The 144,179-nt window shown below is 37.2% G+C and overlaps 1 protein-coding gene across 3 annotated transcripts; it reads left to right on the forward strand.

Annotated features, from left to right (window-relative positions):
* On the forward strand, window positions 208-97,630 carry ETV1 (ETS variant 1). 3 transcript variants are annotated; one of them, XM_013963162.2, is made up of 14 exons: window positions 208-618; window positions 717-913; window positions 1,047-1,178; window positions 2,017-2,104; window positions 3,460-3,507; window positions 12,729-12,782; window positions 52,065-52,194; window positions 55,289-55,477; window positions 59,831-60,078; window positions 77,931-77,999; window positions 79,547-79,615; window positions 83,805-83,974; window positions 89,892-89,993; window positions 94,891-97,630. In XM_013963162.2, exons 3-14 carry the CDS (start codon window positions 1,134-1,136, stop codon window positions 95,110-95,112), a joined length of 1,434 nt encoding a protein of 477 aa, XP_013818616.1. In that variant the 5' UTR covers window positions 208-618; window positions 717-913; window positions 1,047-1,133; the 3' UTR covers window positions 95,113-97,630. The 3 variants fall into 3 exon arrangements, with proteins under 3 accessions (XP_013818616.1, XP_013818617.1, XP_013818618.1); XM_013963163.2 differs by lacking the exon at window positions 717-913; XM_013963164.2 differs by lacking the exons at window positions 208-618; window positions 717-913; window positions 1,047-1,178; window positions 2,017-2,104; window positions 3,460-3,507 and adding an exon at window positions 3,667-4,035.

Here is a 144,179-nt window from a genome sequence, read left to right on the forward strand (position 1 = left end):
AGCTTAATAGGAACGAGGCTGTATTGCCAGGTGGGTTCCTTATCAGGTTCAAAGTGGAGGGACTGGAGATCTCGAGGGAGGTGAGGTAGGAGACTAAGGACGCATGGTCTTGGAAGATCGCGTTTCAGAATATATACCTGGCGCGAACGAAAGTGCTTTAGGAAAGTGCTTCAGCCGGATAGTGGACCAAACACACCAGTTAGGACAACTGGTGACTCGATACACATGGCTTCGGTGTCCCCAGGCGCCTTAACAATAAGCAGCGGGTTAGGACGGCAGCCGATTTGCTCTGTGGAGTTTCCAGGCTGCGGTCACAGCGCCGGCAGGCACAGCACCAGCTTGGGCAGAGGGGCGCGGGAGATTCACGAGAAGGGGCAGCGAGCCTCCTGATTGACAGCCCGAAATCTGATCTTGTGAAAGAGACGTGGAGCCAATGGGAGGCAGCGATCCATCAGTTTGGATTGGAGGCCCCTGGAGGAGAAGTAGAGGAAAAACCACCGAATTGAGCTCTGTCAGAGGCGCTTTCGGCTTCCAAGGGGGAAGTGCTGGGCAATAATTAATGTTTTTATTAAAATTGGAGGGAATTTTTTGCAGCCGTTCGCCTAGCGTGGCTTTCAGGTGGGTCTTTCCTACAACTTTTTATGTCTCTCCAGATAATTGCATGGTTGTGGGTTGCAAAAACTATCCTTACGAAAGAGGTGTCTCCGTCTCTTTAGTCCCGTTAGGTGCAAAGCAAGTCTCGCTGATCGCCATTGCTAGTTTTGCACACGTTTGCGAATCAGAGCTGCCCGGGGTACACCGACCGCGCAGGGAAACATCGAGAGTGAAAATAAATACATCGACTCTTGTTCGAATTTTTGCTACTAAGGAAAATATGTAAATTGTGAACTCTCTTGGCTCTCTTTGGATCCAGGTGAAGGAGGCTGTGTAGGGAGGGTTATTTTTGTGAATGGGACTGTCGGAGGATAATTAGCTATGCAAATTCAAGAGCTTCATTCATGATTTTTTTTTTTTTTAAGCCTAAAAGCCATCTTGTTCCCCTCTAGGTTGATAGAAGTCCAGATCCCGAGGAAATCTCCAGCTAAATGCTTAAAATATAAAACACTGAGCTGAGATTTGCGAAGAGCAGCAGAATGGATGGATTTTATGACCAGCAAGTGCCTTACATGGTCACCAATGTGAGTGATCAGTTCGAAAGTTGCTGTTTATAAACTTGACTCCGACGGAGGGGGTGGGGGGAGGAGGGCGAGTGAGAAGGAGAGGGGGGAGCAAGGGGGTTGGGACTGCAGATACTTTATCTGCTTTGTTGCCACTGTAGGGCGACTCTGCTTCTAGAAGCCCAGTCTTCAAAATGAGCTTACCTTTCAGTGATTTGGATAAGGCATAGTTTTGTTTTTAAGACCCCCCCCCCCCTTTTTTTTTTTCTGTTTAAAGTGCTCAAGATGAGTGGAAGAGGAGAAGGAGGGCAGCAGCAGCTGCTGCACTCAAAGTTTCTGGCTGGGTTTGTCTGCCACATTGAAAAGAATGAAGTTGAGACAAATGCTGACACTTTTTTGTTTACATGGGTTTTGTTTCCTTTTTTTTTTTCTTTTCTTCTTTCTCATTGTCTCTCTTATATTTTTCATTTCATCACTCTCTTTTTGTTCTTTTTTTAGGGGATTATCTGAGAGAATAAACTTCAACTGTGTTTTAATCTAGCTTCGATCTAGCCTAAAAACGACTTTAAGTGTAATTGCTTAATGTTGTTTTGATACATGAATCTATGACTGATACACAGTGTATTCAGATCGCACAGGGAAGCAACTCTCCCTGGCTGTTGAATTCTCAGCATACGCTTTCACTGTCAAATGAATACAGAAAATGGATATTGGGGTTGATTCCATGGACTTTTATTTTTCTGTTTAAGGAGAGCATCCAGTAGACTTATGTATGCCTGTGTGTGTGTGTGTGTGTGTGTGTGTGTTTGACATCTGAGGTTTACATTCTTTTAAAAGAATTTTATCTTTCCCTTTGTAGAATCAGCGTGGGAGAAATTGTAACGAGAAACCAACAAATGTCAGGAAAAGAAAATTCATTAACAGAGATCTGGCTCATGATTCAGAAGGTGAGGTTTGATTTAGAGCTGAATTCCCCCTCTTTACCTGTACTTCCCACCCTCATAAAGAAGAGAAGCATTCAGTCTTACATTAAGAATAATAAACTTTCAAATGATTGCATTTAAGCAAAACTTGTATTTGGAGCAATTAATGTGATGTGAGAGTTTGCTGTTTTATGGCCCTGTCACAAACTAATGAAAGAAGGAAATAATAACTTAAAAGTGACATCCTTCTTTTAACCATTTTGTGTTTAAATATGTTTGTCCATATGGCGTATAAGTAATCCCATACACTAAGGTAACAATTTGAAAATACCCAACACGGAGGAACAAATTAGACAGCTTAATTACTCTTTTCTCCTGCATTAGAAGTTGAGCAATATAAGTGACTGTTTGGTTTCCCATCTCCTTACACTAAACCATATACTGTTACCAAACTTTTCAGAGATGATTTTGATGACCGTATGGTGTGGTCATAATATCTTGTTTATAGGCCTTTTAAGTGGTCAGCGAATCATAATTAAGGCCTAATTAATAATTGTAATATATATTTAGGAAATTAAGTTGAAGATTCTTTCTATGAACTGTTGATAGGAGGTCAATATGTTATCAATTATTCCAGCCATATGGGGGCATTCATAATAAACTTAGATTTAATTATCAAAGTTCAGTTTGCCATTTAGATTAGGTATATTGAATTCTCGAACTTCTTCAAATCTTCATATAAATAGGAATAAGTTACACATACCTCTCCCTCCCCAGTGACAGAATACACAATTTCGGACTTGATAATAAGCAGGTGCCAGGGAGTTATCTCTTTACTTTTGTAAACCTATTAGTATAGAAATTTTCTTCTAAAATCTTGTATTTAATAGTTGTCCCTTTGAGTTTTGAAGCAATGAACCTCAAAACATATAGTACTTTGAGAATTATACCATGTACTGTTAAATCTTTGATAGAAGATTTGGAAGACAGAAATAAAGTGTTATTTAGTCTTTCTGATTTTTCCCCTACCACTATTTTAGCAAGAATTGAATATGTTTAAAAAAAGTTTCTGAGGATAGGCACACCTTTATCTCAACCTTTTTTGACTTCTACTCTAAGTGTGTTGTTTGAGGTCTCTAGGCTTATTTATTAAGCTGTGTGTTAAAAGGGGGTAAAAAAGATACTGAGAAGCATTGCTTAGTAGGCATCAAAATGGGCAGGATTATTGGTATAATTATGTTATGAACCCTCATTTCTTTATTGATGCCCCTCCCCAAATTAAATTGATCTATAGGACTAATTTCATGACAAACATTTCTATTTAATGTCACCTAAAAGGTTTTCAAATCTTTTGTTTATGTCTTTGACTTGTTTTTTAGAACTCTTTCAAGATCTAAGTCAATTACAGGAAACATGGCTTGCAGAAGGTAAGGCAAAAAATTGCTTTCAAAGGAGGGGAAAAGCAACTCTAGAAGGGAAAGATTAAAAAAAAAAAAATCCTGAACTTGCTGTCTTAATGTTCAGCCCAATTAATTGAGCTCTAAAAGAGCCACCTCATGTGTCATGCATACATTAGAGCCTCTGATGAGTTTGTCTTTGGGGAATCTGGGACTGCACTACCCAGTGTCATCACAAATTACCAGGAGAAATTGCTTCCAGCTCACAATCACATCTGCTTTTGGCAAGAACTAATGCACCAAGACTTCAAGTTCTAAGCCTCTGTTCAGATTTTAATTGCAATTGATCAGGTTTATATTATTGTACCTCGAGAGACCTCCTAGAGCCAGAACCCGGCTTGCTGTTTCCTTTAGAGCAGCGCATATCATTATTTGGTGTTCTGGTGGAGGACTTTTCTGATGGCAGAAATTAGTTTCACTGGGTTCATCGGGACGGGATGCTTCAAGATTTAAGTGCAAGTGTCTTCTTTCCACCTTGCTCGCAACACAGAACGTTAGGTGTGTATCCAATGCTAAGGATATCTATGGCTTTAAAATAAACCTTAGGGGGATTGGAAGATTTTTAAAATGTTTTCTGTGTGTTACTATGATGTGATGTTTGTTGAAATTGACTTTTGCCATTTTATTGCTTATATTAGGATTTATTTAATGTAGTAAGGAGGCATTTAAAGGCATTGCTTTTAATTTTGATTGCTTTTTGATAACATTTTGTGTTGCCATCTATTGTATCTTTTATTGTGTGAAACTTTATTTTATAGGAACAAGGAGATACTGCTTCAGTACAGCTTTGTGAAACTTGAGATATGTCTAATGTTGAGGGACTTTTGTTGGTGTCTATAATTTGAAATTTTTCCTTTGGATTTGTTATGCTAAATGTGAAATAATAGTTTTATTATATTATGTGTCTTGTGGGAAACACGAAGAGAAAATTATAGATATTTAAGCATTGAGTATAGTTGTATTATTTCTATCTTTACATTATATGGGAAACATGCAATTTTTGGAACAGATTTTTTTAAAGATGGTTCAAAGAAGAGAGAGGGTCTTTGAAATGGAATTGAGCATTGCTGTTGCTACTTTGAGGCAGCCTGCTGTGTTTTTTCGGTTGGTCTTGCTTGTAGTTGATCAAATTGCTGTTAGCATGTAAAATAAGTTTCTTTGTGTTGCTGATATCCTAGTTTTTCCAAAGAGCTCCTACAATCTTTATGAAGCTTTTAAGTTAAATAATAGCTTTTCCAGAAGCCCTTTGAAAGAGTGATTGTACTTGTATGTTAATGAAAGTTTTAGTTATATTTAAAGGTCATTTTGCTTGTCTCTGTAAATGAAACTTACTGCAATAGATTACTTATTATTGCAACATAAACCATACATTCAAACATAACTTTCTCAACAAAAATCTGCACAGAGGCTCGTGCATGAACTTTAGTCTGTTAAGTTTTGCAGAGTTGAAGGTTGTAAGAACATTACATTTATGAGGGAATTTATTCGCTTTTCCAAAATACCTTCTAATATCTATTTTAATTGTTCTAAAAGGTTTGTTGGTTCTTAAGATGTTCGAGTCTCACTGATTCCAAATCAGTGCACTTGCTGGCAGATTTTGAATGTGCATAGCAACTCTGTTCCTGGAATTTAAAAATGTGGAACTGTGACAGACTCTTACCATTTTTAATCACTTTCAGTGCAGTGTTTCACTTTTGACTTGTTTTGTTTCTTTGTTACTCAGATAAGTGATTTGGTAATTTATCTGAGTTTATTTTAAAACTCGGCCCTGAATATTCTTACCTGTGATAATTAACCTGACCTATAAATTGGATCTGAAGATTTAGTTTTCTATAAAATAAACCTAGAAAGTGATTGATGTATTTGAAAGAACATGGACTTTTACTTGGAAAAGAATTTATAAGCTTAAATAAGTTCAGGGATTAATCCCTGGAGTGTTTTATTGAATAACCAGCTGGGCTCCTTTTACAAACCATGAATAAGACTGCATTTTAGAATAATTTAATTCTATGATGATATAAGCATTAACAGTAACTTGATTTTTAAAAAATCTAATAGTAAGAAGAAAGGTGAATTTTTCTTTTTATTATTTGTTAATGAGTTGCACATTTATTTTTCCTTTTAGCAATTTTACATAATTATGATATTTGCATTAGCATTTTAACTTATTCTACATCTTGATCAACATTAGCTGAGATCTCAAAGTTACATTAGTTTATTCGTTGCTAGCTAGATCTGTTCATTTATGTCCTTCTGGACATCCAGAAATCAAACATTGCCAAGCTGTCAGACTGTGAACCGTTTACTTATTTCTTTTCATAATGTTTTATCTCTAAGAAGGATACCATAGAATTTAAGGCATCTTGACCCTTTAAAAAAAAGATCATTAGCAATTAACCAAGTTTCTCCCCTGAGTAAGAATCCCATTGGAAAGTTAAACAGGTCTAAAAATTTATTAGACAGGAAAGTCAAGTTAGTTCTGATGTGTCATAGAAATTTTTTAAAAAATAATCAGAGTCCCTGAATACTTGGGAAACAATACATTATCTCAGGTTTAATTTGTTTTTTTCCTATAAGACTTTTTATAAAGTAGACCCAAAGTGCACCATGAATTAGTCATAAGTAAATTATTATACATTATGAAATGTGTTGTATGTCCAAGGAAAAATTTGGGGTAGATAAAGCAAGATTTGTATGAGGGTGAGGTTGGAACCATTCTTTTCGGTTCACTAAAGTGTTCTCCAAAAAATAAACTTCCATTCCCCCCCACCCCCCCACCGCAATTTCTGAACAGGGATCAAAAATATGTTTTTGAAGAATATAACTTTATATTAGTATCACTTTTGAAGTACTAACATTGCAATTTCAAGGTTTGTGTTTTTTTTTTTTAACATATATGTCACACTTTAATCACATCTCATTCTGAAGAAAATTGTAAAGGTAATGTCTTCAGTGGCCACAGTAGCAGTTAAAAAATGGAGAATGTGCTTATTTAAAATTTTGCCAAAGCCACTTTCTTATGTTGTCATTTTCCATGTACAATACTTTATTGATTCTTTGACTTTTGAATTAGATTGCCATTGACAGAAAGGCAATTCCAATTATTTGATCCATGAAATAATGAGTTCAAATGTCCATTCTAATAACATCTTGGTAACATGCTTTTTTAGTGGTGCTTTAAGGAAAGATATCCTAGTAATTCATCATTAAAATGGAACCTTTTGTATGTGGAGGACAGAAATAGAAGGATGTAGAAGTGAGTTAAGAGGCTCACATTTTTAAAAGTTACTCATTAAAGCTTACCTGCTAACACAACTTAGAGCGAAATGATACATTTCATATGTAGCTGATATAAATTTATAGCAACTTCTGAGTGTTATTTTTGATGTTGGTTTAGATGTCCGTGAGGTTTCCTTTCGTCAGTAGTTTTAAGGATAAATGTCAACAGTGATTCGCTCCTATCAGGGCAGATGGTTTTCAGTTGTGATGTAAGTTAAATTTCATGCTGCCATGAGTCAAAGTTGTATCTCTAAAAATAACTTTTCTACACTAAAGGTTATTATTACCTCATGCCCTTGTGCATCTGATCTAAGCTTTTTCCTTTTGTCTTCTGTGACCTTCCATTAATAATCAGGTTTGCTGAAAAGCAGAGATATCATCGTATCTCCTCAACTTTAGTGGTTGATACTAAATTTATATTCAAAATCATTTATCATGAATTTCCTTAAATGATATGTTGTTACTCAGTATGCATAGTGTCACCCACAATACAAAGCTATTACAATGCATTCATTTTTATTTTTCAAAAATTAGACGTTCTTTTTGAAATCGAACATAAATTGCATATGTACTCATAGATTTTTTTTTTCCCTCCATGTGATGCAGTTAGGAGAAAAGGCTTAAAAACTTCATTATTTTGTGTGGTTTAAAAAAAAAGAGGAATTGAGAATTAGACATTAAATTACAGAAGTCCATACTTTTTCTTAGTGTTGAGTAAGAGTCATTGTGAGGGGGCAAGAGGGAGCTACTGCCCATCTTTTTCTCGTACCATGAAATACTCTAAACTATGAAACAAAGACTTCTTGTTTGGACCTGATTAAGGCATAGCAGTTGGAATAAACACATTCTATTTATCAGCATTTATTGATAATATATAAATGCATTTAATCTAGAATCTATTTGCAAAATAGAAATATTGGTTAAAAATAAAATTTGGATTTAGTATAGCCTAGATATAGTTTTTCCAGAAAGTCTTAATATATGCTAATGAAATTACTAAGCTAATTCAGTTACAGAAAATTGTACTTTCTTAAATTTCATAGGAAAACTTTATTCCCTTTGACTGGTGTGCAACATTGTAATTAATAATAATAACAATAATAATAGAAGTCAGCTCTCAGTACCTTACAGAAAATGTTTTGCTAACAGCAACAGCTCTGAGCTACGCTTAAGTTTTCAAACCTCTATATAAGTTAAAGTTAGGAAACTGAAGTTGATTCGAGGCTAAAAACAACTGAAAGTTACTGTTTTCTTTCTCTTTGAGCATACAGAAAGCATGACTTTATCAATATTAAAGATTTTTCTGCCATGGAGGAATAGCCCCTTTTTTGTGCTGTTTAAATATATTTATACTTCTGCATTAATTAATGCTTATACATTGGTACAATCATTTTAATGTTAAAAGCGGATGTGGTGTAAAACCTGGCTTAGAGGTTTCATGATTATTTCGTTCCATGGCCTGAAGCTTCATTGTAGGATTAAGCAAAATACAACCGTGTGCAGGTTGATTTTCTTGTTGTTTTATTTAAAAGAAAATTTAAATTTCTTCAGAGAAACTTGTTTCTTACCCTGTGAGAGGGAAATGCTATGAAGTTAAGCAATAGACTATTATAATCTTAAAATAAAAAGAGCATTTGAAGAATAAGCAAGGAAAAAAAGGCATTTCTTTAATGCTTTGTCATTTTTTCCCCTTTCTCTTTCCTTCCGTTCTTTCATCCATCCATCCATCCATCCATCCATCTGTCTTTCCATCTTCTTAGTTTTATACATTCAAATTTCTGTGACAAGTTACCTTATAAAGCAGGATGGATTGAATATATGTAAATGTATATATGGATTTCATTTTGTCATTTATTTAAACATATACATTAATGGATCTGAACTGTATTTGAGATAGAGCAGTAAAATTGGTGTGTTTATATTGCAAGTTCAAGTTGACTTGCCTTAACTCTCTGGAAGGGTGTGACATGAAAAGATTGCGGTTGAGCCACATGGCTCATGCTGGACTGTGTTTTTGTGAATGGAGGCAGAACTCCAGTTCTGCCTGCTTGTCTGGAGGAATTGCCGAGGAGATCAGCTGTCTCATTCACGGGCAGAAAGAATGACTCATACATCTTCCGCCTTGTTTGGCTCCAGGTCATTGTTACAGTGGATAGAACTGGTTTTAATTAAATATTAACCCCTTTTCAACTTGACATTTGTGTCATTTGTAAGTTTTCCACTTTTCCCCTAGCTTTAAAAGAAAACCCAACAGGCGCCTAGTTTGTAAGAATAAGACGGTTTTTGCTTGTCTGCAGCCAAACTTGGAAAATATTTCAACATTCACCTTTTCTTAAGTAATGATTACTGCTTTAGTTGAACGTTAAAAGCAAGCACAAAAGAGAGACAAACTGTTTAAAAATTGTCTGCTCTCCATCTCACCCCCCTGCCTAGGCAGTGTTAGTTAAGAAAGTATATATTAAAATTCAAAATAAGGATTAATGATTCTGTGACATCAAGACTGTCGTTAATATTTTCATGATTTTCTTTCTCAGAATATATATTGCAATGTAATAAGAAAGACAAGGAGAGCGGGGGGAAGGAAAAAAACAACTTTCGATGATAATCTAGGTAAAGCAAATAGCTGAGAGTGCACATACTACGCTTTTAAAGCCGAAGTCCTGAGACTTGATGGCAGCTTGTCTATTAATGCGCAATGAACTGACAGAAGCGCTCCAGCTATTACCAATAAAATCCACATGCTTCATCTTCTTGAAAGCCTTTTATTGGTCTTTTGGTATATACTTTCTCTTCCCCTTTCTTATTCTTCCCCTTCCTCTTTAATTACAGTGTGGGAAAACATTTTCATTCCCCAAAGGTGATTATTCCAAGCATAGTTTATAATAGATAGTGGTAAAATAACTATATATATATACACACACATATTTGCATATATGTATACATTTAGTTTGGCCTCTATTGTTAATTTTCCTCTTTGGAGTGGGTATGGCTTGCCACAAATTTTCAGGCAGCTGTAGTTTGCTACTTCATAGCATTTTCGTGAATGGAGGCAAAAAAGGAAATGTATAATATGAGTGTGGCAATACTTTGTCATATTTTCCTTGCCCAGATCCAACTTGTGTTTTTCGTTAACTGCTTTCCTTTGACTCTAACTTGAAGTTAGAGATAGACTGAAGCCTTTGTCTATTTAAGTGGCATGCTGCTTCATTTGGTCTATTCGGTTTCTTAAGATTAGCTTCTGTGAAAATGTGAGTCATATGTTTTTTGTTAAAATTCTGTAATATGTTCAGGCACAAGTGTGAAGTATTTATTCAGTATGTTAAGGAGTTAGACTAGAAATAGCAATTCTTATTCTTTTTACAAAATTGTTAGTATGTAGCTATTTTCTGTCTCTGTGAGGTATAACTTCTGATTTCTTCTCTTCCCAAAGTTTTGCCTCTGCCCCCCTCCACTGTCAACAACCTTCCCCTCACCCGCACCCCACACATAGGCCAACATATACTACTTACCCATCAGTTATTTTTATACCTTTCTTGTAGTGATATATATCATGGAGTTGCAAATTTGTCTTATGAAAGTAGAAAAGTCTGGCCTTTAGGACATTCATACCAGCGTATTCTGTTACAAATATATTTGTTACTCACTTGCTATTTTTAACTATTCCTGTAAAGGGGTATTACGTTTTTATTAGATTCTTGTAAATGTTGGCTTTTTAAAAGCATAGTAATCGCTGTGGTTGATAACTTTCCATCTCAATGGTTATCTCTGTTTAGCCATTAATTTAGAGCAAAAACCAAAACGTGTAGATATGATAGAAAAAGTGTATAGGATTTGATTCTGTCTGCCCACTGTCATTTATTAAATAAATATTTCAAACATTTTTGTACTTTTTTTGGTGAAAACACTTTAAAGGACATTTGTCTACATAATTTGTGAGTCTTTGAGAAAAATGAGGCTTACTGCAATGTCAAAAAATGATTATAACTAAGAGAATACTAATGTACAAATTTTAGCTGTGATTTTTTTTCCATCTCCAATCTAATTCATTAGAAGTGAAAATACTAAACTTGCATTGTAGTAATTTTAGTAGTACTTGTGTATGAAAGGAAAAAAATGGTGGGTGGTGGAGTTTAGGAAAGAAGAAAATATGTAACATTTCTTGAGTATCTGGTATTGTGACTGGCATTGTGTTTAGACTATTTCATTCAGTCTTCATGAAAAATACGTATTATCACTGTTAAACTGATGACTAAAATGGAGTTCCAACACTGTTGCACAGTTTACACGGCAGAGCACAGAAAAATGATTTGATAGTTGCTTGATTTGGTTAACCTTGGTATCAGATGTTAGTGGAACCTGAAGCAAGTACACCTTTTCCTCCAGTACTGGCTGGTGAAATAGGCATCAGTTCTAATTTGGAAAAAAAGTTATTAATTTGTCTCATTTCCTTTAGTGGCAAGGAATGTAATTTATCTGTAATAAACTTAAGTATTGGTAAACAGAAGAAAGTTGTTAGAAAATAGCTGAATGTCCTGCTGCATATATTTTGGCAATTTGCAAGATTATCATTTATTCTGCTCTTGATATATAACAAATTTTTTTCAACAAATGTTTTTTTAAATCCTATTAAATAAGCTGACACACCAGACATTTAAATTGTGTGTATGTTGTGTTTCTTTCTTATATAGAACTTTTTAAATATCGAATTTCTCTTTATATGGATTTTTTTTCTTAACTCTATTACCAACCCCAAACTTTTTCAATAAACAAAGACTGATTATTTTCATAAGAATTCCTCATACAGAATAGATACTTAAAAAAAATTACATCTGTTTTAATATGACTTGATTAGATAAGTTTCAGGATTAGGTCATATTAGCAAAATAATACTAGCCAATCAGATTATACCTAAAGTTAATTAGGATGGTAACTCATTATATTTTTGCCAAATTAAAAGTGACCCCACTTTTATGTAGTTTGTATGTGTGTAATTGTGCATAGTTTTGTGTGTATATGGAAACTTGTTTTTGTGATATTATGTCAATTTGGAACAGGTTATTTTGAAGCCTGAATTAACTGTGATAAAAATATTCTAGAAGTAAAAAATATACTTCTGTTTTGATTGCTGAATACATTAAGTTCTTGCTATTCATCGTTTTATTCCTTTACACAGGGAAGTCATGTGACATTATGACTGATGAAATAGTGATATTCTTTTTGTTAGTCTTGAGTGGTCAGCTGGAAAATATTGTGAATGAAAATATGAGGTTTATTTTTATTAATTATTATTTTTATGATTGTGACCATAATCACTGAGGTATAATATTTTATTCCATATGACCAAAATCAATGACTGTCTTTCATGTAAACAACTTCATCACATATTTTGGCCAAATTTCGGGCAAATGTTAATTATGGTAGTCTAGCAGTAGGCCAAACACATCGAAAACAGACATTTCTAAAAGGCAGAGGGGTTTGTGTAATACTACACATCGTTTGAAAGGATTCTGTGATAAATTTAAATGGGCTGCTTAAACATCGGCAGTAGGCGAATTAAAATACTTCTTACTCCATTCTTGCCAAAAACACTGCAGCTAATATAATTCCTATAGCTGCTTTTATTTTCATGTTTCTTTTATTTCCATGTGGCAAGTAAAATGCCGAGGAACTACAGCTGCCACCATTTTCTTTCTGATTTATGTGTTTTCTGGTTGACATTGATGATTGCTTCTATTTCCCTTCTTGACTTTTGCTGTCAATACCATTTGAAATAGGAGCTCACTGGCAAATAATCGTAGGTTTGGTCTCAACCTAAAAAAAAATCTCCCATGAGAGATTTTGCTTGACATTCTTTACACTTTGGCAGTTTCTCTCTTAATTTCTTTTTTCATTTTTTTTTTTTCCCCCTTCAGCTCAGGTACCTGACAATGATGAGCAGTTTGTGCCAGACTACCAGGCTGAAAGTTGTAAGTACCGTGTGACTCATCGCTTGAATTTGTCTTTGTTTCCTCCTCTTATTCTTTCTCTGGGCTTGGTCTCCTCTTCCAGCGTCTGTTCTTGGTTCTGTGTCCGTGCCTTTTCAGCTTACAATCAGGAGGTAACTGTATTTGTCTGGTTGTGACCACAGAATTCCTCTGTGATCTGGACAGTGCTTGGGAAAACTGGCTGGGCTTAAAAGAGGATCCTGTTCCCTATTTGGTTAATATCCTTGGAGGAGAAGCAGGGTGCGAACCATGAATGCTCAGGTGTTTACTTTCAGCTTTCCAGTGGGTCCACCAGGAAAAGTCGGAATACTGGTGGGAGACAGTACAGTAGTTAAAATCCTGACGAGATTTGCTGTATGACGTAAAAATCTTGGAACAAGCATTCTTTGGCTTACTGTATTATTTTACATTGATGAATATTCACTTGCTTGGATTTCATTTTTATCTTCATTATTTGCTTCCTGGACACAGTGACACAAATGAAAGTTGCCATTGGCTTCCCTTAGAATCCCTTCGGTGTTTCTTTCCCTGAGCCTCACTCCAGGGCCTTTCAGAGGATACAAGAGAAGTGATTCAGGGGTTCTACCCCTCTAATAGCCCAATGAGCATTTTGCCTGTATAAACATGGTTGCCTCGGAGTTTACTTCTGATATTTATGGTTTGCCTCTATTAGCAAACTGCAGCTATTGGCCTGAGATATGAATAGTAAAGAAAAGGGTACAAATGCCATTCTGATTTTAAAACTGATCTAATACATTTTGTTCTCTTATTAATTTTTTATTAAAAAATTTTTTTAAATGAACATGGCGTACCCTGCCTTACTTTTATTTATTTTACTTTTTATTTTTTTATCGTTTTTGGCTGTGCTGTGCCTCATGTGGGATTTTAGCTCCCTGACCAGGGATCGAACCCATATCCGTTGCATTGGAAACAGGAAGTCTTAACCGCTCGACTGCCACAAAAGTGTCATTTTTGTTCTTTTAGCACCATTTAAAGCTCTAACTTGTTTCATTTTTCCAGACCATTGACAGTTTCACAGGAGGCAGTAGCAAGAGCAACAACAGATGCTTAATACCTTATAACTTTTCAAACTCGTATTTTCACACCTAATATCATAAATCTAATACAAATACCTGCGTTTCTTTGAGTAACAGATGTTTGTGTGCAGTGTTTTCAACTTTTATGTTTGAAATCTTGTTTCCCAGGTGTCAAGGGTTGTAAGAGGTTTCTTCCAGATTCTCTCCCATTTTACATAGTTTAGTTCAGCATCATTAAAGTTCTTTTTCATTTGTGGTGAAATATATGTATTCCAGAAAATTTTCCTTTTGAACCATTTTTAAGTGTGCAGTGTGGGGCTTCCCTGGTGGCTCAGATGGTAAAGAATCTGCCTGCATTTGTGGGAGATGTGGGTTCAGTCCCTGGGTCAGGAAGATTCCCCTGGAGAAGGGCATGGCAACCCACTCCAGTACTCTTGCCTGGAGAATCCCATGGACAGAGGAGCCTGGTGGGCTGCAGTCAGTCCATGGGGTTGCAAAGAAGTGAACACAACTGAGTGAGTAACACTTGGGGGCAGTCACACTGTTGTGCAAACATGAACACTATTCATCTGAACTTTCTCATGATCTCTACTGAAACTCTCTACTGTACTTACTAAAAATTAACTCCCTACTTACCCTACCCCCAGCCCCTGATACCTGCTATTCTATCAATTTAACTTCTAATCTGAGAAAATAATGTTATGTACTGCTTGGTGTCTGAACATAGTTATTAGACATAGGATTTCCAGAAATCTGTTCAGCTAAGATACAGACTTTTGTTAAAGACTCTCAGAAATTCCCAGAAAGATGATGGCTAAGGATAACAGCCTAGCAAGGCTTCCCCTTCTTTGATAAAGTGTAGGAAGAGAATAGTCACATTTCTGCATGTCCTTTCCTGTTAGGAACCAGAGTTCTTTCTAAATACTCTACCTGTCATCTGAGAGGGAGAGTTAGTCTCATGGAGTCACTTTACATCTGAAAAAATTGGTAATTTTAATACTCTGCTCCCTGGTGGTTCAAACTGTAAAGAATCTGCCTGCAATACAGGAGACCCGGGTTCAATCCCTGGGTCAGGAAGATCCGCTGGAGAAGGGAATGGCAACCCACTCCAGTATTCTTGCCTGGAGAATTCCATGGACAGAGGAGTCTGGTGGGCTACAGTCCATGGGGGTCGCAAAGAGTCAGATAGAACTGAGCGACTAACCTTTCACCTTTCACAAATGCCTAAAGATAACTGTTTACACCTTTTTTGCCCTCTCTAAGTTTTTCATATTCTTGGTTAATTCATCTTCTTGAACTCAGTTCTCTTGGTTCACAGCATATGATTATTTTTCTTTCTCTTTTTACTCCTCTGATTACTCCTCGGAGAAGGCAATGGCACCCCACTCCAGCACTCTTGCCTGGAAAATCCCATGAAAGAAGGAGCCTGGTGGACTGCAATCCATGGGGTCGCTAAAAGTTGGACACTACTGAGCGACTTCACTTTTCACTCCTCACATCACGTATCTACCTTCTCTCTCTTGCCCAGGGTTTTGTCTGCAAGCCTTTCCTCTTCTTTTTCATATGCCGTGCCTGCACAGTTCCATAGACCAAGGGTCTATATCTGTACCATTCAGTATAGTAACCACCCACCAAATTCGTTACTGAGCACTTGAAATGTGGCTAATGAGTCTGAAGAAGTTAATATTTAATTTATTTAATTTCTGTGATTTTAAATTTATGTGAACACGTGGCTATCGGCTACTGTAGTGGTAGCACGGTTCTGTTGAAATAGGTCTCCTACAATGCTTATTGTAGGGTTGGTCTCCAGTCTGCTTCTGTCTATTGAATATCTGCCCCTGATCCCCCACTGGGGTCCTTGTGCAAATTAGAACTACGCAGCACCTCTGGACTCATCCCTTCCACCCTCAGCTGAGCATCAGCATAAAACACTGTTTAAGCAACACCCCCTGTTTTCCACTGTGAGGCTTCACTGCGAATTCACATTCACTAAGGCCAACAGTGAAATCTTTCATTTTTTTCTGCCCAGCATCTCTCTTCAACTTCTGTTGCCTAAGTTGATGACATCACCAATCCAAGCGGAAAACCTTTAATTTATCTTCAGTCCCTCCCAGTTCTTTATCATCACTCCCTTTGGTTACCAAGTTGTTAATTCTACCTCTCCTCTCAGGAGTATCTTAATTTCATGGTCTCATTTCCATTTCTCTTTCGCTACCTTAATTCACACCCATATTCTGCCTCCACTGAACTTGTGAATCAGCCTTTCTATGGGGGTCCTTGCCTTCAGGTTTCCTTCCATTCTGCTCTCTGCAGTGATACTGATGCACAGCCATCTGACTTTGTTAATTTTCTTTGAACTTCTTTCAGCACAAAATTCTAATTTAGCTGTACAGAACATTATTCCATGTCCTGGGCCTTGGCTACCTTTTCGGTTTTAACTGTTGCTTTCCCAGTACCCTGTCCCTCCCCATTCTCTAAACTTGAAGCTTTCTAATTTTTCAGTTCCCTCAAAGAGTGAGCCCTTTTATGCCTCTTTACCTTTGCACATGTTCATTTTGTTTAAAATTTTTAAGATCTTTCTTTGCAGTCTGCGGCATCTCCAGCTTCAGATTCAGTGGAGACTTCATCATACTGAGATCTTTCTTGACGTTTCTTTGCATCCCTAGCCTGCAGAGTTAAGACTCATGACATCTTGAATGTTTCATTTATTATTATATCTTAGATACATGTCAGTAAGACTGTGAACTTCTTGAGGATTAGGAGCATGTCATATTCAGTATGCCTGGCCTGTTTTAGAAGCACAGGAAGTAAAATTGTCATAACCATGATCAGCGTCTTAGTGCTTATTTTCATTCAAGTATTTTCAAAGTCCCAATTTCTTTCTTAAGGTATAAACATATGATCATGCCTTAAAGAATATATATAGCTTTCATCTGGAAAACATGCCGAAACCATGAATGTGTATCCAGGCATTTTCAGAATGCTGAAATTTTCCTTCAATTAGTGAATATTTACAGTTTAACAAATATGGCTCTGGGACTTCTGAATAAAGAACGTCATTATAAAGGGAAACCTATAAACACGAGTAAAAATAAATCTGAAAGAGTCTACTAAAAAAGAAAGTAGAAGTGCAATTTATTCAAGTTTCATTGAAATAAAGGACTATTGTTCTGATGATGGTGACCAGCTAATTTCAGTCTTTGCTGAGGATGGAATAAGAGGGATATCATTTTAAAAGAGGAATAAGGCATATGGATTAGATTCTAAAGAAGACTTCTGGGTGGAGAAGTTTATCAAATATTGGAACTGAAAGGCTATATTGTCTTCTAAATGCCCTTTATAAATGTTTGATACTTGCCTGTCTGGAGAAGATTAGTGGGGCAGAGGGACCCTATCTCTAGGAGCAGAAAGAAGCTACATCCTCTCTGTGTGGCCCATCTATTAATTCTATGGGGCTATTTTTTTCCGTTGTGAATAATCAGATTTCCTTACATACCTCAATCAAATAAAATGCTTCTGTTTTTGCTTTTATTGCTTTAGCTGTTTGGTAAATGTAGGCTAGATGAATGAATGGCAAATTTCTGCCCAACTTTGTATTATAGAACATACGTTTGACTGTAACACATATAAACATATGTAGAAGAGTAGTGACCAGAGCATTCAAAAAATCTGAAAAGTGAAATTAAACTCTAACACTTGGGTATTTTTCTAAAAATTTTCCTGAACGTTCCTTATTTTTGTTTATAAAGCATTTCACTCAGAAACCTGGAATTTTAATGATGTCATGCCATAGTCTGGTAACCTTTCAAGGATGCTGACTTTCGAATCATATATAGACATGAAAACAAGTGAAAACAAACAAAAAACCGCCTACAAGCCCATCCTAGGAAATGAATGGATGCTAAGAAAAACACTTACGTGGCTTGAACAAATTGTTTCTTAGAAATGAGTCCAGAATTCAGACATTGCTGACAAAAACAGAGTAACTATAGGATATACTTTCATCCAGATGAAGTGGAATTATACTCTTTAGAAAAGAGAATTGAAAGGGTATTTAGAATATAGATCAACCTTATGTTTCCAAAGTAGATACAAGTTTGTGTACACCTTGAATTTTTGTAAATCATGTGTTTTAAATACAATACATTGATAACCTTATATTTTAAATAAAATATTTTTATATAGCTAATCCTTTAAAATCTACCACCCCTCATTTTCTTCCTTTACAAAGTTGTGCTATTATTTTTCTAACTAGCTTGTTTCCATTTGATGACATTAGTTCTTTTTGTGCTTCTTCTACAGTGATTCACACAATAGATGATGTTCACATTTACATTTTACGTTCTTCCAGAACATTCCCATGGGTATAGCCAGGATTAGGCACAATTCCCAGTAGCACAATTCCTTGTAACTATACTTCTTTCCTTTATATCCAAGAAAAAACATTGGAATGCAAGTGAATTAGAAGGATGTCATTAAAGGAATAATATTGCCTAGATTCTTCTCTGGTTTATTTATGAAAGTAAATATAAAAAGGTTGCAATTTTCTTTACTTTAACTGAAATTTGTAACACAATAGTACTAGTGACCCATTCAGAAAATTAAGACAAACCAGTGTGTGGGGACTTAACTGTTTAAAGTTATTATTATATGGGTGATACTTTGTGTATGTAAATTAAATTCATAGCTGCACTTCATTTTCTTAGAATTTTTTTTTTTAAGAATAGCACTTTGGATCCCTTTTGCAGTGAAGTAGAGATAAAAATACCTTAACAGATTCTTGTATAAATCTGCTTCTGAAAAAAGCTGAAGTTAGACAGGTCTATGCAGACCCTAACTGAATAATTCCTTTCATATTAACATGTATTTCCTAGATTGGAAAGTTCCATTTATGGTTTGTGTTTCTTAATTTTCTTTTCTACTAAGCTACCTTCCTGCATTCTGTTCTTTTCTACGTAGACAGTGAGTACTTAGTAAAGTTTACTTTTTTGCGACGACTTTTGAAACCTTTCTTACCCAATCATTTTTTGAATGTGACTTGACAGGACGGTTTTGTCTTTCATTTCTCTTTTACCAGAGGTGCGTACACGTTCAGGCTTCCTGGTGGCTCAGTGGTAAGAACCCGCCTGCTGTTGTAGGAGACAAGGGTTTTATACCCTGGGTTGGGAAGATCCCCTGGAGGAGGAAATGGCAGCCCACTCCAGTATTCTTGCCTGGAGAATCCCATGGACAGGAGAGGAGTCTGGCAGGCTACATCCATGGGGTCCCAAAGAGGTGAACAAGCCTGAGCCACTGAACAGCAAGAACACGCACTCCCAGAGGAATCCCATTTCTGGGATTGGAGTGCATGATTTTGCAACTGTGTCTTGTCTTCTTTTTAAACATTTTCTGAGGGAAATTCGAGTATGTTGCTGTCACCAGATTCAAACTATCCATTTGAAGGGTGAAGTGTCTCCTGCTTTTTCATCCAAGATCATCTGTGCGCCTAAGATCTCGGCCGTCTCCAGCCCTTGAAGGCTGTTCTCTTTGTGTGTGCTTTTTGTTGTGGTTTTGGCTGTTCTTGGTCTGTTTGTTCCTTTGTTTTATGTCTTTTGCTTTTTTTATTTTAACAGTTTAAATATTTTATCAAAGCAGTATATTGATAGAGGAGGAGAAAAAGCACAAGTCAGATCATTCCCCGTTTTCGCAGTCCTCTTCTGTAGAGGCAACCATTTTTTTTTCCTTTGTAGTTAGCTCACATACTAAGTGATGTAATTGTACTGCAACTTACTGATTTATCAACTTTATATTTTTTCCTTTCGCCCTGTTCAGATAGATGATTATTTGGGGTAAATTTTAAGTTATTTTCCTGAAAGTCATGTTATATAATTTTATATGAGTACAGTAATCTTATTCTCATTTGAGTATAAACATGAATTACTTGGGAAGCTTGTTCAAATACAGCATCATGGTCCCAGTCCTGTGAGAGTTTGACCTTTTAAGTCTGGAACTGAGCCCTGGAATTTCTAATAAGCTGTTAGGTGATTCTGATACAGGCCTTCTATGGAAATAAGGTTAGACAATTTTTTATTCTGTCATTTACTTATTTGTAAAATAAAGGCAGCAACATCATTTTTTTTTTTGCAATTATATTGTAAGGTGAACACAATTCATTATGTAATAGATATAGTTTCTGAAAATGTTAACAAGTAATATTTTACCATATTATTACTGAAAATACTAGGCAATTAAGTCTATATAACAATGATATTATTGAAGTGGTTTCTTCATTTTTGCTTGAGTTATTTGTGTTTTCTATTTCCAAAGACTATTTTCTACTTATTTTCTCTTACCTTTAGCTGTAAGAGAGTCATTGCTGATTGTTCATCCCTGTCATCCTAGAATCAATTCAATTAGAAGGCTACCTAGTAAACTTGAACTCTTCCCAATCTGGTTAGGAAAAAAACAAACACTGGGGGCCCTGTCCTGTTCCAGGCACCTCCATTAAAGGTTTCTTACCAGAGAGCTCACTCTGACATTCGTAGTGCACATCTACCCTATATATGTCATTTTGGAGTCCAGCAGCCACATTTTCAGCAAAAACAAGTTTTAGTTTGTTGATTGTTTCACGTACTCAGTGTATTTAGTCACTTGGTTGTTTCCAACTCTTTGCAACCCCATGGACTGTAGCCCATCAGACTCTCCTGTCCTTGGAATTGTCCAGGCAAGAATACTGGAGAAGGTTGCCATTTCCTTCTCTATGACTGTTTCATAAGGAACATATTTTTCAAATCAAAAGAGAAACCCAATGGAAAATAGCTGCATCTTGCAATAATTTTCATTTTAGATAACCCACCAGGAATCCACTGAATTCAAGAGACAAGAAATAAAATCTAAATTATATCTAAATTATACACCTTGGCCCTATTTTTTTTTTAAACCTGTATTTACTTAAACATAAAATGACAAAGAAATAATCTCTCAGACTCATGCCACATTATGATTCTGTGACATTTTTTCCTACACTCAAGGGAGAAAAAGGAAAAGTAACATCTAAATATGGTAACTGCTTGCTTGCATTAAAAAATGAACTTTAGAAAAAGCATAATTAATGGGGAAATGTATAAATAGAAATTATAGTAGATGACTATCGACTTACAAGTAAAAAGTTGCATCAGTTTTATTAAAATATACTCTAGTAGATAGATATTTTTAATAGTTTTTGGTTTTACCAGTTTATTCTTCATAAGATAGATAGTTAAGACTCAATGCCAAAATGAAAGCCAAAATGAAAACCGAAATACAAAGCAAAACAACCCCCCTCCAAAAAAAATTGGGGTTTTTATAGCTGACAGCTAAAATTATATATCAGAAGCCAAGATTTTTGCCTTTTGTTTCTGATTTTATTTATTCTTTAATTTGGCCTTCAGCATAACAAGTTATCGTAGAAATTAACTTCAGAAACACGCTCAAAGGGGCTATGTCAACAAATACTTTCCGGTCACCCTGCCTATAATTAGTAAAAAATTATTTTGAGAAAAGTGATCTGTGCCTTCTTTGGTTGAACTTTACTGAATATTAAATAAGTATACTGTTATGCAGTAACTGGACTTATTAATCTAAGAGCCAAACCATATCTATTGGAAAATTTAGGTAAGGGATGAAGGTGGGAAATTATTTGTAGAACTAAGATTATGTTCTTTTTTCTAGTATTTTTAATATATGCAAGACACTTATGTATAGTGATGAATAAAAAAGCAAAAAATACGTTGATTAGTATTTACAAATAAAGCCAAAACGATGATGAAAGTAAGTACATTTTTGAGCCACCAAATTTTGTATGTAAATTTTATGTAATCAGATGTAAAGGAGACACGAAGAGAGAATCTGAGCTAAACTAGTCCATGTGAATCTTTCTGTTATAATTGTATGTTTAGTGTTTTTATGGAGTTTTATTTATATCATTCTTTTTCCATTTTTTCCCTTTTATAATGTTAAATGTCTGCTTAATATGCATAGTGCATATTTGCTTCTGTCTGTTATTGAATTTTCTCCTAATGAGAGTTTGTGCTGTGTTTCACTAAGTAAAAGTGGTTGATTTAATGTAGTTGCTTTTTTAAATCTAATGAATTGTGCCCCAACAAGTATTACTGTGATTTGGTATTAGCTGAGGCTGTTGTTAACTCAAGAATGTATTTATTGAGAATATGTCAGGAATGGCTAAGTTAAAAATCCTACTTATATAATGTCTGATTGAACTTTAAGAAAAACTACTTGTGGAATGGTTTTGTATGCTGTCTTTAGAGCTTATTTAAATCTAAGTTTTAGCCAAACATTCATTTTACTGTAGACGCTACATTGTTAAACCATTTAGGTTTGTTGCTGCTGCTGCTGCTAAGTCGCTTCAGTCGTGTCCGACTCTGTGCGATCTCATAGATGGCAGCCCACCAGGCTCCGCAATCCCTGGGATACTCCAGGCAAGAACACTGGAGTGGGTTGCCATTTCCTTCTCCAATGCATGAAAGGGAAAAGTGAAAGTGAAGTTGCTCAGTCATGTCTGACTCTTAGCGACTCCATGGACTGCAGCCTACCAGGCTCCTCCGTTCATGGGATTTTCCAGGCAAGAGTACTGGAGTGGGTGGCCATTGCCTTCTCTAAGGTTTGTTTCAGTTACTCCTGTTTGTTGGATTTACAGTCATGTTAAGAGCAATTATTAGATCCTGTGGAATAGGTTTTGAACTGTGATTGTTTCCTTGATGTGTATAGGAAAATATTATATTCATATTTCTGTTTGCAAAATTGGAGTGCTTGTATATGCTTACAAATGTGAGCCGTATCCATTATATTCATTTTTATGAATTGAAATATGAATAATAAATCTTAGTGGTAAACATTTAATTTTTCTTATGAGATTTTAACTTAGTTATTGGTACGCATGTCTATATAGTTTTATATTAAAACTAAGCTCAATAGGTTTCGTGCTTGTGCTCAGTTGCGTCCACACTCTTGTATCCCCATGGTCTGTAGCCCACCAGGCTCCTCTGTCCGTGAGATTCTTCAGGCAAGAATACTGGAGTAGGTTGCCATTTCCCTCCCTCTAGGAGATCTTCCCAACCCAGGGATTGAATATGCGTCTCCTGCATTGGCAGGTGGAATCTTTACCGCTGAGCCACCTGGGAAGCCCATTAAGTAAGTTTGTAAGGCACCAAAGATTTATTCATTCAACAAATGTGTTTTAAGCCTATTATATGCCATGCTTTGATCCAGACATTGGTGATAACAGTGGTGGGAAAACCAGAAAAAAATTACCTCTACTCTCATGAAGCTTTTGTTCTTACCAAGTGTAACTAATATAAAGTCTCACTCATCTCATGTGGAGGGATGTGCAGTTGTATCAGGGGTCAGTGTGTATGCACAATCATTGTGTGTGTTCTGAAGAAAATATGCTTGGGTGTTTTTTCAAACTTTATTTCCACAAAAAGCACTCTGCTTAAAGTGGTACCCACTGGATTTCCCAGGGGATGACTCTGTGTTCACACCTCTTTATTCTTAAACCTAAATTCCTGTGATGGTTGACTAAAAGAAGATATTTTTATGACTTTTTTAAAGTTTATGTACTCTCATGTTAATAATATACATTGTGTATTACCGTATACAATGTATTAGCCTTTACTTTTTGAGATCATACTCATTCTCTAAGATTCAGTTCATTTGTCCTTTATTCCTTAATTATCTTAGAATTGATGACTTCTGTGTGCCCTTAGATGCTTTGTATACATCTCAATTTAAACATGATTTCAATTGACTTGTAGAGAATGGATCATGTCCTACTCATCCTTGTATAATTCACATGTTGTGGGTATTCACTGAATATTGAACTGAATGACTAGCTTCTTGGGTGCTTAGACTCTTTTTAAAAACATTCATTCAGAGGTAGCTTGCATTGTTTAAAATCTTGTACAAATATCTGCTTTTATTTTCCTGTGTTTCATTTTTCTTTGAGGGATAATGGAAAGCTGTTTCCACTTAAGTAACATTAGAACTAAGTCTCAGTTATCAGATAAGAGCACTCTGATAAATATTACTTAAGACTCATATCTCACAATACATTTCTCAGTAATCTTTATTTAGCACAAATAATCTTAAGTAACTTGGTATTGTTCCCATTTTATACAGAGAGAAATCTAGGATGTGAAATAATCTGGCAACCAAGGTACATGATTGAGATTCGAGAGGTCAGACACCCTCATTCTGGCCCTCTCTGTGGAGATCTCCCTTCCCCGAGAGCCCAAACTTAGCCCACTGATAAAGATTTCAAAACTGTTGTTAATCTTGGAAAAAACGTACATTGCAAACAATGAATGTTCTTCATAGGGAACATCAATATTGTTTGCAAATTCTCCTTATCAAGGTGTGATAAGCTGAGGGAGACAAAGAGAACCTCTTTTATAGGGATTTGCCCCAAGAAAGATATTCTGTGAGCTGATGTGAGGTAATAGCCGGAAAGCATGGTGGGAGGGCTTGGTATTTGGGAACTATACCAGTTCTTACAAGGTTACAGTGATTTTTTTTTCCTCTTCCTCAAATAGTTTATCTTACTTATCTAGCATTTGAGAGATTTATGACAATATATTTTCATGTTTATGTGCAGGTTTTGACTTCAGAAATGTTTCAGACCTGGCATGTTTTCCTTATTGGGGGAGGGTGGATGGGGAAGAATGGCTTGGGTAATTCAGACAGTAGTTGTAGTTAGCAGCTGCAGAGTTAGAAGAAATAGTACTAGCCATAGTAGTAGTGTTGATGGAATTGCCAAAATAGTAGTAAATGTTCATGAAGATCCCAAAGCTGCAGCTTGTGGGTTAGTGATATTAGCAGTCTTATTTTAAAGATGAAAAACTGAAAAAAAATGTTATTGGGCTGTCTCTGGTTTTAAAAAGAAAGTATATGCTCATACTTGTGCCAAAGTGGGAAGACAGCAAGTAAAAATTATACGAACCCAGGCACTTTCACTTATTGGAGAATTTTTCTTTATCGAATTCTCTGTAACATTGGAGTAGAAAATATTTTTTTCTCAACCGTTTTCTTATTAAAGAAGGTACTTTTAAGTTCTGCAGACTTATTAGCACAAATATTGATTTGTTGGATGGAAGAATGAATTTAATTACAATATCTTTATACCAGTCTTTTGTGTATCTGCACTAATTTTAGTGTGTCTGTGGTGGTGGTGGTTTAGTCGCTTGATCGTGTCTGACTCTTTGCGACCGCATGGACTGCAGCCCACCAGGCTCCTCTGTCTATGGGATTCTCCAGGCAAGTGGTACTGGAGTGGGCTGCCATTTCCTTCTCCTTTTAGTTTACTATTACTTAGGCTTTTCACATTAAATAAGTATAATCAAGAATCTATAAGCCACTATAAAATTCTGGAAATGTTTTGATCAAAAAAAATATAGACCCCCCCCCCTCACCCCGCTTTGTCCACTTTTCCCTCTGAACTTTTTAACACTGACATTTAATCCTAAAGCATGATATACTCTTCTTAGATTGTCTTCCAGCCACAGAGCTGCCAGCAGAAGTTCTGTCGAATCCTCCAAAGGCCACTGGACTTGGTTAAAAGTGGCTCTTTCCTAACAAGATGTATGGATAACATTGAAGTAAACCCTTCAGTAGTGTGAGCTTTTTCCTTTGAAATAGTGGTCATGCAAAGAAGTTTGAGCTTTTTTGAGCTTTTACTGCTGTTTGAGCTTGTTTTTCTCTGAGTTTATGGACACAACAGCCTATTATGTTGATTTCATTTGATTCTTTAGTCCTTGGCACTGGGGCTATAGCATCAGGTGATGACTCAGTTATCTCTGCTCACAGGACTGCAGGGAAAGCCAAGTAACTGGATGTTACTGCTCCATCTTTCAGGGTGTTTTTGCCTTCTTCAGTAGCCCCACATTCTTGTTTCCTTCTTGGGCAACCAAACCTTGTTTTCCTTTCTGAAAGCTCTACTTTCATTCACAGTTTTATGTCAGATTAAAGGCTGGTGCATTAGAAGGTTATCAGCTAATCAATAAACTTCAGTCATCCCATCTAGTGATAAACCTGTTTCATTGATCAAAGTGGAAATTTAGGCCCTTAGCTTTTAAATGGCAATTTCAGAAGGTTTGAAGAATGTGCTTGTGGAAAGTATAGCCCTATCTTCTTACGTGTATTGAGAGGCAGTTATTAGAGTTTATGAAGTGTGTCTGATGTACACATAAGATCCACATATAAAAATGTCTACCTGGATTTTATCTATAATATTTTTCTGATTTTTCTTACTTTTTTTCCAAATTCTAATCAGTAATTCTTTCTCTCTTTCTCTAAATGTATAAAACCTGTATTTGTCAGAACTGGTATTATGATGTCTTCTAAACCTCTAAGGTAAATTTTCAATAAATGCACATGCAGAAATAAAAAAAGGTTCAAATGCTGCAATTGTGATATCAGAAAAAAACCTCTTATTTTCCTATTAATTGTTATTAAATGGATAATAGCTTAAGAATCTTAAGATTTGGCATCTTGAGCGTTTTCTCTTGGTTGAGTTCCTACCATAGCTTTTTTTCTCCATAATGAAAAATAAGTGTAGCCAACAAATATTCATACAGTCAGGCATTATGCTAGATGCTAAAGAATGAAATTTAAAAGCAATATTAGTGATAATACTAATCTCTATTTGTTTAGCAACTTAGAATTCATAGATTATTTTCACACCCACATCTCATTTGTACCTCGCAAAAGCCCTGGGACTTAGGCAGAGCAGACAACTTCATGCAGGTTTAATGAAATTCCCAGTCTCTTAGATCGTGAATGGCAGAGCCAAAATTTATCTTGTAATGTTTTCTCTTATACCCATCAGACAAATTGCAATAACCCATCGTTCATTGAAATGATACCACTGGGCAAGTGAATTAAAAACATATAAGTATTTTGGTAATATGAATATATACATACATAAATTTGTTTATATAATAAGTTAAAGGAAATATGGAAAACATCCAAAAGTTTCTTATTGTGTATGGATGTCTTCTAATTTATAACTTAATATTCAAAATAAATCATATATGGAAAACAAAGGTGGAATAGACAGCCCTTTAAGTTCCTTATTACTCTATGAAAATCACCCTCATACTTTGAATTGTAGAAGTGTGGTTAAGTCCTGTGTCTACATAGGCCTGCAGCTTCCGGAATCCTGGATGTTTGATTAACAAAATAATACAGTGCTCCAAAGAGAATTTTTAAATTTTGATTTGGAACACTATATCTCTTTGGACATTGTATAATTTGGCCAGAAAAATGTTCCAATATTGTCCTGAAATTAATTGAACACTACATTTGGCATTTTGTCTGGTACAACTTTTTTTTAATATTTATTCAGCTCTTTTATAGTATTAATGCTGAAGACACTAAATACATATACATGGTATATGTATTACCCCACGTAATATAAATATAGAATCCTTTCAACGAACCAAGTGCAGTGTACTACATAAGAGCAAGGAATTGGACCTAGGATGCTTGGTTTCAGATCTCTGTTTATTTGGTGTGTGCTTTGTATAAGCAATGCAAAATAAAACATGGATAATAATGTTCTCATCCCCTAGGGTAACTTGAATTTTAGGATAACTTGTGTATTTTTACATAAAATATGTAAGTAATAATCAGTGAGTGATAAACTACTGTGCCCTTTTATATAAGGGACTTGGGTATTAGGATTTTGGTATTCACAAGTGGGAGGAGATCCTAGATCTAATACCCTGAGGATACCTACAGAATGATTATAATATGACTAACACAGAGAAAGCCCTAGGTATGGTTTTATTCTATATACACACAACTATATATGAAATATATGAAACACACAATTCATATTATTGTTCATTTGCTAAGTCGTGTCCGATTCTTTGTGAATCCACAGACTGCGGCACACTGGGCTTCCCTGTCCTTCACTATCTCCCGAAATTTGCTCAAAATCATTGCAATATTTCATGAATGTACTCATTTTGAATAACTTACCTTTATGTATTGTGTGTTTTGTCTTTGCCATATTCAGAAATTATATCTATACCTCCTTACTTAACTGTTTATTGAAACATACTGTAAATTTGTATAAGAGCAGTTTGGTCTTTTAGTATGGGTTACACTAATAGTTCAGTGTATATCCACAGGGATGCTGGCAGGAGACACTTGGAAGTATTTGTACAAACCTATTGTCATTTTGACCATAAGGATTCATAAACAGAAGGTTGAACGGGAAACATTTGCTACTTGAAAAAAAGGCCCAGTTATAGGATCAGTTAACATCTTATGTTTAAGATTATGGGTTATGCACTCTGGTTGATCAAGGACACCCTAATCTGTGGGTCTAGGAAAATTGCCTGCATTTCAATGTTTTTGTTGTTTTTGAAGTTGATGTATTCATTGAAAGGGGAAAAAAGTGTTGATTTTTCAATTAAGATGCAACCTTTACAATGCAAAGCAATAATAATTATAGTGTTCACTCAGCCTGAAGAAAATATTTCACCAGTTAAATAGCAATAATCAAGATGAGAACTATATTAGAAGGGTGCTAATTTTATGATCATCTCTTATTTAAATAATAAAAATTAACCCCCAGGACCTTTGCTGTAACACACTGCTTGCAGTGAAAGCCATATCAGATTTAGATAAGGCCTGGGGAAGCACATTTAAAAGTTAATTGGTTGCTTAAGCTGTGAATAACCTAAGGTCCTCCTTATAAAATAGAATGAATGAATTAGCTAGGGAATGACTGAACTTCTACCAGTCCAGTAGTGTTTGACCCAGCAATCGGGCTCTGCGTGCTAAATTTAAGAAAAGTAGATTCTAGCTGTATTAAAAAAACCCCAAAACCTGAAATTATTAACATAAAATGATTTTCAAGCACTAAGTAAAGTAAACATCTTAAACAGTAGATGTAATTTCACAAGGTGACACAATGACTTTGAAGCCCAAATGTCTAGGTTCAAATCTTCAGTTGCACAGTTCAGTTCAGTCGCTCAGTCATGTCCGACTCCTTGCGACCCCATGAATTGCAGCATGTCAGGCCTCCCTGTCCATCACCAACTCCCAGAATTTACCCAAACTCATTTCCATAGAGTCGATGCTGCCATTCAGCCATCTCATTCTCTGTCGTCCCCTTCTCCTGCCCCCAGTCCCTCCCAGCATCAGGGTTTTTTAATCAATGAGTCAACTCTTTGCATGAGGTGGCCAAAGTATTGGAGTTTCAGCTTCAGCATCAGTCCTTCCAATGAATACCAAGGACTGATCTCCTTTAGGATGGACTGGTTGGACCTCCTTGCTGTCCAAGGGACTCTCAAGAGTCTTCTCCAATACCACAGTTCAAAAGCATCAATTCTTCGTCACCCAGCTTCCTTCACAGTCCAACTCTCACATCCATACATGACTACTGGACAAAACATAGCCTTGACTAGACAGACCTTTGTTGGCAAAGTAATGTCTCTGCTTTTGAATATGCTATCTAGGTTGGTTATGACTTTCCTTCCAAAGAGTAAGCATCTTTTAATTTCATCGCTGCAATCACCATCTGCAGTGATTTTGGAGCCCCCCAAAATAGTCTGCCATTGTTTCCACTGTTTCCCCATCTATTTCCCATGAAGTGATGGGACCAGATGCCATGATCTTCGTTTTCATTTTCTGAATGTTGAGCTTTAAGCCACCTTTTTCACTCTCCACTTTCACTTTAATCAAGAGGCTTTTTAGTTCCTCTTCACTTTCTGCCATAAGGGTGGTGGCATCTGCATATCTGAGGTTATTGATATTTCTCCCGGCAGTCTTGATTCCAGCTTGTGTTTCTTCCAGCCCAGCGTTTCTCATGATGTACTCTGCATAGAAGTTAAATAAGCAGGGTGACAATATACAGCCTTGACGTACACCTTTTCCTATTTGGAACTAGTCTTTTGTTCCATGTCCAGTTCTAACTGTTGCTTCCTGACCTGCATACAGGTTTCTCAAGAGGCAGGTCAGGTGCTCTGGTGTTCCCATCTCAGAATTTTCCACAGTTTCTTGTGATCCACACATTCAAAGGCTTTGGCATAGTCAATAAAGCAGAAATAGATGTTTTTCTGGAACTCTCTTGCTTTTTCCATGATCCAGCAGATGTTGCCAATTTGATCTCTGGTTCCTCTGCCTTTTCTAAAACCAGCTTGAACATCAGGGAGTTCACGGTTCACATATTGCTGAAGCCTGGCTTGGAGAATTTTGAGCATTACTTTACTAGCATGTGAGATGAGTACAATTGTGCGGTAGTCTGAGCATTCTTTGGCATTGCCTGTCTTTGGAATTGGAATGAAAACTGACCTTTTCCAGTCCTGTGGCCACTGCTGAGTTTTTCAAATTTGCTGGCGCATTGAGTGCAGCACTTTCACAGCATCATCTTTCAGGATTTGAAACAACTCAACTGGAATTCCATCACCTCCACTAGCTTTGTTCATAGTGATGCTTTCTAAGGCCCACTTGACTTCACATTCCAGGATGTCTGGCTCTAGGTGAGTGATCACACCATTGTGATTATCTGGGTCATGAAGATCTTTTTTGTACAGTTCTGTGTATTCTTGCCACCTCTTCTTAATATCTTCTGCTTCCGTTAGGTCCAGACCATTTCTGTCCTTTATCGAGCCCATCTTTGCATGAAATGTTCCCTTGGTATCTCTAATTTTCTTGAAGAGATCTCTAGTCTTTCCCATTCTGTTGTTTTCCTCTATTTATTTGCATTGATCACTGAGGAAGTTGCACAGTTTACCACATTTGGGATCTTGGGCCAGTTACCTTTTTTAAGCCTTGTATGTAAAGGGGAAAGTAAATGGATTGATGTAATAATTAAATGAGGTATCTTATATCAAGGTTTTGGTATACGGGTTAGTATTTGATAACTCACTACCTGTGTAGAAGGAAGACATTATCAGTGTCTATATTCTTTTGAGGCCAGAGGATTTCTTAAGCTACAGTTTCAGAATCGTAGGACTAATTATATAGTTAAAAATAATTAAAATGACTGCATTTGGTTGATCTAGTGGTGAAGAAATTTGGTTTGTTTCGTCATTCCTGCTGCCTACCACCTGCTGGTAATATACTTATCCTAGATAGAGACCATGAATAGATTGTTCTTTAAAAAGTAAAGATCTCACCCTTTTTTCCATTACCAACCCAGAAGGAGGGAGCACTACAGATGTAGCATTGTTATCTTACAAAATTGTGAAAGGTCCCGTACTTTCTCTCGTTTGTGTGGTAGGTTGTCTGTGCCCAGTGCTTGAAGTATTTCTTCTAAGAAAGATAAACAGTGTATTTATGACTCATAATTGGAAAAAAAGGTGGTGGGACAGATGAAACCATTTTTTTTCTTAATAGATTATTTTACTAAGGTATAGTTGACTTATAATGTTGTAGGGACACAGCAAGGAGATTCAGTTATACATATACACATACATTATTTTTGGAATTATTTTCCATCATAGGTTATTAAAGATATTGACTATAGTTCCCTGTGTGATACGTAGATGGAACCATTTTTAAGCCGTGGTTAAGAGTCATCCTATTTTAGAAATCGTGTGAATTATTTGCACAGATATGGTGCCAAGATAAAGACAGACAAATATTTAAGTCTTTATTTATGTAGAATACAGTTTTTGTGCATATCAAGGTATGTTAAAAAACAAAACAAAACTGTGATCTTTGAATTCAAAAAAACATACTAGGAAATTTGGAAGAAGAGGGTGAAATATGTCTGGGATGGTTAAGATACAGTACAGTGAGAAGTTAACATAGCAACGAAGAGTGTACTGTAGGTTCTGGGATCCTAACTAGTTAGGCTCAGTACCTCAATCTATTACTTTCAGCTGAGTGACCTGGGCAAGTCACTTAATCTCCCAATACTTCCACTCCAATGCTTCCTGGAGCTTACAAAAAGGCTCTCAGTGGCAAAGATGCTATAGATGTGGAACAAGAATAAAACTAAACAGGGTATTCATAATTAACATCATTATTATTATAAAATTAAGAAAAGTCCTGTATGACTAACAATGAAAAGAATGCTACATAAATTCTATAGCTTTTTTAAAAGTAAGAGATTATTGTAAATTGGAATAGTTAAGAATGCCTGCATGAAGAAAATGAAATGTGACCTGGAACTAGAAATCAGATCCTTAGAATAAAATGACCCATGAAATGCAGTGAACCTGGAGATTATCCACCCTTCACGGGGTGTAGTGAATACTTGCTCGGTGCTCCTTGTGTGCTGGGTACTTTTCTAAGCACTTTATATGTATATTCATGTATTATTCTATGTTTACAACAACCTTGTGTACTGTGAGCTATTATCTCCTTTTATTCAGGTGGGAAAATTGAGGCACAGAGGGGTTAAGTGGCTTGTTTATCATCATAGAGTGACCAGGTTACAGATCTGACTCTCCAGTTTACACCCATAACCACTTTCCTACACTGTTCCAGATAGAGCTTTGTGCCTGGACTAAGGTTACTGGGGCAAGAGAATTTGCCACGGTGACTAGAAGTTGATGCCCAAGTCGTTAGGCACTTAATCCTCCTTAGTGCCTAATTTTCAATATTTCTGTGCATCTAGCACCCCAGTTGGCTCTTCATGATGTGTATGATTTCCCCAGTCATTATGGGAGGACCCATTAGGTTAGATTAAGGCCAGGTGTTAATTTCTCTGCAGGAAATTTGAACATTCTCCGTCCCTTGGGAAGAAAGGCAGTTGTATTTGGAGATTAGGTGTCATTGGATAGCAGGAGAGATGGAGTTTGAAGGTCAAAGTAAGTCAACATTTGTGAGGCAACAAAAATCAATCAGGTATATTTGGGGTTTATTCCTAAGGAAAAACAGGCCAACTTGGAAATTTCTAAGCATGCAATTAGATGTCACATTATTGAGGAAGAGAAAGTAGAAAGAAAAAGGCCAAGGGGCATGCACAATGTATATATTTTGTACATATGTTTCAGCAGATAGGTACACTGTCATTAACCATATTTTAAAAACATACATACTAAGTAATGCACCTCTATCAGAACTGTTTTAATCCTATCAGTGGAATCTGATGTGGTAAATCTAAGAAATGTGCAGTGGCTAAGAATTTAAATGCAAGCATTGTAACAGGAGAGGGGAATCAAGCTTTATCTGACTTAATATTTATCCTCTGCACACCCTCAGTTTACAAGGCTCCTGTTAACTTCAAAGGGGTGAGGTGGAGAATGCAAACCAGGCCTGTTGTGTTTGTGATCATACAGTTGTTTTGCAGGTGGTGTCCATGTGTTTTTCCAAAGCTCATCTCTTCTATTTGCACACATGGAAAGAGTGCTGAGTCCTCTTTGATCTGCATATTTTTGTAGTTTCTTGGAGCTCTCCATTACAAAAAAGGGCTAGATAAATTCTTTGTGTGTTTCGGTGCTAATATAAGCTGCCAAATGTGTTAGCTGGTGACAGTATTTGACACACCTTATCGTCACGTTAGACCTGCAGTTATAACAGATGCATTGACAGAGCTCTGTGTACTAAAGAATGAGTTATATTTCAGAATACAACATAAAATGGAAATCTAAAAAAGAAGTTCATTCTGCTTGTGAGTTTCTTACATTGTATTATGTTGGTAAATAGTTCAGGGGCTTGAAAAAAAATGCTGTTTGTTGTCAATGTTTGTCATCCTCTTTGATCACTAAGTGGTAGAAAAATGATCATTCTTGTATAATTTGTGATCAGCAGCAGACATTATAATATTCATTTATATTCACATGGGCTTGCTGTTAACATCTAAGCATCTCAAAAGGCAAATTTTAAAGAGATGGTTCAGGGTGACATAGCAGCAGACATAGTTTTGACAGTTTTCAAAGAAAGCAGTTAAACATTAGAATATGTTGATTGTTTGGCTATACCACCTCATTTAAGCAAGGAGAGCCATTTATATAGACCTTGCATCTTTAATTGTTAAAATCCACAAGGATTAGTAGATAATATTTAAGTGAAATTTATGGGAAAATTCAATCTAGTGGATAATTTATTAACTGGTTAGTGCATCTATATATTGTAACATAAAGACTTGCATTGTGCAAGGATTAGTATGATTTGATATGTATTTTAATGATGTGCTTCCCTGGTGCCTCTAATGGTAAAGAATCTGCCTGCAGTGCAGAAGACCCAGGTTCAATCCTTGAGTTGGAGAGATCAATCCCTTGGAGAAGGGAATGACTACCCACTCCAGTATTATTGTCTGGAGAATTCCATGGACAAAGGAACCTGGTGGGCTACAGTCCATGGGGTTGCAAAGAGTCGGACATGACTGAGCAACTAACACTTTCATTTTTCTTTGATGTTACCACAGAATGCTTTGCCCAAAATAAATGTAAAAATATTTTTAATATTGAAATATTATTGCTTCCATGCTATGATTTTCTATTTCCAATAATACCTGTATTATACTGCTGTCCAGTTATGCTCAACATGTTATGTTTAAGATGATAATCTAATTTCCCCTTATTTGCAGTTAGCAAGTCAAAGTAAAAAAATATACATTGGAAAGTTGCCATGACATTATTGGCTCTGGAGCCAAATTTAGTAGCTGGTGAGAAATCTTGGTTCTGTCAGATGGGGTGGTTTCCTGAAGGACCAGAACAATCGTATTTCATGGCGTTTTCCCCTGTAATGTGGCCTCCAGGATGCACTTGTGGGGTCCTGCAGTAGAAAGGCTTTAGAGTAGGAAATAAAGGTACAGACATTCTTCGAGCTAGCAGCTGGGAAGTTATAGCAACAACTCTATGAAGTGTAATAAAAATTGGGGGATAATTTTCAACACATTTAAGAAGCTCTTCTGGAATACTGTGAAGAAGATGAAAATTAAGGAAATGTCTTAGGTGTTCAGCGTGTGTAAATAGTTGCACAATACTTGATTTCATAATTTTAGCTATTCTAACAATTATATATTCCTGTATGTGTTAGTTGCTCAGTCGTGTCCAACTCTCTGTGACCCCATGGCCTCTGTCCATGGATTTCTCCAGGCAAGAATACTGGAGTGGGTTGCTATTTCCTTTTCCAGGGTATCTTCCCAACCCAGGGATCAAACCCAAGTCTCCTGCATTGCAAGCAGACTCTTTACTGTCTGAGCCACCAAGGAAGCTTCTTATATATCTCTAGATCATATCAACTAAGTCATATTTAATTGTAAATTTATATAAATATGTCTTAAAATAAATTGGGTTGTGGGGCATAAAAATCAGATTTAAGAAATTGATATCCATGGATAAAGTCATTCTCAGTAACTGTTCATTGTGAAGACTGTGAAAGTGTACAAGAGTAACCTCTTAAACTCCTTATGTAATATTGTGTACTGACTTGGTTCATTTGTGATTCATAACTACCAACTGTTACACTGATTAAAAATTAAAGATGTGTTCCTCTAGAAAAAAAATTATAATCTATCATGTAATACATTTCTGTAAGAAAAACATATTCAAAGGAAGTTATCTATAAAAAATGAGTATGTTAAAAAAATTACCGAAATCACTTATAAAATGCTAATATAATTCTGAAACTCTATTCCAATAACTGTTTTCTTGGGATTATATTCTTTATTTGTGGAAATGAGATATGTGTATATACTGATCCTTTACATTTGCTTCCTGCAACATTTGAAAGTAAAATCAGCTCCTCATATACAGTATTTTATGTGGTATCTCTTGATTATTTATTCCATGACCTAGGGTGAGCCTATCCAAGGCTTTCTTGGTTGGTTTTCTTTACTAGCCTTTGACTGGTTTGTTTATTGTATTGATGAAGGCTGGGCCTGTGTCAGTAGAGACTTTTACAGTTATTGTTTTGATATCACTCTTATGCTACCCACTTTTAAAAATTATTTCGTTTTCATCTCTGCTCTGCCGAGTCTTCGTTGCTGGGTGGGCTTTTCCCTAGTGGTGGCAGGTGGGGCTACTCTTCACTGTGGTGTGCAGGCTTCTCATGGCAGTGGCCTCTCCTGTCATGGAGCACAGGCTCTAGGGCACGTGGGTTCAGTAGATGTGGCCCGTGGGTTTTAGTTGCTCCAAGGCATATGGAATTTTCCCACACCGGGGATCTGACCCATGTCCCCTGCATTGACTGGTGGCTTCTTATCTGCTGCACCCCCAGGAAGTCTCTGTGCTATAGATTATTTTAAGTTGATATTTGTTGTTAAAAAATGGAAAAAAGGGCTCGATTGGCATCTGGAGATGCTGATGATCTTGTCACAGTTTTGAAAACAGACACTGCTACTTAGCTATGCTTCTTATTTTTAAAGGAAAATCTTCATGGATTTACATAAGGAAATTTGATCAACAATATTATCTGCTGTATGAAAAATAATATGTAGTTTTCTAAAGGTGTCTATATAATAATTAAACAGTGTTTTCTTCCTAAAGATTATTTTGAGGTTAAAAAACATGACTCCCAAATCCTGGTATTTACTTTTATCTCTCATGCATCTCCCTTTCTTGGGGAGCATTCGCAATCTGGTGCAGTTACATAAATATTTTTCACGGTAGGCAAGATAGTTTGAGGGCAAGCTTTTCTGTAAAAATGGTCATTTCTTATGGAAAATGCTCTAGAATACATTGAATTAAATATTACAGAGCATGTTTAAAGAAAATCTCCAAATTTATTTTGGGGGAGAAGTTATAAAAATTTTGAGCTACATACTGGTTGGTTTAAGTAAAATGTGTCTGTGGGATTTACCCTCATTAGTATTAACAGCTATAACCATTGAGGCCAACTGACAGATGATTTCTTCTTAAGAAGGTGTTTATTGTCAGGAAAATTGCAAAGTTGCCTTTGTAATTACTCTATCTTTGTTATTTTGGCAGCCTGTAAGTTTTATTGGCATTTACTGAAAGGTAATTTTGTTTTTTTGGCTCTAGCCAGCTGCCTTTCTTTTTTTGGGCAAACTTTCCTAGCTCTGGTATTCAGACCATATTTTCAACTTTTTCTGCCGATGGGGTCGTTTTGAACAAGGAGCCAAATGGCAAATAATGTCTGAATTGTTCTCAATCACGTTTTCAGGAGAGTGACATCAGAATACTGCAGGTGTACTTCAGTCATTTGAGTCTTGCCTCCTGCTTATCTGGTGTATCATTTTGGTACTGAAGTGGTCAATTTAAGACCATGCAAATTACAGACTCTCTGACTGTTTTCACATACAGCCTGGAGGAAAAGTATGTTGAAATTATGAATCAAAAGTGAGGATTCGCTAACTTGAAACAAAATCGAATCTTTCAAGCAATACAGGGTCATCAAATCAAAATGGAAAGATTCTTTTCAGGAGGTTAGTATTAGAAGTAAGGCCCAAACATTTGAAGAAACAGAGCTATGATATAATTTTTTAGACTTGTGGGTGTGAAATATAGGTTTGGAATTTCAGTTGTCTTCTTGGGGATATTCACTTTATAGATTGTGTACCACTTTTCATAACTCTAGGCTTATTTAAAGACTTTTCTAGTTCATACTATTACATGTGAGATGAATTCTAAATTTAGAATTATACTGCCCTAGTTTTGAAGACTATGACAATAAATTCATTTAAGCAAATCTTTGCATCACTTATTATTTATTTCATTGCTTAAAAAAATACTGGAGAAAAGTGGTTATATCAACACTTAATTTCATAAAAGCTTATTTATTTGACTACATGTTCTTAGTGAGTAAAACTTACAAATTATAGAAAACTGCTGGTCTTTTTAGTAATTATTATTCTAAATTGATGACAGGCATATTAGTAATTGGCAGTCTTCTTTGGCAATGAAATACCATCTTACTTTTTTTTAATGTTGCTATGGTCTGTAGAGTAATTAATGTAAGTCGCTCAGTTGTGTCTGACTCTGTGCGACCCCATGGACTGTAGCCCACCAGGCTCCTCCATCCATGGGATTCTCCAGGCAAGAGTGCTGGGGTGGGGTGCCATTGCCTTCATTCTTTTCTATTGTCTATTGTCTGCTTCCTTTGTTTAATCAGTAGATTTCAAAGAATATATTAACCCCATTTTGAACCACTTGTTAGAGATCTAGTCTGCAGGGGTTGGCACTCTGGGGGTTGTTCTGGAGAGATGGAGGAGGCAGCAGTGCAGGATGGAAAGAGCCCACCCTTTTCTGTCCCTTCTATGAGAAGGACCTGTCTTCATGATCGCACCGTAGTGAGGACAGAGCACCCTTGGCGTCTGGATATTCTGGCCATCTGTCATGGCCACCCTCAGGACTTCTTCATGCTAGACTGAGAAACACCAGGTAGTGTGGGCATCTTCCAACTCAGCTAGGAATAATAATAGATCCTGCTCAGTCTTTTCCAAAAAAAGTGTGGTCCATTATTTGAAAGAAATCACAGAATTACAAGGTAAGGAAGTAATATTTATTTTTGTGATTTTATAGGGCTTAATGAGTAACCATATCAAAGCATAGTGGAACAATTTCTGCACAAGAGGTGTCTTCCATATTTATAAAGGTTTTAATTTGGTAATTGATGAAGGAGGGTGGTTTTTGAGGGGTGCAGGTTTGGGTGGCTATCTTGATTCAGAATGCCATTTCAATTTATTAGATCTGTTTCTCAAATAGCTGCAGCTTGTTCAGGTTTGATTCCTGCCAGCTGGATATGAAGTACTCTCTGTTTGGGCTCACTATATGGAATCTGTTTCCAAAAAAATAGTGTCGTGCTGCTTTCCATCTACTGGACCAGTAGGGGTAGGAAGATCTGATTTGAAGCCAGTGCAGAAAGCAAAACTGATTAGATTTGGATTGTTCTAACAGGAGGCCTTCTTTTCCCTGTTCTTACCCTTTTCCAGATGGAAGAACCAGTTTCCTTCCAGGGCACTTTCTCCTGGCAATTAGACTATGAAGATGAGGTTCATTTAGCACTACTACTGCTCAAGTACTATTATCTTAGGATTAGGCTTTAAAATTTAGAGGAATGAATCAACGCTGTTTGTCTAAGCCTTGTTTGTCTTTAATTTTCAATTAATGGTGCTTGTAATGCTTTTAAATTAGGAATATAACTTTTTATCTTTTGATCCTGCTTTTTGTTTTATTAATATATTAATAATAACATTACTTTCCATCATCAGCTGGAAAGTAGGTGGCCCATGAAATGCCTTTTAAAGCATCAGGCTTTTTAAAATGTTAACCATATGTTCACCTTTCTAATGTGCATTATGTACCCTCCCTTGAATATAGTAGATTACACCCAATTTTGCTTTTTCATAGTGATTAAGGCCCATTATGAATTCCAGTGACCACCGTTTGCTAAAATGCAGTAATGCCCTCAGTTATTATTGAGGTACTTAGAGCTGTGTGGCCTCAGAATTTTATGCCCTCTGAATTCTTATATCAAATCTTTAGATTTTTCTTAGATATTAGTGAACAGTTACTTATATCCAGAGTTACATTTTAGAACTACAAGGTTGCTTAGTTTGATACTTTCATTTGGAGATTAGGAACTGAAGCTCAGAGAGGTTGCAAAGTCTGCCTGGAATCACACAGCTAGGTAGCAGTGGGGTGGGAACTAGGTCCAGATTACTTGATTCCTCATCCAGTGCTCATTCTACCAGGCCATGCTGTTTGCTTTTTCCTTCTCTCAAGGTACCTTCCTCACAGATTCTCCTCCATGTACACATTTTTGCACTTAGTGAGTGGTTGACTTAATGTGAAATTGAAAACAAGATGAAATAGAAAAAGTAGTGCAGTAACACTCTGATGGCTGAAGTCCTGCTGCTGTCATCAGTCACTTTACTTCCTTGAGTTTCAGTTTATCCTCTGTGAAAAGAAGTGGTTGGAGTCATAATGGTAATAACTAACATTTCCTGAGTGCCTACCATTGCCAGGTACTTTTCGAAATTCTCCTGTGCATTACCTCATTGAATTCTCACACAAACTCCACGTAGCAGGTCTACGATAAGCCTCATATTACATAGGGAAAAACCAAATCTTGTAGTAGCTCCCTGGTTGACCAGAAGTCCTTCAACTAGTAAGTAGCAAAGCCAAGGTTCCACTCCATGCTCTTAGCCACCGCTGCTATGTTTCTGGATGATCTACATGCTCTCTTAGCTGTCGTGCCTTTGAATAATAACTATACCAATAGCAGATATTACTGAGTACTTAATGGCACCCCACTCCAGTACTCTTGCCTGGAAAATCCCAGGGACGGGGGAGCCTGGTGGGCTGCCGTCTGTGGGGTTGCACAGAGTTGGACACGACTGAAGTGACTTCGCAGCAGCAGCAGTACACACACTGCACATACTGTGTCCTATTTATTTAATCCTATCAGCAACTCCACGAGTCAGTTGCTGTTATCATGCCCATTTTCTATAGGAGAGTAAAGTGAAGCTCAGAGAAGCTTGCTCAGTTTTACTACTGGTAAGTCAAAGTGGTGGCAAACTTTGAAACCTGACAGATTGAAGTACCTGCTACCTTTGCCGCCATGCCTTATTGCCTGAGAAGGGTACTTGAGTACCTAAGCCTGAACGTGGTATGAGTTTTATATTATTTTTGCTGATTAGAGGTAATGTGTACGTGTCTGAGCACGTGCACATCCACATGTAGAAACACACTCACTAATGATTTCTTAGTTATGTGTTTGGTGAGGTGTAGAAAACACTCATGCCCAGTGTAGAAATGAGGGAAGTGAATTTAGTGCAGGAGATAATAGAGTGTGGAGTGGGAGCTATAGTGAGGACTGTGGCAAAGAGGAAAACACAGGTTCTGGCTGAAGAGGAAGCTGATAATGAGCTCAGTCAACTTTTGAGGCTGGAAAGTAGAATCAGTGTTGCTGGATATTGTATATTCTTTTTTTTCTAGAGAAGCCAGAGTTTTGGATTTTTAAACCAGAAAGAGATTTTGAAGCTGATTTTTAAATGATCTCAACTAACTGAAATTATCGGAAGCTCCTATGTGAATCAAATAGAAACCCTCTGGTTTAGACCATTAGTACTGCTAGGTAGATGAGTGATCTTCAGGTGAGAGAGAGTTGACTGCATCACAGTATCACCACTAATTTTAGAAGAGAGGATGGGTCCCATATCCAGAATACTTGTCCATCCTCTTCTGTCTGTTAAAATGGCATGATGGTACACTGTGATGTAGAGAGAGTTGAATTATGAACTGCACTTCTAAGAAATAACTGTCTTGTGAGGCTGTGGAACCTTGTCAGAAGGCTTTGCTCTGCAGACCCCCAGGATTCCTGGCTTCTGATTTTGGCTCTGTCCTCAGCACTGGTTTTCATGTCTGTAAACACCACACCTGATTCTGGATGGGGCCTTGAGGTGTGTGGAATGACTTCAGGGACTTTTATACACTCTGTCCTCTCTTTTGTTCAGATACGTACACCCCCTGGCAGGACCATTTAGGAATCCCTGCAGTGGAGTGTGTAGTCCCTATAACTGCTTGGAGTTTGTATTTAGGAGAAAAAAATAAAATCTGATTATTGTCCCCTTCTAAGAAATGTGTGGCTTCTCTGAGATTCAGTTCTGGTTTCCAAACTGCCCAGGAAGTTCCTTGCAGGTACTGAGTATTTACTTTCGGTAGCAATATAGGGATAGGTTAATGACTGTTTGTTTTCCTCCAGTGTGCTCCTCTTAGCACAGCGAGGCTTCTAGGTGATTTGCTCACTTCTTGTGTCTGTTACATTTTGGTAATTTTCATAATATTTCTAACGGTTTTTTAATTACTATATTTGTTATGGTGATCTGTGATCAGTGATCTTTGATGTTACTGTTGTAATTGCTTTGGCATTCTGTTTTTTAGCAAAAAAAAAAAAGTATTCTGTAATAAAAGAAGTAGGTCCTCTTTTTTATATTTTTACCCATTTCTGTTATTTAGTCACTAAGTTGTGTCCAGCTCTTTGTGACTCCATGGTCTGCAGCAAGCCAGATTTCCCTGTCCTTTACTGGTTCCCAGAGTTTGCTCAGATTCATATCCACTGAGTCGATGATACTGTCTAACCATCTCGTCTTCTGCCACCCTCTTCTCCTTTTGCGTTCAATCTTTCCCAGCATCAGGGTCGTTTCCAGTGAATCAGCTGTTTGGAAAAAAGTCATACCCATTGGGCATTCACTTATGATTCCTTTAGCACAGAGGTTTCTGGTAGAAATATCAGCTCAGTCCCTAAAACTTGATCACATATAATGTTTTCAATTCAATAATTCTGGGATCCATAACAAGGGGTGAAAATCTGCCTTAGTTCACCTTTGTGATTGTTACTGCCCAGAGTTATGTGTGCTGCCAATAACATCAAAGGACCAACTAGATATGGTGTCTAACCCCACTGATAATATTCCTTTATAAAAACAGAAAAAATACCCATCAACTTGCTGTGCTATGGTCTAAATTTTTGTCTCAGAAGTATTATAGGTGAATCTATTTCCAGATGCTGCAAATAACAGAAAATAATGGAAAACGGGAATCAGGGTCTCTGTCCTTAAAATGTGTTTCAGTTTGCATTTTGATAGCGGTTTAGAAATGTTATCGCTTGTTTTGTCACAGACATAATTCACATCTTTCTTCGGGTACTGTAAACAAGAGAAATGGTTTAATGGCCCCATAAAGGCACTCTGCTGATAGCTGAGATTAGGCCCTTTAGTAATGGATGTCAGTGTGTGTATGTGTGAGTGGTATGTGTCCGCAGTGGGGGTAGGGCGAGCTTGAAAGAGGTAAATGTACTGGAAAAGAATCTATGAGAGGCTTAGATGCAGCCGAAGTGCCTGCCGATTTTCTGTAAGTCTTGGAAGATGGATTTATTAAGCATGTAACACTATTGTCTTTATTTGTACACAAACGTTCGCCTTTGCTTCTGGAATTTAACCCTGTACTAATTGAGGTCATTGCCACCCATTTATCACTTGGAATTGGAATGATATTAACTTAAAGTGAATGCTTTTCATCTGGAGAGTGTATTCCCAACTACATATATTTATATAAAAGGCTACATGCATTTTTCATGCCATACTTGTACCTGGCCTTAAATAACCTAATTTATGTATACCATTTACTTTTTCCCCTTTTTACAGAGACTTTTTAAAAATTCACTGCCATAACCAAGTGAAATTTTTTTACAAGTGCTTTAGTGTCCACAGAATGATTTGTTTTGACTTTCTCAGTTATATTTTGTAAACAAGTATAGAAAACTCTCTGCATTATACATAACCATGGTCTAAGTAAATGCTTTGAAATTCCTCAAAGCACATAAATTTCTAGTGTTTTAGAGCCTCAATAATATGTCATTTTTTTCACTGTCATGTTTGTGTATATCCCTGTAAATTGGCCACACAGGGCTGTTTATCTGATTTGGAGAGTCAGAGTAAACACAGGGTTAATAAAGCAAACTCAAATGTCCCTTGTTAACTGACTTAGTGTACCCTAACACTAGGAGGTGTCACTATGCCATCCATCCACTTTTATATTTTCTTTTTTCTTTTTCTTTGCAGACCATAATCTAGAATAGGGATCAGCAACTTTTTTTTTTTTTTCCTGTAAAGGATCAGATGGTAAATGTTTTAGATTTGGTGGGTCAAAGGGTTTCTGTCATATTGTTACTCAATGTAGTCCTAGACTCTACGTAAATGAATGGGTGGAAAAGTGTTCCCATAAAACTTTATATTCCAGAACAGGTGGGAAACTGGATTGACCCATGGGCTGTGTGATTTGCCAACTCCTGTTCTAGAATACTGTTTTTTTCTTTTTGTTCAGTCGCCAAGTTGTATCCAACTCTGCCACTTAAGCACACTGGGCCTCCCTGTCCTTCACTGTCTCCTGGAGTTTGCCCAAGTTCAAGTCCATTGAATTGGTGATGCCATCCAACCATCTCATCCTTTATCACCCTCTTTTCCTTCTGCCTTCACTCTTTCCCAGCATCAGGGTCTTTTCCAATGAGTTGGCTCTTTGCATCAGGTGCCCAAAGTATTGGAGCTTCAGCCTCAGTATCAGTCCTTCCAGTGAATACTCAGGGTTGATTTACTTTAAGATGGATTGGTTTGATCTCCTTGCTGTCTGAGGGACTCTCAAGAAATTTGTTCAGTAGATCATTCTAAAAGAGATTTTTTTGAGCAGACCAGAAATCTCACCATCAAAATCAAGATTCTCATCAAGGCTCTAAACTCCCAGCTAATATTGATTCAAAAACTACAGATGTGATTCAAAGATGTAGTTTTATTTAGATAAGTATTTTAAAATGTGATGTGTTTCTCTTCCCAGGGTAATTGTGTTGTACTCACAGAAATTACTGCTGTATTTCACTTGCATATATGATAAGAGTTGGAAGGAAAGCAAAGTGAAAGGTCCCAGCTGAGACAACTTATCATTGTATTTGTGCTCACTGTCCACATAGAGAAGGGGACCCATCATTTGTGACATTTTGGTTATCAGAGTCACAGAGAAGCTTTAGTTGTTGGATAGCAATATTTTTCCTTCAGTGGAATATGAGTGGTGTGAATTTTTAAATGCCTTTGGTCCCAGCAATAAATTGAAAGAAGGCAGAATGCCTAAAAGCAAGCATGAATGCTCTGAGAATTGTTTTCATTTAGATGCAAGTGCCAAGAATATATTATTAAGGTTATGTATATAGAAATATGCATTGCATACACATGCATTAATCAAACTTGAAGACTGGCTGATATACTTATTAGAACTTTTCTTAAAATAAAAAGCAACGTTGTGAAACTCTAATTGGACTTCTATGAGCTCTTGATGGTAGGACTTACTGTTCAACTTCTTCTGTAACGCCACATGTCCTGTCCCTTAGCAAATGGCATAATGTCTAGGCCAGTAAATGGATGAATTAATGAAGAAATATATGCATAAAGAAACAACTGATATAGTTACAATGGTTCTCATGCATGATGGAAATCTTAAGTGTGCCTACACAAAGTAAATTTGAATTGTATAGTCAAGGGTTCAAGAGTTGCTGCCCAAAGCCCGAGGCTTTAATTCCTACCTGTAATAAATTAGTCCTAGGCTTTTAGTTAGGCATGAAGCATGCCTCTTTAAATTTTTTTTTCAAAATTGGAATGCTAATGTCCTTCTTGTCTTGAATGATGAGAATCCAGAGTTGTTGAAGATTCTTTGAAAACTTTATAATACTGTGTAAATTTGAGTTTTTTTAGGCTTTGTAAGAGTGTTTTCTCAGAGAAGGCAATGGCACCTCACTCCAGTACTCTTGCCTGGAAAATCCCATGGACGGAGGAGCCTGGTAGGCTGCAGTCTATGGGGTTGCTAAGGGTCAGACACGACTGAGCAACTTCACTTTCACTTTTCACTTTCATGCATTGGAGAAGGAAATGGCAACCCACTGCAGTGTTCTTGCCTGGAGAATCCCAGGGAAGGGGGAGCCTGATGGGCTGCCGGCTATGGGGTTGCACAGAGTTGGACACGACTGAAGTGACTTAGCAGCAGCAGCAGCAGCAGCAGCAGCAGCAGCAGCAGCAGCAGGAGTGTTTTCTATCACTGTTCCAAACTCAATGAGAGTTCAATATATTAAGATTAACACCAAAGTTAAGCATATTATCTTTCTTAAATTTACTTCATGTTCACTATAGAAATATAAATAAAAGCTGAAATCATAGATTTCATAGTTTATTGTCTGAACTAACATGAACCAGTCAATCATAATATGGTCTGTTTTCAGTTTAGTAGTACCAAAAAAAAAATACTTCAGGGTTATGATTGTTTAGGAAATTATTCTTCTATGAGCAAATAGTTAAATTCATTTTCTACATCAGTATTATAGATGTTCGCATATGACTTATCATATGTCTACCCTGAACCAAGGGGCTCCATGATGGGTTAGTGGTAAAGAATCCGCCTGCCAATTCAGGAGACTCAGGTTCAGTCCCGGAGTCAGGAAAATCCCCTGGAGAAGGAAATAGCAACCCACTTGAGTATTCTTGTCTGGGAAATCCTATGGACAGAGAAGCCTGGTGAGCTTTACAGTCCATGGGGTCACAAAAGGGTCGGACACAACTTTGTGACTAAACAACACCCTGAACCAAAGACTTGGTTGTATGCCAGCATTGTTGCATTTGGAGAGCCAAGGGCCCCACATTCTGTGCTCCAGGAGAATGATGACAGGAGTGTGCCTCTGGTCTAAAATGTGGGCAGGAAAAAAAATGGAAGCCAAGATGATGCCTCAGAGTACATTGTTCCAAAATGAAAACAATCGCTAATCTAGCAAATACTTTACAATGAATACCATAACCCCAAGTAAACTTTGTGAATTAAGAAGTGGTTAAGTTTATTTTGGAAGTGCATTTTTTAATGTCTTGGTATTTTGGAGCTCTTAAATTTAACCATTAGAGGAACTCAGTCATTGTAAGTCAGCCTTAAGATGTGGTTTTAAAGGTCAAGCCTCCATCAAAGCAAAAATGCAAGATGCATCTCTTGAGAGTTCTCTTGGCTTCTCCTCCTAAAAATCTGATTGTCCGGAGGAGTTGTAGGTCATAAAAGTTTGCATGGAAATGTGGTTGAGGAAGTCGGCAGATGAATGATATGAATTGTCTGAAGTCAGGGATACATTGGGAGCCATCACTGGTTTGTAAATGAAGTGAGGGAGTTAACTCTGTTGATGTGATACACTTGAAGAAGGAAAGATTCACTGTAATTAAAACTACAAACGATGATGGCTGTAGCCCTCTGTTGCCGACACAGGCAGGACAGTACCGTAAGCGAGATGAAATGTACCTAGCAGCCTCGGCAGCAGGCTGGAGCCATGTTCAGCGAAAGTAATTTAATTAGTGTTGATCATGACTGCAGATGATGGTGATTTGATAAGGAATAATTTAGTACTTAACAGCCTTTTACATGCACCAACTCCATGTGGGAAGGTAAAGCAAATTGCACAAAATGAACGTGCTGCTTCCACTTGTGCCCGTGCCAATGAGCTGGAAAACTGCCTGTTCGCAGACTCTCCGACTCTCAGCCTTGCGGTGAAATACCCAAACCCGGTCTCCCCTCTGGAAGGAATCTCTGTACTACCCTTACCGAAGAATAAAGAAGTCATTTTTGAGATCTGAGATCTCCAGGAAGCAGAAGACTGAAAATGAGGAAAATAAAGTTGCTTTGGTTCTTGTGCAAAAGATTGAAGATCTCAGGTTGGCTTTTTTCCTCCTCAATGCAGCAATTAAAAAAAAAAAAGCACCCTAGCATTTGGCTTATGATTAGAATAAAAAGTCATGGTTCCAAGAGCTCACAGCGATTTAAGAGGCCCACACACGGAGAGAGTACAGGAGCCCTAAACCTCTTGGAGAACCTGTGAGAATCCTTGAGTGTTGGCATCTAACAAAAAGGAAGACATTGTTTGACTTCATTTTTTAAAAAATCTTTTCAAGTCTTGAACCTGTTTCAGGGCAGCGTACACTGGATCCAAGTGTTGCCAAGATCATTGTGGATCTGAAATTTGTCTGGTTATGAGAATCACCTAGGAAATTTTCAAAGATAATGCTGATCTGTATACCAGCCGTAGTGAAGCAGAGTTCCTGGGAACGGTGTATGAGTTTGCTAGAGTCACCGTTTTCGTTGTTGTTTAATCACTGAGTCATGTCTGATTCTTTTGTGACCCCATGGACTGTAGCCCACCAGGCTCCTCTGTCCATTGGATTTCCTAGGCAAGAATACTGGAGTGGGTTGCCATTTCCTATTCCTGGGGATCTTCCCCACCCAGGGGTCCAACCCGCATCTCCTGCTGGGCAGGGAGATTCGTTTCCACTGAGCTCCCAGTGAAGCCCAGGGCTGCCATTACAAAGTATCATAAACTAGGTGGCTTAAAAAGTGGAAATTTATTGTCTCACAACTCTGGAAACCAGGAGTCTGAGATGAAAGTGTTTGCAGGGTTCTGATGGCTATGAGAGAGAGAGTGTTCTTTGCCTCTTCCCTAGATTATGGCAGTTTGCAGGCAATTTTGGCAATTCTTGGCTTGAAGAAGCATCAGTCTAAACTCTGCCTTCATTTCGCATGGTATTTTCACTGTGTTTCTCTGTCCTAATGCCCTGTTTGTATGAGGACACCAGTAATGCTAGATTAGATTCCACTCTAAGGACCTATCTTAACTAGTTTTCCAAATAAGGTAATGTCTGAGATAGGACTTCAAGTTAAAATTTGGAGGGGACACAGTTGAACTAATGACATATGGAATATTAGAATCCCTGTTTTTGTTTTGTTTTGTTTCAAAATTTCCCTGAGTACTTTGATGATTGGCCACCTTCGGGGATCCTCTGTTTAGGGATCAGCTTCCCTCTGAGTACACGTTGGGTGTCCTTATGTTCTTTCTTCTATGATCACTCCAAGAAGTTCTTGGGGCCAGCCTGAACGCTCCAGATGGTGTATCTACAAGGAAGAGTTATGCTTTTTTGCTTCTAGGTTGATATTAATGGACATTTTGATAGAAGGCTACTGTCCTGCTAGGAATCTTTCCTGATGGTACCCCAGAGTTGTCATCCCTCTTCTGATTCATCTGGAATTATTTATCCTGTGAAGTTGAAGCACATTATCAGATGTCTCTACTGGAACAGGAGGCCAGGCATTTTCAAACATGTCAATTTGTAGAGCATTGCTTGATGTTTCTCATATTTTTAAACCTTTTTCTGGAGCAAAACATTTATCTCAATGTAAAAATCGTAAGTGTATAACTTGGTGAATTTTACATATGTATATACTCGTAATCACTGCACACAGCAAATATAAAATATTTACAGCTCTGTAGAGAATCCACCTGCTAGTGCAGGAGATGCAGATTTAATTCCCAGGTGGGAGAGAACCCTGGAAAAGGGAATGGCAACCCACTCTAGTATTCTTTCCCGGAAAACTCCACGGACACAGGGGCCAGGCAGGATATATTCCATGGGGTTGAGAAGCAATCGGACATGACTTCGTGACTAAACATCAGCATTAGATTACTAGATCCCTCTCCGTCGTTAATACTCCCATCCACCAGCGGAAGATTCTTTCACTATCAGGGTGGTCTGTTCTTCAAATTCCTTTACTACATACTCTTTTGTGCTTGTCTTCTTTTACTCAGCTTACCATCTGAGAGATGTTCTATGTGTCACCAGTGTGTTCCTTGTTATTCTTGCAGAGTATTTCACTGTATGAATAAGCCACACATTATTTATCCCATTTTTCTGCTAATGAACTTTGGAATTTTTCCAGTTTTGATAGTATGAGTAAAGCTGCTATGAATATGTCCTTTTGGTGAACTTATTCAGTCCTTTCTCTTTGGTATCCACCTAAGAGAGTCATTACTAGATCATAGGGGAGGTTTATATAAAGACTTGGTTGATACTGCCAAAAAGTTTTCCAGAGTGTTTGTATGTGTGTACGTGTGAGTTTATACTCTCAGTAGCATATATTTAGAAGTTATTGCTTTAGGTCTTCTTCATGTCAATGTCAATGCGAATCTTTAGCCATCCTAGTCGGTATGATGTGACTTTATTTGCAATTCCTTGATGAGTAAAGATGAATACCTTTTCATATATGTTCATTTTGTTGCTCATTTATTTTTCTATTTGGATATCTTCTTTTACAAACTGCCTATTTGAATCTTTTGCCCAATTTTAATTGAGTTGTTTCTTTTCTCTCTCTGTAACAATTTTTATTAGGTTGAGTATGATATCTTTGATCTTTCTATAGCAAGTAATTTCTTGGTGTGTATAGCTTAGTGTCTTGAGGAAGAGACGTTCTTAATTTCAATGAAGCCTAACTCATAGATTATTTTCTTTTATGGTTAATGCCTTTGCATCCTGTTCACTAATCCTTTCCTACCTCGTGGTCCCAAAGACTTTAAAACATAGTAATGTTGAATATAGTAGTCTCTGATAATGTCTGATATTTTGATAAATATGATCAACTTTGCATTGTACTGCTAATTTATTAGCTTTTGAGGTCTTATCCATTTTATTCATACAAATTAGTTCTGATCTCTCAGGTATGATTTGAATTCCTTTGTTGGTACTGTTTTTTCTTAGGAAAATATAAAACCCAATACTTAATCTAAAGTGCTGAACTTAAGGTATGCACATTTTGTTGTACATGTTCAAGTAAGTCATAAAGAGTTGAAACCTATTTGTTAAGAAAGAAGCAAATGCGTGATTAATATATTACAAGATTTCATTATGTAGTATGTATCATTCTAAGAAGTAGCATGTACACACACATACACATGCAGAGGGAAAAAAATTTCTTAAAGGATACTACTTTAAATCCTTTGTGTTTTTGTTTCATAATTTAAAAACATTTTATCTTGTAAATTTAGAATTTAGATAAAAGTAAAGAGAATAATGTAATGAACTCCCACTGACCCATCAGTCTGCTTTTAACATTTATCAACATTTTTCTATTTGATTCTTCCCCTACACATCTTTTTCTAGATTATTTTAATGAAATTCCAGGACTTATTTTTTTATCTGTAAATATTTTATGAAGCTTTAGCTTTAAACCTTTTTTTTTTGGAAGAACTGCCATTTCATTATCACAGTCAACAAAATTAACAATAATTTCTTACCTAGTCCACATTAAAATGTCTTACTCATTGGAAAGTTGTCTCTTTTAGTTGTTCAAATCAGAATCCAAGCAAGTCCTCATGTTATGAAGTGATTCCTGAGGTTGTTAAGGCTCTTTCATCCTAGCATTTTATAAATTATAACTTTCTGACTTGGTAAAGTTAATGAACAGATGTACCATTTGCATATGAAAACATACATAATTTTCCCTTTGTTTCTGTTCCTCTGACTCTCTACTCTGAGTAGGTATATTAAACACACATTAAATTAGAAAAAATACTTTGAAATAGATCACTCAGTGAAATAATTGTATTATTATTTATTAAATTTTCCTTAGACAACTAATTTAGGTGACAAATTTGTTTTCCACAGTGCTTCAGATGTTTCTTTAATATCACTGAACATTTCAGTCAAAATTATGTGCTTATATTAACAAATTTATTTTCTTGGAGCTTGATAGTTCTTGATATCAATTTCTTATACTAAAATTATATGACATTCAAGCTAGTACAAGTTTATAATGCTGTGATGTTATGATCAAGATTGAATGGCATCATAAACCACAGTTTCTCTTCTCTTCGTTTATAGTATACGTACTTAATATTTTGTATTTTAATCTTAGGTTTTACAGAGTTGGGATAACTATCCACAGCGCGTCCTTCTTGGGCTTATCCTTGATTATTCATGCCTGTGTATATTGTATGAAACTAAAATTCATTCTCATGTCTGTTTTTCCTCTTATCTTTTAATTTATTTTGCCATTTTTACTAAAACTTCAGTTATTCTGAGGATCTCTAGTATATTTTTTCAGCTTCATTTAAAATAACAAAAATATATATTTTTGTTTTTATTTTTATTTTATTTTTTGGTTTGAGAGATATGATTCAAACCTAAATATACATGTTTCTGGATATTTTATGATATTATCTTTACATTATATTGAACAGTAATGACATGACGATGTCATATGAAAAAGGAAAAGCTATCATTTCATATAGAATAATTGCTTTATGGTCATAATATACAAAAGATAACTTTAATGTATTTCTCACAATGTATCTTCACACTTCTCTTAAGTAGTTAGACAAGTACTTTTATCTGTAGTTTAATATATAAGCACTGGCCACAGAGATGTGGAGTTTTCATCCTTTTGTCCAAAGTATTATCAGTTACCCTAAGAACGGCAGCTGGGGTTTCTTCGTCATAGTTCAGTTTTTATTCCATTAAACCATTACTATTAAAACACTTGAAATATTTTCCTTTCAGTTAATTCTTAAAATTATGCTCCTATTTTCAGTTAATTCTTGAATAATCAGTTGTGTGTGTGTGTGTGTGTGTGTGTGTGTGTGTTCCTGCTTGGTAAACTTGCTGAAATATTTTCAAGCTTATTTTCTGAAAACTGAACTTCTCATTTTGTTAGTGCCAGCTAAGCCAGTTACAAGTAGTTCATTTCACTTTAAGTAATGAGAAAGTTTAAGCATGCATTTTGTTTTACAATAAAAGCAAACAATGATATATGGAGAGTATATAAGATTCTCCAGAATCTTTTCTTGCATGAAATTTGTCCAGTGTGATTTTTCTTATGTATGAGAGTTAATATGAAATGTTAGTGACATTTTAACCAAGAGGGATAGAACAGGTTAGTGTACTTAATTCCTAACAGGATTTCATTTTTGTGGGTATTTTTGTTTTGTTTTCTAGTGGCTTTTCATGGCCTCCCACTGAAAATCAAGAAAGAACCCCACAGTCCATGTTCAGAACTCGGCTCTGCCTGCAGTCAAGAACAGCCCTTTAAATTCAGCTATGGAGAAAAGTGCCTGTACAATGTCAGGTAAAGTAATTGAGTGTATAGCGAGCGCCTGATGGTTCTTACTGAAACACAAATTTACCATAATATAAAATCTCAAGTCGTATTTTATAAGAGTTACATCTTCAGCATGTAACGAACTAATTAGGTCACGTGTTGAGCAGAACTCAAAAGGACCATTTACTGTCTGATCATATACTTCTAGAATCATTTTAAAGCCGTAATTTTTATCCAGATCATGAGCTGCTTTTCCACAACTGTTAGGGGATGCATCCTGAGATTGTAAAGAGGGTCTTAGGTGGCATGAGCTTGTACCGAAAGTTCAGTTCTCATTAGAAAGAATGCATTATGCACTTTAGAGTTTGTAGGGGGAAAACAGTGAAGCATTTGGCAGGTCTGAACAGTACATTAGTTATCTGACAGGCTTTGCAGATGATCTCGAAGATGCATTCACGGACAGTTGTAGTAAACTTAGAATTTTATAAGGCTTAGCAGAGGCTATTATCTGTTTAAAACCCAGTTGTTCCTTCTGATGATAATAAAGGGTGGAGCAGTAGAAGTACATTGTTCCTCTGTTGGAAAATTTGATAACATGTATGTTCATTAAAAACCCTTCACAGTAAATTGCATTCTGCTACTTTTCATATTGGCCCCTAATTGCATAAGGAAAAAGTTGGCTCTGTATATTGTATGTTATTACTCTCAATTACAGTAGAGACTTAGTCCTTTAAAGGAGTTAGTTTAGAAACGTATAAAAATGATTACAAGTATTTGCGGTCTTATAAATTATGTTGATTCAAGTTCATAATGCATTATGATTCAGAGGCGTCTTCTGTTGCCTCAGATGATTTTTTTTTACCTATACTCTGTTGTTTCCTTCTGCAGGATAATTTTATTTTTTTTCCATTCTTTAAATCGAAGGATAGCTGAAGGTTAGAGGTGTACAATATAGTGATTCACAATATTTAAAGTTATTCTCCACTTATAGTTATTATAAAATACTGGCTACGCTGCCAGTGTTGTACAGTATGTTCTTATAGATTATTTTACTCCTAGTAATTTGTACCTCTTAATCTCCTACCCTATATTGCTCTTCCTGCTTCCCTCTACCCACTGGAAAGCATTCACTTGTTCTTTCCATCTGTGAGTCTTCCTCCTTTTTGTTACATTCACTAGTTTGTTTTTTAAGATATTTAAGATTAAAAAAACTTTGATTTGTACAGTTTCATGGTACCTGACCAGTGCTTGGATATTTCATTACTATTTGTTCTTGCAAACTTGTCTTCAACATCCTCTTTCCTAGATGGTTCACCAGAGTCTGAAATGATGACAGTGGTTCAGTTGAACTGCAAAGCTTTTATAAAATATATCTCTTATAGAAGCCTACTATTAAAAGCATGCTGAGTTCAGATAAAACAGTATTGATCAATCTGAGTTTTATTTTATCACATTTTTAATTTTTGCATTTTCCCCTTATGAATACTATGTATCCACAGAATAATTACTTAGCATATTGGAGAATTTTTAATTAATAAACCAAAATGGTATAGAATTGTCATTGCATTTTAGCATTGATCAGAAGTGTGATTATAGAAGAACTATTGCTTTATAGACATATTTAAAAAAAACGACATCTGACTTTCATAAATTAACGGTAGAATTACCTGTATATTTTGAGATTCTTCTTGAAGGACAATAATTCCTACAGTGATTTATTGGATTAATTCTGTTTTTTTCCATTTCTATATGAACAGTGTAACTCAGTATAGCATTTTATGAGAAAAAAGTAATATCCTAGGACAGAAGATGTATCATTATTTTTCACATGGGAATGAGACAGGTGAACCATTTTATAACAGAAGTACGTTCTCGTTCAGAAATATTGGTAAAGGAAACAGGTGGAACCAAATAGTGTGAGTTTGTGGACTTTGCTGTAAAGGAAGAAAGACTTATGGAGCCCATACTCCTCTACTTCTGTAGTTTCATGCGTGGATGTAATTCTTTTGTATGGATGGAGCAACAGGAATTACATAAGTCAATTTTTTTTAAGTTTCTTTTTTAAAGAAAAAATATACTGGCGAATGCTTTTTATCTTAAAAGGAAACCAAGTATTTTAACCTAGATATTTTTTTGTTCAGAAACTTAAATATAATTTGTTTTCAATAAAGTATTTTTAGATTAGAAGAATTAGTTAAATCATATCCCTGAGAACCATGCTAAAGACTGGAACTTAAATTCATAATGTGTATAAAAACAAGCTTACTCATTTTATTCTTTTGTAATTATGTTTAGAAGTTAGACTGTGATAACAGGATTTTATTCTTAAGAACATTATCTTGTGCCTATTCTTATGCTCCAAGAAGGTTTAAATATATCAGAGACATTTTAATTTGCCTCATAAATCTTTATTATCTCATGTGAGGAAGTTAATGCCAGGCATCATTTATTTTACACTAAAAGAATGAAAATAAGGCAAAAGCATCGGCTTCTTAGAATTCTACAACAAATAAAGGTGAGTCCGGTATGATCTGCATCTCCTTAAACTGATACAACTTCTTATTCTAAAGTCTTCTGTATTGTAGAAGAATTATAATATCAGAAATATTTAATGATCTAGAAAAGATCTATGAAGCTTGCTTAAGGAGACATGTTAACAACAGATGGTAATAGGGACTTCCCTGATAGTTCCGTGGTTAAAACTCCACACTTCCAATGCAGGGAGCATAAGTTTGATCCCTCGTAGGAGCCTGCATGTCTCACAGTGTGGTCAAAAAAAAAAAAAAAAAAAAAAACAACGAAGAATGGATGGAAATATTGTCACTGCTTTTGCTGACAGAGATTTTCCTTATGTTATGTTGTTTGTATATGTATTAAAAATAGATGTTTTATTTTTATGCTGTTTCCAAGTGATCTATTATCCTATTTTCTGTTTAAGTGTGTGGCTGTTTTGATGATTACATGTTTTCAAACTGCAAAAACCAAAAGCCATACCATTCTGAGCTTCCTTAGGACTTTAGCCTGAAATATTTTTTTCTTTCCTTGAACTGTTTGGCAGGGGGACGGAGTTTTAGTTTTTCCCAAGAAACACACGTTCTCTTTTCTCTTGTCTCCTGGGTAGTGCCTATGATCAGAAGCCACAAGTGGGAATGAGGCCCTCCAACCCCCCAACACCATCCAGCACTCCAGTGTCCCCCCTGCACCATGCATCTCCCAACTCAACTCATGCTTCAAAGCCTGACCGCGCCTTCCCAGCTCACCTCCCTCCATCGCAGCCCATCCAAGACAGCAGCTACCCCATGGATCACAGGTAAAGTGCAAGTACCTTATAAAAAAAGTTTGTTGAAATATAGTTGATTTACAATGTGTGTGTTAGTTTCTGCTATACAGCAAAGTGAATCAGTTATACGTATATCTACTCTTTTTTAGATTCTTTTCCCATATAGGTTACTACAGAATATTGAGTAGAGTTTCCTGTGCTATGAAATATATCCTTATTAGTTATCTATTTTGTCAATGGTAGTGTGCATATGTCAATCCCAATCTCGCAATTTATTCCTCCCTACCCCTTTTCCCTTGGTAACAGGAAGTACCATTTAAAAAAAAAACACAAAGCAAAACTGTTTTTAGCATTCTTGGAAGAAATTCCTTTTACTGCTTCCTAGAACCTATAGTAAATTCAAGGCGAGTGTATTAATTTTGCACATCTGTGCAAAATATTTTTAGAGTTTGCTCTGTCTTTAGCTATAAATAATTTGTGGAGAAGGTCATTTGTAAACATTCCTTTATAAACATTTAAATTGGTTGCTAAAATGGAAAATTAATCTATATACTGACATTTGAACATTTTCCTTTCTCTTTGCTTGAATTAAATTGCTTCACTTAAACTTTAAATCAGATCATCCCATTTTTATGAGCATATGTGTGTACTTGTAAAATAAAGTTAGGAGACTAATTTTAGTAGATGGCTTATGGAATTAGGTTCTTTACCTTAGACTGACTGGTTTAGCTGTACATAGTTTTGCAGAAGAGAACTCATATGATAGAACTCTCTTTCCTGCCTTCCAAGTGATGGATATTTAATGTCAGTAGATGCATGACCCTGAACACTGAGAATATAACATTAAAGTGATAGAGACTGAATTAGTATTACTTAGAAAGGAACAAGGCAAGACATAACGTAGAGCTAGAGAATATGCTATGTCAGGTAGTTCTCAACTCTTAGAGATTTAAAAATTTGTGTTTAAATAAAATATTGAAGGGCCGTTAGAGGCCTTAATAATACAACTTAAAAACACAGTTCAGTTGTATATAGCATTTATTTTTTTCCCCTTCTACCCTGTACTTATGTTGAACGAGTGGTGTGTTGGTAAATGGTTAACAATAGGATCTATGGAAGAAAACCCAAAAGACTTTGATCTGTAGCACTTGATGAGTCTGTGAGGTAAATATTGCCCCCATGGCAGATTCCAAGCTATCAATATGACCACCCTGAATGTGGAATTGGAAAGAGATGTATAGTAACATGCCATGAAATAGTAGTATTTCTACCAAACAGATAAAACAGGCATAATCTCAAGAGCATGATTAGTATGATGTTGTTCAGTTGCTCAGTTCTGTTTGACTCTTTGCGACCCCATGGGCTGCAGCACACCAGGCTCCTCTGTCCATGGAATTCTCCAGGCAAGAATACTGGAGTGGGTTGCCACTCCCTTTCCCAGAGGATCTTCCCAACCGAGGGGTCGAACCCAGGTCTCCTGCATTGCAGGCAGATTCTTTACCTTCTGAGCCACCAGAGAACCCCAAATTTAACAGTAAGCCTGTGCAAAGGGGTTCTGACACAGCATTTTAAAAATAATTCAGCCAAAGGAATCCTCCAGATCAGCAAAGAAAACCCAAAGATGGGCCACTGGCAACTTTCTGAAAATAAGGGAATCCTCAGATCTGCTTTTTATAGACTATTTAATGGGACTCAATCTCAAATTTAGTCACTCTTCTGATATGGAAGGATAAGATGAAAGCATTCTTTCCAGCATGAAACCAAGTAATAATGTTTCTACCTTGGTTTCCATCCCTGTGTCCTCTTGTGCTTTGGTTATGAAACGCTGTCCATTATCTTTTGCTTCTCACCCTGTGGACCTGAGACTTTCTCAGAGTGTAATGGTATGAGCATCTGTGTAAACAGTTTTGTAAATACAGATGAAAGAAATCTTATTGCCGGGTGGGCCATTAAACAGATGCACATTGTGTAGGACTGATGGGGGGATAGAGAGGACGATGCAGAAAAAAGCAAGTTTTGTTTTGTCTACTTCTGGAGACTTCCCAGAGTTCTTGGTACCAAGTCTCTCACCCCTCAGACGAGGGTCAGAATTAGAGGCGGTACGGTTGGCGCTCTCTGAAGTTCTCTCTTACGGAAGGCGACTGCTGAACAAGCAGTGTGGCTGTTTTTAGGTGACCTAACTAGAGATGCCATAGCCAAATCCATTTGAGTTTCTCTACTTGAAGTCAAATATTTGAGACTGTGAACAGCCGGCCCGGAACTAGGAGAGGGAAGCTCAGGTCTTTTCCCAGTGTCCCCCGCAGAGCGTGGAGGCCAGTACCAGCTGGCCCATCCCAGGAAAATCTCTGAAGCCGTATGTTTCTGAGGAGGATTTCTTGGAGAGCTCTCGCCAACAAATGACAGTCCCTCAGTTATAAATGGCAAATTTGCTCTGGGAACAGATCCTGTCCCCAAATAGCCCCCTCCAGCCCAGCACCCAACCTCTCTCAGGGAACGCTTCATGGCCAACTGGGCTGCACCCCACTTCCTCTCCTCAGCCTCTCTCTGCTCCTCAGTCCAGCCCTTTGGCACGTTTCCCTGAACCCACTGTGCAGGAGTCCTGTCTCTTTTTCTCTGTTTCCCACCACTTAGGCACTGTTTTTCCATACCCAAGAGTTCATCAGCGTGCTCTCCTTACCCATGCACTCTCTTCCAGAAGCTTCTGAGTCCCTTTCTCTTTACCATCAGTCATAAGAATGTCGCCACAAACTTGTAGTTTCTTAGGAAGCATATGTGTGTTGATATACACATGGTCCTCAGTGAGTACCAACTGGAATCTTGTTGACTTCTGCAAACAAATGGCTTGACTTTTTTTTTTTTTTAAACAAAGCTTGTAGCAGAAGTATTATTAACTTCCTTGTATGGCTTCCCAAGTGAGCAAGAGTTCTTATTTTAACTTCAAGTTACAATTTTCTGATTCACTCCTTGACAGTTCTTAATGATAATTTCTGTTTCTTTTTTTGCCTAATGAAATAAGCAAGAGAAGGGAATTGAATGCAGTGCCAGTCAGCCTAACTGTTTGGCGATATCTGAGTTTCTGAGTTGGTTTTCTGCAGGTGTAGTTGGAATTTCAGTGCTTTTCCCGGCAGCTGGTGAGGGTAGAGTTAAATCCCAGGGTGGAGTGTTCTGAGAAACACTAAAGCAATCGCTCCGCCATTCTTTTGCTCTTCCCTTGTTTGCGTTTAACGTTACCAAAATTAAATGTTAACTCTCCAAATTAAAGTCACAGGAATGCTTTTAGAAGGGTGCAGGGGAATTAATAGGCATACATTTGCTCATAGAAATGTCGGATAGGTTATTTTTAAGCACTCCTGGGCATTTTAGAGCACTTTAAAATCTTTAATTAATCCACATCTTTGTGGTGGGTCAATGGTATTAGGATGAATCACGCAGAACTGAATGAAGATGTAATGAGCCGGTCAGTACAGTAGATAACCAAGAAGGAAGAAGTGTAGAAACTCACCGTCAGCCTCTGCCAAGGCCTCAGAGCTTCCACGTGACCTAACATCCTGACATGTTGCAATGCTACATGATGCATGCATGTTCTTTCCATCTTCAGAGGGCTGCTATAATATTTTATGCTTATTTTTATCAACCTGATATTTTGTCTGAAGCTCTCGGAAGCCAGTGTGTTCTGTGTTGCTGTTTTGACAGTAAAGAAGTGGTCTAAAAACTAGGTTGGATTTCATTCTCTATAATATTGCCCAGTTTAATTTCTCATTAGAATACAGTGTTCTTTAGGACATTGTTGAAGATGTAAGAGTCCCACCCATTTGAAAAGAAAGCCATTCCTTTCTTCTTTCCTCAGTAGCTGATGATAAGAAATGGAAAACCATTAAGAAGGTTTTTATTTGGTTGATTCTTTGTTGATTAGCTTGATAACAATTGAAAGAAAGAGGATGCAGTTTGAGATTAGATTCTTTCCAGAGTCTCTGTTTTGCTTTTTTTCCCTTGTCTATAATTATTTGAACTCACTTCATAAGGAAATTTGGTGAGCATTCAAGTTGATTTCTCACTGGGCATTTTAACTGTCAGGGTATGTATTTCTTGCAAATGCTACATTGCTCTCCTTAGCCTTACTTAAGGGACACCTTTAACTTCTTGTAATATACTGAAATGGTGCTGAATGGAACTAATTAGAAGAGGAACACAAGGTGTATTATGATTGGAAAGCATATTGCTACTGACCCAGGAAGGAGAAATCTAATCTTCATTGAAGATTTACACTTTGGGTCAGTCAGCTGGTGTCATGTTCAGTAACTAAGCGGTTAAAAATTGTGCCAGTATTTTTAAAGGGTATTTCTTGTTACCTTTTTATTTGAAATATGCTCTCTTATTTCCCAGATTTCGCCGCCAACTTTCTGAACCCTGTAATTCCTTTCCTCCTTTGCCAACAATGCCAAGGGAAGGACGTCCCATGTACCAACGGCAGATGTCTGAGCCAAACATCCCCTTCCCACCTCAAGGCTTTAAGCAGGAGTACCACGACCCAGTGTATGAACACAACACCATGGTTGGTGGTGCAGCCAGCCAAAGCTTCCCCCCTCCTCTGATGATTAAACAGGAGCCCAGAGATTTTGCATATGATTCAGGTAGGCCTATGCTTTAAGTTACATTTATGATATCTTTTCACTTGCTTATCGCTTTCGTTAGTGTTGACTGCAGGTTAGGTGGCTCCTGACTATTTTTTGGTGGAAACTTTCTGATTTATTCCTTCTTTGAATCTTTCTCTTTATGTGAAGCGTTGGACTATCAAACCATTTTGGCATGAGTCGATGGTTGAAATAATGTCTAGAAATGAAACTTGTTTGAGGAAAAGTACAATTTGTAAAATTAAGCTCTTCTATCTCAGGCCAGGAGAGTAACAAGGTTGTTCTTTTCTAAATTCTGGGCTTTTTTTCCCATTTGCTCCTGTGGCATTATTTACAATTATTTACAGTGTGACAATATTTACAGAAAATAATATTCTATACTAACTTATTGCTTATTAACTATTTTTTTCTTTATTGGTATGGCAAGATTCCAAGGGTTCATAAATAAGAATTCTTCCATATTGGACAAAGAATAGCAAAAATAGCAATAATAGAGCTTAGCTGTTATCTCACTGAGTCAAAAAGGCCCTGCTAAGTATGTCAAGGTAGAGAATTGGGTTACCTGGAAATAAAGAGCATTTTTGTCTATTGTCAATGTTGCCAAAAACTTTGCCAATATTCAACCTTGAGAACTCAGAAAAATTACTTAATCTGTGTTCATTTTATTTTACAAAATGAATTGAATACATTCAAAATGAATCACACTCAAAATACACTTACGAAATGAATTGTCTTACATTCAAACAAAATGAATTTGTTTTACAAAATGAATACATTTTTCAAAATCAAGACACCTGCCTTTTAGAAATCTTGGAAACTTTGAAAAATAGTGTGAAATAAAAGCTAATGCTTCTAAGAATGGCACCAGGCAAAAAAATTGCTAACATTATTGTAAGCATAATCAATAGATGGTTGTAGACTTAAAAATATTGGAAAGCAAAGTGACTTCCTTTCATGTGGATAAAAGTTATGGATATTCTTTATGAAGGAACAATTGCTTCTCTAGGCATAACTCTGCTGAGTTTTTCTGTCAGTTCCACTTGATGAAGGAAAACTGTCTCCTGGTCTTGCTTCCTTGTCTTAAGTTAACTTGTATAAAGTTACCTGTTTTATTATAAACTGATCTTAAAGGTCAGCAAGAAGGAGCCCTACTGAGAGCTTCCTTCTGGCTATCCTTTCTCATTGGACAAGTTCAAGGAACTAAGAGGAATTTCTGCTGAGAGACTCGGACTGCTAGACGGTACACTAGCTACCCAGGACCCATGCCTTCCCTGCCCAGTCAGCCCTGAGTCTACTTCCAGGACCGGAGCAAGCTCATCCCAGGCCTGGTTTTCCAGGCAGAGCACGTTGCTCCTGTGTATACCTCTGAAGTCCAAGGAGGTAGCCAAGGGGCAGCTGTTTGTGAGAGGATGAGGATGGAGCCTGGTTGTACCCATAGGTTTGGTGTGTGAGGCCCCTGTGGTATGGAACCGTGAGGGCTTGAGGGATATAGGAAGTGAGGCAGGAAATGGGGTGGGCTGGGGTCTGAACACTGAAAACGGGCTCCATACCATTTTCTCTTTCAGATCTCATCCTAGAAATTTCCCCAAAGTCTAGGTTTGACCTGGCCTTCCAAGTTGCTATGTTATCACATTTTCAAATAGGAGGAGAGAACATATTTATTTATAAGTTTGTTTGATTCATAGTTTTAGATTTTTTTTTAAAGATGTTTTTGATATGGACCATTTTTAAAATCTCTTTTGAATTTGTTACAAGATTGCTTTTGTTTCATGTTTTGGTTTCTTGGCTGCTAGGCATCTGGGATCTTAGTTCCCCAACCAGGGATCAAACCTGTACCCCTTGCACTGAAAGGCAAAGTCTTAACCATTGGACCACCAGGGAAATCCCCATATAGTTCTAAAAATTTAAACATATGGTGTGAAGGACTTTATTTGAATGCTTGTCCCAGACCATGTAATTTCAAGACCATCCTAAAATGTACCATAGTGGTTATAGTTTAGAACCTTTTATATTTGTCCATGATTTATGTGCATAATTAAGAACCCTCCACGGCTGCTGCTGCTGCTGCTAAGTCACTTCAGTCGTGTCCGACTGTGTGCTATCCCATAGACAGCAGCCCACCAGGCTCTGCCGTCACTGGGATTCTCCAGGCAAGAGTACTGGAGTGGGTTGCCATTGCCTTCTCCAAAATCATTTAAACTAACCCAAATAATTGGTTCAGAAGGAACTGCAGGGCATAGCATTTTTAGAAATTTCTTCATGTTTTCTAGAAATGATTTTATATTTCAGAAAGATTATAATTGGAATCATTTTCTTGATTCTTTGGTTTTCCATATATTTATATTATTATATATAAATATGCATATATTTATATTAATACAACATTCTCCTTATATTTAGATCATATATAAAATCATATATAACATGGTATTGAGAATGTGTAACTTTTCTTAAGAAGATGTGAACCAAATAAAAAGATTTAAGTAATCCAATGAGAAAAAAAAAAAAAAGAACTGATACTGTGAGGTTTAATTGCTTTAGTTTTGGGCCATATGTAATAGAGTTCTAAGTCAGTTGCTGTCTGGCCCTCAGAGGCACAGATTCAGTTACTTATAACCAAAAAAGGATAGTCCATGCTTTAGCTCAGCCTGCTATAATCAGATACCATCAATTGGAAAGCTTAAACAGCGGACATTTAACTCTCACAGTTCTATAGGCTGGAAAGTCCAAGATCAAAACTGCCAGCAGATTCATTTCCTGATGAGTCTTCTCTTCCTGGCTTGCAGATTGCTACTTACTCACTGTGTCATCATGTAACAGAGAAAGACAGAGCTATCCTCTCTTTCTCTACTTATGATGATACTAATTCCACCATGAGGGCCCCACCCTCGCGACCTGGTCTTATTCTAATTACCTCTCAAAGCTGTCCTCTCCAAATACCGTCATGTTAAGCATTAAGGCTTCACAGTGAATTTTAGGGGACTTGATCGTTCAGTCCATAAAGAGTGCAGTATCCTATTTTAAAGGTACATAGGGCATCTTTTTTGTAAGTTACCATATACTTTGCCAATGACTTGCGGAATATTTAAGAAGTTGTTCATGTATGTTACTTCTCCTCTCTAAATTATATTTCAAGTTGTTAAAGTTGGATGGTACCTTTGAATTCTAATTTCAATATTGCCAATAAGATATAGTTCAGTTTTGCTTGAATAGTTAAATAGTAAAGTTACATCTTCTGAATGGATGAGTCTAAAGAACTGTAGTAACTGTGTGACCAGGGCTGATGAAAAATTAACCTGTGCATTTCAAAATGTTATGCTGACCACCCACTTGCTGCAATTAGGTTGACACATCTGCCTATGTCCTTCATGCTGTCACAAGTATGATCTCCAGATATTTTGTTTCATTGTCTTGAGTTCTTTCGTCCTTGCTGTCAATTTATTAATCTTTTTTTAGAAAATATAATGTATTTATCACGGAATCATTGAGTGCTTAGTTCACTTAGTGATGTTGAACAAATAGCACATTAGAAAATACTTTATGTGATCTAAAGACAATGCGAGAAACATTTCATAATCCTTTTATTCAGCATCTATGATCCACAGATTGTCCTTTAAGAAGGCCTCTAGAACTCTTCATTGCTTAATTCAATATAACATAAATGTTGTGAAAATAAAAGAAGCTTTGTAAGTGAAAAGGCAACATGATTATGCTCTAATAAAGCCTGACATTAATTATGACATGGGAAATGGAAGGTCTATTAGTCATAATTATAATTACAGGAATGCAATTTCAACTGCTGAGTATTTAAGCTAAAAATTACAAAATATTATGTTAGTCAAGTAGAAATTTTTTAAAACTTAGATCAGAGGACTCTGAAAAGATAAAAAACAATTGATGTTTAGGGCCAGTGTGGTGAACCAGTACAATATGATCATGATTATAATATTAAGTTCTCAACAGTCCAGTACAATAATAGATGTAATTATCTATTATTATTGTTTTCCTTCTCTGTTTCTCTAGCCTAATATTGCTGCACAAAGCAGGGACACAGGCTTTTTTGTTGGTTGGTTGGGTTTTACTGAATCCAATCTGATTTCTTCTTTTTTTGCCCCTGTGGCCGAGTTCAAAAGAATTGAATAAGCCCTGTGTGCTTCATATGGGTACAATGCTCTATTTAAATAAAACTGTGGCTGTTTTCCCGTTTTCATACTCACAAATGAGGTTTTGCAGATTCTGAATGCCCAATGAGGTAAATAGTTTAGATATTCGCAACAACATATTTTGCTAGAATTTATGTGTTCATTGATTGGTCTTTTGGTTTGGTTTTGGATAGCTAAGGGTATTTTTAGGATAGTGGTGAACACATGAAACTAAAGTTTAACTCAAGAAAATATCAGCACAAAATGCTCACACGCTTTGATCAAGTATTTTCACTGTCAGAAAATTATCTTAGGGAAGGGGAGACCCATGATGAATATTTAGTGGTGGAGGAATATCATAGAGTAATTGGTAATGTAAGTTATGGCTATCAATAGCAAATATTATGCAGTCATTAGAAGTCAGACTTCTAATACTATTTAATGAAATGAGACTACTGAGTAAAAAAATTATACATGTCAAGTGTGGCTCAGGCGAAAATAAGACCCAGTATAGAAACACTGTAGGGCTATATATGCTGTGATATTATAGTCAGTACCTACTTTGTCTATAAAGTGCTTTGTCTTTTAATTGTGCTTAGTACAGCTTTTCTAATCAGATAGGGTAAGTATTAAATTGTCAAGTATCAACCAATTTAGAGTTGAAGAAAAGTGTCCAGGTTAATCACATCAGTCCTATAAGTAAAAAGAACACTAAATAAAGAAGGACATAGTCTCATTTGTTGCAAACCTGGCTTTGTATTCCTTTGTTTCCAGGGCTGCCTTAGAGAGGGAGGAGAATGAATATGATACTTGGTCCATTTCAGGTTCATCCCTGCACTGTGCTTGCAGCCCCATTATTTAATGCTGTTATGTTACTTTGCATTTGGGGGTGGTTTTAAAAATCTTAACCCAGTAGTTGATTGAAGAGGTGATACATTAATAAAGTGTTTTTAACACTCAGGGCCTATTCTGTTACCTTAATTAATTTGAAAAGCTGCCTCCCCACCATGTGGTGGAGCAGTTTTAGCCAGGAGCTGGGAATGAAGAAGGGAAAGAACTTCCAGAGACATGAAGAAGTGTTTCTGAAATAAGAAAATGGGGGAAAGTGCATGCTTATAGCTGTAGGAGGGAAGGAAGTAGTTCTAAAGGGTAGGGGGAAAAGCTGGGATCATGTTTTCTAAAGAAAATATTTCTGTATTTTGTCATTGTTTTTTAGGGTCATTGTGTTTTTTAGGGTCATTCTTTCTGGTACTGATGAGGCCTTCTTTCAGTTTGGAGGCATGTCACATGTATGTGTTGGCAAATGCAGCATTATTTTCAATTGGGAAATTGACACAAATAGCTGTTTCATAGAATCATAAGTCTTTAAGCTCATGAAAGCTCTTGGGGATCACCTCATTGAAATTCCTTCTTTACACTCCACTGTAGAGATAAAATGTCCAAGGCTCATTCAAGTTAACTTGCCATCAGTTGCACAGTTCTTCTGTGAAATAGCCAAAACTAGAACTATGGTTTTCTTATTCTTAGTGTACAGTTCACAGTCTTTCTATATAATTGTCCAAAGTAAAATTCTTTAATTCATAATTTGTTAGATGTATTATTTATTCTTTTCTCTAATTTTAGCCTGAATATTTGCATATGATTTTATAAAGCTCTACATGATGCAGGGCAATGAAAGCATTTGCATTAAAACCTAAGGTATGCTTTTTCTAATTTGAAGGTATTCATTTCATGTTAGACAGTCCTCAAATTTTATTCTGATTATTAGGTACTCACTGTTGTAAGACAGGAAAATATAAAACCTCAAATGATATTTTGGATTAAAATGTGTTCTGTCTTTTTAAAAATACACCATAAACATTATCAAAATTTGAGATTGTCAGATAAGTGACTTTTCCTAATAGTTCTTCTGAAAAAGGATGAATGATAATTAGGAGGAAAAGTAACAAATCAGTGTCATAGCCAGCTCTAAAATTCTTTGATTATGTAAACTTTGAGTTTGTCTGAGTCTTCTTTCTTATTGCACTTCACTCTTTGTTAAAAACACTTGACCACTTGATGCCTTAAAATACAAGAGTCATTTTCAAACTGGTGTCAGCTCAATCTATTTTTTTAGTAGAAAACTTATGAAGAACTGCAATATGTAAAGAAAGCTTACATTTGGAAAAGTAAGATGGGCCTTTTCTCACTTTCATTTTTAAATCCAAGCAACCCTTTCTACGTCCTCATATAGATTTCTTCATCATCTAAGGACTTTAATGAAGGCCAGCAGACAAACCTTCAAATTTAGAGAATAATTATATGTTCTTAGCATGTAGAAAAATTATATGTAGGCAGAGAAATGATAAAATAAAAATATTTAGCTCATGTTAAATATGTTAAAAACTAGAAATGTGTTTAACTTTCAACTGTCAGAACTGACAAATGTATCTGGTACTCACATAGGCTCAAGCTGGCACTGCAGTCATCAGAGTTAAATAGTCTTGGGTTTCTGAAATGGTGAGAGAAAATTTTTATGTTGTAAATGTTATTCTATGTTTTGCTGTGTTGATGGGTACACATCTTAAATAGCAAAGAAATTAGTGAAGTAATTCTTAACACTGCTCTTAGTGAGCATTCTTGGAATTTTTCTTGTAAAATTTAGAATATGATTTTAAATTTATGGGATGAAATCAATAGCTAGTAGAGCAAGAAAAAGATAATTATTTTCTGCAGCTACATAGAAATATGAGTACATAGTGCTTTATTTTGGGTTGAAGATGATTTGTCAGGGCCTCATCAGCTGGTTCAACTTGCTCAAAATTAAAAACAGACAATTCCGAAGGCTAAATTTACTCAGTAGTTTATTTCTAAATTATTACTATTATGATTGTTACTACTACTACACTACTGCTGCTGCTGCTGCTGCTAAGTCGCTTCAGTCGTGTCTGACTCTGTGCAACCCCATAGACGGCAGCCCACCAGGCTCCCCCGTCCCTGGGATTCTCCAGGCAAGAACACTGGAGTGGGTTGCCATTTCCTTCTCCAATGCATGAAGGTGAAAAGTGAAAGTGAAGTCGCTCAGTCGTGTCCGACTCTTAGCGACCCCATGGACTGCAGCCTTCCAGGCTCCTCCACCCATTGGATTTTCTAGGCAAGAGTACTGGAGTGGGGTACCATCGGCTTCTCTGACTACTACTACTGTGGTAATATCTCAGGAATTCTGTCATCAGGATATCTTTTTCATTTTTAAATGATTCTTTATTATTTACTTTGTAAGAGGAGATATGCATTTTAGGGAAATTGGCCTCGTATATGTGTTACGACAAATATTCTTACATGCTTAATGAACAGTTGATCCATATGTAAGTAAACAACCAAAAATATTATTCAAGAAATACCAAGGAGTGGAGTGAAGGCAAAAGAAAACTGTTGAATATGCTAATTAGGTTTCGATGGAACAGTGAAAATAGAAGTAAGGGCTCCTGATACTTATTTTACACTTTCAGGTCTGCCATAAAGCTTTGTCATTTCCAAAATGGAAGGCCTCAAGACAGATAATTATAATTTTAATTTTTAAAAATATGAAATATGACATTTGTAAATATTCAGCTTTACTTCATCATTTTTACTTACCTATCTTTGAACCACCATGAAAACTAGTTCTAGATACTGAAGTTTTTTTTAAGCCTTGAAAAAAGAATGTTATTCAAGAGTTAGTAACTGAATATATATTGACTCTTCAGCAGTCTTGTTCTGTTCTGTATTTTCTGTGGATGACATGTTGTAGGTTTCCTTATCACCTCTCCTCCTGGCTATGTCAAGTATTCTAATTTTAGTTCAAAGTTAAATATGCTGGTAACTTTATTTTCTATCATTTTATTTGGTAGATATTAGAATTAGAAGAGAAATATTAAATTATTATAACATCATGTTAGCAAATCGTGCACACATTTAAAACCAAAGACCATGCATTTTTCGTGTTTCTTCTCTCTTCTTCTGTAAGCATAGTGAAGATTCCTTGAGAAATCAGTTAAAGATCTATTCAGGGATTGTTGACTGCAATCATTTCGCAAGATGGCTTCAGGTCACTGGAAGAAAGAAGTATTTTCTTCCCTTCAGGGTCAAGGACCAAGTTACAGATGGCTGGTAAAACCCATGATATGTTTTGACAGTATTTGGTAGTGGACTGAGTCTTTACAAACTGTTCCCATAATTGCTCATAAATAGCTTTTTTCCCTCCTAAAAACTCTAGATATTTTTAAGTATTACCATCTTTAGTAATTTCCAGTGTAGTGATGATTATGGTTCCATGAACTTTGGCTTTTTGTACCTGATATTTAACACTCCCAAAGGCCAAGCCTTGGCCCTACTCCATGACAGAGCATCGTTTGCTTATGGTCACATTTTCTCCTGAAACAAAGCAACTGATTTTTTTTTTCCTCTTAACATTAAAATTGTCACTTGAAGAATCGGAGAATCACTTGGGAATTTAAAGGAATGAGTTATTGGATCATTCAGAAAATTGTAACATCTTTCTTACCTGTTTCTCTAACATCCAAAGATAATTGTCTTTTATTCAGCCAGTAATTTGTGGATTAGTAGGTCACATAATCTCTGATTTTTAGGTGCTTCAAATGTGAAAAGTCATGGTGATGTCTTCCTAATTGAGCTTGTTATTATAAGAGAGGCCATGGATTGGCCTTACAACTTGACATTGCCTTTTTTTGCTTATCAGGTCTCGTATGAGTTTTCCTATTTCAGTTCTGAGTGAAAATAGCAAATCTCTCCAAGATTTGGTCCACTCTGTCAGTTTTTCTAAGAAATACTTCAATATGCTCTAAATCTACAGTTACAGTAAGTGGCATTGGCTAGTGATTCGATTTGAGAATTGAGACCATGGTCTGGATTTACTCTTTATGCATTAACACAGGTCAAATGGACAGGGACTGCATTTTAAGTCAGTAATGGAAGGCTGAAGGCTGTTTTAAACCAATCATATCAGTTTTACCCATGACTGATTGATCCCTAGAGGCAGAGCCCTGTAAGCATTTCTCCTACATGAATGGACTCTATAGAGCCTGGAGTTTCATTCATAAAATGGAGACTGAAAGGAAAAACATACAGACACGCACACACATACACACTCTGACTCTCTGGAATGTCCATTTATACAGAGCCGAAGGGTTTAGTGTTCCATCAGCTGCTGCTTTTGCCAGTTGACTGGAAGTAATGATTAATGCTCATTGGTCCTGCCTGCATGTAACCTGACACTATTTATGGCCGTGCAGTGTTCATAATGTATAGTGAACGGAGAAGACAGCATTCTCAAATCAGAAACATAAACAGGAACTGGTGGGTCTGAATTCCATTCAAATATGTCATTTCAGTCACACAGTGTTTGTCTAACTTGGATTTTACAGGCAGGAAAGGGGGAAGGGAGGGATAGTTGGCTTGTGAGCTGTACTAGCATGAAAAAAGGGAATTAGAATGGGGAGGGGAATGCACTTTTTTAGGGTGGGATTTTTAGTTTCTTTTTCAAGAAAATGACCACGATGCTTAGGCCCAGAAATGCTTATTCCAAGTGGGTGAAATGAATATACAACTGTCTTCATGTGTACAGCTTAAGATTTGCAATTAAATGAGACAGTTTAAGGATGTACATTTGAATCTCTCCCTGTGTGTGTGCTTCCTAGAAGTGAATAAGAGAGGGAAGATAAATATTTTTTTTTACGAGCGTATATATCTGAGTATATATTTTTAGGTTTAGAATATTGTTATAGAATTTTTTATACTCTATCCTTTAGGGACTTAATTACTTAATAGTTTAGAGAAAAAGGAGACTTTATATTTCATAAAATGTTTTTACCTAACGTGTGTAACTTAATGGAAATGTTTTCAAGGAATTTTTGTCAAATTAAATAGCTGATTATTTTTGTTATCTTGTATGTGCATTTTCTATTGAATTGTTTCTAATACCGTCTTGGAAATTTTACAAAGACAGCCATTCAAAGGCACATGTGAAAAACAGAGCAAGGCAAAACTAAAAACAGAGCATGTCACAATGACATCCATGTGTCACTGTGATGGATTTAGTGTTCTCTGAAGTTTAGAAAAGTATCCTTAAACGTTGCATTCTGCTAACACTTCCACTCAGTGTGGGCGCTCACAGCTCACTGTTTTCATTCACTTGTTTTTATTATTCTTAGTGTTAAAAAATAAAGCCACCCACTTTGTATGACACTGGAAACATTATACGAAACCCTGGACCTGTTAGCTGTTTACTGCTGGTGTCATTTTGTTGCCTCCTTTGTCCTCAGTTGCGTCATTCATAGAAAGGGACAAATGATCCCTATACCTTTTGTGTTTTTGTGCAGCAGTCCATGGGGCCACAAAGAGCTGAGCGACTGAGCGACTGAACTGAACTGACTGAAGGATTCAATATGACTATGCTTGTAAAACGTTAAACTATTAAGGGTCCAGGCAATTATAATAAGGATTTCTATTGGTATGATTTTTATCTTCTAGAGATTTCCTCAAAGATTGTTGCTAGTTCTTGAATGAAATGCCACTGTTATATGTAACATTTACAAATACACTTTGGTGCTAAAGGATAAGACAGAATAGAGATGTTCTTATGTTAAAACAATCATGTTGTGTATGGCCAATAAGATACTGTAGTATTAGGGTGTTTCTAATGTAGTGAAACAATCCTATTCAACTTATTACTAGGACTACCTGTGTTCAAAGCAAATAGACAAAATCATCTGAATATTGTGATGATCCAAGGAGAAATGAAAGTGAGAGGACAATTCATGGTGTATTTGTCTCAGATCACGTGGATTCCAGAAAGGGAACAATTCAGTATTGAAGCTCATCATAAAAAATTCCCCCACCTCAGAAACTTTTTTGTGGCTTGTTTGGGCAACTAATGGTATCTTTTCTTTTAAACTTCTACTAGTTGTCAGAGTACAGTAATATATAATATTATAAATAGTCAAAGTTAAAATTGTACTTATTTGATGTAACTGTATTTCCTATCATTTCAGCTTGATTTTCAACTCTTAACAACGAAACCTCCACAGGCTTGTAAAACTTGTAAAACAGTGAGCCAACTAAATCACAATAAGCCAATCCTGTTTGAACGTGGTTGTTATTTGTGTAGGATATTGTCTTCACCCTAAAATCAGGTGCTTCCAAGAGAAGTTCGTGGTAAAAGTCTATGCTGTTATTTAAGATTCTGTTGTTATTGTTCAATCACTCAGTCATGTCCTACTCTTTGCAACCCCATGGACTGCAGCATACCAGGCTTCCCTGTCCTTTAGTTCTTTTAAATCATGTAGCCTTTAAGTTTTAAAAGCATCTGACTGCAGATAACTGCTTTATGCTTTTTTTTTTTTTTTTTTCTTTTTTAAAGCTTTGCAAACACTATTCTGGGCATACAAAGACTGACATAGTTCTCTTTCTGTCCTTAAAGTATGTCATCAGTAGATTCAATACATCTGAACTGTGACAAAAGAAATATCTCTGCAGATTTTACAGTATTTATTTTTACAGTTTACTAAAAATCCTAATGACAAATTTCCCATCTAAGAGTGAATGAAGTAAAACTCCAGCTTTTCTGCCTTCTTCACATGAGTTTCAATGACTAAGTTGAAAGTTGTTACATTCACATACAGAGTTTGTGAGTGACAACAGATACGTCTTATAAAACTTGACTTTCTAGCCATCACATTTGATTTCGCCATACTTTAATTCAAACATACTGATACTGGGCCTTATTTTTAGAACTAATTATTTTCAGGTTTGTTCCATAATAGAAAGATTGTATGGGTGTAAAAAAAAAAAAATTCTCACATTAGCATCTTTTTCAGGGAACGTCATAAAATATGGTTTCTTGATCACCTATAAAAATCTATTCATGTGGCAAGTGGATATGCAGAGTCAAAGGATGATACACTAGTATGTATGTGAATAGTTTTGCTTTTAAATACATCCTTACGAAGTTTATGTTATTTACGTACCCTGGAAAACCTTTGGATTTTAAATGTTAAACTGAGTTTGCCAGGAAATGAGTAGAAACAAAAAAATTAAATTTAAAACAGACAAAACGTAGGCAAGATCTGTCATAATACTCATGTTTCTTGAATGAAATCGATGCCATTAGTTCTTGGTACAACTCAATATTTTTTTGGTAAATGTTTTTACAAAACTTATTTGAACTCCTATGTATACATTGAAATACGCACACACACAAACATATTTCTCACCAAGTACCTGTTAATTTCTGATGTATGTCAATACACTCATTTTGGCCCTTTGCTTTTAATGTGCCAAATTTTCCACTGTCATCATTATACATTAAACAAATTTAGGTGGACTTGATTTTCTCACACCACCTCCTCAAGGAGTTAGTTAGTTAAGTGTGTAAACAATCCATCCTTGCATTGCACACAGATATGAAACTAAAAATCACATTAAAATACAACATCCAATGTATTCCTATTTTTACTGAGATTTCTCATTTACTCTCTGAGATTTGTATGCTTAATTAAGTTATCACACCAATTATTTTTTTCAGGAATTTAACTACAAGCATCAAATGAAAGCAAGGTGCTTTCTCCTCTTAAATAGAATTTGCAATCTGGAGTGTTTTCAGGTTTGTACACTGCTGCTGCTGCTGCTAAGTCACTTCAGTCCTGTCCGACTCTGTGTGACCCCATAGATGGGAGCCCACCAGGCTCGCCCATCCCAGGGATTCTCCAGGCAAGAACACTGGAGTGGGTTGCCATTTCCTTCTCCAGTGCATACACTATTTGATAACAAACAGTTTCAACACACTGTAGGGATATCTCATACAAATGTGGCAGATAGTTGCTGTCTGATCTGGCCTGTTCAGCTCCTAGAAATTTTAGGCAAACCATGCCCTGAAGAGGAAGCTTCATTCTGGACTACAGGGTAGCACTTAGGCAAACCAGAAAAGTGCCTGGCAAATGCACTTTGTGAGCAGGTCTTCGGCAAAGCTTCCCAAATCAGTATTATATTTCCCACTACAGCTGTAATTGGCAAGTCAAGAAACAGAAACGGAGTTTTTATTAAAGGAAATTTTACCAGTATTAATAAAGGGGAAGATTAATCAAATGAGGTAGTTTAGGGTGTTAGTTTACTCTTAACTTCCCCCCACAGTGTTTAGGGCATTAAAATAACAACCGTGTTTTGCTGCTTTGAGTTTTTGCAGCATATTAGATCAGCTTTCATCACCATGAACTCATCTGTGACAAATTTTAAGCAGTTTAGTTTCTGCAAGCTGATTTGGCTGTGTCTTTATGACATGCTCTTTGATCCATAAGTTTCAAAATTAAAAAAAAATTATTTATCCTAAATTAAATAGACATGATTCAATTTACAGACTGAATTTAAAATTTTTTAAATGAAAGTCCAAATGTAGCAACAAATATTGGGGTATAATACTGTAAAAAGGAAGCTTAAAAGAAGTACCTCCAAATATTTTGAAAATATAATGGAGCATCTCACTTAAACCTTATACATCATAAATTTATAATGAATTTAAATCAATATTTTAAATATCACAGGTTAATATATTTATGAAGAATATTATGAGTAAGCATATGAATAAGCAGTGTAAGCCATCTCAGTAGATACCTTCTATAAGAATAGAAAATTAAGATACAAAAATAATTTTGATACATAATTACTTTTTGTTGTAAGTACTGTGGTTCCCATAATTTAAATACTTATGAGAGTCACTTAAAAATAGATTCTGTTAATAATAAGTACCTTGTATTAAATTCTTAGTGTTCTCAGAAACTGGGCATAATGTTACCCATGTTGCTGCTGCTAAGTCGCTTCAGTCGTGTCCGACTCTGTGCAACCCCATAAATGGCAGCCCACCAGGCTCCGCCATCCCTGGGATTCTCCAGACAAGAACACTGGAGTGGGTGCCATTTCCTCCTCCAATGCAGGAAAGTGAAAAGTGAAAGTGAAGTCACTGAGTCATATCCAACTCTCAGTGACCCCATGGACTGCAGCACACCAGGCTCCTCCGTCCATCCGTGGGATTTTCCAGGCAAGAGTACTGGAGTGGGATGCCATTGCCTTCTCCTAATGTTACCCATGGCTTGTTCCATATAGTCTTATCCTTGAAGGAAATCACTGTGATTCCCATTTTACAGATGTGGAGGTTGAGAGAGATGTTAAATAACTAACAAAATGTTTTGCTCCCACAAAACATCAGAACTGAGATTTCAAAACCAGGTCTCTTAGATGACAAGGTATATGTTTGTAATCACTGCCATACTAATGGTCCTAAAATTATAATTATAGATGCATATCAAGACAGTGTAAATATGCAGTCGTCTTAACATTTGTGCATAGGCTAAACTGCAGCTTATGATTGTCACTGAATTATAGAAGTTTTATTTCATGAATGAATATAAATGAATATGTATGAAATGCCTCCATTCCCTGCTACAAAACATTTGCCTTTGAAGTCGCCACTTGGCTAGTTTGGATCTGAGTTGAGCATTTAGCAAAAGTTAAAATGTAATGCCAAACTTCATTGGTTGGATTTTTTATTAGATAAGGTAGAAATGAAAGCAGCAGGCAATTTAATTAGCAGTAATTTTTCTGGGCAAGTCATTACTTTGATGAACTTCAGAGCAATGTTTATGGCTCCTAATTAACCATGTTAGTCATTTGATTGAATAATCACTTTGGAAATGTTTCTACAATTTGATTAGAGTCTGACCCACTCTGATGGTCATAAATTAACTGATATCACTTTAGGATAACATGACTTTAGTTACTTTAGGGAAATAAACTCCTCTTAACCATATATTTTCAGGCTTCTCTTTTCTGTATAAAGGATGCTGAATTTAAAGACAGACCGAATTTAGACAATGCAGCCAAGTGTCTCAATTTCAAGAGCTAGATGTTAATTTTATTTACCCTGAGGTGTAATAAATAGTACAAGAACTGGCATAAACACACATACATTCTTACAGATACATTTTTTTTCTAAATTGCTGTTTGATGCCTTTTTTTAGAACTTAGATTATAAGTTGAGCCTTTGGAAATGTAATGGAAGCCTGGCATCAGGTGTATTTTATGTCACTAATTTATGGTGAATTTTAAATTAGTATACTTTAAACATCATAGATTAATAAGGAGAATTTATGGAGAATATTAAAGCACAGCAGACAACAATAAATTGTCCAGTTCGGTAAATACCTGAGTGTTAGTGAAATTGCACATTGAATCCTATCTTTGATGTCCAATGTCTAGTTTTCCAGAATATGCTTATTTTGTGTGATATTGGAGTACTTTTATAAACTGGCCTTTCAACTTTCTCAGAAATGCTTGAACTTCTTTTCTCCCCCTCTGGGGAGGAAGGGCTACATTTAATCCCTCTTATATATAATAGAGTTTAACCTGTTTGTTTTCTAGCTGCCTCCAGAGCCAGCCAGCTGTTTTGCAGCCACACTCCAGCTGTGCAGCAGTCAGTAAAAGTATTTTGTGGCAGGGTGTCAACATCAGTTCAACAAAATGCTTGCCTCTAAGCAGCTGCTGAACTGATGGCAGAGTCATTAACACAGTCCCTTCCAGGCCCAGCTGCATGAGGGACCTTATGCCTTGGCAATAAATCAAAATAACATTAAACATTAATTTGAAGTACCATTGGTTAAGAAGTTGGGATAAAATGGATTGCTAATTATTTGGTGACCCAGAAGATCAGCTCCATTGCAACTCCATTATAAGCACTGATATCAGAAAACAAGGTTTAACCTTGCCTTTTATAGGGTTGGAACTATAAACTACATAATACTTTAAAGAAGGCACAGCACAATAAAATGTTTGAAAATGAGTTTGACACTATTTTCAGCTTGTAAGCTATTGATTGCTAGATGTTTTCAGTGTTATTGCTATTAGGGATCGCCATTAAGATGTTTTTGACTAAGATCTTATAATGTATGCTTTTTTTCTGTGAAATGATATCTCATATTTTGGTTAACATTTATCACCAGGCAAATTTTTAGAAAATCAGATAGACTTTACAAATGGAACATTCCAGACCTAAAAAGAATGACATGTGGGCTAAATAATAGTCATTATCTATTATAACATGAAAGTTTATGGACTGATAAGAGCCTTTAGATTCCGATTCGCTTAAATGCTATTACTTGTTCAGAATTACTACAACGGGTGGACAGTTGTATTCTTATATTAAGTAGCAACCTGTCATATATTTTAAACATCTAATTTTGTATGTGCTTAGTTGCTCTGTCATGTCTGACTATTTGTGACCCCATGGACTGTAGCCCGCCAGGCTCTTCTGTCCATGGGGATTCTCCAAGTAAGAATCCTGGAGTGGGTTGCCATGCCCTCCTCCAGGGGGTCTTCCCAACCCAGGGATAGAACTCGGGTCTCCCACATTGCAGGCAGAGCCACGAGGGAAGCCCCCCCCTTTTTTGTATATGTTTATTTTTGTAAATGTTGCTTTAAAATCTTTAGTAATTCATACAGAAGCTAGAATCAACGTAATCATGTTAATGCATTTCTATGGAAACTGTATATGTTATATTCAGATTTGGACCCATGTTTTAGGTACCTAAAAACATAAAATGTGGAACCTGAAAGAAAAAGTAAATGAAATGGCATATACAAAATTAGGCTTAAGGTCTCAGCAGCACTTTTGCAAGTGAAGGGTCTTGAGGTTGAACCTTCAGTCTTCACCCTGAATTGACTTCTGTTTATGTGAGTGAGCTTCCGAATTCAGAGTCAAAGAAGAGCAGACTCAGATAACATGTGACCCAGTCCTCTATTTTATATAAACTTAGAAAATGGCTCATCTAAAGTCATATAGCTTTATTAGTAGTAAATGAAGGACCTGAATTTTTATCTTTTGTCTCTTAAATCTGTATTTCTTTCCTTTTCTCCATATCTAGGCTGCTAAACACATTAGATACACAGCCATCACTATGACTCAAGTTTAACCATTAACCAAATTTTATTTTCTCAGGAATGAATTAAGTTGGTCATACAAGTAAGGCCTCGCTCTTAAGATAGCAATGGTGTTTGCTGTTGGATTTCTGCTGTTGGATTTGTTGCTGTTGAATTTGTTGCTGTTGGATTTCTCTTTTATAGCCTCACTGGCTTTGAATATGGCCTGTGGGCTTAACAAAATGAAAAGTCAATCTTGTTTTTGTCTGAAGAAAAAAAAATAGCAGTCATCTTACTAGGCTGAAGTAATTATAAGAGACATAACAATTTTGTCTTTTCATCATGATTTCTAGCCAATGTTCATGAAATACACTATGAACGAGTCTTTTATTGATCTTTGCTTTGGTTGCCAATGGGTAAGCAAATTTATCCCATACATATCCTGAAATGTCTTTTAACTCATGACGCTATTTGTTTTGAGGACTCCATCACATTTACGTGCTGTTGCACAGCCAACCTTTAGTTTAGTCAGGTTGGTGTGGGTAAAACTTCGAATTCACACACCTGTTCAGGAGAATCGCTGTTCACCATGGTTCTCAACCTTCATGTCTCTTATGCAGGCCCCACCTGCAATGTTAACTATGTGTTGACAAGTTCCCCTCAGGAGACTCGTGTCTGTTTCTGTTACTTTCCTATCTGCACTCTGTCCACTGATAACAACATGTTTTCAGCTCCAGACTTCTCTTTGACCGATGTTGTTTCCTCTTTCAGAAGTGCCTAGCTGCCACTCCATTTATATGAGGCAAGAAGGCTTCCTGACTCATCCCAGCAGAACAGAAGTTAAGTTTTTCATTACTGAAATTCTTGTAAATACTTGTCAACATAATCAGCCATCCTCAGGATGCTGTCACATTATCATGGTATACGGGAAAACTCACTTAGGTCCACTAAACCATTGTTATAAAATTTTTGAAGTAAAAGGAAGATTTTTCGGGTCATGATCTCTTATATTTTGTTAACATGAGTCATGTGCATATAAACAGCTGATAAATGAATTTCTCTGTTCTTTTTTGCCAACAACCATATCCTTTTAAAATAGAACATGTGCTTTATAGATCACCCACCTTACTGCTGTCTGCCGAAATGTATCTTCAAGTAATTTTCAGTTTTGCTTGAAAGAGCTAAGTCATTGTGTTGAGATAAAATGCAGTTGATTTAAATACATTCACATTTAAATATCCTGGATTTTACATTTTGGGACAAGTAATTGTTAAGCCTCACATAAGAGGCTTAGAAAAGGTGTTTTTCTCATGGATGTGTTATAGTAACTGCGGTGGGAAAGTTTTGTTCTAATGGGCATGATATTTGCAAGATCATGTATGAAAGTTCTTTTATCGGGATAGACTAACCTTTAAAGTATTTCCTGAATTATGTGCACAGTCCTTGATGTCAACAGTCTGTGTTTTCAGTGAAATGACTTGGATCCATCTTCTAGGTTGAGTCTAACATTGTTTGTTTTGCATAAATGATATCAATAGAAGTTAGCCGCTGTGTTTAAAGGATAGTAAAATGAGATGGAAAATCCAGAATATATGAGACCAAAATTTTTCACAAATGCAATTTAATTGTTGTTGTTGTTAATATTATGTACCTACCACAGAGACCAATACTTATGAGAAATAAAACTGTGACTAAATTATGTGAAATTTCTTCCTAGTAATTAAAGATAATAGCAATTAAATGAAAGTCCCACAGTCAAGGATATTTGGGGGAGAAAATGATTATAGAAAGCCATCAATTTATTTTGCATTTTTCCTAAGGATTTAGCAATAAAGGAAAATTCTTTTTTTTTTTTAAATCTGACTTGTCTATTGAAGATGAAATCATGAGAAGGTTAATGCAACTAAATATTTCTGTAAAAGAGTGAGGCGGTAAACTGTATTTGTTTCAGTTCATCAGGATCATAATGCAATATAAATGTCAGTAATTCTCATCTGTTTGAATAAGGAAACTTGGAAGAAAACAAAAAAGAAGATAATCTGTTTTACATAGCAGGTTTGCCAGTGTTTACATGAGCATTATTGGGTTAGTAATAATATATATAGCTAACTTTCATGTATTACCATGTGCCAGTCACTGTTCTGAAGTTGCATATATTGAACCATTCAATCCTTACAACAGCCCTATAAGATAGGTGGTTTATTATCATTCCCATTTTATAGATGAGGAAACTGAGGCACAGAGGTTAAATAATCTGTCCAAGGTCACAGAGCGGAAAAGCGGAGAAGTCCTTTTCTGCCTCCATTTTTGCATTCGTGGTTATATTTTGAATTGTTTGTGAGTTTTATTTCTGTTATGAATAAATGTATCCCATTTCCCCTCCACAGGCTGCATGTTTGAAAAGGGCCCCAGGCAGTTTTATGATGATACCTGTGTCGTCCCAGAGAAATTCGATGGTAGGTTTTTCGTCGTGTATTAAGTTTTGATTTCTGTAAGAGCCTGTGGAGAGATCACCCTCGCCTCTCCTGAAAGCAGTCAACATTGCTACTTAAAGATTTTCATGCTCATCACTTACAGTGCACTCAAGTCTCGCTAAACTTTACCTCTTATAAATTCCCTTTCCTTTTCCCATTAAGAAGCTTTTCTCTTTTGTCCTATGAGAGATCCCATTTTTAAAGACAGAGTATCGTTCTTGCTGAGCTTTATGTAGAATAAGAGAGAGCCCTTTCCATTGCCCGACTGAGTACATGCAGCTTGTTGTTTGAGATGTATTGAAAGCTGATCCTGTAATTAACAAAGCGGAGCAGAAAGCTTGCTACTGTGGACGCACAGATGACTAATGTAGCCTCTTGCCTTTTATTGTTCATGAAAAGATGCATTATGGAACACAGGAGCAACATAGCTGCCCATTTAGTTAGTGATTGTGCATCCTCTTTTTTTTTTTCCTTTGGAAGATGTTCATTACTAATGCGACATTAGTTTGTAATTGCTCTAAATGGATTTAGGAAAGCACTACCTTTTTAATATCACTTGCTGTGGCAATGAAAATGAAAACATCACCCCCACATGTTAGAAAGGGGTATGGGGTGTCAAGTTAGAGAGACTCTTCTCTTGACAAAGCGCAACAGTCGGCATCTAGAAGGAGGCTTGGGTAAAAAGCGAACAGTTGATTGACTTAGTGGTTCTTAGGAATGGTCCCATATTTCCTGCTTTGATTGTTTAACAGGAAATGAGCAGGGGCCTTCTGATTAGCTGATTGCACAAACTTTCAGGATCGTGGCTGTAATGACTTGGTAGCTCTTGGGAGTTTTAATTGTCATTATTTAAACAGCAAAGGGTATGCGCAGATTGCTCCTCTATCTCTAATTAGTTGCTTGAAGACTACTTTGTTCTTGACGCTTTTGCTACTCTTAGACTTATCAGACAGAATGACCAGTCTTGGGAATATCTGTTTTCTTAGCCTCCCTTTAAACTGCTAAATTCATGCCAAGGTCATGGGTTAAATGGATCACCTTTTCAGTCTTATTCTATAATAAATGTTAGTTTTAACCTTTGAGTTTCAGAGGTTTGATGTGGGTTATTGTATTTAGCACCATTAGCAGAGTATCAGAATGCTTAAAATCTAGTTTTTTTCTCTTGAAATAAAGCAGAAAGTCTATTTTTTGGAATGACCTTCATCAGTTCCTTTCATAGTTAGCTTTTTAAGAAATGATGATAATTAGTATGGGCATGTAAGGGAGAAAAACAGTTCAAAATATAGACAAGATCAGGGTATAATCTAACAGGGCAAAGACAGAGTCACACTTGTGTTTGGGAAAGCTAATTGTCTTGATTATTTTTCCCCTTTGATTTTTAAATACTTCTCAGCTTTATACTAAGAAAATATTTTGGGCAAAATAGTGTATTGGGCTTACATTTTATAAAGAACAGAGAACAAGAAGAAAGAAATCAAAGAATTTTTTTTTTCCTTGTGCAAGGCGAATATGATCAGTCAGTTTTATAGGCAGAAGCAATCTAAAGGTTAGAACATTTGACAGTGTTTCATTCCATCTGCAAAATTATTCATTCGCCCCCATGAAAATTTCTAAATCTCAGCAGGAAAAACTAAGATAAATAAAACTATCACTGAACAATATGAAGAGACACTTCCATATTCTATAGCTTAGACCAAAACAGCATAATGATTTTTAGCAGCTATTGAGTGAAAAATTTTACTTTGATTTTTTTAAAGTATTTTTTTCTATCATAATTTCAAGAGGTGTATTGCTGTCTTCTGACCAAAGGAAAGTTTCAAAAAGCTTGTGATTTGGGCTGTTTTATAATTCACTCTTCGGGTTAGTATATCAACTTAAATATATTCTGTCTAAATTGTTTCTAAGCAATTTCCCTCTGCATGAAGGAGAGAAATTCATGCATTAATAGTGATATGCTTATAGGGTCTTAGACATTCAATTCCCAATGTGACTGGTTCCGCATATTTTTGAGACAGTTTGCTGGAGCTGGAAGTGTATAATCAGTAGTCATGAAACTGAGTTGTGTTTGTGTTTTCTTTTGTTCGTTTGTTTGCTTTTGGTAAAACCAAAATATCTGACCAGATTTATACCAAAGAATTGGAAACTGACACCTCTATTGCTGTAATCTATTTAATAGACTTTAACAGTTTGTATGTAGCACGAACAATCCTTTCATGTTTAAAAATACAGATTTACAGAAAACTCTGGTGTGTTCATTTTTATGTGTATATGCATTTTTGAATTGGAGTTTCAGAAAAAGAATAACAAGCTAAACTCAAATAAGTGCAATGTAAACAAGAGATAAGGAAAAATGAGAGAATTCTCATTTGCTGCCAGCTGAGAAAAGCATGGTGGCAATATGAAGGTGTAGAAAGATGGCATGATGGTAATCCAGTATGCCTTGCATTACCCATGATATTTTCCTGATTTTTACTTAGGTCACAGAGTTTAAGCTGCTATTAAATTTGCTTTGAAACATTTGCATTTAAATTTTCAATAGTTTGTCACATGCAAATCAATTAGGTATTTATAAATTGTAGTTTGCAAATTTTAATTTGTATAAATAAAATGCCTGGAGCTTAAAATTGATTACTCCCTCTCCACTGTTGCTTAGAGTAGTGTGTGTGTGTGTGTGTGTGTGTGTGTGTGTGTGTGTGTGTGTTAGTCGCTCAGTCATGTCCAATTCTGCGGCTCCATGGACTGTATAGCCTGCCAGGCTTCTCTGTCCATGGACTTCTCTAGGCAAGAATACTGGAGTGGGTAGCCATTCCCTTCTCCAGGGGATCTTCCTATCTCAGGAACTGAACCTGGATCTCCCACATTGCAGGCAGATTCTTTGCCATCTGAGTCACCAGGGAAGCCCTGCTTAGAGTAGTAAGAGATGGCATTAGCAGTGAAGTAAAGAAGTAGGATTAGATACTATCGGTTTTAAAATGTATCTGAAGAAAAAAAAGATACAGCCTTTTTATAAGTCAGTGATATCTGTGCATTTATTTTGCCCTGTGTGCATTTATATTGACCTATGTGTAGTTAACTGTAAGTTTGCAGATTCCTGGTTTATATTCAACCATTTAACTGTGCTAAATCCCTATTTCAGTTCAGTTCAGTTCAGTCGCTCAGTCATGTCTGACTCTTTGTGACCCCATAAATTGCAGCATGCCAGGCCTCCCTGTCCATCACCAACTCCCGGAGTTCACTCAAACTCACGTCCATGAGTCAGTGATGCCATCCAGCCATCTCATCGTCTGTTGTCCCCTCTCCTCCTTCCCCCGATCCCTCCCAGCATCAGAGGCTTTTCCAATGAGTCAGCTCTTCACATGAGGTGGCCAAAGTACTGGAGTTTCAGCTTTAGCATCATTCCTTCCAAAGAAATCCCAGGGTTGATCTCCTTTAGAATGGACTGGTTGGATCTCCTTGCAGTCCAAGGGACTCTTAAGAGTCTTCTCCAACACCACAGTTCAAAAGCATCAATTCTTCGGCACTCAGCTTTTTTCACAGTCCAACTCTCACATCCCTACATGACTACTGGAAAAACCATAGCCTTGACTAGATGGACCTTAGTCGGCAAAGTAATGTGTCTGCTTTTCAATATGCTATCTAGGTTGGTGATAACTTTCCTTCCAAGGAGTAAGCGTCTTTTACTTTCATGGCTGCAGTCACCATCTGCAGTGATTTTGTAGCCCCCCAAAATAAAGTCTGACACTGTTTCCCCATCTATTTCTCATGAAGTGATGGGACCAGATGCCATGATCTTCATTTTCTGAATGTTGAGCTTTAAGCCAACTTTTTCACTCTCCTCTTTCGTTTTCATCAAGAGGCTCTTTAGATCCTCTTCACTCTCTGCCATAAGGGTGGTGTCATCTGCATATCTGAGGTTATTGATATTTCTCCCAGCAATCTTGATTCTAGCTTGTGCTTCTTCCAGCCCAGCATTTCTCATGATGTACTCTGCATATAAATTAAATAAGCAGGGTGACAATATACAGCCTTGATGTACTCCTTTTCCTATTTGGTATTTCATAGAAACTCTTTTAGTTGTGGTTTAATCATTTTTGGTGATTATTTTAATATAAATTTTATATTAATGTCATAATAATGCTAATCATAGAAACTTAAAATGTTTTTAATTTAGGAGACATAAAACAAGAGCCAGGGATGTATCGGGAAGGACCCACATACCAGCGGCGGGGATCACTTCAGCTCTGGCAGTTTTTGGTAGCTCTTCTAGACGACCCTTCAAATTCCCATTTTATTGCCTGGACTGGGAGAGGCATGGAATTTAAACTGATTGAGCCTGAAGAGGTGAGTTTCATAGATTCTATTTAGGGAAATCAGCTATGTCATAATAGAAAGACATATACTTGATTAATATACCAAAAATTCATTTTTTAATTTTAAAACTTTAAGGGAACATTTTGAATGAAAAGGTAGTCAAAAGGAAAAAAAAAAAAAGCAGGTATACATGTAAAATAAGAAATGAACATGTTCCAGGCTTGTTCCAGTTGAATACCATCCTATAGAATTGATGTTGAAGAAAATCAACAAGAACTTTACTGTGCATGCGTGCTAAGTCACTTCATTTGTATCTGACTCTGTAGGGCAGGGCCTGGGCCTTCTCTAAAGGTGCATCTGAGTTGGGCACGTTGGATGGTCTTTGAGAAAGAGAAGAATGTGCATCAAGTTCAACTCGTTTTAGGGAGAGAGGAACTGTTCTTGAGATTTAGAAGTTATTAATTCGACAATCTTGATTTTTGGTAGGAGGGTTGGAGAGAAACATTTAGAGAACTAAGTCATATGTAAGAGGGCTGTAGGGGAGACACAGCTGTGGGAATAAAGGCACTCAAAGGTCACAGTGGGAAATTCTCACTCCTTAGGTGTCTCTTAGGAGACACAGACCTATAGGAATATTGTTTCCCTTTGATTAATGGTGATACCTGTTTCAGATCAGCTGGGCAGTGTACACTCCATTGGAAGGTAAGAATAAAGTTTAAAATGTCACCATGATACCTAAGAAATTGCCAAAATGAGAGGACTCTGGATATTCTATGGGTAAATGGAATTCCTTTCACTCTGTTCAGTTGTCTTACCCCCTTCTAACCTGCCCTTGTGTACATACAAATGGAGTATTTTCCTATAAAACTTCTCAGTTCAATGGTTATTCTTCCTGGGAGTAGCTTTAGATTTAAGCCCACTATTATTGTTGCAGTGTAACCTGCCAAACAGCATTTGGACCTCAAGAGAAAGGTGACATTTTATATTTATTTACACTTTTTTTTTCTTTTTCTCTCTCTTTTTTTTTTTTTTTAATTTTACTTTATTTTACTTTACAATACTGTATTGATTTTGCCATACACTTTTAAAAGAATTTTGTCTGTGCTGGGTCTTGGTGGCAGTGCGAGTCTTCTCATGTGGTAGCTTGTCTTGTTGTGGAGCAGGGTCTCTAAAGCACAGGATCAGTGGTTGTTTGTGACACGCTGGCTTTAGCTGTCCCTCAGCAGGTAGAACCTTCCCGGACCAGGAATCGAACCCAGGTGCCCCACATTGGCAGGCAGACTCTCAACCGCTATGCCAGCAGGGAAGTTTGAAGGGCAAACTTTAATGAAAAGTTTGTGTCTTTTCATGAAAGATGCTTTCTCTCTTTACATTAGCTGAGAAAGCATTGGGAGACTTTAAGCTAACATGGCTATGATGCATATTGGCTGTTGTATCTAAACACCCCAGAAAAGTGAAAAAAAAATAACACCCCAGAAAAGTAAAAAAAAAATATCAGAGATATCTATTTTTTTAAACTCAAATTAATTCGTTTCATGTAGATTTGACATCTACAACCTAGGCTAATGGACCTATATACATCTTACATTATCTGTGTGTCTGTGTATTCAGTTATAATCAGATAATATGTCCTAATTTGATATCCAGAAGATAAGATGATATACTTGTAAAGATTTAAGGGATTATCTGATTTGAATATGGATTGAACAAAGTATGAAATGAGAAGAACTGATGAGCACAATTAAGTCTACTCCAGGTTATATCAATGAGAGGTTATGTTTCCGTTTTCTTTAGCCCCACACCAAGTATACACAGATACATGCACACATACCTACCCGCATACAGAGGGCTCAGGTTCAAAACCGTAAGTATCCATTATCAAGTATGGGCTAAATGTTTGGGTAGTTGAATTTTGTATTGTGTCTAAAACTTAATTTGGCTGTCAAAGGAAATTCATTTTTATGTAGATGTGCTTAAATAATGTAGGTGAAAGAACCACAAAAATGTGAAACACTAAAGATTGAGGCTAGAATCACTTAACATAAAGTAATTTGAAAGCCCATTAAGTAATGATGAGAATATGAGCTCTTCATCTCATGATGTTAATAATCACTGCAAGAGTTGGTTCATACTAGACCTTAAGGACATCCAGCAGGGATTTATATCAGTTACTTCTGTCCATCTGTGATTAAAGCGAGCAGAAACAGAATTTTTTTATTGTTACCATGGGCTTCCCTGATAGCTCAGTTGGTAAAGAATCTGCCTTAAATGCAGGAGACCACAGTTCGATTCCTGGGTCAGGAAGATCCCCTGGAGAAGGGAAAGGCTACTCACTCCAATATTCTGGCCTGGAGAATTCCATGGACTGTATTGTCCATGAGGTTGCAAAGAGTCGGATGGCCTTCACTTCCACTTTCATTTGTTAGGATGGGGGTATGACTGAATTACATCATACTGATCCACTTAGAAGTGTAAAAATTCTTAGGCAAGTGATTAAATTCTTTATGTGTAGATTTTTAAGCTGATCGTGTTGAAACAACTAGCATAGGAGACTTGACCAGGGGACCATTATGTTACATCAGCTTGTGAATAATCTCTGTGACTTTTTAATTTTTTTAGCCTAGAAGGAATACAATTATATCTGTTCTTATGACAAATGAACATTTAGATATCTTTTCTAAGCAGATTCTGAAAGTAAAAAAAGAGCTGAGGAATTCAGTGTCGGCAGACCATTTCCAAATAGTAACTAACTCCCTGGTAATAGCTAAGTAAGCACTGAACGTCTCCGAAGGCCTTTTGTTCAAAATGAAACATTCCATTTCTGATTGCTGCATTGCTCGCTGCTGCAATTGCTTCCATCAGGCAATGACTCTGCTGTTTATGTTTAAATTTCTTCTTTGGGAAGTGTTTGTGAAATTCCTTTAGTCTCCATGGCCCCCGGTCACCCTCTTCTTTCCATCACACAGCAGTTCTTTGAGGGTCTGTGACAGCGCAGCTCATGAAAGGTGGCTGTGAAACCATCCTTGTTGGAATGACTTTAAGTTCCACTTCTGTGTATTCCATCTTGCAGTTTAAAATGATACCGAGTGAGACTTCAGTCTTGCACTGATCATCTGCTCCGTGTGTTTAGGATAACTTCACCAAGCGTATAAATTTTACCTTCTCTCTCTTTGAGATATTTGAAATTATGGGATCTCATTTTTGAACTAATCATGGGTGTCCAACTCTTTGCAACCCCATGAACTATAGCCTACCTGGCTACCTTGTCCATGGGGATTCTGCAGGCAAGAATACTAGAGTGGGTTGCCATTTCCTCCTCTGGGGGACCTTCCTGACCCAGAGATCAAACCCACGTCTCTTACATCTCCTTTATTCACAGGTGGGTTTTTACTACTAACGCCACCTAAGTAGAAGTCTTTTGGTAATATTCAAGATTGTTGAGCTAGAAGACTTATCGAGAAGTCTGAGAGCCAGGCCCAAGTTGTGGTTTCTAGGTTTACTGTTGCATATTCAAGCATGATTTTTAAAAATAAATTGAATAATATTAATAATTGAACAATAACATTGTCCTATTTAATTCATTTGACAATAAGGGTAACTGCTATAGTGCTACAGAGGTCTTTCCACTCTCCTCATTGACAGCCAACGTTTTCATTTGAAAGAATGTTATATAGAAGTTACTAAAAGTATTGTCACCGTTGTACGTGCTCCATGTGGAAAATGGTCCTTTGGCCTGATGTAGTGGTGATTGTGATGGGTCATTCGTGAGGGCTGGATGGACTTTCTTAGTTGTAGGATGGTCTAACCTGTCCTGGAAGTTTTTATGTTATCTGTTCATTTTAAGTTTCAGTCTTTTAAAACAATTTTATTATGATAGGAACACAACACGGGATGTATCTTCTTATCCAGTTTTTAAGTGCTTGGTCCAATATTGTAAACTAGAGGCACAGTGTTAAAGCAGATTTCTAGATCTCATTCCTCTATCTCCCATAATGTGTCTGCACCTCCTAGGCATATGGGTATGTCTCATTTTCCTCAACTTTATGATAAATGTAATATCGAAATAGCTCTAAAAATAAATTTGACTGTTTTAATATGTCTACTGATACCCACAGTGCTGTGAATTAGCTGGCATCATAAAAGTCAAACTCTGCTTATGATATTAAAAAAAAGACATCTTTTTCTCCCTAAAGACTTCCTTTGGGGAGAGAGAAAGTTATTGTTAAGTTTGTTGTTGTTAAGTTTGTCGCAGGTTATTCTGCTTTCTAGGTACATCCTGGTGAGCGTCTAGAAAAAAATTATTAACAAATGCCAAAGTATTCAGAAATTGTTGTTCAGTTTAAGGAGATACTGATAATTTATTTTCATATCCCCTTCAGGTTCGCGGGCTCTTCAGTTGTCCTGTCTGTTAAAGATTCACTGATGTCCATTGTTAGCTGTTTAAAAGATGTTTTATTTAGAAAGTATTTCTTTCACTTATTATTGCCACTTGCCCATCACACTATTGCTCCCAACATTTACATTAAAATTAAGTTTATCTTAGTTAATGAAATTAATTAATGGATTGATTAATATTAATGGAATCCATTAGTTAATTAATCCATTAATTAATGGAATATTAATGTGTGCCTGTCACTGTGACTTTCTATTTGGGGATACATAGTCACAGGGATTTGACATCACATATTTTGCTTTTAAAAAGTATACTGATGTATGTGACTAAATTACATTGTATCTTCATTCAGGAAATAGAAATTAGTGAGAGAGAAAATAGAAAAGATCAGTGTTTTTTAAAGAAAAAAAAAACACAGAGAAAGGTTATTGCTAATAAAATAGAGTATTTCTGCAAAGCATTCTGTAAGATCTTGGTATATGACACACAACAACAACTTGGAATCCTGTGAACTTGAAGGAGAATGCTAACCCTATTAGAAAATGCTCTCTCCAGGTTGCCAAGGTATACACGGGAGCTGCAATTTTTGCTCAGATGAAGCAAAAGTGGAAATCAATGAGGATGTGACTTTGACTGGGGTCGCAAAAGCAGGCCACCCTGCCCTGGATCCTCTACAGCTAGCCCAGGGTAGTGGGGAGGGAGGGGATACAGATTCGTTGAGGAAGGAAGTTTTACTAAAGCTCTGTTGAAGAACTTTGTCTTTGCCAGAAAAGTTGCGCTTCCAAAGCTGTATTATAAAAAGCTCAGAGATTGTTCACGAAACCACAAAGTGGATATTCTGCTTTAGAGAGTTTTGTTTGTGGACTCATATACATGGTGACCTTTTTTGCTTCCTTCTTATTTTTAGCATCCAATCACTGTTCTTTAAATGAATGCTTAATTCCACCAGTTTAGTATCGACTGTACTGTTTTTATTTTCTGATGCTGCTTCAGGCAATAAAAATTATGTACAGTTCAGCTTACTAATTGGTGCACACTATGCCACTTGTCTTTTAGCCAGTGTGTTTTAGCCAGCGTCAAGCAGCGTATCTTTTTTCCTTTGATTTATCATAACCTCAAAAACACCTTTACCAAGAGATCTTTATTTATAGATAAAGTTGCTCTTGATCTTTAGTTTTTAAAATCTGAAAAAGAAATAAGGAAAAAGCAGAAAGGGGACCTCAGAATGGGAAATATGCCTCATTTTGGTGAATTGCAGCCTTTTCATTCCTGTTGTAAACACATTCCCTTATTTCCATTTAATTTTGTATCCAAAACAATAGTGACAATGAATTCTATTGTGATGTTTCAGAATGATCACTTAGTGCCTGGTTGAAAAAGCAAACCAAGACCCAGGAAATACAGATCATGATAGCTTTTGCCTCCTGTATGTATGCCATCGATTTGGATATGTTTTAGATGGTTTGGAAGTAATTAATGAATTAACTTAATTTTTATGAAATATATTGATAAGATAATACTTAACACAGCAATGTGATTCTGTCTCAATGGCAGGTGGCCAGGCGTTGGGGCATTCAGAAAAACAGGCCAGCTATGAACTATGATAAACTTAGCCGTTCACTCCGCTATTATTATGAGAAAGGAATCATGCAAAAGGTGAGCAGCTAACACAGCATTAAAATTTATTGAAATGTTTCATATTCATTCGCATGTCATACTTCAAAGCCACATATCATTACATTGCTGAAGCAAGGTTTTTGCTCATTTTAACGTATGCTTAGCTGTTGGTTTTCCTATTACAAGACCTCTGTTTATAAATTTATGAACATTATAGGCAAATGTGTAATACAAAATTGGAGATTTTCTTGAAGTCCCCACTTTGCTGTGTTTCTTAAAAAAAAATCCTGCTTTGGTACTAATATGGCAATATATGTCCCCAAAAGTTGTTGACATTTTGCTCATTCTCCACAATTATACAATTTTGAATATTAGCTGAATGTTTCCTTGTCCCCTCTTTTTCTGATTCTTAAAACATTCAGAGCATTTCTTGTTCTCATTCTGAAAAACACCTTTTCTTGGCTGATTTCATTACTTGACAGTTTAACATCTTAAACAGTTGATTTGAAATGAGTATTTAATCTTATCTTGTTGGCATAATGATATTAAATATGCTTTATTTCAAATGAGTGTGTCTTAATATTTCAAGGTAGCTTGTTTAAAAAGTGTGAGATAAATGAATTGCACTTGGGACAAAATCTAATATTTTTGAAGAAGGTAATGAATAAATAAAGATAAAACATTTGGGTATTTGTTATCATTAACATCCTTCAGCCTTGCATGTGTATTCAATCTATTAGTCTTGACAGTGAACGGAGTTTTAGCCTTTATACATTGTGAGCGTTACATTATAGTTTCATTATGTGTCCTTTGTTCATTTGTGGAGACATGAACATAGTTACATTTTACAGATTATGGCATAGTTTTATGTTATGCCAAGAAAAACTATACCAGTTGGTCCATGACAATGGTGAAAGAAGAGGGGGAAATAGCTTCATTTGGGCTTTCTAGACCAAAGGCAATCTGCTGTCTGGTTAGCCAGCCAGTAAGTTAGGACTTCAAAGAACCTTAAAAGATAAGGCTGAATTGGATTCTTAATTGCTTCCTGTTTCCCTGAATCTCACCCTCAAATTGTAAAGTTACTATCTGCTCTGTCTTCTCCTTCTCAGTCCTGGAGTCTTTTTTTAATTCTTCCCTTTCATTCACCAACCACTCCCGTTTACAGCCAACCTTTTTCAGATACATACCATTCTTTCAGTTTTCATCACCGTCTTCGTAGTCAGGCATAGCAAGTAATCTGGCGCAGTAGGTCCTCTGCAGGCCCCCTGAGCAGTGTTACACAGCAGTAGCAAAGGCAGTCATGACTTTGGTTTGCAGGTTAGCATCGTGTCACATTACTGTTTTTGAACAGATTCTTCTGCTAGTAAGAAGCAATATTCTTTCCTCATGAAGCTGCTGTGATCGTTAAATGAAATAATATACTTGAGACACTTGCCTTGTACCTGGTGCAGTGAAAGTCTTCAGCAGATGGTATCTGTGAATAAATCTTGCACCTTGAAGCCAAGACATATATAGCTGGTATATCTTGACTAGTAAGCCCCTTACTAAAGGGAGCAGTCACAGAAAGCTAAAAAGTATCTCAAAATATCTAATCATACCTCAACTTTTACACAGTGTTTAAAAGGGTATCTGCAGGATGTTATGTCTGGTCTTAGATATTCTCAAAGGTATTCAAACTTATGCTTATTACTGATATCATTAGTACCATATTCCCATTTATTTATCCAGTTATCACACATCCCATTTGTATACCTCTTATTTTAAGAAAATAATAAGGCAAGATGCTTTCAAATGATCAAATGATAGCATAGATGTTGGCATATAGAGAAAAATGTGGCTCCTCAAATTTTCCCTATTAGGCTGTAATTGCCAAGATAAACTGTTAGCAACTATTTATCAGCCAATAAAGGATAGCGAAATGTGTACTTAACAGGCCTTTTGGGGTATCACATATGATATAAGGAAGAATAGGTCATTTAAAGGTGAAAATGCAAAAGTTGAAGTGTACTTATAACTAGCACGACAATTAAGACGTTTGACAGTTTTTGCAGACATAACATATTTACTCCTCATTACACGTGTTGAGCCAGTCTGCTTGCTACCCTCTGATACACCTGTGGCTTTCTCATTGCTTCATTTTCTCCCTGATAACATAATGGATAAGTAAGTCCTAATGTAATCATTGAGAGGAAAACTGTGCAGTCCTTTAAAAAACATATGAGATAGAATTAGATATTTTAATGTGTAGGGGAAAATGTTTATCTGCTGATGCTTGTATATGAACTTAAAACTCTGTGTATGTGTAGTGTACGTCAAAGAATATTAAGTGAAAAAATTAAAAAATACAACCAAAGTGTATCAAAACATGAAAGAAACCCTGATTATTTCAGTAGTGATGAAGGAAGAAATGGTGAAGTAATGATTATTATACATTATAGATGATACATGTATATGCTTTTACTTCAAAATTTAGAAGTGCCTAAATAAAAGTATTTATAGACATATAAGTATTGGTTATTTCTGATGATATAATCAAATTATTATTTCTTTTGGCTTAATCTGTAATTTCAAGTTTTCCTCCAATATTACTGTACTATTTTTGAAGTTGTAAGAGTTAACACATAATTTAAATAGCTAGCCTTTCAAAGCACAGTTCAAAAGATAACCTCCTTGTTTAATTCTGATTCATCTCTCTTGCAAAATTAATGTTTTACCTAAGCATTACTATTTATATATACTCAATGTATAATATCCATATTGTAATTGTATTACTAATAAGAGGATTCATTATGTTCCTTGGTTGTTTATCAGTCCTTGTTCTAAACTCGTGGCATTTAACATAATCCAATAAATAGAGTAGTAGCTCTAAACATGTTTACTGAAAGAAAAAGTAAAACAGTGTATCAAGGCAGGGTGCTTAAGAGATTTTATAATGCTGATTGCATATCATACATTTTAATTCCCCACAATGATTTAGTAAATAATTTATAATTATAACCAATAGCAACAGGTTATACATTCCAGTAGTCTAAAGCAAAGCAAATGCCTCCTTCTCAGTGGCCACAAACAAAACAAAGCCAGTTATTAAATGCTCTGAGATATGCTGGCCAATTACTTCATTTTTTTCTCAAAATACTTTGAACAAAGGAATAACGTGAAAACTGGGATTTAGTATTGTTGAGCTTTGTTTTTGATAGGGCCTATTTTTACTTTTATGGCAGTTTCACCATTTCACCTTTATGAACTTAATTTCCTTTTTATAAAGGGCTAAAGTGAATAAACTTATTCCAGACTCCTCTGTTTGCATGCCCTGTGCTAGAAACTTCCATCTCAGTCTTGCAACAGGCTTTCCAAGAAGCCATCCCTGCCTCCATTTCATCAAAAAAAAAAAAAAAAAGGGGGGGGGGAAGGGAACTGAGAGCGGTTTAAGAAACTTGTCCAAAACCTAAGTGTTGGCTGTTTTCAAGCCTAAGAATATTCACAGTATTTGAATTATCTTGAATTCTCTAAATTGGTTTCATTTACAGGGGAAAAAAAAAAAATCCAGGGCAAAAAACATTCTAAATCTGAGTCTAGAACAACAGTGCTTGCTCTTTGGTAGTTTTTTTCCCACAAACATGCACAGATAGTTTATAAACCATGAATTCACCATTCCCGCATGGTACAAAGCGACTAGTAGAGGTGTTGAGTAATTTTCACTTCTCTAAAATTACCGAACTCAACATATACACAAAAAGTTAGCATCAAACTTAATACAAAGAACTGTATTCATCCACTCCCACCCCCTACCCCCAACCCTCTGGGGTTTTGAGAAACTCAGCATTGTCTATTAATGGCAGCGGGGGAGGGCTGTATTTTTTTCGTTCAATTGTTTATAATTTCCTAGAGAAGCATTACTCTTCAAAATTTAAGTTTGGGACGTGTCATTTCCTACAAATTAGGCTACTTCTCCTTTATTTCAGGCAGCTGTCACATTTCTTTTTCTCATTTCCTCCCTATGTATTGTATATTTTAAATTCCTTCCACTTTTTTTACACCTCTTAATTCAATTTGACACTATATACACCTCCTTAACGTCTGTCTAAGGCATCTTGCTTTCATTTTTAAAAGTGATGTACCCAGGATAATACTGCCCTGTTGATCCATCCTTCATTTAAATAAGGCTATGCATCTTTCTTTTTTCAGATGAGAATATACAGTGCAAAAGAAAAAAATTAAAGGAAAGAAAAAGAATAGTTCACCCCGCGAATCAGTGAAGCGCTAGTCTAGTCTTATTAGAAACACAATGCTTTTTTTTTTCTTTTAAGGTTTGAAAGTTTAGCTTTTCTACAATTTCAGAAATATAATGTTAAGAGGGAAACACTACATTTTAAAGGTCTTGTTATTTTATAAGTACAAAAGCTATTACCTTTTCAAACAGAGGGGAAAATAATTTAATGTGAGATGCCTGGATGAAATCATTGATTTTTTTTTCCCCAAATAATAATGTAAGTTTACATTTATATTAAAACAACAAACTGCTTAGTTTCTAGTTTTATCTAAAATGAATGCAATTATCACTCAAGGTCAGCATTTTGCATTTCCCTCCCTCGACTGTAATTTATTCCACAAAGTGAGGAATTTTTTTTTTCCTATCTGTATCTGTTAATACTCGATTGCCTTTTCTTTTGTTATCCATCCTTTCTGGAGCATTAAACCATGTTTTGTTCATTTCTCTCCCTGCATTCCCCATTTGGGAATGGTGAAGATGAGGTTGTGTTTTTTGTGTGTGTGTTTTAATTGAGGTGTAATTGACGTAACAACCTTGTGTTAGCTTCCAGTGTAAAATATAATGATTGGATATTTGTATCTCTTGCAAAACGCTCACTACTCTAAGTTTAGGTACCATCCCGACATCCCACATAAGGATGGGCTTTTTCTTCCATGTTTCCCTCAGGTGGCTGGAGAGAGATATGTCTACAAATTTGTGTGTGATCCAGAAGCCCTCTTCTCCATGGCCTTTCCGGATAATCAGCGCCCACTGCTGAAGACAGACATGGAACGTCACATCAATGAAGAGGACACGGTGCCTCTGTCCCACTTTGACGAGAGCATGGCCTACATGCCGGAAGGGGGCTGCTGCAACCCCCACCCCTATAACGAAGGCTACGTGTATTAACACAGTGACAGTCAAGGGCCTCCTCGCGCTTCTGCTCTTTTGCAAGATGAAGAGAATTTCTGAATTCTCTTCAATATTTGATTTTTGTCATTTGTATTTTATTTTTAAATAATAATACACAACAAGGGGCTTTCCTGTTGCATTATCCGATGGTCTGCAATGGACTGCGCACTTTATTTGAGGGTGGGTGGGGGTAACCTAAACATTTATTCTGTGTAACAGGAAGATAATGGGTGAATGGGAGGGGGGCTTGGGGTATTACTTTTTACTTAGGCTTGGGATGGGGTCCTACAAGTTTTAAGTATGATGAAGCTATATCATGTTGATTTGATTTCATAACAACCTAGAAAATGTTCATTTCCTCTGGGTATCTATGGTACAGTTAATTCACATTGTGTAAATATCCACTTGGAGACTATCTGCCTTGGGCATTTTTCCCTATCATTTCTGTGTCTCCGCAAGGTGTACAAAAAAAGAAAAAAAAAAACTACTGTAAAAGGCAGTTTAATTGTTAGAAATGACTGTTTTTGCACCTCTTGTAAAAAGTTATTTAGAGACTGCATTTACTGTTTTTTTGTTTTGTTTTGCTTTATATATGACTCACAGAGGAAAACCATACAATGGGTATTCTCTCTGAAGCTGAGTATCACCAAGACTGTAAATGAGGGGCACAATTTTGGACTCTGGCTCCAAACTGAGTCACAGGCCAGTAGCAGTATAAGTATTTGGTGCCACCTTGCTATTTAGATACAAATAATACTGTCCTTTAAATATTTTGAAACCCATTTCAGTTACATGATATTTTTCATGGTCTTTTGAGATCTTCATTTAAATGTTAAATCTGGGATCGCAATGAAGCAAAAAATATCTGTCTCCATTCACTTCCTTCAGTACATAAAAACATTATTTAATCAATAAGAATTAACTGTACTAAATCACATAATATGCTGTTCTAGATACAGCAAGCACTTCTTAAAAAAAATATCCAATACACTAAATAGGTACTATAGTAATTTTTAGACATGGTACCCATTGATATGCATTTAAACCTTTTACTGCTGTGTTATGTTGATAACATATATAAATATTAGATAATGCTAATGCTTCTGCTGCTGTCTTTTCTGTAATATTCTCTTTCATGCTGAATTTACTATGACCATTTATAAGCAATGCAGTTAACTACAGATAGCATTTCAGGACAAAATAGATGACTCAAACCATTTATTGCTTAAAAAATAGCTTCTGCCATGCTATGCTATAAGCAGCTTTTATGCACATTGACAAAATGAAGAGTAAGCTTCAGCTTGCTAAGGGAAATTGTGGAAACTTTTGGTGAAATGGAAAATTATTTACAAACTGTTAAAGAATATGAGGAAGTTGCTGTATGACAGAGTGCTGGCACTGATATTATCCATCGTCTTGTTTTGGACACTTGTGTAAATGTGATTGGATTGTTTGAAAGAAGATTTAAAGATTTAAAGTTTCAAAGGTTTTTGTTTTGGTTTTGTTTTGCATTTGGAGGAAACAGAGAAAGCAGGGTATGTTCTGTTTACCTTGACAAAACCATAAGTAAGTGGTGTTATAGTATCTCTGATTAGGTTGCTAAAATGATTCAAGCAAAAAACATAAATTTTGTTCACTATCTCAGAGGAAAAAAATTTTAGAGAGTCAATACCAAAATGTTTTTTTTTTTTTTCAAATGCTAAACACAAAGCCAAAATCAACTTACAAAAGATTTTCATAACGAACACAGGAAAAATTGTTGAAAGATCATCTGCTGGCTGCCCATTTTCCAATGTGACATTGATCATAGTTCATGTCTCTAAACTCAACAGTTATTGGGAAACCCACATAACATAACCTATACTACTCACATTTATTCCTACCAAAAAAATTCTAATTTCAACATATCTATGTAACCTGTGATTTCAATGGTTGTTCTACATTTACATTATATATCATTAGGCCCATTATGGGTTAACAAATATGCCTTAAAAATCAGAATTCCCCCCCACCCACTGTCCTCATGTGGCCATTTACAGTACTTAGAATAAAAATGGATTTTGAAATATTCAGCTAAAATTTTATTGGAAAGAGAATTGACACATTTGGAGAAATTGAAAGTGGGTCTTTAAAATATGATCCAAGTAAATTATATTGAGAATACTTTTTCTTTTTTCTCTCATTTTCTTTTATTCTTTTAAAAATTCTAGTTTGATAGTGAAAAAGAATCAGACTATGAGCTATTTTAAAGAATCAAGGAAGAATTGGTATTGATTATATAGTATTTAAGGACAAATTATATATTTTGCTGTTTATGGTAGTAACTCACTGAATAAGTAATTGGCCAACATTAAGTATATTTCCAACACAGAAGGGTTCAAAACATGGCATTATAAACTCTTTTGGGAAATGTATCTAAAGGGTTTTTTTTTAAGTTCTGTTCTTATTCTACTTTTTATTTGGTTGTATTTTTATTTTCAGATAGATTAATAAATCTGGCAGCTGATTTCTGCAAGATTCTTGTGTTTTGAATTTCTAATTGAATTGGCTATTCAAACATAGAAATCAATAATGTAACATTTTCCTTCCACTTGGTAAAAGAAACTAAAGAAATATCTTCCTTCATGTTTGCTGCCTCTCGATGCCAATACTCAAGGGGCCAATTACAATAAAGAATGGTACCTCTCCAATAAGTAATGAAAAGTGACTTCCCTTAAGTTATGCGTATAAAAATGCATAAAAATAAAAATTCACACAGCTGACAGTGCAGAGCAGTTTCCTCAAATTATAAAAAGATCTTGAAGGTCATATACTTGAAGCTCCTTTTTTACAGATTTTATCAGTTTCATGTTGATGTCATAACAAATTGCCACAAATTTAATTACTCAAAGCAACCCAGATTTATCCTCTTATCGTTCTAGAGATCAGAAGTCCACAGTGAGTCTAATGGGGCTATAGAAAGATTCAGGGGACAACGCCACCCTGTTGTCATTTCTGTCTCCTGGCTTTGTCACTCCAGTTTCTGCTTTTGTGGTGACACTTCTTTCTCCTCTGCTATAGTCAAATCTCCCTCAGCCTATCTCTTGTAAGGACACCTGTGATTACATTTAAGGTCCACCCAGACAACCCAGGGTAATCTCCCTATCTCAAGATCTTTAACTTAATCACATTTTTCAAATCCCTTTTGCCAGGTAAGTTATTCACAGGGATCAGGGGCCAGATAAGGGATATGAGGGGAAAAAGGTGGCTGTTATTCACTTTACTACACAGAAGAAGACATGGTGTATTAAAAATACTGATTGACAACATATGGACAAAAATGTTTTATTGATGGATCTAGGATTAGAAATTACTAAAGATCATTGTTTTTCTTTTTACCATTGAGAGTGTCTCACTATACTCTCCATAAAAGATAATGAGAACATCTTAGGTTAAAGTTCACCTACTCTACTGAAGTGTCCGGTAATCACATAGAGCTTTTAGATTATTTAATCCCCTCTTGTGTAAACATTATGTAATGAGAAAGAAAAATTAAAAAGTGATAATTACCGAGTCATAGCAGAATGAATTAGATTGCCTAAGCCAGATCATATTTTTTAATATAAACTTCTTTTGGTGAGATTATGAGTTATTACTGTACAATCAACATTTACAAGTAATTACTGTTTAAGAAAGAATAATATGTAGAATATATCTATTACTCAAAAGGCCAATTCTAAAATATGAGTCAACTAATGTTTATTTGACAAGGAAGAAAATCTATTTACCTGGTGTATAGCCTTTGGCCAGATCATAGATGTTTCTAAAATGCATGTCCTTATCAGGCAGCATTTTCAGAGCTTATAATGACAAAACATTACAGAAAGGAAGACCACTTGAATGTTTCTTGGTATCTTAAAAGAGAAAAACTTGAATTTGAAAATAAGAAATAAGTGATATTTGCCAGTTGCAGTTTGATATGAGGAAGGGGAAAAACAGAATTGTAAGAGAAAAGGTTAAAAATAATAAAAGGAAGTTTAAAAAGGCGAATGAACATATTAAGCAATTGTGATAAGAATTGCATAAAAACTAAGTTTTCCTAAGACACCAGTGTTGGACATGATACTGAGGAATTTGGTTCAATTTATTCAGAACTTAACTAGTACTTGTAGGACTTAGCTGATTTTTTTTTTCCTTTAATGTGAGATTACTTTAGAAAAATGTATTTATTTTAAAAACCCAGTTTATAGAAAAATATAGTTTAAGAAAAGGAGAATTTGAACAGGGTAGTGGATGCCTGTATAGCAAAAAAAAAATTTGATGATTTTAGAATGTTCTATTAAAAGTACATATAAAATAGCTATGATTTATAAACCCATGTAAAATAGGATTGTTTTCTGTTTTTGCATATAGACTCCAATATTCTTATTTAGTTCTATTCTAAAATCATGTTTCTATGGAGAAGAAAATTTTAATTCACTTGGGTGTATTAAAATTACACGTACAGCTTGAGAAAACATTCTATGAAATTTATGTGATTATAGCAAATAAATGTGCTCAAATTTTAAGTCCAAAATAAAAGCCCAGAAACTGAAAATATTGCACTATCGTGATCACTCTGGAAGGTGGCATATGTAAAACTGATAAATATCATCTACATGTTTGACTTACTTTTGAATCATTTTAATCATTTAATTTATGGCCACGACACTGGAATTCTGTGGCTTCAGTTCTGTCCAACTCTTTGCAACCCCATGGACTATAGCCCGTCAGGCTCCTCAGTCAATGGAGTTTCCCAGGCAAGAATACTGGAGCGGGTTGTTATTTCCTTCTGCAGGGGATCTTCCCGACCCAGGGATTGAAGCAGATTCTCCTGCATCTCTTGCATTGCAGGCGGAGACCAGAGAAGCCCTTAGGTCCTAGGACACCTGGTAAATCTTTTTCTGGTACTGTGTTCTATCTCTTTAAATGCATTTTTTTCTCTTAATCTGTTCAACTATATCAGGAAGAAATTCCCGAAAAGGAGCTATCTAAATTATTTCAGTGACTCTCATGTGCCAACCAGCATACATGCATGACACATGTTACAGCTTTCATGACATTGGCTTTGTCTGAGAAGCTGAGGCTAATGACAAAACCAGAGTCTTTGCGTTAAGACAAGGCAAGTGATCACAGGCAAGTTTATAAACCCTTCTTTCTTCTGTAATCGTTTAACCTAGCTACTTTCTTGATTTAAACGTTAAATAACAAAAACGTATGTAACAATGATTCACATTTTGCTGAAACAGGTTTATTTAAAATGTATTTCATAAAACATTTTTCATTAGTCATAGAAAATCTGAAAAAGAAGTCAAGTACTACTTAAACAATAGCAATATCGAAACATGAATTTTTTTTGAGTCTTTAAGCATTTAGAAATCAAAATGATTGAAGTATCACTTTGGTTTTTCCACTGGAGAAGGATACAGCTTAATGATTCCAAAAGAGACAGGTCAACTTCTTCATAATGTTGTAAACACTGCCCCCATAACTAATGCTGTTAGACATAACTTCTGAAAGTAACAAATTTCCCAGAAAACTTTTAAAGCATGGTAAAAGTCATGTGATTTGGAGTCATGTGATTCAGAAGAAGCAACAAATGAGTGGAATGAATTGGGAGCTTGAGACTGTAACATACACGATACTATGCATAAAATAGATAACTAATGAGAACCTACTGTATAGCGCAGGGAACTCTACTCATTGCTCCACGGTGGACTAAACAGAAAGGAAAGCCAAGAAGCAGGGGATATCTGTATAGGTATGGCTGACTTGCTTAGCTGTACAATAGAAACTAGCATAACACTGTAAAGCAACTATAAGAAATGAAAGTGTTAATCGCTTAGTCCTGTCTGACTCTTTGTGACCCCATGGACACCCCTGCCAAGTTCCTCTGTCCATGGAATTCTTCAGGCATGAATACTGGAGTGAGTAGCCATTCCCTTCTCCAGGGGATCTTTCCAACCCAGGGATCAAACTCGGGTCTCCTGCATTGCAGGCTGATTCTTTACCATCTGAGGCACCACAGAAGCCCTAGACTCCAATAAAAACAAAATAAAGTAAATCAATATAACACAATTAAAAAAATTAAATAGAACGTAGAACTGAAATCACAGCAACCGTTTTTTCAAAGAAATCTGAATTTTTAAAAACTATCTTATTGTTTCAGAGGGGCCTATGACATCTTATGTGTGTTTAAATTTTATGACCAGCCCATGAAACTATTTGTCCTGTAGAAAATGTTATGTGAATTTAATTGAAAGAAGAAAAATATGGCATCAAAAAAATGTGGAGAAAATAAGGTAGTACATGTGGTATTACAGTTTAAACTGAAAAGTACTATCTAATTCTCAAGAAATATTTTACTTTATACTTGAAAATATTTTAAAATTTAAAAATTCTTTTAACTTTTCCCATTTAAAAAAGTTATAGTAAAATATATGTAACATAAAATTGACCATTTTGAGTATCCACTTCAGTGATATTAATTGCATTCACAGTGTTGTGCAATCATCACCACTAGTATTTCCAATCCATTTAGATTATTTTATTCCTGAAACATTTTAAAAAACTATAGGAAATACATTGTTAAAAATGTAAAAATGCAATCTTATGCTTTCTAATAATTTACATGTTATAGTTCTTTTATTAATATGTTGGCCTTGATTTCATACTGTGGTTTAATTATTAAAGAAAAAAAATTTATGTATAAAGACTATTTCTAGTAGCCAGGACATGGAAGCAACCTAAATGTCCATCAACAGAGGAATTGATAAAGAAGATGGAATGAAGAGGGGATAAATGTATACACCCAGCTGATTCACTTTGCTGTAGAGCAGAAACTAATACAACATTGTAAATAAATATATTCCAATAAAAAATACTATGTCTACAAATTTTCTATGATTGCAGGGGAAAAAAGTTCACTTAGATACTGAGTTTACTAAATGTTTGAAAATAACTCAGTAATTTATCTCTATATTAACAAGTAAAACAGCCCAGCATTTTAAAACAAACCACATCAAACAGAACTGACAGGTTGCACTCAAGTTTCTTTAGTTTGAATGGACAGATCTGATTAACATCATAAAAACACAAAGATACAAAAGTTGCACTTAAACTCTTTAATACAGTAATAGTTTCAGATAACAATTTTTAAGGAAAAAAATCCCAAACAGAAACATGATAGATTTAATAAAAATGTATTTTATTAATGTAAAATCAGACTAAAACAATACATTGGGCACCATGCCACCATCCTTCATAATATTTTTAGTATAAACACTAAGAACTTGCTAAATTAAAATGGAAATTGAATATTTTTCTGTGACTTTTCAAATCTCATAGATTCCTTTCTTAACTTGTCCTCTGAAATATGGTACTTAATCACAAGATGACTTGTTTAGAATCATTCACTTATGGAGTAAATTTTGGTTTATATTATTGAAAGGACAGCATCTGAAGAGATAAGATTCTATTATTCATTTTTTCTCAGATATATAATATCAGGCCCAAATGTGATAACATTCCAAATTTGTTAGTTGATTTTTGTTTCCTGAAGAGCTTGCCTTGCTGATTTATTCATTGAGTGAATATTCATTCATTAGAACAGATTTTGAGTTGTTCATTTCAATTTGTTCTTTGTTGGGAAATATGTTGATTTAATCCCTCAAAATTACCAACTATGAATCTTCTACAAATTGATATTAAACATTGCTATCAAATCAGTTGGGCTTCCCCGGTGGCTCAGTGTTAAAGAATCCACCTGCCAGCGCAGAAGACACAGGTTCAATCCCTGGAGGAGGAAATGGCACCCCACTCCAGTATTCTTGCTGGGAGAATCCCATGGCTACAGCCCATGGGGTCACAAAGAGTCAGACTCAACTGAACACACATGCACACATAAAATCAGCTGGTTTCCTCCTTTGTCGTTATGGTTATTCAGTGGTTAAGTCTTGTCTGACTCTTTGTGACTGCAGGGACAGCAGCACACCAGGCTTCCCTGTCCTTCACTGTTTCCTGGAGTTTGCTCAAACTCATGTCCATTGTGTCAGTGGTGCCATTCAACCATCTCATTTTCTACCACATGCAATTTAGGTATACCTCCCCACAGGAAGACTCCATAGAAGATATAGTAGGTTTATAAAAGTGATCCTTTACCTCAAACTAAATAAGACTAACCCATGTGAATCCAACCCATCCTTAGAGAACTGCTTATGGTGTATCAAGCTTAAATAATCCCCAATTTAATGCCTACACTCTATGGAAAAGGAGTATGATAAAAAAAAAAGTGAGCTTAAGAATGCTAGTGACAGTAGAAGCAGGTTTACTTTTATTCAAATATAATGTGTGCATGCATGCATGCTAAGTCGCTTCAGTTGTATCCGACTCTTTGCGACTCTGTGGACTGTAACCCCACCAAGGTTCTCTGTCCACAGGAATCTCCAAGCTAGAACACTGGAATGAGTTGCTATACCCTCCTCCGGAGGCTCTTCCCGACCCAGGAATCAAACCCGTGTCTCCTGTAGGTCCTGCATTGCAAGCAGATTCTTTACCACTGAGCCACTGGGGAAGCCCAAAATATAATGAGTGTTTCAGGTCAATAGCGCCTGTTACTATAAGATGAAGCATTCAATTACTCATAGGCTGGCATGCAGTCTGTGTGGCCCATCATGGAGAAGAATACTGCACATTTAACTAAAACCAAGGCAGACCAGACAACTGATTTCATTAACTTCTGGGCTTCCTCGACCCTGAACATCTTGATTAACAGCCTTTATTATCAAATGCCCACTTGCTGTTTTATGTGTACATTCCTAGTAGCAAGAAATAATCATCAATCTATTCAGGTCACCTTTGCTAAAATCCATGATTACCAACTGTCTTTCCATTCTTGCATTACTTTACCCAAGATTCAGAGTCCAGGAGAGCGCAAGGGTTTGCCCTTGGATTGTGTCCTCACTCCTTGCCTATAAATGGGCATAGATCATACAGTTCCATCAAGCCCCTGAATGCTGGATGAGAAGTAAGACCCTCAAGTAACTGGCAACTTAAGAAGTGAAATTGCCTACTGGTGTCGTCTTTCTCAAAGTCCCCCAAAATAATATCATCCGTCTTCAGAATGATAAAACTGCTGAATATAGATTGTCCTTTTTGTTCTTCCATTTCCTTCAGGAGTATTTTGATTTCTATGTGTCTTGTACTTTGGCCGCCTCATGCGAAGAGTTGACTCATTGGAAAAGACTGATGCTGGGAGGGATTGGGGGCAGGAGGAGAAGGGGATGACAGAGGATGAGATGGCTGGTTGGCATCACCGACTTGATGGACGTGAGTTTGAGTGAACTCCGGGAGTTGGTGATGGACAGGGAGGCCTGGCGTACTGGGATTCATGGGGTCGCAAATAGTTGGGCATGACTGAGCGACTGAACTGAACTGAACTGATGGGTCTTTACAGCCTGCTGACATGGTAATGTGCATAAAAACAATGAGTAACAGTTACTGGATGTCTTTACCAAGTTCCTTAAGAGTATACTCTAAGAGGAATAATGATGAGAGCAAAACAATATGAGTTTAGGATGGGTACTAGTTTACTGGAGCCACCTGAACAAAGTATTTAGTACCAACAGGGTGGTTTAAAGTGCAGAAACCTATTGTCTCAAGTTCTGAGTCTAGACGTCCCAAATCAAGGGTTTTTGCAGGATTGGTACCTAGGGCTCAATCTGTTCAGGTCCCTTTCCTTGGCGTGTAGCTGTTCTTCTTTTTCCCATTTTTCTTAATCTTTCCTTTGAATCTACCTCTGTGTTCACTTTCTCCTTTTTCAGAAGGATACTGATCACATTGAGTTAGGGCTAACCCCGACGACCTTCTTACTTACCTCTGTAAAGACCCTGAAACCATGATTAAATCCATTTCACCTTCCTTCACCAATCAAGGTTCATTTTTAAATTTGCATGTTCTCCAAGCTGCATGTGGCCTAAACAATAAGATGTGTTCCCGAGTTGTTAGCTAGGAACTTGGAGTCAGCTCTCCCTAGATCAAACTGCTTCTGTTAAAGCCTGACCCTGACCCTACAACTAGGCTTGCACTAGCAGCAGACGCCTTAGCTTAGTTACACCTGTGCAGAACCACACACCTTTCCTCCAATCACCTCTCCTTGCTTCCCTATAGGGCCTCAAACCATCCTGCTTTCTTGTTTGTTATCCTCTCAGTACCCAGGACCCCTTGTGTTGGGGAAGGTGGCTTTGATACTTTTCTCCTGCCTCCTCACTGGGCTACCTTGCACGTAAGTCCTCTCTTACCTGCAAACCTGGGCGTCTCCCCTGCTTTGACTTGACAGGATAGGCAAGCCTGGGTCAGCAGCAACCTCATCCAAATAAGGTCACTTTCTGAGCTGTTGCAGTTAGGACTTCAGGTATCTTTTTCGGGGAAGACACAGTTAAACCCATAGCGGGTACTTAAGTTAGGCTCAAAGGAAAGAATCCATTAAAATGAAATGATTATTATCCATTACGTGTGAGATTTAAGCTTGAGAGAAATTACAACTGTATGTGTCTTATATTACATGACTAATGTAGACAAAGATACTGCATAAATATAACTGAGGCATTGCCCTTTATTCTTAATTATAATGTTTAAAATAAATTTTATTCTCATAGTCCTCTTCCTTCTACCAATGAACACTTTTCCTAAAAAGATGTTAGAGGAAAATAGAAATGAAGGGATTACTCACATAATATAATGAAAATCTAATTAGGGATTGTAGGGATAATAAATGGGAAAAAGAAATCATATAAAAACAAAAAGAAAATGTGGCAACCCTAATAATATCAGTACACTGTTTCTGGTCTCTGTTCTTTAGGACCTATGAACTTCTATGTGCTAGGAGAAAAATCCATGAACAAAAACACTATAGGCTTTTCTGAGCTAAAGTGAGAAGTTAGATGAGGAAATTTGCATTGAGCACTACTTATCATTTAAGCACCATTGAGCAATAAGCAGCCTGGGTTTACAAAGAACAAATCATGCCAAACAAACCTGATTGCTTTTTTTATTGAATTACAAGATTAGTGGATGAATGCAATGTGGGAGATGTAATACATTTGGGTTTTAGAAAAACATTTGATAGAGTATCTCATGAACTCTAAAATGAATTTAAAGAGTCAGGAATATTAACACCACGATAAGGAATGGAAATTAATGAAGGATTGCAAAGAAAAAGAAGTAATAATCAACCATGAAATAGCAGCCTGGGAACACATCATCATAAGGTGCTACAGTGATCACAGGATTTATTCAGGCCATATTAACATTCACACAGCTTTCTCAGGCTTGATAAAAAGAAATGGAATGAAGAATTCAGAATGCACCTTTTGGTTTCAGGCTGTATATAAAGTCAATGCAGATTTAGGGGAAGGAGAAGAGAGACTAGAACTCACGTATTTTCGATGGCTTTAAAAATATGTCACTGGATCACTGAATTCACTTAGTGCTCTGAGATTTTGTCATGATGCTGTTCTTTGATCTTTTTTCTGTGTCTCAAGACTAGCCCATTTTTTATGTCATCCATCTTCTTATACGGGGTAAATCATACTATAATTTACTGTAAGTCTGCCTGGCCTTATACTACAGATCACTGAAGACAACACAAGCTCTCAGTTGCCCAACTTTTTAGTGTTCAAGTGACTTGAATCCCACCACTCTGTCTGGACTTCTTGGTAGATACTGCCCTTAAGGTGCAAGTTCAAAGGATACCTATTAAATAAATAGAAAGTAGTAGAAGCATTCCCTCTTCCTGTGGGAAGCTGGCTGGTTGGTCTACAGGGTACGATTCTTGCCTGAGGCAACGAGAGGTCCCAGGTTCAGGTCCCAGATGAGCCCTTTTCTTTGGGGCTTCCCTGGTGGCTCAGACAGTGAAGAATCTGCCTGCAATGCAAGAGACCTAGGTTTGGTCTCTGGGTTGGGAAGATCCCCTGGCAGAGGGCAGGGCAACCCACTCCAGTATTCTTGCCTGGAGAATTCCAGGGACAGGTGACCCTGGAGGCTACTGCCCATGGGGTTGCAAAGAGTCCAACTCATCCAAGTGAGTAACATGGGGCCTAGCAGTAAAGAACCAACCTGCCAATGCAGGAGACAGAAGAGACGCATGTTGGATCCCTGGGTCAGGAATATCCCCTGGAGAAGGAAATGCAACTCACTCCAGTATTCTTTCCTGAAAAATCCCATGGACAAAGGAGCCTGACAGGCTGCAGTCCACAGGGTTGCAAAGAGTCGGACACGACTGAGTGACTTAGCACACACAGAAACATTCCAATAAAATCCGCAGTTGATACTAAATCGGGAGGTGCTGCTAAAAAGCAGTAAGACCAGTAAAATTATGACTGGTGCCCTGGCACAACTGAGAAATGTATATGTCAAATGCAAAGTGCAAGAGTCACCTGGAAAGGAGAAAGACATTCAGCAGTGAGCCAGAGGATGCCAGGAGGCAATAGGAAACAGCAACTTGCATGTGAGTTTACAATATCGGATACCACCCAAGAGACGTAACAGGATGTTTGATCTACTAGATGAGCTTATAAAAGATCCATCAGTTTCTAAGACAATGCTCAAGTCCCTTCTGGAAGACTGAGTTTATTCCCTTTGGAAACATCCTTTCCAGAGTAAAAACAAAGGTACAGAGAGAAGTCAGAACACAGCAACAAAAAACTGATTATGAAGTGGAGGATGGCCTCACAATGAAAGAAAAAAATACATATAGTATTATTGAAAGGGAGAGGAATTATATATGTATAACAGATGTAGCAAAAGAGTGTTTTCTAAAGAGAAAGAAGAACACTCAACTGAAAAAACTTAGAATTAGTGAGTATATAGCCACATTAATAAAAAATAAAATTCTGAGAAAGAGAGATACTATGTGTCTGAGAAAGTCTTCAGATTTTTACCCTTTGATTAAATAATTGACTTGAGAATGTACCAAAATTCAATGGCTTTCTTTTCTGTTAATGATTTTTCAATTTGACGTATTGATTTACAGTGTTGTTAATTTCTGCTGTATAACAAACTGATTCAGCAATACCTATATAATAAATGTATATACATTGTTTTTTTCTTATTCTTTCTCATTATGGTTTATCATAGGATACTGAACGTAGTTCTCTGTGCTATGTGGCAGGACCTTGTTATTCAGCCATTCTACATATAATAGTTTACATCTGCTAACCCCACCTTCCTACTCCATCCATCCCCTAGCCCCCTCCCCTTTGGCAGTCACAAGTCTGTTCTTTATATACTTGATTCTGTTTCATAGACAGGTTCGTTTGTGTCGTATTTTAGGGTCCACATGTAAGTGATATCACATGGTATTTGTCCCTTTCTGACTTCGCTTAGTATGATCATCTCTAGTTGCATCCATGTTGCTGCAAATGGCATTATGTCTTTTTCATGGCTGAGTAATATTCCATTGTGTATGTGTATCACAGCACCTCTTCTCTAAGTATTCCTCGGTTGATGGGTATTTAGGTTGTTTCCATGTCTTGGCTATTGTAAATAGTGCTGCTATGAATGTAGAAGTGCATGTATATTTTTGGATTAGAGCTTTGTATATACGCCCAGGAGTGGGATTTCTCAATCATCTGAAATTCCGCGTTTGGTTTGTTCTGTTCTGTTTTCTGTAGTGGCTGCATCAACTTACATTCTCACCAACAGTATAAAAGAGTTCCCTTTTCTCCACATCCTCGCCAGCATTTGTTATTTGTAGAGGTTTTAATGATGACCATTCAGCCTTGTGTGAGGTGATACCTCATTGTAGTTTTGATTTGCATTTCTCTAATAATTAGTGACGTTGAGTATTTTGTATTTCTTCTTTGAAGAAATGCCTATTTAGATCTGCCTATTTTTCCATTGGGTTGTTTGCTTTTGTTGTTCTTGAGCTGTATGAGCTGTTTGTGTATTTTGGAAATTAAGCTCTTGTTGGTCACAACATTTGCAAATATTTTTTCCCATTCTGTAGGGTGTCTTTTCATTTTGTTTATGATCTCCTTTGCTGTGCAAAAATGTATAAGTTTGATTAGGTCTCATTTGTTTATTTTAATTTTTATTTCTCTTGCCTTGGGAGACTGATCTAAGAAAACAGTGGTACGATATGTGTCAGAGTATGTTTCACTTCTGTGGTCTTGGAAGAGTTTTATGGTGTCCTATTTAAGTCATTTGGGGTTAATTTTTGTGTATGGTGTGTTCTAAGTTCACTGATTTACATGTGGCTGTCCAACTTTCCCCAACACCGCCTACTGAAGAGACTGTCTTTTCTCTATTGTGTATTCTTGTCTCCTTTGTCTCAGATTAATTGATGGCAAGTGCGTGCATTCGTTTCTGAGTTCTGCATTCTGTCCCATTGATCCATCTCTGTTTTTGTGCCAATACCACGCTGTTTTGATTGCTGTAGAGAAATGCAATGGCTTTCTGAACAAAGGTTTGCCAAGAACTTAAGAATCTTCTTGACAAACTGATATATTCAATAATTTATTTGAATAGAAATTCAAATCCCAGTTACATGTATTTTATATATCCATTATGACCATAACTGTTGGATTTACATGCCCCTTCCTTCCTTCATTCCTTTTTTTTTTTGTATGGTTAACCTGCATGTTTCTCAGTGGTGTGTGTGGTCCAGTGTTTTGCTAGCAGAACAGTTGGCATTTGGGCCAGACAATTCTTGAGCAAGATTCTTGTGCTTTGTAAAATGTACGGCATCTGCAGGTCCCAGACGTTACATGCCAGAATGTCCTCTAGTAATGATAACAGTCAAACCCTTACATACACATACACACAATTACTAACTGCCCTTAACATCACTCTCTTCCCCAGAAAGTTTAAAAAATAGTTTTTAAACACACTCACCGTAGAAATCTCAGTAACTAAGTTTTCCATATTTAGGGGTTTGTCATACTTGCTTGGAGAATTCAAGAGTCTAGTGTCACAGGAATCTTGCATCAGTCAAGATAAATTAGCTTGTGTTGAGTGACTTACAAAAACAAAGTCTATTTTTCTGTTCAGCTGCAGTCTCATCCCAGACTCTTTTTGATGGTGCTTTGATGGTGCAGTCTTAAGGCAGAACATTGATGGTTCTTATAGGGAAGGAAAACATGGCTCTTGGAGCTTCTGCTATGAAGTTACACTCATTTCTGTTCATACTCAGCCAAAGAATGTCACTTCTCTAAGTCTGAGTTCCAAGCAGTAAGAATGTACAACATTTCTGCTGGGGGAGGGAGGGCATTTAATATGAGTAAACAAACTTTCTTTGGCTCTTAATATTTGTTTTGAATTTCAAGGAAAATACCATTGGAATTCATCATAAAATTCCCCAATGGGAAAATGACATCTTTAAACAATGTGATGGTTGCTACACTGATATTCAGAGTAAAAATCTTAGGGAGTCATGGAATAGAACTGCTTTGCCTCTGGCCACACAGAGTTTTCTAGAGATGAGAGGGTCAAAATTGCCACACTAGAACTGGTCTCACTGACTTCCTTACTACTCTTACCTGAGATATTTGGTTTGTTGTGTCCATAAAACAAGAATTCTTAATTACTTCAACATATATTTATTGAATAAGCTCTGAAAATGACAAAAAGAAAGAAGCTTCCTCTCTTGAGGAATTCAGTCTTGCAAGCAAGAAAGACACAGATCACTGACTATAATTCAGTGTGGGAAATTTTGTATATGAATATCTAATAAGTATCTGAGTACAGTTATGAGAGCAATTAATCTTGCTTGAATGTGAATATGGAGACATCTTTATAGATGAAATGATATATAGCCCAAGCTTATAAATTTGGTGGAAAATTTCACGATAACAGGGACTGGCAAGTGAGAAGAAAGAGAAAATCTGGGACTGTCAGAATCTTCTGGGAAACTTTTCTAAGCCATGCATCCCCATCCCCCAACTCCCACTGACGCACAGACAAAAAGCAGAAGACTTGCTTATGCTGATAAAATTTCAAAGATAATTCTAGTGAATGCACAACCCATACAAACACCACCACCACTCAGTACTTTGCTCTACTCTCCAGTAGGACAACCACCTACACAACTGAGTTCTTTAACACTGGAGTCACTTGGGACCTTGATTTTAAATAAAGATTCCTGAGTTTCAGATTCAGTAAGACTGGGATTCTTGTTGTTCAGTTACTAAGTTGTGTCTGACTCTTTGAGATCCCATGGACTGTAGCACACCAGACTTCCCTGTCCTTCACTATCTCCTGGAGTTTGCTCAAATTCATGTCCGTTGAGTCAATGATGCTATTGAACCATCTCATCCATTGCCACACTCTTCTCCTTTTGCCTTCTGTCTTTCCCAGCCTCAGAGTCTTTTCCAATGAATCTTAATCCCATGTGATTCTACTGTACAAGATCCATCAACCTCACTTACATTGGATGGAAAATATGAGGAAGTGTGCCTAGAAGTAAGGTTATTGGGAGAGGCTGAAACTAGAGCTTGAAATTCTCCTGTGGAAAGATAAGGGTTCATGCAGTCTGTAAGTATGGGGGTCTACTATTCTGCCTACCACAACATGTAGGCATTGAGCTACATAAAATTCATATATTTACAAACCAGTAAGAAATTTTAAAATTTTACTGTATGTTAATTTAATTCATAAAATATCAGTCAAATTAAGAGGCTCAAGTGATTCTTTTTTTAATGGATTAAAAAAAAACATTTATTTATTTGGCTGTGCTAAGTCTTTGCTGTGGCACACAGGATCTTTTTTTAGTTGTGGCATGTAGGATCTAGTTCTCCTACCAGGGATCAAACCCAGGGCCACTGTATTGGGAGTTCAGAGTCTTAGCCACTGGACCACCAAAGAAGGCCTCATATGATTGTTAATATAAAGTGAATTTTAGAAACTCAGCTTTTAGCCAAAGTGAGCCATAAGAGTCCCTAAGCATAAGTATAAAGAGGTTACTTTTGTTTAAAAAAATGTTCTTTTGTAGATATGTGCAGATATATTGGAGAATACAGCATGGAGACAAGCTCATCAATTAGAATGCAGCTAGCTGAGTCAAGAGATAGGTGAGGATCATAATTAGACTCTAGAAGCTCATTAGGGACTGTGAGCTCCTCTGGGAAGAGCAAAAGAGAAGGGTGCTGGGTTTATCTTCTCCCTTTCCCCTACCCAACAGTTGTGTCTGCTCTCCATGTTAAAATCACAAGAAAATTGTGAAGAATACAAAGTTATCATCTTCACATCTGTTTACAAGAAGCTTAAAGTCTGGCATTCCCAAATGATAAAAGAAATAAACCTAGAAAGAAAGGGTGCAGTGGAATGGAGGTGAAGAAACGGTGTGGGAACAGTGATATCCTGCTGTGGAGAGATTGCTTTTAAATATTCAGTACTTTACAGATAATCCTGGGGAGGTCAGCATCACGCTCACATCTGCACAAGTTGGTTGGAAGGTCTTTTAAATTCTGCCCCAAATTGCAGCTCATTAGTAGCGTCCTGCCTCATTTATAAATGACAGAAGAGACTAAAGGAACAGGTCTATCTGAACAATTTTTCAGTGTTGCCACTTGCTACAGAATACTGTGTGAGCTTCAAGATTGGAAACTGAGTGGGTGTCTAACCCTTCAAAATTCCAGGGTGGGGTTTTGGGGCTTCCAGCTTGAGAAAGATGGACTTTTATGCATTACTGAATAGAGTGTCTTTGAAAGTACTTGAATATATATGTATTTAGGCTAGTGAATCAACCTGGCTTCTATTACCAATGCTCCCAGTCATAGGTGATAAAAAGCAAAAGATTGCAAACAGTTAAAAGAGCAAAAATAGCTCTGTCTAGCTCAGGCCTCCATCACGTAGGGCTTGTTAGAACAATTGGCACTGAGAAACAGAGGGTAGTTGAAAATTTTGATGCCAGTAGAAAGCACAGAATAGGCAGACTCTGGTCTGGTAGCATCACAGAGTGAACAGGGGTGGGTGGGGACTGGTCAAGGGCTGAAAGAAAGTGAAAGAAGTAGCTGGTCAAGGCCCATCTTCATGGTGCATGCTAAGTCGCTCAGTTGTATTCACCTCTTCAAGACTCTACATACAGTAGCCTGCCAGGCCCCTCTGTCCATGGGATTCTCCAGAAAGATTATTGGAATGGATTGCCATGCCCTCCTTCAGGGAGTCTTTCCAACCCGGAAGTCAAACTGGTGTCTCTATGTCTCCCACGTAGGCAAGCGGGTTCTTTACCACTATTACCACCTGGGAAGCCCTGTCTTCAGGGTGGCCAGAAACCAATTCTATAGGAAGGATCTTAACAGGACCTAAAAGGTTGAAAAATACAGCCAGAGTCAACACACATATCAATAGGTAGCCTACACCAAGGAAAACTGGAAGGAACCTTCTTACATGCACTAGATTCTTCTGATCAGAAGGGGTAGTTTCGCCTGGGCATGTTATAGTGAAAATAATGCTAGTATTTATAGAAATTTGAGTTCTAGGTTGTCTTGTAGGGGATTTAGAGACAAATAAAGCCTTTTATTGATAGTAACACTTGGCCACTTTCTCTGTCTTTAAGACATTTCCAGGTATCGTTCTGTCTTGCCTTTGTGGTCACGCCTGTCAGTTGCTAGCGTGTTCTTCTTGCTCTGCTAGCAAGCTTTGACATTTTCTAGTGTCATTTTGTGGATTCTCCCTGGATTCTCTCTTTGAAGCCTATAGTTCCTATCACTGCTTATTCTGATGTATTCTAGAAATCTAATTCACAACTCCAGCTCCAGATCTTAATTTCAAATTTACTACTGGACATCTCAACCTGGATATTCCACAACACTCTTCAATGGAATGTGTCCCAAACCAGCCCAACAACTATCTTGTCACAGCCCATTGCTCTCCTGCTGTGGTCCCTCAGCTCACCCTATAAACGTTAATTCTGGAAACTCTAAACTCACCCTCCAACTGTATCTCCTCGCTTAGTCTATGTATGTTTTGCATTAATGTCTTATGGCTAATTGAAGTAGTATGTTGTTTAAATTTGACCTTGTGTGACTTGTTCAGTTCAGTTGCTCAGTCATGTCTGACTCTTTGCAACCCCATGGACTGCCACACACCAGGCTTCCCTGTCCATCACCAACTTCTAGAGCTTACTCAAACTCATGTCCATCAAGTCTGTGATGCCATGCAAAACCATCCCATCCTCTGTCCCCTTATCCTCCTGCCTTCAATCTTTCCAAGCATTAGAATCTTTTCCAATGAGTCAGTTCTTTGCATCAGGTGGCCAAAGTATTGGAGTTTCAGCTTCAGCATCAGTCCTTCCAATGAATATTCAGGATTGATTTCCTTTAGGATGGACTGGTTGGATCTCCTTGCAGTCCAAGGGACTCTCAAGAGTCTTCTCTAACAACGCAGTTCAAAATCATCAATTCTTTGGTGCTCAGCTTTCTTTATAGTCCAACTCTCACATCCATACATGACTACTGGAAAAACCGTAGCTTTGAGTAGACAGACCTTTGTTAGCAAATGCTGTCCAGGTTGGTCATAACTTTTCTTTCAGGGAGCAAGCATCTCTTGATTTCATGGCTGCAGTCACCATCTTCAGTGATTTTGGAACCCAATAATTAAACAAACACTGAATCAATGGGCCTAATTGCTGGTTTGATAAATACTGCAAAGACAATGGGACAATGGAATTCCAAATATCTTATATCTACAGACGAAGATAACCATGGATATTAATGAGCTGGGCAGTCTGTTAATGAGCGGGCAAGAACCCGCTTGCCTACCTGGGAGACATAAAAGACACCAGTTTGATTTCTGGGTTGGAAAGACTCCCTGAAGGAGGGCATGGCAATCCATTCCTATAATCTTTTGGCTCTTCTAAAACCAAACTGGACCCCATGTGACCCAGCAGGGCACTGTCCTCTAGAAACAGAAGATAGAAGCCGTAAAGGTCATGGGCAAAATCATACTGGACTGTGTTGACTGGGTGTGTCAGAGCCAGAGTAAGAAATCTATATAAACTCAAGTTTTCCTAGCAAATATGGGAATAATCCTAGAATAATAAGTTTATAACTTGGTTTATTGAACTGATTGACTTTCTGTTTCTTGGGTATAGCTGTCTATTATAGCTTTTTAAAGTTATGGTTAATTGTAGGAGCAACCCCAAGTCCAAGGGGCAGCGGCTGTGTGGGCGTAAGAGAGCCGAGAGGAGCTACTCCACGTTCAAGGTCAGGAGGGGTGGCCATGAGGAGATACCCGTAGTCCAAGGTAAGGAGCAGTGGCTGCACTTTGCTGGAGCAGCCGTGAAGAGATATCCCACGTCCAAGGTAAGAGAAACCCAAGTAAGATGGTAGGTGTTGTGAGAGGACATCAGAGGGCAGACACACTGAAACCATAATCACAGAAAACTAGTCAATCTAATCACACTAGGACCACAGCCTTGTCTAACTCAATGAAACCAAGCCATGCTGTGTGGGGCCACCCAAGATGGACAGGTCATGGTGGAGAGGTCTGACAGAATGTGGTCCACTGGAGAAGGGAATGGCAAACCACTTCAGTATTCTTGCCTTGAGAACCCCATGAACAGTATGAAAAGGCAAAAAGATAGGACACTGAAAGATGAACTCCCCAGGTCGGTAGGTGCCCAATATGCTACTGGAGATCAGTGGAGAAATAACTCCAGAAAGAATGAAGGGATGGAGCCAAAGCAAAAACAATACCCAGCTGTGGATATGACTGGTAATAGAAGCAAGATCCGATGCTGTAAAGAGCAGTATTGCATAGGAACCTGGAATGTCAGGTCCATGAATCAAGGCAAATTGGAAGTGGTCAAACAGGAGGTGGCAAGGGTGAACGTCAACATTCTAGGAATCAGCGAACTAAAATGGACTGGAATGGGTGAATTTAACTCAGATGAAAATTATATCTACTACTTTGGGCAGGAATCCCTTAGAAGAAATGGAGTAGCCATCATGGTCAACAAAAGATTCCAAAATGCCGTACTTGGATGCAATATCAAAAATGACAGAATGATCTCTGTTCATTTCCAAGGCAAACCATTCAATATCATGGTAATCCAAGCCTATGCCTGAACCAATAACGCTGAAGAAGCTGAAGTTGAACAGTTCTATGAATACCTACAAGACCTTTTAGAACTAACACCCAAAAAAGATGTCCTTTTCATTATAGGGGACTGGAATGCAAAAGTTGGAAGTCAAGAAACACCTGGAGTAACAGGCAAATTTGACCTTGGAGTATGGAATGAAGCAGGGCAAAAGCTAATAGAGTTTTGCCAAGAGAACGCACTGGTCATAGCAAACACCTTCTTCCAACAACACAAGAGAAGACTACACATGGACATCACCAGATGGTCAACACCGAAATCAGACTGATTCTATTCTTTGCAGCCAAAGATGGAGAAGCTCTATACAGTCAGCAAAAACAAGACCAGAAGCTGACTGTGGCTCAGATCATGACCTCCTTGTTGCCAAATTCAGACTTAAATTGAAGAAAGTAAGGGAAACCACTAGACCATTCAGGTATGACCAATATCAAATCCCTTATAATTACACAGTGGAGGTGAGAAATAAATTTAAAGGACTAGATCTGATAGAGTGCCTGATGAACTGTGGATGGAGGTTCATGACATTATACAAAAGACAGGGATCAAGACCATCCCCATGGAAAAGAAATGCAAAAAAGCAAAATGGCTGTCTGAGGAGGCCTTACAAATAGCTGTGAATAGAAGAGAAACAAAAAGCAAAGGAGAAAAGGAAAGATATTCCCATCAAATTGCCAGCATCCACTGGATCATGGAAAAAGCAAGAGAGTTCCAGAAAAACATCTATTTCTGCTTTATTGACTATGCCAAAGCCTTTGACTGTGTGGATCACAAGAAACTGTGGAAAATTCTGAAAGAGATGGGAATCCCAGACCACCTGACCTGCCTCTTGAGAAACCTATAAGCAGATCAGGAAGCAACAGTTAGAACTGGACATGGAACAACAGACTTGTTCCAAAGAGGACAAGGAGTACATCAAGGCTGTATATTGTCACCCTGCTTATTTAACTTCTATGCAGAGTACATCATATAAGGAAGCTGGAGGAAGAACAAACTGGAATCAAGATTGCTGGGAGAAATGTCAATAACCTCAGATATGCAGATGACACCACCCTTATGGCAGAAAGAGGAACTAAAAAGCCTCTTGATGAAAGTGGAAGAGGAGAGTGAAAAAGTTGGCTTAAAGCTCAACATTCAGAAAATGAAGATCATGGTATCTGGTCCCATCACTTCATGGGAAATAGATGGGGAAACAGTGAAAACAGTGTCAGACTTTATTTTTCGGGGCGCCCAAATCACTGCAGATGGTGCCTGAAGCCATGAAATTAAAAGATGCTTACTACTTGGAAGAAACGTTATGACCAACCTAAATAGCATGTTGAAAAGCAGAGACATTACTTTGCCAACAAAGGTCCATCTAGACAAGGCTATGATTTTTCCTGTGGTCATGTATGGATGTGAGAGTTGGACTGTGAAGAAAGCTGAACGCCAAAGAATTGATGCTTTTGAAGTGTGGTGTTGGAGAAGACTCTTGAGAGTCCCTTGGACTGCAAGGAGATCCAATCAGTCCATTCTGAAGGAGATCAGTCCTGGGTGTTCATTGGAAGGACTGATGCTAAAGCTGAAACTCCAGTACTTTGGCCACCTCATGAGAAGAGTTGACTCATTGGAAAAGACTCTGATGCTGGGAGGGATTGGGGGCAAGAGGAGAAGGGGATGACAGAGGATGAGGTGGATGGATGGCATCACTGACTCGATGTACATGAGTTTGAGTGAACTCTGGGAGCTGGTGATGGACAGGGAGGGCTGGCGTGCTGTGATTCATGAGGTCACAAAGAGTTGGACATGACTGAGCGACTGAACTGAACTGAACTGAATGCTTAAGTGTATAGGTATTCTATGATATATTTAGCCAGTTTTCAAATATGGATACTTAGTTGTTTCTAGGGAGGTTTTCCCCCTGTATTTTATAAATTTTAGATAGATTTATCTTTGTATGTTTATCTCACAGTTTTGTTGTTTAATTCTTAGAAGTGTAGCACTGGGTTACAGAATGTGTTGTTGTAGCATTATTTTAACTTTTGCTGAAGTTTAATCAACCAGTAGGAAATCCATGTCAAGGTCAGTTTTGAGAAAACAACAAAGCCATATTCCTGAATAAAAGGTAACCATGCAAAAAGAAATCAATGAAATTTTCTCAGTTAAGGTAAGTGACTGGAAGTTCAGGGTAGTTTATTGAATTTTAGAGTAGTTGACTAGCTACAAGGAGATTTAAATATACTTTGGGTTAGGAAGAACATTGGAAAAGACCTAGGAACATTATCTCCTTTTTCTTTCTGAAGAAAAAAAAATTTTTTTTCTTATAGTGAATAAATCTTATGGCCATTGTATCATAGAATCCTAAAGTATGTATATGCAAACCCAAGGCATAACTGTTGACATCAAAAGGGGATAAACACATATAGCAGGAGAAAGGAGGAAACACCAACTGTATATTTAGGTCTCAAAGATGCAACACAGGGGAGGAATAACAGGAGAAAAATAGTAGAAGGCAACAAGACAGAGGAGATACAGAAGATAGATAATCTACCATGGTACACAAAAGTTTAGAAAGTATAGGATTAAAATGAATGTGGATAGTAAAGAAGATTGTAAATATCCAACATAATTTGTTAAATTGGTTAAAAATATTGAAATAATTGATCAAATTTGAATATGGACTATATATTATATAATTGCATTTTATTGGCATTAAATTTCTTGATCTTGATTATTAGGTTATAATGTATGAAAAAGTGTCCTTGTATTTAGAAAATGAGTGCTGAGTAGGGCAAAGGTGATGATGTTTGCAACATACTTTGTGATGGCTTAGAAACATAAGTGCACACACACATAATGAACAGTATGATAAATTTTTAAATGTGACCAATGTTGACAATTAGTAAATGTGAGTGAAGGAAATAAAGGAGTTCCAATAATTTTTAAGAAAATTTAAAGTTATTTCCAAATGAAAAGTTGAAAGAGAAAATAAGAATACTCTCTATTCCCTAAAGTTATTAAAGGATGGCTTTAGTTGTTCAAGGATGAATTTATAACCCCAAATGGACCAATCATAACTTTTTAATAGCTCTACTGTTCCAGTCCAACATCAAAATCTGTCTTTGAGGGTCATGTACCTGAAAGATGGAAGTTTAGAATTTCTTATGTAGTCATATGCAACATTTAATTGACAAATTCCTCTGCCCATGTGATTTTAATGAGGCTGTTATCGAGTTAAATATTTCATCCATTTCCAGCCCTCAATGTTTAATAGAGAGATTAACAATGAGACTGAATCCAGGTTAGTCAGAATACTCCCCATATTTTTTATCAAGTACCACTGAACATGCAGTAACAGGCAAATTTCAGCTGGAGTATAGAATGAAGCAGGGCAAAGGCTAATAGAGTTTTGCCAAGAGAATGACTTGGTCACAGCAAACACCCTCTTCCAACAACAAAAGAGAAGACTCTACACATGGACATCACCAGATGGTCAACACCAAAATCAGATTGATTATATTCTTTGCAGCCAAAGATGGAGAAACTCTATACAGTCAGCAAAAACAAGACAGAGATCTGATTGTGGCTCAGATTATGAATTCCTTATTGCCAATTTCAGACTTAAATTGAAGAAAGTAGGGAAAACCACTAGACCATTCAGATATGACCTAAATGAAATCCCTTATGATTATACAGTAGAAATGAGAAATAGATTTAAGGGACCAGATCTGATAGACAGGGTGCCTGATGAACTATGGATGGAGATTCATGATATTGTACAGGAGACAGGGATCAAGACCATTCCCAAGAAAAAGAAATGCAAAAAAGCAAAATGGCCGTCTGAGGAGGCCTTACAAATAGCTGTGAGTGGAAGAGAAGCAAAAATCAAAGGAGAAAAGGCAAGATATATCCCTTTGAACGTAGAGTTCCAAAGAATAGCGAGGAGAGATAAGAAAATCTTCCTCAGTGATCAATGCAAAGAAATAGAGGAAAACAATAGAATGGAAAAGACTAGAGATCTCTTCAAGAAAATAACTATGAAGGGAATATTTCATGCAAGGATGGGCTCAATAAAGAACAGAAATGGTATGGATTTAACAAAAACAGAAGATATTAAGAAGAGGTGGCAAGAATACACAGAAGAACTATTAAAAAAGAGCTTCATGACCCAGATAACCACGATGGTGTAACCACCAACCTAGAGCCAGACATCCGAAATGTGATGTCAAGGGGGCCTTATGAAGCATCACTATGAACAAAGCTAGTGGAGGTGATGGAATTTCAGTTGAGCTGTTTCAAATTCTAAAAGATGATGATGTGAAAGTGCTGCACTCAATAGGTCAGCACATTTGGAAAACTCAGCAGTGGCCACCAGACTGGAAAATGTACATTTTCCTTCCAATCGCAAACAAGTGAAGTCGCTCAGTTGTGTTGGACTCTTTGTGACCTCAGGGACTATAGCCCATCAGGCATCCATGGGATTCTCTAGGCAAGAGTAGTTGAGTGGGTTGCCATTCCTTCTCCAGGGGATCTTCCCAACCCAGGGACTAACCCAGATCTCCCGCATTGTAGGCAGACGCTTTACCGTCTGAGCCACCAGGGAAGTACTGGAAAGAATGCTCAAACTACCACACAATAGCACTCATCTCACAAGCTAGTACAACTGAAGCAACTTAGCAGCAGCAGCAGCAGCAGCAGCAGCAGCAGCAGCACAAGCTAGTAATGCTCAAAATTCTCCAAAGCATGCTTCAACAATATGTGAACCATGAACTTCCAGATGTTCAAGCTGGTTTTAGAAAAGGCAAGGGAAACAGATCAAATTGTCAACATCCACTGGATCATCGAAAAAGCAAGAGAGTTACAGAAAAACATCTATTTCTGCTTTATTGACCTTGCCAAAGCCTTTGATCACATGGGTCACAATAAACTGTGGAAAATTCGTCAAGAGATTTGCATACCAGACCACCTGACCTGCCTCTTGAGAAACCTTTATGCAGGTCAGGAAGCAACAGTTAGAACTGGACATGGAACAACAGACTGGTTCCAAATAGGAAAAGCAGTACATCAAGGCTGTTTGTTGTCACCCTGCTTATTTAACTTATATGCACAGTACATCATGAAAATGCTGGGTTGGATGAACTGCAAGCTAGATTCAAGATTGCTGGGAGAAATATCAATAACCTCAGATATTCAGATGACACCACCCCTAAGACAGAAAGCAAAGAAGAACTAAAGAGCCTCTTGATGAAAGTGAAAGAGGAGAGTGAAAAAGTTGGCTTAAAGCTCAACATTCAGAAAATGAAGATCATGGCATCCGGTCCCATCACTTCATGGGAAATAGATGGGGAAACAGTGGAAACAGTGTCAGACTTTATTTTGGGGGGCTCCAGAAATCACTGCAGATTGTGACTGCAGCCATGAAATTAAAAGATGCTTACTCCTTGGAAGGAAAGTTATGACCAACCTAGATAGCATATTCAAAAGCAGAGACACTTTGCCAACAAAGGTCCATCTAGGCAAGGCTATGGTTTTTCCAGTGGTCATGTATGGGTGCGAGAGTTGGACTGTGAAGAAGGCTGAGCCCCAAAGAATTGATGCTTTTGAACTGTGGTGTTGGAGAAGACTCTTGAGAGTCCCTTGGACTGCGAGGAGATCCAACCAGTCTATCCTAAAGGAGATGAGTCCTGGGTGTTCATTGGAAGGACTGATGTTGAAGCTGAAACTCCAATACTTTGGTCACCTGATGCGAAGAGCTGACTCATTTGAAAAGACCATGATGCTTGGAAAGAGTACAGGAGGGAGGAGAAGGGGATAACAGAGGATGAGATGGTTGGATGGCATCACTGACTCAATGGACATGAGTTTGAGTGAACTCTGGGAGTTGGTGATGGATGGGGAGGCCTGGTGTGCTGCAGTCCATGGGGTCGCAATGACTATATCTTGTGTTAGGAATTTTCAGTTCAGTTCAGTCGCTCAGACATGTCCAACTCTTTGCGACCCCATGAATTACAGCATGCCAGGCCTCCCTGTCCATTACCAACTCCCGGAGTTACTCAAACTTATGTCCATTGAGTCGGTGATGGACATCTCATCCTCTGTCGTCCCCTTCTCCCCCTTCCCCCAATCCCTCCCAGCATCAGGGTCTTTTCCAATGAGTCAACTCTTCTCATGAGGTGGCCAAAGTACTGGAGTTTCAGCTTTAGCATCAGTCCTTCCAATGAATACACAGGACTGATTTCCTGAATAATATAAATTTAGAATTGCTTGGGTCGCTGTTACTGGGTCTGAAAAAGATTATTTACATCAGGAAATAATGGGATCAAACATGTAAAATTAAGCAGAACTGAGCTAGGAAAAAAATGCAAAACATCCATAATGTATTTTCAGCCCTTGGTCAATGATGTCTGCTTCCTGATGATCCAAGCATAGACTTCCTAGTTATAATAAATTATAGTAAATCAATAGATTCCCTTTACCTTTAGCTTGTGCAGTGCTGTGTAGTTCAGTTCAGTGCAGTTCAGTTCAGTCGCTCAGTTGTGTCTGACTCTTTGCGATCCCATGAATTCCAGCACGCCAGGCCTCCCTGTCCATCACCAACTCCCGCAGTTCACTCAGATTCACGTCCATTGAGTCAGTGATGCCATCCAGCCATCTCATCCTTGGTCGTCCCCTTTTCCTCCTGCCCCCAATCCCTCCCAGCATCAGAGTCTTTTCCAATGAGTCAACTCTTCGCATGAGGTGGCCAAAGTACTGGAGTTTCAGCTTTAGCATTAGTCCTTCCAAAGAAATCCCAGGGCTGATATTCAGAATGGACTGGTTGGATCTCCTTGCAGTCCAAGGGACTCTCAAGAGGCTTCTCCAACACCACAGTTCAAAAGCATCAATTCTTAGGTGCTCAGCTTTCTTCACAGTCCAAATCTCACATCCATACATGACCACAGGAAAAACCATAGCCTTGACTAGACGGACCTTTGTTGGCAAAGTAATATCTTTGCTTTTGAATATGCTAACCGGGTTGGTCATAACTTTTCTTCCAAGGAGTAAGCGTCTTTTAATTTCATGGCTGCAGTCACCATCTGCAGTGATTTTGGAGCCCAGAAAATAAAGTCTGACACTGTTTCCACTTTTCCCCATCTATTTGCTCAGTCATGTCTAATTCTTTGTGACCACATAGACTGTAGCCCACCCGGCTCCTCTGTCCATGGGGATTCTCCAGGCAAAAATACAGGTATGGGTTGCCATGCCCTCCTTCAAGGGATCTTCCTGACCCAGGGATTGGACCCAGGTCTCCTGTATTGCAGGCAGATTCTTTATCAGTTGAACACCCAGGGAAGATGCCTTTAGCTTAAATTAGTTTATATTATGTGGCCACTGGTTTGGATATTTGTCAATTATGTCAAATTGATTAGTTATGCTTTTTAAGTTTAATCCTTCCTGATTTATCTGCTTGCCCCATCAGTCACTGAGAGAGTTTTTAAAACTTTTTTTTAATATAATTGTGAAATTGACTATTTTTCTTCTTGTAGAACTGTGAAATGTTTCACTGTTTATTTTGACATTGTGTTATTATGTATACACATATTTAGAATTATTCTAGTTTTGCAGTGGTTTTGCCCCTTTATCATTATGAAATGTATCTTTGATCTTTAATAGTATATCTTTACTTTGAGTCCACTTTATTTAATATGAGTATAGTTTCAAAACTTCCTTTTATATTGCTCATTAATTCTTTTATTTTTAACTTTTCTAAAATTAATATTGAAATTATATCTCTTGTTTGAATTTAGTTGTTCTAAAGTATTAAAATTTTCATCCATTATTTGTAATTTTAGTTTATTTACATTTAATGATTTTACTTATATATTGGTGTTTAAATTTGCTATCTTGTTATTTGTTTGCTATTTCTTCTCTTGTCCAATGTACATAGTTTTCTCTTTCTGAGTCTTCCTTTTATTTAATTATTAAATTCCTTACACATTAGTTTGTTAGTTACACATTCTTGGACTATTTTTGCTGTTATAACATTCCTTGACATATCAACATCTGTGCTAGAGATCACAACACACTTTTTTAACTTAAAAAAGTCAAATATAACTTAATATCTTTACTATTGCAGTCAATATGATGACCTTAACAAAATGGTGGGGTAGGACGGAGGCTTAAGAGGGAGGGGATGTATGTATACTTATGGCTGATTTACGTTGTTGAATAGGAGAAACACTAGGTTTGCCTATGGGTTTCCAAATGCATTGCTCTTTCAAATACTTTTTTGTTATTTTTATGCTTCCCTCTTTTGTCAATTTCATCTGCTGAAAATCTCCCTTTAGAATTTATTGAGCAAAACCTGTGGATAATGACAGTGTCTGATCAGAGGTGAAATAGCCTTTCCCTGGAGATACAGATCAGGATAACTACAACTATTAAACTCATTTCAGTTGAAAAGTTGGCAGTAGTATGAAGGGGGCTGTTAGAGCAAACAATCTCATAGACCTCTCCTGGTTTTTGACTCTTGTCTTAGAATTTTGGCCTCAGTTCCTGACACTAACTGTACAACTTCTGGATATTTCCTTATTTGGGGTACATAGACTGAGAACCATGTTGCTTTCTGTTGGGCAATCTACCTGACTTCTTTATGGGCAAAACGTCCCCACAAGGACAAGATAAATCAGATATTAATCTCGTTAAACTCAAACTCATGAGACTGGAAGTTTTACATAATGATACTTAGTAGCTGATCCAATGTTGAACAAAAGTTACCACCTAAATGATGTGTACTTCCCAGTTCAGTTCAGTTCAGTCACTCAGTCGTGTCCAACTCCCTGTGAATCCATGAATCACAGCACACCAGGACTCCCTGTCTATCACCATCTCCTGGAGTTCACTCAAACCCACGTCCATCAAGTTGGTGATGCCATCCAGCCATCTCATCCTCTGTTGTCCCCTTTTCCTCCTGCCCCCAATCCCTCTCAGCATCAGAGTCTTTTCCAATGAGTCAACTCTTCGCATGAGGTGTTCAAAGTATTGGAGTTTCAGCTTTAACATCATTCCCTCCAAAGAACACCCAGGGCTGACCTCCTTTAGAATGAACTGGTTGGATCTCCTTGCAGTCCAAGGGACTCTCAAGAGTCATCTCCAACACCACAGTTCAAAAGCATCAATTCTTCGGCGCTCATCAATTCTTCACAGTCCAACTCTCACATCCATACATGACCACTGGAGAAACCATAGCCTTGACTAGACAGACCTTTGTTGGCAAAGTAATGTCTCTGCTTTTGAATACTCTATCTAGGTTGGTCATAACTTTCCTTCCAAGGAGTAAGTGTCTTTTAATTTCATGGCTGCAGGCACCATCTGCAGTCATTTTGGAGCCCCCCAAAATAAAAGTCTGACACTGTTTCCACTGTTTCCCCATCTATTTCCCATGTAGTGACGGGACCAGATGCTATGATCTTCGTTTTCTGAATGTTGAGCTTTAAGCCAACTTTGTCTCTCTCCTCTTTCACTTTAATCAAGAGGCTCTTTAGTTCCTCTTCACTTTCTGCCATAAGGGTGGTGTCATCTGCATATCTGAGGTTATTGATATTTCTCTCGGCAATCTTGATTCCAGCTTGTGTTTCTTCCAGTCCAGCGTTTCTCATGATGTACTCTGCATATAAGTTAAATAAGCAGGGTGACAATATACAGCCTTGATGTACTTCTTTTCCTATTTGGAACCAGTCTGTTGTTCCATGTCCAGTTCTAACTGTTGCTTCCTGACCTGCATATAGGTTTCTCAAGACGCAGGTAGGTGGTCTGGGATTCCCATCTCTTTCAGAATTTTCCAGTTTCTTGTGATCCACACATTCAAAGGCTTTGGCATAGTCAATAAAGCAGAAATAGATGTTTTTCTGGAACTCTCTTGCTTTTTTTGATGATCCAGCAGATGTTGGCAATTTGATCTCTGGGTTCCTCTGCCTTTTCTAAAACGATCTTGAACATCTGGAAGTTCATGGTTCACATATTGCTGAAGCCTGACTTGGAGAATTTTGAGCATGACTTTACTAGCATGTGAGATGAGTGCAATTGTGCAGTAGTTTGAGCATTCTTTGGCATTGCCTTTCTTTGGGATTGGAGTGAAAACTGACCTTTTCCAGTCTTGTGGCCACTGCTGAGTTTTCCAAATGTGCTGGCATATTGAGTGCGGCACTTCGACAGCATCATCTTTCAGGATTTGAAATAGCTCTACTGGAATTCCATCACCTCTACTAGTTTTGTTCGTAATGGTACTTTCTAAGGCCCATTTGACTTCACACTCCAGGATGTCTGGCTCTAGGTGAGTTATCATACCATTGTGATTATCTTGGTGTACTTCCCAATACCTTGTAAATTACAAAATATTTTTTGTTTTATGCTCATTAATATAATCAGCTTTCCATGAAAATACTGAACTATTAATGTGGCTTATGTATAAAATCAAGACTGTTTAATATTTTTGACACTGAGTTTCAAATCTGTTAATGTATACATGTTCTAGCTAGGCATGAAAAGTTACTAATGATTGTTCTATGGGTTTTATATTAGCTATTCAAATACAACATTCCTTTGAGTAAAAAAGCAGTTCATGTTCTCAAGATAAAGTTCTTTGTTATGGAGAGTGCATCTTTTACTCATCAGAACAGCATGAATTGAGTTTTATTTTGAATTTTGTGCCTGGTTTAAAGATTATTGGCACACAAGTAAAGCTTTATGAAAATACATGGAGGTTGTAAATGCCATGAAAATACTATTTTTCTAGTTTTGAAATATATATCTGTAAATGACAGATCTTTATTGATTTTTTGGTAGAAAAATGCACAAAAACTACCAAGACTTCACCCAAATTTCCACTCATATGTCTCTTATATTTAACAGAAAAATCAAATATATGATATACTTTTCAACCAGAGCTCTTAACAGTTGATGGCGTCATAGCTTCCATGTGTCTCTCCATTCTGATTCTTCCAACTAGTCTCCTAAGTAGGTCCCTTATCAACTCTGGCTCTCTACCCCCAGACTTTGAACTGGAAACAGGTAAAATGATACTTGAGAAAGGATTATACTTGACAGAAAAAAAACCCACAAAACTGTCCTTTAACAAGTTGATCTGCTGAAGGGAAACCAAATGCAACTTTCAGCAAAATACATCTTTATCTCTCTCAGTCCATCAGGGAGAGGAGAAACAGCTATTCTTTACACCTTTACCTAATCAAAAGCTTCAATCCATTCCCAGGCTTTACTGCCCAACCTTGTGCTATCCTATATTGATTGTGCCTGACGGCACCGCCTTGTGGAGAACAATTGATTTTTTTTTTTTTTTTTTTTTTGCTAGCAAAGCGATTTTAATAGTCTTGCTACAGGCTGTCATGTTTCAAGGCCCCAGAAGCAAAACACACCTGTTACTAGAACTTAGTGATCAATCGCTCAACCCACGAAAAATGTGCCTGTCTGCTGAGCTCAAACACCTACACGGCAATTACTCAGAAGGTGACTTTAACTTGTTTTGATAAATATGCAGCCTGGGAGTCTCAGGGAGGCTATCTTAAGCAGTTTTACCCCAAAGCGCGAAGTTAGGTGTTTTGTGAAACTGCCATTGAGAGAGGGGAGTTCCAGGATCCGATTTTTGCTGTTTAACGCTACGTTAGCAGCTTCACGCCAAATTTCCTTGCCAAATCAACTAGTCCAAAGTAAAGGTCACTGCTTTGAAGAGTGAGTGATGATAATAGCTCTATTTGTATTTTGCCCTTGATATTTGAAAACAGCTCTTCTGACTGATTGTGTGGGGGCACTGAAAAGTCAAAGGTAGGCTCTGGAGCTTATTTCTGTACAATTGCTGTCTGTTCTCCTTGACCAGTAGTGACCACTGTTTCCTCAAAGTCCTATAAAGTATTCTTTTTTATTTTTTTAACCTCTTCCTTAATCTGGCTCACAAAGTTTTTCTGAGTACGAATGGAGGCCTCTCTGTGATCTATAGTCAGGCTAAGTTTTTTCTAAATTGGAAGATAATTGCTTTACAATGTTGTATTGGTTTCTGCATACAATAACATGACCCAGCCTCACACATACATATGTCCCCTCCCTCTTGAACCTCCCTCCTCTCCCCCATCTATCCCCCACAACCCCACCCCTCTATACTGTCACAAAGCACTGTGTTGAGCTCCTTGTAGTCATGATAAATTCTTTGAAAACTTTTTGCAAGTCTTGCAGAATCATTTCAACACTTTAGGCTTGTAGCCTTCCTATATAATAGTATTATTAGCTACCATTGTTTAGAAAGCTGCCTGTAGTATCTGAATCAGTTTTCAGTCAAATTCTTCAAGGGATGGATTACAGGTTATGCTTCATAAATGAGGACATTTGAGATAAATTTGTGAAAGATTAAAAAATATCATAAGGTTACCTATAATTCATACTTAAGTGACAGAAGTGGTATTGAGCCTAGTCCAACCTCTTAACCAGAGTATTATGCTGTCTCTCAGCACGATGGTGGAAATGTGACTGGGAGATGAAGAGCTCTTGCCTGGTTTCCAACCACAGAAAAACCCCTGCTTCCCTTAAGGGGGAGAAACAGACTATTCAGTTCAGCAAATATTTGGGGGAGGTCTACTCCATGTTGCAGAGCATGGTAGACTTTGGGGATAAAATAGCAAACTAAGAAAACTATAATCCCTGATTTCCAGAAACTTGTCATGAAGTAGGGAGAGGGCTCAGGAGAATATAATACTTCCTGATCCTGGAGTCAAGGGAATCTTTAATAAAAGACACTGCTTTCGTACAGCCTGGAAACAGAAATGGAGCTTCCCTGATGGCTCAGCAGGTAAAGAATCCGCCTGCAATGCAGGAGACACAAGAAACTCAGGTTCAATCACTGGATAGAGAAGAGCCCCTGAAGGGAATGACAACCCACTCCAGTATTCTTGCCTGGGAAATCCATGGACAGAGGAACCTGAGCTACAGTCCATGGAGTCACAGAGTCTGACGCAACTGAGCAACTAAGCATATACACTTGGAAATGCAAATGGGATTGTTAGGAGTGTAATTTCCCACCCTGCTCCCTTCATATCTTGAAGTTCTAACTCCCAGTACTGCACAACCTGATGTTATTTGGAAACAAGGTTTTTGCAGATGTAGCCAAGTTAAGATGAAGTCATTAGGGTGGGTCCTAATCTGAAACGTGGCCTTTTAAAAAGGGAACATTTGGACACAGAACCACAGGGAGAATGTCATGTGGAGACTGGATTTACGTTGCCAAGGAAGGCTGAAGATTGTCAGCAAACCACCAGAACCTAAGAGAGACTCAAAGATTCTCCCTCCAAGCCCTCAAAAATGAACCAGCTCTTTCAGATAGACTCCTAGAAATTTGCTGAGCTTGATTTTGGACTCTTAGCCTCCAGAACTGTGGGCCAATACCTTTCCGTGACTTAGGACCCCAGTCTTATGGCACTTTGTTATAGCCACCCTGACAAACTGTCACAAGGATATGCATGGACCAGAATAATGGTAGAGGGAAACAGAGAGCTGTTATGTTATTTTGGTAGTAGACAAAGGTGAAAAATAGCAAAATTTGAGAGTGTCCAGAGACACAAATTCTGTAAGTAAATGTGTTGCAATCACAGCTGTTTAAGGGAAATAAATACAGCAAATGGAAAAATGTCAGAGATTTAAAGGAAAAGAAAATGAGAAGTTTAGGAACCAAGTGAAATTACAGAAACATCAGTAAAAGGTAGCTTAGAAATAAAAGGGAAAGAGGAGATGGGCTGGAACAGGTGTAGAACAAGAGGAGTGTGAATGCAAACATGCAGCGTCTAGGCGATGAACAGGTGCAGCAAAAGAGGTGCAAAGATTAATGATTTATTACGGAAAATTCTCATCAAGAGGCTGTTTCTAGCTCTGTTACCAAAGGGGACTATTCTCACCAAGTGAAACTAATCAGTGCTGATTACGCCCGTCTAATAGTTTTATGGGGGTTCAGGGGAGAGGAAGAGAAAGAGGTGACGTTGTCTTAAATGCTATTTTAATACAAATGTTGTTGTTCTATGTGTGTTTTCATGACTGAACAAATCACTTGCCACAGCAGTTAAAAGGAGGCAAGGGTCAGCAAACTGTGTCCTGTCGGCCAAATCTGGCTATTTCTGTTTTTTGGATATAAGTGTTTATTCAGATACAGCCATGGTCATTGTATATGTATTGTCTTCGGCTGCTTTTTCACTACAATGGGAAAATTAAGTAGTTTCAACAGAGACCATTAAGCTCCCAAAGCTGAACATATTTGCTATCTAACCTTTTATGAAAAAGATCTCTGATCTCTGCACTAAAAGGGTTTTTAGCATGCATTTTTGCCTACGTATTTTTTACTTGAAATATAGTTGATTTACAAGGTTGTATTAATTTTGCTGTAACAACCAAGTGATTCAGATATATATATATATGTGTGTGTGTGTTCTTTTCTCCATGTTCTTTTCTATTATGGTTTATCACAGAATAGTGCATGTTTCCCTGTGCTATACAGTAGGACTTATTGTTTATACATTCTGTACATAATAGTTCGCAAATCCTAAACTCCCAATCTAGCTCTATCACTTCCCTCTAGCTTTGTCTGTTCTCTGTCTATGAGTCTGTTTCATTAAAGCTCATTTGTGTGCCTGGACTTAGTGGACTTCCCTGGTGGCTCAGACGGTAAAGCGTCTGTCTACCACGCGGGAGACCTGGGTTTGATCCCTGGGTCGGGAAGATCCCCTGGAGAAGGAAATGGCCATCCACTCCAGTACTATTGCCTGGAAAATCCCATGGACAGAGGAGCCTGGTAGGCTACAGTCCATGGGGTCACTAAGAGTCGGACACGACTGAGCGACTTCACTTCAGATTCCACATTTAAGTGCTATTGCGTGGTGTTTGTCTTTTTCTGACTGACTTCACTCAGTGTGATAATCTCCAGTTCCATTCATGTTGCTGAAAATGGCCTTATTTCATTCTTTTTATGACTGAGAAATATTATATTGTATGTATGTACCACATCTTCTTTGCCAGTTCATCTGTCGATGGACATTTAAGTTGTTGCCATGTCTTGGCTATTGTGAATTGTGGTGCTCTGGGGAATATAAGGGTGCATGTATCTTTCTGAACTAGAGTTTTTTCCAGATTATATGCCCAGGAGTGGCATTACTGGATCATATCGCAACTCTATTTTTAGCTTTTTGAGAAATCTCCACATTTAACATGCATTTTAGAGAATTCTCAGCTCTGGAAATTTGATTACCTGGGTTGAAATTAATTTTCTCCTGCCTACTAATTCTGTAATCTTGAACTAGACATTGCCACTGCTCAACTCTCAGTTTTACTTCTGTGTAAAACGGGTATAATAATAACCCTTCTCTACTAGGGTGATTGCTAGGACCAAGTAAGTATATTCAGCATTGCAAACACCACTGCTCCTGACTTTGACTCCATCTATGCTCTTGTATTTCTTCCCTATTAATGTCTTTCAGGGACAATTTCAGTTTCTATCACTCATGCTGACCCTTTCCTACATAACATTTGTGACTACTAGTTGTTACAAAGGTCCTCAAAGTTTCACAGCTATTTGTGGCAGTTTAGAATAGAATGCCACCACTTTGCTTGAGAATTTTTTAGAGGCATACCAAAATAATACGTGCTGTGCTCCAAAGTTATAAAGTTTCCAGTAAAATTGTCCTTTAGTTTTGATCTCGGAGTCCTGTCTTTCTTTTAACATGAGAGAAATCCATGCTGATAGGCCAATAACAGCCTGGCATGAGAATCACTTTTCCGTTCTGAAAAGAAACATCTTGTAGGAAATCCAATTGGTCCTTGAAAACTCGTTTCCCTTGGAGTGAATGAGTTCATGCCCTGAAGGCTTCCCTGTTCCCCATACAAACAGTCCTCTTCCTAGTTCCTCTTCATCCTTTCATAGACATTACCAGAATATCTGAACTTCAGCAGATGACACAGTTTAGGCTAAAGTTGGTGATTACTTTGTCCTTCCTTACTATTTTACCCTCTACAGTATTCAAAGCAGGGATAGCTTAATATATTAAGAAATAGTTGATACACTTTAATATCAATTGCTGATATTTACTATCAGTCAGGTACTGATATAATCACCTCATGATATTTTATTTAATCCTCAAAAACTTCCAAGATATTGTCATTATTTCTACTTTATACGTGAAAACCAAGTCTTTTTAGGAAGATTAAATACATTGACTCAGGTCACAGTTAGTGGTGGTGGTTTAGTTACTAAGTCATGTCCGACTCTTGTGACCCCATGGACTATACCCCGCCAGGCTCCTCCGTCCATGGCAAGAGTACTGGAGGGGGTTTCCATTTCCTTCTACAGGGGATCTTCCCAACCCGGTGATCAAACCTGGGTCTCCTGCATTGCAGACACATTCTTTACCAACTGAGCCTCCAGGGAAAACCCAGTTAAAAAGTTTTGAACCCAGAGCTCTTTTATCCAAAGCCCATAATCTTGGGCATCACCCTGGGTCTCAATATTAGTAATTGTTATGCATTTGAATGTGTTTCAGGAAAACAGATGTGTTAAACTCTTAACTACAGAGTGTGACTTTATTTGGATTTAGGGTTGTAGCAGATGTGATTAAGTTGAGTTCATACTGGACTTGGGTGGACCCCTGATCCGAGGTGCCCAGTGTCCTTGTAAGAAGTTGTCTATGGAAAGAGAAAGATACTCCATAGAACCCTATGTGACAAAGAGGGCAGATACTGGCATCCCCAGGCTTGCATTCTATAAATCCAAACATTACTAGCAAACCAAGAAAAGCTAGAAAGGCAAGAAGTACCCCCCTGTAGGTTTCAGGGAATACGTGAAACGCCATTCTGCCAACACCTGGATCTTGGACTTCTAGCCTTCAGAAGTAAGAGACAATAGATTTATATTGTTTTAAACCACCCAGTTTGTGGTACTTTGTTATGACAGCCCTAACAGATTAATAGTGTGATACAGATAGAGAAACTCTCAGGAAAAAGATGTTATGATGCCATGAATAGAGAATCCAAAATATGATTAAAAAAAAAAAGAGGGATAACAGAGTCCAAATAAAACAACTTTGTAAGGAGGAAGAGACTAAAATTAAAGGTGTAAAGTGTGATCTGTGATGACATCTAATTTTAACAGGGCATCCATGAAGAATGAAAGCAGAGATGTAAAACCCGAGTCATCAATACAGATAACTGATGATTACTAGGTGGCTTAAGCTTGGTGACTTGATGATGGTGACCTGGGAGGCGATAGTTACATGTAACTAAAGCTAAATGCAGATTGAATTTAATGTAAACTTCTCAAAGTTAAAATGGCATCCAAATGTAGCATTCTGTAAATGGCATACAAAGAATAAAACATATTAGAGCCATAGTGTAGATCTCCAACTATAAACTGTATGATAAAAAATAGCTAAAATTGCTCTCTATTGAAATAGTCTATTATTATTGCTTTTCTTATCTCAGTTGAACTTTCACTTTTCCCAGTATTGGAATACAGCATTAGGGCACCTCTCCTCTGCAACAGACTCAAACAAATTACTGTGTTTCCATGAGGTTGCAAATAATAGATACATCTTAATATGTAGATATTTTCAACAATTCATAAAAATGTAAATCCACTGAAAAACAGGCAGTATTTTTAACTGTATTTAGGCAACTTGAAAATGGTCAATCTGCTTACAAAAATTTGAGTGATGTATGTAAGAAGCATGTGAAATATCAGATGTGCAGATACTTTACATCCAAAGTCATAGTCCCTTTTTTCTCTTTACCTTGTAGCTGCTTGGATTTCCTTCCTCTGATCTTGCCTACCTGGCCAATCCTTCTCTTCATTAAGGTAAAGTTAAAGTAAAATTTTCTTTTTTGGCCTTTGCAAACTGCCTTGCCATGAGCACATGTCACTAATCTCTCCTTTGTGTTAATGGTACACTTTAAAAATATTATTTATTATATTATCTGGCATACTGTGTGCATGGCTATAGAACGGGGACCCTTTGTAAGCATGGCCACACTTTACTAATATTTATATACCTAACATCTAGTACAGAGTCTGGCAAATAGTAACCACTCTCTAAGGAATGAGTAGATGAAAAAATGTAATTTGAGAAAAAAATATTAGGGGAGATGCAAAAGGATTTATCAATCATATTCAGGTCTAGAGAGGATCAAGAATAGCCTCAGGACTTAGGCAGAGATAACATGAGTGAGAAGGCAAAAAGGCTAAATGCCTACTCTTTTCCAACTCGCATCTAAAGATGAATCCTCTTAAAGTCAAGATCATATTGATTTTTACTGGAATATAGTTGCTTTACAGTGCTGTGTTAGTGTCTACTCTATAGAATGAGAGTGTGAATAAAGTGAATGTGTGTGTGTGTGTGTGTGTGTGTGCATATCTCCCCTCTTTTGGATTTCCTTTCCATTTAGGTCACCACAGAGCACTGAGGCGAGTTCCTTGTGCTATACAGCAGGTTCTCATTAGTTATCTATTTTATATACAATGGTGTGTATATGTCAATCCCAACCCCCTATTCATCCCACACCCCTGAACCGCCTCAGTATCCATACCTTTGTTCTGTACATTTGTGTGTCTATTTCTACTTTTCAGATAAAAGGATTTAAAATCGAAGATCAAGAAGGTGGCTATAAAAGGCACTGGACTGCCTTCAGTGAATATAAATCTCTAAAATTAGATGAAAGACATTCTCAAGTTTTTTGAAAAAGATTCTTTCCAAGTCACTAAGTTACTCTGCTTCTTCACAACGTTGACCATAAATCCTCTTTCGCCCCTTTCAGGGCTATCTCTGGACTCGAATGTTGATCACCATCCCTTTAAATAATACAGTGGCCTAGTTTTAACCTTATTTCTGCCTCAGGTTTGTTCCCTCTTCAACTCATCTTGCAAACTGCCTTGTTCATGTCATTCCTCTGTTCAGAAGTCTTCACTTGTTCCCTGCATGCCTACAGACCAAAGTTCATCTTTCTTAGCCTCCAGCGGTCTCTGTAAATACATCCAAACCATTGTTCCAACGTCATTCCCCATCATCCACAGGAAAATCTATACTCCATTTCATTTTATTCTTTGGAAAATACAGTTCATTAAGTGTATCATTAAATATAACTTGAGTGTTTTATTTTTGAATGACTCTTTTGATGCTTGTTACCACCTGATAATGAAGGTTGTCCCACCTTTGTGCTTCCAACAGTCTCTGTTTTTCTTTTTTCTCAATAAGCTGTCCATCTTCTGAAAAGTACCTAGTGAGCGGGGTCAATCATAGATTGAACTGTGTCTGCTACTCTAGGGCATCACAGCTTACCCCAGCTCTGAACTGAATCAGAAGTATGTTTATCTTCTGTATCACTGGTCTTCTCTCCACTTAGTCATGTCCAACTTTTTGCAATCCCCATGGACTGCGTGTAACCCACCAGGCTCCTCTGTCCATGGAATTTTCCAGGCAAGACTACTGGAGTGTGTTGCCATTTCCTTCTCCAGGGGATCTTCCTGACCAAGACACAGAACCTGAGTCTCCTGCATCTCCTGCACTGCAGGTGGATTTTGTTGAGCCACCAGGGATGCCCATCAAACTCCTATTACTTACTTCTTAATATCCATGTAGAACTTACATAGTTATCTTGTTAGTTTAATAATCTAATTTGGATAGAATATTTCATATACACTTAGCATCATAACTACTCCCTTTACCACAGAGAAGAGGTTGGAACTATATTTACCATAATTTACTTCATTGCATGTCTCTGGGTTCAGTTCAGTTCAATCACTCAGTCATGTCTGTTTGTGACTCCATGAACTGCAGCAGGCCAAGCCTCCCTGTCCATTTCCAACTCCCAGAATTTATTCAGACTCATGTCCATTGAGTCGGTGATGCCATCCAACCATGTCATGCTCTGTGGTCCCCTTCTGTGCCTGCCCTCAATCTTTCCTAGCATCAGGGTCTTTCCAAATGAGTCAGCTCTTCAAATCAGGTGGCCAAAGTATTGGGGTTTCAGCTTCAACATCAGTCCTTCCAATGAACACTCAGGACTGATCTCCTTTAAGATGGACTGGTTGGATCTCCTTGCAGTCCAAGAAACTATCAAGAGTCTTCTCCAACACCACAGTTCAAAGGGACCAATTCTTCTGTGCTCAGCTTTATTTATAGTACAACTCTCACATCCATACATGACTCCTGGAAAAACCATAACCTTGACTACACAGACTTTTGTTAACAAAGTAATGTCTCTGGTTTTTAATGCACTGTCTAGGTTGGTCATAACTTTTCTTCCAAGGAGTAAGCATCTTTTAATTTCATGGCTACAATCACCATCTTCAGTGATTTTGGAGCTCAGAAAAATAAAGTCTGACACTGTTTCCCCATCTATTTGCCATGAAGTAATGGGACCAGATGCCATAATCTTCATTTTCTGAATGTTGAGCTTTAAGCCAACTTTTTCACTTTCCTCTTTCAATTTCATCAAGAGGCTTTTTAGTTCTTCTTCACTTTCTGCCATAAGGGTGGTGTCATCTGCATATCTGAGGTTATTGATATTTCTCCCAGCAATCTTGATTCCAGCTTGTGCTTCATCCAGCCCAGCATTTCTCATGTTGTACTCTGCATATAAGTTAAATAAGCAGGATGACAATATGCAGCCTTGACATACTCCGTTCCCGATTTGGAAACAGTCTGTTGTTCCATGTCCAGTTCCAACTGTTACTTCCTGACCTGCATACACGTTTCTCAAGAGGAAGGTCAGGTGGTCTGGTATTCCCATCTCTTTCAGAATTTTCCACAGTTTATTGTGATCCACACAGTCAAAGGCTTTGGCATAGTCAATAAAGCAGAAATAGATATTTTTCTGGAACTCTCTCGCTTTTTCAATGATCCAGCAGATGTTTGCAATTTGATCTCTGGTTCCTCTGCCTTTTCTAAAACCAGCTTGAACATCTGGAAGTTCATAGTTCACGTATTACTGAAGCCTGGCTTGGAGAGTTTTGAGCACTACTTTACTAGCATGTGAGATGAGTGCAGTAGTTCCCATAATTTACTTCATTGCATGTCTCTGGGTTAGAGTTTCTCAACATGAAACCCTTGCATAAGATTTGACATATGAATGGGATTAGCTACTCTTCCTAGGCAGAAACAGCCAGACCTATCATTGACAGACAAGACTCCCCTTTCACTTTGCAGCTCTAAATTGATGTCTTAGACTGCCGAAAAACAAAAAGAATACCATAGATGGCATGACTTAAACAATAAAAATTTACTTCTCACAGTTTTCAGAATTGGGAAGTCCAAGATCAGAGTTGCCAGCATGATGAGGTTTTGGTGAAAGATTTCTTCTATCTTGCAGACAGCAGCCTTTTTACCATGTCCTCACACAGCTGTAGTTCTGGGATAGGAGTGGGTACTGGGGAGTGGGCATGAGACGGAGAGTATGGTTGAGAGTAAGTGCTAATCTCTCTTTCTCTTATAGGGGCACTAATTCCATCATGAGGGACCCAGCTTTGTGTCTTCATCTAGTCCTCATTGCCTCCCAAAGTCCCCACCTCCAAATACCATCCCAATGGATTGGTTAAGTATTAAAATATGAATTTTGAGGGCACACAATTTAGTTCATAGCCAGTGAGATATTGACTGGAAGCTTTCAGGAGATTCTTGAGAACTGCATCACCTTCCTGCAGAGTTACCGAGAGCCATCTACTTTGGAACTTTAGGTTGAGATTGAGAACAGTAATTTCCCTCATCTTAACTCCCAGTCTTCCCAGTGATTTGCTATGCTGAAATCCTTCACATTTGGAATGCAGAAAGTAGCTTGTGTTGAAGGGAGAAAGATTAGATTTTCTTTCAACCAACACACATCATTAACACATTGAACTCTGAATCCTGTCTGGTATTGTGGGAAAGTCTGTGCACTCCCACATGTCTTGCTGGTAGACCAAGAATTCAAGACCCTTGATTGCTCTCTCTCAGGATTGTGTTCACAGAGAGCAGCTTCAACAGATTAGGTAGAGTCTCCTTCCATGATGAGCAGCAGGTTTGCTTACTGCTTACTATGAAAGTAATAGATTTCCTAGTTCAGTGTTGCTTTGCTATAAAACAGTCTACTGAGGATACAGCTATGTATCTGCAGCCCTCTTCATCACCCCCTGGACTTGGGTGTGGGGCAGAAGGAATTGGCATAACCATGCTGATGCTCATGGTGCTTACTGTGTCGTGCATGATTAACAAAGTCCTTAGTCTCTGAACCAGGAGTCTCTTGTCTTCTACTGGTGTCTGTGAAGCAGAAATAGGCTAATGTACTAGTTTTAAATGAAATAGCATTAAATTACAAACTTGACATCTGGGATACCGTTGCATCCCAAATACTGACTAAAGACACACAGCCCATGCCTTTCTTCTTCTGCTAGGTGATGACCTTTTGAAGACAGAAATTTCAGTTTTATTCACATTTGTAGCCCCATAGCTCTGTATATTTTGCAATTGTATTAGCATTCATAAATAGTTACTGAATTAATTAAAAGATACAACATATTGCTTTTGACTCTTCTCAGCACTTATTAGAATACCTTGGGATCATTGTGGAAGAACAGATTAACATGGCTTCATCTCTGGAATTCTGATTAGAAGAAACTGATTTTTTTAATTGTAAAAATTAAATATTTATATATTGTAGATTCTCAAAATTAGTTATATATTTCTCTACCTCATTTTTTAAATAATTCACTTTTTACCAGTTTTATTGAGCTATAACTGACACATGTGCGTGCTCACTTCTGTCATGTCTGACTCTCTGAGACCCTATGAATTCTAGTCCATGAGGTTCTTCTGCCCACGGGGATTCTCAAGGCAAGAATACTGGAATGGATTGCCATGACTTCCTTATGTAAATTTAAAGTATACAGCATAATCATTTGACTTACATGTATTGTGAAATGATTTCCCCAATAAGTTAACAGTCCTCATCTTATACATAGGTAGGTATAAAATGGTTTTTTTCTTGTAGTAAGAACTCTAAAATTTACTTTCTTAACAATTTTCAAGCTTATTACACATTAGCGTTAACTACAGTCACCTTGTTGTGCATTATATGTTTAGTATTTACTTATCTTCTAACTGGAAACTTGTACCTTTTAATCACCTTCATGCAACTTTTCTTCCTTCCCCCACTTCAACCTAGTTCTGGTAACCACAAACTGATTTCTTTTATGATAAGGCATTAAAATCACTGCAGATGGTGACTGCAGCCATGACATTAAAAGACGCCTACTCCTTGGAAGAAAAGTTATGACCAACTTCAACAGCATATTAAAAAGCAGAGACATTACTTTGCCAACAAGGGTCTGTCTAGTCAAGGCTATGGTTTTTCCAGCGGTCATGTATGGATGTGAGAGTTGGACTAGAAAGAAAGCTGAATGCCAAAGAATTGATGCTTTTGAACTGTGGTATTGGAGAAGCCTCTTGAGAGTCCCTTGGACTGCAAGGAGATCCAACCAGTCCATCTTAAAGGAAATCAGTACTGAATGTTCATTGGAAGGACTGAGGTTGAAGCTGAAGCTCCAATACTTTGGCCACTTGATGCGAAGAGCTGATTCATTTGAAAAGACCCCAAGGCTGGGAAAGATTGAAGGTGGGGGGAGAAGGGGACGACAGAGGATGAGATGGTTGGATGGCATCACTGACTCAATGGACATGAGTTTGAGTAAACTCTGGGAGTTGGTGATGGACAGGGAGGCCTGGTGTGCTGCAGTCCATGGGCTTACAAAGAGTCAGACACGACTGAGTGACTGAACTGACTGACTGACTGACTGTCATTGTTTTGGTTTGGTTTTTTAAATACCACATATGGGTGAGATCATAAAATATTTATCTTCCTTCATCTGACATTTTATTTAGCATAGTGATCTCAAGATCCTTCCATGTTATTGTAAAAGGCAGAATTGTCTTCTTTCTATGTCTGAGTAATATTCCTCTGTGTGTGTGTATCACATTTATATCCATTCATACTTCAGTGGCCACGGAGGTTGATTCCATATCTTGGCTGTTATAAATAACGGTGCTATGAACATTGGGGTGCCTGTTGCTCTTCCATATATGGATTATAATTCTTTGGATATATGTATACCCAAGAATGGGATTTCTGGGATCATATCTGAGTTCTGTTTTTAATTTTTTGTGTAGCCACCAAACTGTTTACCATAGTAGCTGTAACAATTTTTAATCCCACCAACAGTGCACAGATATTCCCTTTTCTCCACGTCCTTACCAACATTTGTTGCTTGTTTGATAATAACCATCCTAATGGGTATAAAGTGATATCTCATAGTGATTTTGATTTATAGTTCTCTACAATTAGTGAGATCAAATACCTTTTCATGTACCTGTTGACCATCTGTATAAGTTTTTCTTTGGAAAAATGTTTATTCATGTCCTTTACCGATTTTTTAAATTGGATTGCCTGCTTTTTTGCTAAAACAAAAAAGTTATATAAGTTCTTTGTATATGACCTCCCTGCTGGCTCAGATGGTAAAGTGTCTGCCTATAATGTGGGAGACCTGGGTTCAATCCCTGGGTTGGGAAGATCTCCTGGAGAAGGAAATGGCAACCCACTCTAGTATTCTTGCCTGGAAAATCCCATGGACAGAAGATCCCATGGCTGCAGTCCATGGGATTGCAAAGAGTCGGACACGACTTTGTATATAACCCCCTATATTCTTTGGTATATTACCCCTAACAAATATTTTTTCCATTCCATAGCTTGTCTTTTCATTGTGTGATCGCTTCTTTTGCTGTGAAGGAGATTTCTTGTTCGTTTGATGTAGTTGCACTTGTGTATTTTTTATTTTGTTGCTTGTATTTCAGATGTCATACCCAAAAAAATCTTGGCCAAGATCTATGTCAAAGAGTTTCTTTCCTATCTTTTCTTCTAGAAGTTTTATGGTTTCAGAGCTTACATCTGGGTCTTTAATTCATTTCAAGTTAGCTTTGCAGAGTGGTATAAAGTAGAGGTCTAGTTTCATTCTTTTAAAAATGAATATCCAATTTTCCCAGCATCATTTATTGAAGAGACTGTCTTTTCTCCAGTGAGTTTTCTTGGCTCCTTTATCAAACATAAGTTGACTCTACATGCTTATGTTTATTTCTGTGCTCTCACAAATGGTTCACTTTCTAAATGAATCATAAACAATCTTTGTTCTCTGGATTTTTTTTTTCAAATAAAAAATTTCAGCTTAACAATGCTCAGAAATTGTTGGATTTTTTTTTTTTTAAATTCCTGTCTGTCCTGGTAAAATCCGCGTGGAGGTGGAGTGAATTTAGGCATTTATAAGAAGGAAATGGCAACCCAGTCCAGTATTCTTGCCTGGAGAAACCCAGGGACAGAGGAGCCTAGTGGGCTGCCATCTATGGGGTCACACAGAGTCAGACACGACTGAAGTAACTTAGCAGCAGCAAGATAAATTCAAGTAACTGTTACTTTTTGCTCTCTTAAAGTAAATGTATCATCACTATCAACTACTGTTTGCTGAGAACCTTGTATATTGAGTGATACAGATAGCACTTCTATACCATTTTTGGCATTACCATCTCTACTGAAATAAAACTACCTTTCACTTTATAATTAATGCTTTTTACACCAACTATGAAGGTTGTGAGTTTTCAGATTAATATATTTTCCCAGACAGCCCAAAGATATGCTGTGGTTATCCCCAGAAATTCAGCAATTAAATATCCCTGGAAGTTTCTGGTATCTTCTTAAGCCTAATTACAGCCCAGTTTCTGGTTCCAGAGCTGAGAGTCATAATTTCATAGCTTTGCCTTAGAGAGCTGGCAGGAGGCCATAAAAATAAGCCAGTGGGTAAGAATCAAGTGAAATGGGCCAAGGTGGTGGGATTTACCAGCCTTTAAAGTAAGAGCTTAGCTCTTTGGTTTTGGAATGGCAGAATGCATTTTGGTTTTAATTTTCTAATTTGTGGTTCTAAATGCCTCAAGATTTAGTCAAGGATTAAGCCTGTGGTTTAACTTCCTTTTTCCTGGGGGTATGAAATGTTTGAGTCAAGCCACCAACCCATATCCCTTCAAATGAAACATATTTGCATTTCTTGTGTGTGTAAGCCTAGTATAAATGTTGATTGCTTCCAGCTCACTGACACAGCACCCCGTGCTTTCCATTTTGTTACCAAATAATAAAACCTCAAACAGAGGCACCATCTCTGGGTTTAACAGGAAGCATGACTCACACCTCTTAACCACCATAGAAGAGAAACAGCAGTGATGCACTCAGTTGGTTTAAAATGCACATTAGCACTAACTTTGTAACATACATTAGAAACAGTGGTCTTCCCAGCACAGTCTTTCCTCCTGAGCATGGTTAATGGCTGAAAGACAATCTTACTTCCATAAGGGAAAGTGTGAAATAATATATATATTCTATTTACCCCAGCAGAAGGACCCCTGCAAGAAGATTTACTAATTATACATTTGCTTTTCTGCATCTCTGCTTATGTATCAGTATTTTTTTTGTTGTTGTTGAATGCAAGCAACTCATATTGGCTGAAACTATAAAGACAATATTTTGAATATTTTGGGTCACATCCAGGTTAGTGGACTTAGGCAATATTTGATGATCAGTATTTCTTTGAACCCACCTGCCAATGCAGGAGACATAAGGGACATGGGTTTGATCTTTGGGTTGGGATGATCCCCTGGAGGAGGGCATGGCAACCTACTCCAGTGTTCTTGCTTGGAGAATCTCACGGACAGAGAAGTCTGGTGGGTTACAGTCCGTGGGGTCACAAAGAACTGGACACAACTGAAGTGACTTAGCATGCACTCGTTTCTTTTTTGATGACTGTATTTAATTTTTTCAGCTTGTTTGTTTGTTTAGTCGTGGTAGGAAAATAGCTGTAGAAAGGTTGGAATGTATATCTCTAACTACATCTCTGATAATATATTGCATCTTTACTTAAATATTGAAAAAAAAAAGTGGGTAAAGCAGTTCAGTTTTGTCTGACTCTTTCCAACCCCATGGACTGTAGCCTACCAGGCTCCTTTGTCCTTGGGATTTTCCAAGCAAGAGTATTGGAGTGGGTTGCCATTTCCTTCTCCAGGGGAAAAAAATAGTAGGTTTTACTAACTGGGCAAAATTGGATCACATTCCTACCTCTGACCCAACCTGCTTAGGCCTGCTCCCTGACTACCCTGAAGCTGTGGAAGAATGAAGGTGCTTCATGGACTCTTCGTGGCCACTTAGCACTCTCTACTTATCCCTGGAGCTAAGACAGGGTGTAGCTTACAGGACCAGCCAAACCTGGTATACACAGGGAGGAAATCCAGGGTCCACTACAGTGTGGAACCAAGTTTTGGCCTGAGATTGATGTTGAAGACTTAACTCTAGCCAATTATCTTGGTAACTTGTGCCAAGTCTTCTGGTCTGACTCCTCAATTGTATATTAATCCATTTTATTCCTTTTACAAAGGATTTTTTTTTTTTTTTTTAAAGAGCAAAATGACTCTTGGGCTTTTGATTGCAATTTTGAGTTTTTTTTCTTTTCTTTTTTTTTTAGAAAATTCAAATCTAGTTCATGCAACCTCATTTCAAAACCAAAAATAATTCAGTCACTTTACATGCCATATGGAATAAATAAATGTTTCAAAACAAATCAAACTTAATTCCCTGTAAAAATCATCAGCATTGGTAAGTCTGATTAAATATGTGAGGCCAGCAAAGGCCAAGGTTTTTGGCAGGCCTTTAAAGGAGAAATGAAAGGAATTAGAGGGCAGGAGACTAAAGTCACTTTGTGAATTAGAAAGTGATGGCAGAATTGTTATTTTTATAACTTCCCAGAATAAAAAAAAAAAAAAATGTGGGCTTGCAGCTGAAAATTGGCTGGTGATCACAGGCTGGCAGACTGAGCAAGGGCGCACGACCGTGTATCTGGATCATCCAT

The sequence above is a fragment of the Capra hircus genome, chromosome 4 (genome assembly GCF_001704415.2).
Source record: "Capra hircus breed San Clemente chromosome 4, ASM170441v1, whole genome shotgun sequence".
Lineage (NCBI taxonomy): Eukaryota > Metazoa > Chordata > Mammalia > Artiodactyla > Bovidae > Capra > Capra hircus.

Excerpts from the sequence above, each read along its gene's own strand:
- ETV1 (XM_013963162.2), top strand. The coding sequence starts at position 1,134 with ATGGATGGATTTTATGACCAGCAAGTGCCTTACATGGTCACCAAT. Across the intron at positions 3,508-12,728 it reads GGAAACATGGCTTGCAGAAG|CTCAGGTACCTGACAATGAT; the intron begins GTAAGGCAAAAA and ends TTCCCCCTTCAG. Across the intron at positions 12,783-52,064 it reads AGACTACCAGGCTGAAAGTT|TGGCTTTTCATGGCCTCCCA; the intron begins GTAAGTACCGTG and ends TTTGTTTTCTAG.